Consider the following 127,276-nt stretch of genomic DNA (forward strand, 5'->3'; position numbering starts at 1 on the left):
AAAATGTTTCTTTTTTGTATTTAGCTCTATTCTGGGGAGGGTAGTCAGATATTTAGTATAAATTACTGTAAAAGTTCTAGGCTTTAATTTTACTGCCCGATTATCTTACTTATTTCGTTCGTGATTATACGAAAACAAAAAATAAAATTATATGTTAATTTTCATTTTCTATAGGATGAAGCCGCTGGTATGATGGAAGGTTTGCTGGACAAGGGCATAGCGGGGATAAAGAAAGGGCTTCGTTTTACAGGTCTTAGTGATGATTCACAAGTGAGTATTGCATGCTTTGCTTATAGACATTTTGTAGCCTATGATCATTAAAATGCTTATATTCAGTTATATGTACAATATTTTATATATAATTAATACTTATAAATAAAAAGAATATTGTTTAACTTCATTGTTTTAGCCTATGTTTACAGTATACAAACACAAGTTAATAATGACTTTAAGTACGTCTTCTAATTGATTGATTTTTTTATACAATAAAAAAAACTATGTGTAATATAATATGTGAATAAGTTTATCTGTATATCATTTAAAAACTAAATTTTTTATAACTTTTTCCCATTGTACACAAGGAAAAGTCTCCAGCTCACAAAGAAAGAAATATGGATAAAATATCCCCTTCGGAACCGCACAGGGGAAGAGGGAGGCCAGAAGTCGTCATGGAAGCAAAGGAATCTTATATGCCTTTTAGTAATATTAAAGGTTAAAAAAAATCTTTAAATTGACTGTTTTTTTTAGTTTTTTTTTTTAATGATTTATGTAATTTTGTTACCAAACTAAATTTTTCAATGAATATAACGATTTCAATTATCTTGACTTTTATAGTGATTTTTTTGTTAAGATGATTTGGAAATGTTTCTTTTGTTTTCATATGTTATTTCAGGACAGCGATGCTTTCTAAAAGAAAACAAAAAAAAAAAATAACAAAACATTAAAATCATCACCAACCCGCCTGCCCAGCGTGGTAACTATGGGTAAAACACATGAGTTCGTGCCATAATTTTTGGCGTGAACTTGGGGGGTCTATATCCAGCAGTGGACTGGGATAGGCTGAAGTGATAAAACATTAAAATTGATATAATCGTTTCAAAGCTTTTTAATAGATATTTACTCATTATGTAACTAGTTTTATTAAAGCCAGCCCAGCGTGGTGACTATGGGCAACACACATGAGTTCACGCCATTTTTGGCGCGAACTTGTGGAGGCCTATGTCCAGCAGTGGACTGTGATAGGCTGAAATGATGATGATGAACTAGTTTTGTTAAAGAAAGTGGACATCAATAAATGTTATTCTCTCTTGTTTATATAATTTGTTAATCAATATTTTATTTGTTTTTAGAAGAGAATGGTACATCCACTCATCATCTGGTCAAACAGCAGAGAGTGTTGTCGCAAGACAGCGTGGTTAGTTTTTTAAAAATATATCAAAAATCCGGCTTGAAGGATCAATTTGTACATTCATACTTTTTATATTGTATAACAAAAAAGTATTATGACTTTTCTTGTAAATAAATTTCTTCTCAATTTTTGGGACGTTTACTTGACAGTATATATATTATAATGTGCTTTAAAAATTTATATGTTTTGTAGGTAATATTTAATAATAACAAAAAAAAAATGCTTACTTGGACTGAAATATATAACGCAGGCCTCTATGTCTCCATGTGAAGCCATGGCGATTAGCTTGTATATCTTTTTTTGACCAGCAATCGAAGCCCCGTGTTGAGTGGGGTGCTCCGGAACCGTTATCGGAGTCCCCGGAGCCGCAATACGAAGAGGTAGCTGACCTGTCAGCTAGTATAGCCAAGCTTAGGACTCTCCTTCAGCACGCTACACCTAGGTACGTAATTAGAGCTAAATCATAGTCATAGTTCTAGAATTTTAGCTGTAAAAAAAATAAATTGATAATTTTTTATAACATTTTTTTTTCTCTCTAAATGACTAATTCTTGGTTTATTTTAACTAATCGCTGTTGCCTTTTACACAAGAATAAGAGTACATCTTTGAAATCGAACTATTAACTTGTGCGATATAAAATTCTTTTTTATAAAAAATAAAGTAATAAAATAAAAACTAGTTACTAACCAGTAGAACTCCCTCAGGGAGGAGGCGTGGTGGGAGGGCGCGGAGGAAACTCGAGGGCGTGCTGCGCGAGGCGACCACACACATGTGCATGTTGATAGTGCCGCGCTTGCAGGTGAGTAAAATTGCAGCAATCGTTTAGGCTGATTCATGAAAATACAACCTGAAGCACGTAGACGGTAACCTAAAGCATGCAGGAAACGTAACCTAATGCAAATTAAATTAATCGGGGTCATCGGGTGGACATGGAACTGTTACAAATTTTTTAAATTCAGATAAGGTCATTAATGTGATTATTTTACACAGTACACTACTGGTAAACTGTTTATTATTTTTGCTGCACTGTTTATCACATAAATTGTATTTTTTTTCCTTATAAATAAATAATTAGTTACGTAACTATGATACTAAAGGGGCCTTAATGTTGATCCCTGTGTTCCTCAAGTTACTTGTATCTCTTCGTTATCAGTGTCAAGTGACATGTATATTTCAGACGAATACGACATGAATTCGGATCGCAGTTCGTCGCCCGGACAGACGACAAACAATATGCAGAGGTTGGACAAGTAAGTCTGTTTTGTGGATTGCTATTTTATTTACGACGATTAATATTTTTATTTCAGGTCTATGTTAACAACTATAATCAATATATAGGTACATATACAGATAAATGTATAGTCTCAGTTTTGGGTCTTCACCAAGATTCAATGGATTGGAACTTAGTTGGGGAAAGCTGTAGGGTACAGCTAGTTTTGTAAGGAACAGAATTTAAGAAAAAAGTTATTGTTCATGTCGCAGTTATATAAATAAATTTCTAGAATAAAATTAGCCTAAGTTACACCTTATTACATCAGTTATCTGCCAGTGAAAGTCCCGTGAAAATCGGTCCAGCCGTTTCAGAGATTAGCAGGAACAAACAAACAGACAGACAGAATTTTTTTTTGTAAAAAATGTTATATTGGTATATGTACCGTGTATACATACATTCATAAGCATTTATTAAAAATCGTTTATTTTAATATAACAAACAGACACTTCAGTTTTATTTATTTGTATAGATAAAGATAAATTGATTATTTTTCCTCGATGTTCATCCGGCTTTTAATTAAAATCTTTCTAGATTATTCCAACGCACCGTAACAGGGGTTTTTAACTCAATTAAAACTGCGGTCGGTGCAGAAGGGGAGGAAGCTGCACCTCGACAGCTGCACGATTGGACCTACGTGTGTACATCACCGGAGTTGAGTGTTAGTGTTGCTTTTCTTGTGTTGCTAGTTTTCTTTTGTGGCAAATAAGTTAATATATGTTGGGGTGGGGGGAACAAGTGACGGCGATGGGATAGAAATTGCAGAAAAGTTTTGTAACGTCACGTCTTCGTCTTATTGACATTTTAAATCCTTTTTTTTTTATTTACTCTGCCTTCCGACTAAGACTTATACTTAGAATGGTCTTTAGAATGATCCCAAGTGGTAGTAATTATGTTCTACTTCACGACCTCTAGCCATTGTTTCTTGGGACGTTCGGGAGGTATAGTTCCGGGGACAGACATATTCTTACACGATACATGCTTTTATTTGACATAATGCTCAGATTGGGGCGCGATATGACCATACCACACATGGCGACACCGATTCAAGTAGGACGATATTCTTTCTCGAGACCTAATCCAACTACCAACTAACTACTCGAGGATACTACCTATTCTCCATTTCGCAGAAACGGAGCTTATCCGAGCTCCGAAATTTAAAATTAAAATCAACTGTTCAATAACTATCCCTCTCTCGTAACTTTAAGTGACGACAACGTAATTCATTACACATACATTTACATTATTCATACAATTTCGATCTGTCTCCACCCCTCAGGTAAGCGCGTGCGCGGCGCGGCTGTCAGGAGCCCGGCGAGCGCTGTGGCACGTGGACGCGGCGCTCGACCCGCTGCGCGAGCTGCCGCCGCGCGCGCCGCCGCCCCCGCCGCCGCTCGACCTCGGTGCGCACACCCGACCCCCCCACTCCCCCCGCAGCTGTGGCACGTGGACGCGGCGCTCGACCCGCTGCGCGAGCTGCCGCCGCGCGCGCCGCCGCCCCCGCCGCCGCTCGACCTCGGTGCGCACACCCGACCCCCCCACTCCCCCCGCAGCTGTGGCACGTGGACGCGGCGCTCGACCCGCTGCGCGAGCTGCCGCCGCGCGCGCCGCCGCCCCCGCCGCCGCTCGACCTCGGTGCGCACACCCGACCCCCCCACTCCCCCCGCAGCTGTGGCACGTGGACGCGGCGCTCGACCCGCTGCGCGAGCTGCCGCCGCGCGCGCCGCCGCCCCCGCCGCCGCTCGACCTCGGTGCGCACACCCGACCCCCCCCACTCCCCCCGCAGCTGTGGCACGTGGACGCGGCGCTCGACCCGCTGCGCGAGCTGCCGCCGCGCGCGCCGCCGCCCCCGCCGCCGCTCGACCTCGGTGCGCACACCCGGCCCCCCCACTCCCCCCGCAGCTGTGGCACGTGGACGCGGCGCTCGACCCGCTGCGCGAGCTGCCGCCGCGCGCGCCGCCGCCCCCGCCGCCGCTCGACCTCGGTGCGCACACCCGACCCCCCCACTCCCCCCCGCAGCTGTGGCACGTGGACGCGGCGCTCGACCCGCTGCGCGAGCTGCCGCCGCGCGCGCCGCCGCCCCCGCCGCCGCTCGACCTCGGTGCGCACACCCGACCCCCCCCACTCCCCCCGCAGCTGTGGCACGTGGACGCGGCGCTCGACCCGCTGCGCGAGCTGCCGCCGCGCGCGCCGCCGCCCCCGCCGCCGCTCGACCTCGGTGCGCACACCCGACCCCCCCCACTCCCCCCGCAGCTGTGGCACGTGGACGCGGCGCTCGACCCGCTGCGCGAGCTGCCGCCGCGCGCGCCGCCGCCCCCGCCGCCGCTCGACCTCGGTGCGCACACCCGACCCCCCCCCTCCCCCCGCAGCTGTGGCACGTGGACGCGGCGCCCGACCCGCTGCGCGAGCCGCCGCCGCGCGCGCCGCCGCCCCCCGCCGCCGCTCGACCTCGGTGCGCACACCCGACCCCCCCCACTCCCCCCGCAGCTGTGGCACGTGGACGCGGCGCTCGACCCGCTGCGCGAGCTGCCGCCGCGCGCGCCGCCGCCCCCGCCGCCGCTCGACCTCGGTGCGCACACCCGACCCCCCCCACTCCCCCCGCAGCTGTGGCACGTGGACGCGGCGCTCGACCCGCTGCGCGAGCTGCCGCCGCGCGCGCCGCCGCCCCCGCCGCCGCTCGACCTCGGTGCGCACACCCGACCCCCCCACTCCCCCCGCAGCTGTGGCACGTGGACGCGGCGCTCGACCCGCTGCGCGAGCTGCCGCCGCGCGCGCCGCCGCCCCCGCCGCCGCTCGACCTCGGTGCGCACACCCGACCCCCCCACTCCCCCCGCAGCTGTGGCACGTGGACGCGGCGCTCGACCCGCTGCGCGAGCTGCCGCCGCGCGCGCCGCCGCCCCCGCCGCCGCTCGACCTCGGTGCGCACACCCGACCCCCCCACTCCCCCCGCAGCTGTGGCACGTGGACGCGGCGCTCGACCCGCTGCGCGAGCTGCCGCCGCGCGCGCCGCCGCCCCCGCCGCCGCTCGACCTCGGTGCGCACACCCGACCCCCCCACTCCCCCCGCAGCTGTGGCACGTGGACGCGGCGCTCGACCCGCTGCGCGAGCTGCCGCCGCGCGCGCCGCCGCCCCCGCCGCCGCTCGACCTCGGTGCGCACACCCGACCCCCCCACTCCCCCCGCAGCTGTGGCACGTGGACGCGGCGCTCGACCCGCTGCGCGAGCTGCCGCCGCGCGCGCCGCCGCCCCCGCCGCCGCTCGACCTCGGTGCGCACACCCGACCCCCCCCACTCCCCCCGCAGCTGTGGCACGTGGACGCGGCGCTCGACCCGCTGCGCGAGCTGCCGCCGCGCGCGCCGCCGCCCCCGCCGCCGCTCGACCTCGGTGCGCACACCCGACCCCCCCACTCCCCTCGCAGCTGTGGCACGTGGACGCGGCGCTCGACCCGCTGCGCGAGCTGCCGCCGCGCGCGCCGCCGCCCCCGCCGCCGCTCGACCTCGGTGCGCACACCCGACCCCCCCCACTCCCCCCGCAGCTGTGGCACGTGGACGCGGCGCTCGACCCGCTGCGCGAGCTGCCGCCGCGCGCGCCGCCGCCCCCCGCCGCCGCTCGACCTCGGTGCGCACACCCGACCCCCCCCACTCCCCCCGCAGCTGTGGCACGTGGACGCGGCGCTCGACCCGCTGCGCGAGCTGCCGCCGCGCGCGCCGCCGCCCCCCGCCGCCGCTCGACCTCGGTGCGCACACCCGACCCCCCCCACTCCCCCCCGCAGCTGTGGCACGTGGACGCGGCGCTCGACCCGCTGCGCGAGCTGCCGCCGCGCGCGCCGCCGCCCCCGCCGCCGCTCGACCTCGGTGCGCACACCCGACCCCCCCCACTCCCCCCGCAGCTGTGGCACGTGGACGCGGCGCTCGACCCGCTGCGCGAGCTGCCGCCGCGCGCGCCGCCGCCCCCGCCGCCGCTCGACCTCGGTGCGCACACCCGACCCCCCCACTCCCCCCGCAGCTGTGGCACGTGGACGCGGCGCTCGACCCGCTGCGCGAGCTGCCGCCGCGCGCGCCGCCGCCCCCGCCGCCGCTCGACCTCGGTGCGCACACCCGACCCCCCCACTCCCCCCGCAGCTGTGGCACGTGGACGCGGCGCTCGACCCGCTGCGCGAGCTGCCGCCGCGCGCGCCGCCGCCCCCGCCGCCGCTCGACCTCGGTGCGCACACCCGACCCCCCCACTCCCGCCGACACGCCACTTACAGCCGAGCATACAGCCTTTGTACACATGCAAACAAATAAACAAATGTACCCTTTGTACGACTTATGTCCACGACCTCTTGCTGTGCGCATTTGTATAGGACCTGCGAAATCAACTCCACTACGTAAAAATGGACGTGCAGGGGTAACTCTTACAGCGGGTAACTGGCCCATTAATTGGTTTTGAGTTTGTCCGATGTTCTTAACACAAACCACACATTTTCTTACATAAGACTTTACTAACCTTTTGACTCCTAATATAAAATATTTGTTTAGAATGTAGTTTATGGTTAGTTGCGGACCTCCATGTAAAGTTTGTGTATGTGCATCAGCAATAATCAATTGACTCAATTTTGATTTATTAGCCATCACTATAGGATGTTTCCTATACTGTTCCAAATCCGAGTTATCTAATCTTCCTCCAACTCTCAATATTTTCATTTCATCTAACATAGGATTTAAAAATTTTAACATACTGTTCTTTCTAATATTTTCGCCTCTTTTTATGCTTTTTATCTCTTCGCCGAAATATTTCCTTTGATCCTTACGAATACATACTTCTAGTGCATTTTTTAACTCTTCAGTTTTCAAATAACCTCTGTATCTTTCTATTTTAGGTTTTTTCACTTGTAAGAACCGCCTACAGTACGCTACCACTCTAATCATTCTTTTTAATGACGAGAATCTGTCCCAAATTTCTTCCTCTTCCTTTATAAAATGAACATTGATAGCTTCTAAATTTGTCTTTATTCCTACTGGTTTTTCATATTTAATGTTTTTATCTAATAGAAAGCTTGGACCATTCAACCACAGATCCTTACAGATTAATTCTGAAGGGGTTATTCCCCGTGATGCACAATCCGCAGGGTTGTTATCAGTGCTGACATGTGACCATTGACTCGGGTTCAGGGAAGTTAATATTTCTGAAACCCTATTGGCTACAAATACCTTCCATCGATTAGGCAAACTGTTCAACCACGCCAACACGATAGTAGAGTCGGTCCATGCATGCAGCTTACTAACTTCTATCTTCATGACTTTAGCCACATCTAACATCAACCGTGTCAATTCAACAGCACCACAAAGCTCTAACCTCGGAATCGAAACTTGTTTTATGGGCGCTACTTTAGATTTCGCTGCAACTAAAGCCACATGCACATTACCATCAGAATCAATCCTTCTTATATAGATAACTGCTGCGTATGCCATTTTAGAGGCATCACAAAACCCATGTAATTCTGTTTGGACATCACCTAAACTAGTTCCTAGCCATCTCGGTATCCGAAAATCATGCAGTTTACAAAGTTCTTCTCGGAACTGACACCACTCTTTAAGTAGTTCTTCAGGTGCTTCATCATCCCAGGCAATACCTGCAATCCAGAGCCTCTGTATCATAATTTTTGCAACTGTAATACACGGTGCTATCCAACCAAGTGGATCGAACAAACGTGATATATCAGCGACAATTTTCCTTTTAGTAATAGGTGACTGTTGTTCTAAAAGATTTACTTTGTATCTAAAATTATCAGTACTTCTTTCCCATGTTAGCCCAAGAATCTTTATGACTTCATCCATTTTAATATTCCTCTCTTCTTTCGTTTCTTGCCTTAGTTCATCGTTATCTTTCTCGCCCTTTCTTATAATTTCCATCAGTTCTTCATTGTTACTTGCCCACTTCTGCAATTCAAATCCACCTTTTTTTAACAATCCTTTCATCTGCTTATAAATTTCTATTCCTTCAGTTACTGTTTCACATCCACACATCAAATCGTCCATATAAAAATTTGAACGAACCTTTTCAGCAGCCAACGAATACTTATGACCTTCGTCTATTGCTATTTGCTGGAGAGTCCGTACAGCCAAGAATGGAGCCGATGCTGTACCAAATGTGACACGAAGAAGCTTATAGTCTTTGACTTCTTGGCTTTCAGCATCAATCCATAATAACCTTTGGAAATCGGCATCTTCCTCATGAACCTTAATTTGTCGATACATTTTAATAATGTCTGCAGTCAAACAAATTCTAGACAACCTCCATTGTATAACTAAATGTCGCAAATCTGGTTGTATTGAAGGTCCCACAAGAAGTTCATCATTTAGTGCCACTCCATTTGTGCCCGCTTGAGAAGCATTGAAGACAATTCTCAGTTTGGTCGTTTTCTTGTCTTCACGAATAACCGGATGATGAGCTAAATAGAGTGAACTTTCCCTTTTGCTGTCCGTTTTTTCAATTTCAATCATATGGTTCATCTGTAAATACTCATCCATCACTGCTTTATAATTAACTTGTAGCTGTTTATCCTTTTCAAATCTCTTCATTAATCCTTTCAGTCTTTTCTCTGCTATTGATCTAGATTCTCCCTTTATACACATAGGATTATCTGTTTTAAAAGGTAATCTTACTACGTATCTTCCAGTTTCATCCCTACTTGTAGTTTCAATGAAATATTTTTCACATTTTTTCTCCTCCTCTGTATAACTTTCTTCTTTCGTTAGGCCTATTCCATTTTCTATTTCCCAAAACCTCTTTAAAATTTCATCTCCCTCTTGCAGTTGACAATGTAATGCCACTACACCTGTATAAATATCTGATGACTGCAAAGCCCCTGACAAAATCCAACCTAAGCTCGTAGATTGAGCTACTATTGAACCTCTGGGTTCTTTGCGTATACCTTCTTGGATAATCTGACTATACAATTCTGCACCTAATAACACATCTATTCTATTAGGCCGATTGTATTCAGGATCCGCCAATTCGATTCCTTCAAATTCTGGAAACTCTAATTTATCCACTTTCCTCCCCGGTAGAAAAGATGTAATGGATTTCAGAACATAAGCTTGCACTGTAAATACTGAATTGGAATCAAACCTAGATTTAATATTCAAAGTAACCACTGCTTTGGACATTATCTCCCTATCACCCCCTACTCCTGTAATATGACCTCGAATAGGTGTCCGTCTTAATTTTAAATCATTGACTGTAGCTTCAGTCACAAAATTACCCTGAGAGCCCTGATCCAATAAAACTCTCAATACATGATTTTGTCCATTTTTCGACACAGCATTGACTAGCGCCGTGGCTAACAATACTTGTTTCTTTTTCCCTGTCGAAAAATTACAAGCCACAAAAGCCGAAGAATTTTCAGCCTTACCTGTCTCCTTATTAAGCCCTGATCCCTGAAATGAACCTTGCGCTACCTCAGATTCAACCTGCACAACACTAGATTTCCCGATATCAACACCTTTTGGATGAAGAAGTGAATGATGACGCCGATGACATAAGTTACATTTACTCGATGTACACGTTTTCACCCCATGATTTGCTCCTAAACAATTATAGCACAAATTATTAATTTTTACGAAATCGCGACGTTGGTCAACAGTTCGATTTACAAATTTTTTACAAGAACTCAATTTGTGATTATCAGAACAAAATACACATTGATACTTGGTTACATGAAGACTCTTAAATTGAACAACATTACTATTTTTATTAGTATTTGACTGGTACTTATTTGATACAACTTTAGTATCCAAAAATTCAAGTGCCCTATATCTATTAGTTAAGAACTCCTTAAACTGATCTAAGGTCGGCAGATCTTCAGATTGAGTGCTACTAGTAATATTAAATTCCCACTGTTTTCTAGATTCTGGATCAAGCTTTAAGCAAATAATGTGTATAATAATAATATCCCAACTACTAACGTTTATTCCAAGATTTTGTAAACCACTTAAGCAATCATTTGTTGTATCAATTAATTCCTTTAAACTACTTGATGACTCTACAGTTAAATTTCTCTGACTCAACAATCTTTTAAGAATAAAATGTGACAGATATCTTTTGTTATCATACCTTGATTTTAATTGTTCCCAACACCTATCATAATTAGCCTCAGATATTGGAATTTGTCGAAGTAACTGTTCTGCTTCACCAATTAAGGAACTTTTCAAATAATGCATTTTTTGTACTTTGTCTAATCTAGAATTATTATGAATCAATGATAAGAATAAGTCCCTAAATGTGATCCACTCTGTATATTTTCCCGAAAAGTTAGGAATAACAATCTTTGGCAATTTAAATGAATCTGTATTTAACCTTTCAGATTTATTAACATTATAAGTTTGATCCAAATTACTAGGCACTGAATTAAGTTTTTGTTTAATTTCAGTTTTATACTCAATAAACAATTCTTCTGTTTGTTCATAAAAATCTTTTTTATAATAATCTTGCTCTCTTAATTTAGACCCATAAGTTTTTACTAAAGATTTGTGAGTTTTAGAAAAATCGGACCATAACATCTCCAAAGACTCTAATCTAGTTTGACAGTACGCTTGTGTCAGACGCTCCTTTGGCGATTTTTTAAAATTATTCCTGGCTTTTACCATTTTTTCGTAATAATCAAGCTGTAAATTTATTTCAGACTCCATAATTAACTTTTAACTATACAACAATAAAAAATACACACGGATTGAGAACCTCCTCTTTTCTTGGAAGTCGGTTAAAACTAAACAATATTCAAAATAATTACTTTGACTAATATATAAATTGATTAATTCAGTAAGAAAAAGTATATGTGTTATTACAAAAAATAGCAAAGTAAAGATAGGGCAAACTACAATATAATTAATGTATTATAATTACACTTTAACATTAAGTAAACAACAAAAGATTTTAAAAATTTGCTAAATTTTTCTAAGTTATATTTAATGAAAAATTTTCTAAGTGTTTAAAACTTAGCAACTCTGACAAAAATTGGGCATAGGTTCCCCGTACCGTACAATTTACCTTAAAATCTAACTAAGTTAAAACTAATTATTACTAAATTATTCTAAGTCCGAAATATCTTCAAAATTTCTTAAGTCACTGCACTATTGTTAAACGTCTAAGTTTCTTTAATATATAAGGTTCAAATTCCTTCAACTTTATTAAAATTAAAAACTGTTCAAACACTCACTGTTGTTATCTCGCTCACTCACTTGTGACGTCAACCTTCTGCCTGGCATCAGACTGATCCTGGATCCTGACAGTTGCTCCTCACCAGCTCTAACTTGAAGTCCAAAGCCGGATTCACCACCAAACTTGGACCCCTGCTGCAGTAGCTTCCACTCCTGAAGCTGAGCTGCTGCTCTTCCAGGATATTACCTTCACCCTAATCCTCCAAAATCGCGTCACCGCTAGCACGACTTTCCAGAACGGGGCTGAGGGTTCCCACGTATCCAGTTCGAAGACCATGTATAACACCCGGTGTTGACAGGTCAAAACGAGGGATGCAACAAGGGGTGTAAATACATGCTTTACAGCCGACGCTCGACCCGCTGACAAACAGATTCGATGACATTGTTAAGGTTTCTCTTGCACACGAGAGAACTAAATCAGATTAAGTACCAAACTGTCAATTTTAATTTGAACTAAATAAGCTGCTAAAATAAAATATGAATATTATTAATGCGAAATACTGACGATCTGTTGTGTCTTGACTGCGACGTGTTGTCCTCAGAGGAGTGGTGCAGCTCGAGCGGCTCCCGGTGGACCGGCGCCGCGGAGGCGCTGTGCGCCGCCGGCCTCGCCCCCGACCACCTCACCTTCCGCCTCGCCACGCTGCTGTGTGCCGGTGACTGCACTTACCACCTACCATACTATACCTATCTCCAGGAATAGGGACTGTTGGGACATTGAGTTTTGCCGGATTATAAGTCCTAAGAGCTTATTCTATTGATAAATACTACATATGACTATTAGCCACCGGAACAGACATTTATTGTTACATTTGTCGAAGAAAGCGTTATTATGACTTTCGTCAAAAACGCAGGCGTATAACAAGGTAATCGAGAAAAAAAAAATGAAACTGCTATAATTAAAAAATGTCATAAGTCTTTGTAATGCCGCGCCAAACTTAGTTTTTCGATCTTATTGATGTCTCAATAAATCAAAATCAAAAATAACTGTATTGAATTAGGTTTAAAGATCACTTATTAATCATTACATTTGTTTAATAATAAATGTACATTTTGTTTAACGAATTACTGTTAAAGTTAAGTTACCACTGTTTCGGAACGTAGGTTCTGCAATTCAGAATCGGTAACTGACTCCGACATATTTGTAATAAATGTGTAAATCTTTGCAGACTTAGCAGAATCCCTGATATGTGTGTGGTTGGACGAGTTCACCGTTTGGTTGAAAAAGCAGATATTCTTATACTTCGAGCAACTCTCAAAACCGACTGTCGTCACAACTGACAGGAAGCTAAGAGAATTCAACATTGACGAAACTTGTAAAATGATCATGGAAAATATACCAGGTATTGTCTTGATACTTTGAGCAGACATTAAGTGCACGGATATGTCATGCTGCTGTGTGGTTACGGCATTAAGAATATAGCCACCCCCTCTCTTACCGTGGGTGTCGTAAGAGGCGACTAAGGGATAACACAGTTCCACTACCACCTTGCAACTAAAAAGGCCGACTGATGGCGTGATAACCATGTAAAGGTTATGTCATCGGAGATAATTATGAAACGACTTGATCTATTCAAATCTTATTTATTACTGCCCCCAATCTCAAACATTACACATTTTATATAGGTACTTATTTAAACACTATTACGCTACTACATATAACATTTATATAACATTTACTTACACACTACAACCATCTAACTGCTGGCTTTGAAATACAAAGGCCGAAGACACTAACCCGCCTGCCCGGCGTGGTGATATGGGTAAAACACACGAGTTCACTCCATTTTTGTGCCCACTTGTGGAGGCCTGTCACGAGCAGTGGACTGTTTTAGGCTCAACTGATGATGATGACGGATGATATGTCATGCATATGCCAGGTATAAGCAATAAGCAAAAATATAGAAATGATATTCTAAAGCTACATATTAAATTATTCTCTGTATTTTTTTCCTAAAAAAATATTTCCTACATTCTCAAGATTATTGTTTTCTGCTAAAATTAAATTGCCTCACACTATCATTTTGATAGAATTCAAATGGTATGGACCATTTGGATAAGGAAACAAATAAATTTATTTCACGGTACACCTCAGTTGACACTAATATTGGTATATAATTATAACTTTTTTTTCAGAAACATACATGTTTAGTGAGAAAACGTTATACGATTCGGTTCATCTCGTCGTTTCGAGTTTCAGCCACAAGGAGGTCAACAAAGACGTAATATTCCGCTCATTGGACATATTTGCATTTCACTTTAAAAATTCAGCCGGACTAAGAAATCATTCCTTTGATAATAATTAAAACTAATCTTTCTGAACAACTGTCCCGTTAGAGCAGTTAGTGGGTCCGATTCCCTCCCGAAGTCTGGGTGTACATTTTTATGTGTATTTTTATTTTAAAAATATTAGTATGTTTTCACCACCTAAAACTCAAGTATTTAATTGTTTACCTTGGGAACATAAAAACGTCTATAATACGCAAAGAACAAAATAATTAATAACATAATTGAAAAAAAAAATATACTCAATTATAGAGAAATAAATCAACGCCTCATACTCCACAACTCTTATTAGGATGATATCCTGTGCCGGGGTTGAGGACACACAATATAAACTGAAATTCTCAGACCAAAATGAACATCTGCGTGACTTACGAATATTGGTCATGAGCACACTAATCCTACGTATTATGACATTTATTAATGTATTTTCCGTATTATTTGTGTCTTAATTATTATCTGTGTTCTAAAATGAGATTGTAACGAAAATAGTGTCGTTGCGTAGTACTCCACTTCACTCACTCATATTAAATAATACATCACTGCTGTTAGAACTGGTTTATTGAAATTAAGAGCCATTTCACAAAAATCGGTAACAATCCGTGAAATTGTAATATTTTGATGTCGTTAATCGCAGTGTTGGATGCAATATTGTAATTTATATTCTTGAAATATAATAGAGCAACCTTTGTTGTAGTAGGATAGTCAGATCAGAATTTTGATTTATATTATATGTGTATAAAATTATTAACCTTTTCATCAGCCTCCTCCCTGGGTAAACGGTCGCAATGTATACTTTGAAGTCCTACTTTTCAATAACCTCTACGTTGAAACCATTTTGAAAAAATATCGTAACATGTGGAATATAATTTTGTTGAGGACTATCACAGATTTTTATTCCATTTGTATTTCCATTAATCGATAAAAATTTAAAGTTACGAATATTTTACAAATAAGTATAATTTTAAAAGCGATATTTTTCTTAGAAAACTAAGAAATTTTAACGAACTATCTTCATCGAAGTAAACTTACATCATTAAGGAATACAAAAAAATAAAAAATAAAAGATGTAATCATTTTTAATACATTTTATTTTAAATAATAAAAAGATAGTATATATTACCACGCATCAAGGACAGTAAATCAGTCGAGCGCTAGCGCTCTTAGAGGTAAGGTCTACGCCAAATTCTGCGCAGCCGTCTCTTTCGCTCACACGCGCCAAGCGCCTGTTGTTATAGCGGATAAACCGCATTTGATACTTTCATAATAAAATATAAATAAAATAAAAATATTAGGAAAATGACTGTAAAATAATATAATGATAATTTCTGTAAACAAATGTATAATTTAATTGTCTTTTCTCACATTATCAATATAAATAGACATTTCAATCTGTTTGTCTTGTTATTTGTTAATGAATATCTTTGTCGGTGTCATTGAGTTAAATAATTGTATTTGCTCGCAAACGAAAAAAACCGACTTCAATTACATCGACAAGTAATCCAACGTAGGTAGACGAAAAAATAGTCAAGTAAATACGCGTTATCAAAAATAACTCAAAAAGTTGTTATCAGATCTCGGTGAAATTTAACCTCATGATAAACATCAGCTTTCGATTAAAATAAAAATCTTCAAAATCGGTACACCCAGTAAAAAGTTATGCGCTATAATACAACGTAGGTCGACGAAAAAATAGTCAAGTAAAAACGCATTATTAGATATAACTCGAAAAATAGTTGTTAGATCTCAAATAAATTTAAATGGGACCAAATGACACACACCACCTTTCGATTAAAATTTTTTGTCGAAATCGGTCCACCCAGTCAAAAGTTCTGAAGTAACATACATAAAAAATACAGTCGAATTGAGAACCTCCTCCTTTTTTGGAAGTCGGTTAAAAAAAATTAAAACGGCCAAAATTTGTTGGTCTACTTTCATCCAAAACTATACAACTCATATTCACACACAGATTTTCTGGGGCATAATAAAATGCTATTTTATTCATATCGTAAATATTAGATTCATTCGTAAACTGAAAAAACTAAATGACTAAAAAAAATTGTTTCATAAAATTGATTTTTTATTTTTATTTTAAATTTATTGTCTGTTGTTATATAACATACTTGAAATTTTTAACAAATTATTTATGTAAAAAACATTTTATACTATAGTTGTTAATTTTTATTATACATTAGAAAATGACCAAGATGGTCTTTTGGTTGTCACACTATACTTACTAGCACAAAGATCGCGCGGCTCGTACGACTCGCGCGATGCGACCAAATTTACCTAAACTTGCAGAGCGTAAAATTGTGAAATGGCTCTTAAATTCGACCTATATATACACTCTAGAGAAAACTTTTGCGCGATTTTTTGCGCGAAAAAAAAAAAAATTTAATTACATTTTAGTGACATCTATTGACATTATAATGAAACTAGCTTATTACTCTTACTCTAAACTTAATTATGTTTTATTGACATTTATTGACACATTTAGGAACTTTAATATTTAAATCAATTTTGTTTGATGGGTAGGATCCTCAATTATGAAATTCAACACTGTTATTTTAATAATTTATTTAAAATTTAATGTGAGAACTAGCTACTTAAATCTGTATTAAACAACAGAGAAAGAGTTAAAATTATTGACGGCGGCTGCGAACGCGTCACTTGAATATTCAAGAACCCCGGTATAGCTGTGTTTCTGTATATCCCGCTAATATTTGACATAATTATTTAAAAAATAATTAGTTAGAAAATACATTGTCAAGGCACAATTTTTCCCTCTCTCTGCTCTCTGCTTTCCATTAGCAAACTGCGGTGAAGTGTAAGCTAGATGTGTGCTCTATGTAAAAACTATTTTTGTGGTAGGCTTTGTACAACTAAATTAAAATGTTAAGCCATTATATGGTTATATAGATATGATATAAAATAATTTTTTGCCAAAAAATTAGTTATAAGAAAAATATATTGGGATCTGAATTTAATAGTTATTTTAATTATTTTTGTTTACTTAAAGTTATATCGATTTCATAGTTAGTATATATTTTATTGGTGTTGTGATTGTTTGTTGCACAAGTTTAAATGCAATTTTATATTATTTAAAAACTTTGCGTTCAATTTTTTTTTCAAAAAAAAATGCAAATGTAATGCTTTTAAGCTTTTTACGTTTACGTTATATTCTAAGATCAGAATGATCTCTTTTATAGCTTTATCAATCTAAGGTTAATGAAATATTATTTTAAAATAAAACATATTTACCATAAACCATGTTTTTTATTTCTCCTTATTTCATATGAAACACGCCTTAAATACAATTATATCACAGCTGGCATGCTATACATTTATAAAAATAATGCATTAAATTCATTTATTCCTTACAATTAATTAAAATATTGTCATTAAGTCACGTTTCAAAATCCTTACAAAATACATTTAAAGTTTGTGTCAAACGCTTTTGTACAATAAGTGTATATTTTAACGCAAAAATTCAGGCTTTAAAAATTAAAAATGGAGTTTGTGCTAAATCCTTAGAAAAAAAAAACTGATTAGTTTTTTTTTAATATTTTCAAACTAATATTTTTTTGTATGTTTGACTTAAAATCTATTTTGAAATTTTTTGATTTGGTCACAAATCTTACATTATATTTTAATAATTAATGATACAAATACAGACAAAAAGATATTTTATTAGTAATGTAATTTTTTCGAAACAATTTATGTTGATTTCACATCATGAGAAACGTGATACTCATATTTTGCTTATAACTGGTACAAGGCGTATTGTTCCCATGACGATTATAATATTTAGTATTAGCTAAATTTAAAAATAGGAATATCGTTCAATTCTATCCCACTGATAATTTCACTCTTAAAGTCCTTTAGAATAGGAATATTTATTTGAAATACATTCCTTTTGTAGGAAACTTGATGATATATACATTTTTGGATGAATATAAACTAATCTTACAACAAAAATATTTAAGATTGACTCAAAAAACGGCTAAACTGATATTTCTTTTTAGTTCAGCTAATCATAATTAGAAACTTTTGTAATAAATATTCTGACAGCAATGAGCACGCGTCAGTAATTCTGACGTTTCTGTTAAGAATAATCTGATGAAACGTGACGTTAGAAAGTTTTTGCTAATGTATAATTAATTATTGGATTGCATTGTCAGTTTTTGGTTAATAATATAAGTACAATATTTTAAGAAAAGTTTTGCATTATCTAGAATAAAAATAATCACCTTTAGAAATTTCAGTGTAGTATGTACGAATAAATAAAAAAAGTTGATAAATTAGTAATAAAAAAATAGAAAAGAACCTGTAGGTAACAGATTTAAATTAAAAAAAAAAAAAATTAAAATTACATAATATATACTGCGTTTTGTCAATCTATAGTTTTGTTAAAATTTGATCGTGAAATTCATTGTCTAAGATCAAATCTAGATTATTAAATAAAGAAATTAATATAAACCATAAATGAAAAAATAATTTGATAAATAATTTTTATAAAAATTATTAAGCTTGCTCCTAGTCTTTTTCCTTTCCGTTTAAATATCTTCTTCTTCTTTAGGGATAATGACTTTCAATAGTGCCAAATGAGCACAGATGATTTAGAAACATATTACGTTTAAATAACACAGGATCGTTAATCTTAGATTTTACGTGTCATTGTTGGCAGAATGCACTTAAATTTTTTGGGTAACTATAAAGTTTTTCCAGAACGGAATATTTTTAGGATTATTAAGACCATATCTATCTTTTAAGATATCACAGTGAGGTGACGCTGTCCAGCTCTTCGCTGTTTCTTCTGAGCAGGCGAGGCGTTTCCGTTGATTCGTCAATTGGATCCATTATACTCGTCTTATTATTATAGCTTAGGAACATCTGAAATCGAATAAAAATTGAATCATGTTTATAAAATGGACATTAAAATCTATAACTAACAATATTGCTCGACATGACATTTTATAATTGTTGTGTGATGTTTTATAGCCTATATTATTTCTGAATCCGAATAATGGATTCATAATATGCTACTTCTTGCTGTTACTGTTTGTATGTTTTCATTACAAAATCTTTAAATCGAAATCTATAAGAAACGGCAGAAATTTAGTACAAGACTTGTTCTCTTGGTCAATAGTTTTGTAGTAGTAGTGGATAAAGAAAAAAAAGCTAAGGCCTACCAGTCTGACACAACAAAATGTTATAGAAATTTAAGTAAGGTGGAGCAAAGCGGCAAATATCTTGCTAAATATTTTGAGCAGCCCGATTGAGGAAATACATTATTAACCTTGCAGAAAGTCACCGCTAAATACCACTGCTTTCAAATCGTGTTGTGTTCCCGCGTTGAGTAAGTAGCCAGAGCTATTGGGAGGATCCTTCTTGGGTATTCGCTTATCATCAGGTGGACCGTACGCTTGTTTGCCACCTTTCTAATAAATATTAAAAAAATGAAATACCTGATCGAGCGAGCTTTGGTTAACTGTGTAGTCTTCAATGTCGCAGCTCATTTGCAATTCCGCTAGCAACCGGAATACGTCACTCAATTTTGTTTCTACTTCCTTGCCGTTCACTGTTGATACAAGAATAGTTTATCATATTACTAATCAGTGTTCCTCTACTATATTATGCATGTATACAACTTCCTTTGGAATCACTCTATTTACTTAAGAAAACCGCATCAAAATCCGTTGCGTAGGTTAAAGATCTAAGCATACAGACAGCGGGAAGCGATTCCGTTTTATACTATGTAGTGATACCGTTCTGTACGAGTATTTAATTGGTTTTTAACCGACTTCCAAAAAAGGAGGAGGTTCTCAATTCGACTGTACTTTTATTTAATGTATGTTACATCAGAACTTTTGACCGTGTGGACCGATTTTGACAATTTTTTTTTAATCGAAAGGTAGTGTGTGCCAATTGGTCCCATTTAAATTTATTTGAGATCTAACAACTAATTTTCGAGTTATATCTAATAATGCGTTTTTACTTGACGCTTTATTCGTCGACCTACGTTGTATTATACCACATAACTTTCTACTGGATGTACCGATTTTGATAATTCTTTTTTGTTGGAAAGAGGATATCCCTAGTTTAGTACCATGATACCGAAACTAGGATCTGATGATGGGATCCCAGAGAAATCGAGGGAAACTCTCGAAAATCCGCAATAACTTTCTACTGGATGTACCGATTTCGATAATTCTTTTTTTGTTGGAAAGGGGATATCCGTAGTTTGGTACCATGATAAAGAAACTAGGCACTGATGATGGGATCCCAGAGAAATCGAGGGAAACTCTCGAAAATTCGTAATAACTTTTTACTGGGTGTATCGATTTTGACAATTTTTAATTCAATCAAAAGCTGATGTTTATCATGTTGTCACATATAAATTTTATCGAGATTTGATAACTTCTTTTTGAGTAATCTTTGATAACGCGTAGTTACTTGACTATTTTTTTCGTCGATCTACGTTGTATTACTCGTCGATGTAATTGAAGTCGGTTTTTTTTTCGTTTGCGAGCAAACACAATTATGTGGTAAACATATGACAATGTGCGCTTGTCATACATGAAGTTTCCAGTTTTATATTTAATTTCTAATATTATTAACGTTCATTTCAAATGTAAATTCGTATTTTAGAACTCATCGTCAGTAATATAGTTTTTGTGTTTATCCCATGATGTGTTACTTGTTCGTTTTTGGAAAAAAGAAAAAGTTCGTTTTTGAAAATATGAGGAGCAAATTCGTCTGAAACAACGAAGCAGTGACGCTTTTTAGCGTTCTTAGCTCAAGCTAGATATACCTATGTAGGTATAATAGTTTATCGGCATTTACTGTCACGATAAAATTAGCAAGTGTCATTTTATTTCATGATTATAGCTTAATGATGCATGATGATTATAGCATGACTAAAGCTGAAGAGTTTGTTTGTTTGTTTGAACGCGCTAATCTCAGAAACTACTGGTCCGATTTGAAAAATTCTTTTACTGTTAGATAGCCCATTTATCAAGGAAGGTTATAGGCTATATTTCATCACGATAAGACCAAAAGGAGCGGAGCACCAGTGGAGAATGTTTCAAAATCGGGGGTTCTTTTTTCCTTTTGAGAGCTTCTGCTGCGTGCGCTGTAAAAACAGTTGAAAGTTTCGCAAAAATCATGTATGACAGAATTGATCCTCTTTAAAAGTTCTAAAAAAAAAGTCCGTGACAGGATATATCTATCTTTTAAGGTTGGCTTACTATAACCTTTTTTATGCTAACCAAGTTTGTTCTAAAATAATGCATTAGTTGCGAAGATGTTTCTATAAACATGATATTAATTCTTATCTAAATAAATACGTTATTCATTACAAGTATTTAATATAAAACAAAAGAGCTTTTTACATAATTCGATTTCAACGAGTATCGCAGGAGATATCGCAGTTTTAAAATAACATCGTAGCAAAATAATGATCAAGTATTGCGTGCGCCTCTGTTACACGTGGACGAAGTTGCGCGCAGAAGCTAGTTTTAAATAAATAACATCACATAGTCTTAAATAATATAGGCTTCTTCAAGTTCACGCCAGACATTCCGAACTTGGGGAGGCCTATCTATGTCTAGCAGTGGACTGCAAGCGCTGAATTGATGATGATGGATGAAATATTAATACAATAAACTACAGTCGCGTGTCGGATTTGACAGAGGCATGTTTTGATCTAAATTATTTAAAATTGATTCAATATGTCAATTTAGACAAACGAACGATAACAAAATCGGGGGATTGAGTTTGGTCTTGCAGCTACATATTTATCGTCTTCATTCAAAATTCAATTACACCACTGGACAGCTAAAGAATTAAAGAATTTATTTATTGATGATCATATGGACGCCAATGTCATTGACGTTGGCGAAGTGGTTACAGCACTGTTGGTCGCGCGTTCGATAGATTTTTGTGGTGGTCTTGGCGTTTGTGCTAGTGTATTGTGTACGTTTCCGGAATCCCGACATTGGACAAAATCCTACTAGGGGTCTTCGATTGTGAAGCATTGATTATTTATTATTGTAAATAAATAAACATGGATATATAATATGGTTTTCGAAAGGGAGGGGGGAGCTAAAAGGGTATTGTGCCTCGGGCGCGAGTTAAGCTCCCTCCGCCCCAAATGATGTATCAGTGAGTACCCGCGGCGCGCAGCGGCAGCAGGAAGTGCAGCGCGGCGCGGTGCAGCACGCGCAGCCGAGCGGGGGGGGCGCGCCGCGACACGCGCGCCCACGCCGAGTGGGCCGTGCCCGCGCGCACCACGCACGACACCGCGTAGCCGCCGCCGAACCTGCGGCACAACACTGCTGTAGAGAGCGAGGGAGCAGCGCGGCGCGCCGGGCCCGGTACAGAGGGGGGGGAGCTCACCGCCGCAGGCAGTCGTCGAGGCCGCCCAGCGCGTGCAGGCGGCCCGCCCGCAGCAGCGCCACCCGCGCGGCGAGGCGGCGCGCGTCGCCCAGCGCGTGCGTGGCGAGCAGCGCGGCGCGCCGGGCCCGGTACAGAGGGGGGGGAGCTCACCGCCGCAGGCAGTCGTCGAGGCCGCCCAGCGCGTGCAGGCGGCCCGCCCGCAGCAGCGCCACCCGCGCGGCGAGGCGGCGCGCGTCGCCCAGCGCGTGCGTGGCGAGCAGCGCGGCGCGCCGGGCCCGGTACAGAGGGGGGGGAGCTCACCGCCGCAGGCAGTCGTCGAGGCCGCCCAGCGCGTGCAGGCGGCCCGCCCGCAGCAGCGCCACCCGCGCGGCGAGGCGGCGCGCGTCGCCCAGCGCGTGCGTGGCGAGCAGCGCGGCGCGCCGGGCCCGGTACAGAGGGGGGGGAGCTCACCGCCGCAGGCAGTCGTCGAGGCCGCCCAGCGCGTGCAGGCGGCCCGCCCGCAGCAGCGCCACCCGCGCGGCGAGGCGGCGCGCGTCGCCCAGCGCGTGCGTGGCGAGCAGCGCGGCGCGCCGGGCCCGGTACAGAGGGGGGGGAGCTCACCGCCGCAGGCAGTCGTCGAGGCCGCCCAGCGCGTGCAGGCGGCCCGCCCGCAGCAGCGCCACCCGCGCGGCGAGGCGGCGCGCGTCGCCCAGCGCGTGCGTGGCGAGCAGCGCGGCGCGCCGGGCCCGGTACAGAGGGGGGGGAGCTCACCGCCGCAGGCAGTCGTCGAGGCCGCCCAGCGCGTGCAGGCGGCCCGCCCGCAGCAGCGCCACCCGCGCGGCGAGGCGGCGCGCGTCGCCCAGCGCGTGCGTGGCGAGCAGCGCGGCGCGCCGGGCCCGGTACAGAGGGGGGGGAGCTCACCGCCGCAGGCAGTCGTCGAGGCCGCCCAGCGCGTGCAGGCGGCCCGCCCGCAGCAGCGCCACCCGCGCGGCGAGGCGGCGCGCGTCGCCCAGCGCGTGCGTGGCGAGCAGCGCGGCGCGCCGGGCCCGGTACAGAGGGGGGGGAGCTCACCGCCGCAGGCAGTCGTCGAGGCCGCCCAGCGCGTGCAGGCGGCCCGCCCGCAGCAGCGCCACCCGCGCGGCGAGGCGGCGCGCGTCGCCCAGCGCGTGCGTGGCGAGCAGCGCGGCGCGCCGGGCCCGGTACAGAGGGGGGGGAGCTCACCGCCGCAGGCAGTCGTCGAGGCCGCCCAGCGCGTGCAGGCGGCCCGCCCGCAGCAGCGCCACCCGCGCGGCGAGGCGGCGCGCGTCGCCCAGCGCGTGCGTGGCGAGCAGCGCGGCGCGCCGGGCCCGGTACAGAGGGGGGGGAGCTCACCGCCGCAGGCAGTCGTCGAGGCCGCCCAGCGCGTGCAGGCGGCCCGCCCGCAGCAGCGCCACCCGCGCGGCGAGGCGGCGCGCGTCGCCCAGCGCGTGCGTGGCGAGCAGCGCGGCGCGCCGGGCCCGGTACAGAGGGGGGGGAGCTCACCGCCGCAGGCAGTCGTCGAGGCCGCCCAGCGCGTGCAGGCGGCCCGCCCGCAGCAGCGCCACCCGCGCGGCGAGGCGGCGCGCGTCGCCCAGCGCGTGCGTGGCGAGCAGCGGGCCCGGTACAGAGGGGGGGGAGCTCACCGCCGCAGGCAGTCGTCGAGGCCGCCCAGCGCGTGCAGGCGGCCCGCCCGCAGCAGCGCCACCCGCGCGGCGAGGCGGCGCGCGTCGCCCAGCGCGTGCGTGGCGAGCAGCGCGGCGCGCCGGGCCCGGTACAGAGGGGGGGGAGCTCACCGCCGCAGGCAGTCGTCGAGGCCGCCCAGCGCGTGCAGGCGGCCCGCCCGCAGCAGCGCCACCCGCGCGGCGAGGCGGCGCGCGTCGCCCAGCGCGTGCGTGGCGAGCAGCGCGGCGCGCCGGGCCCGGTACAGAGGGGGGGGAGCTCACCGCCGCAGGCAGTCGTCGAGGCCGCCCAGCGCGTGCAGGCGGCCCGCCCGCAGCAGCGCCACCCGCGCGGCGAGGCGGCGCGCGTCGCCCAGCGCGTGCGTGGCGAGCAGCGCGGCGCGCCGGGCCCGGTACAGAGGGGGGGGAGCTCACCGCCGCAGGCAGTCGTCGAGGCCGCCCAGCGCGTGCAGGCGGCCCGCCCGCAGCAGCGCCACCCGCGCGGCGAGGCGGCGCGCGTCGCCCAGCGCGTGCGTGGCGAGCAGCGCGGCGCGCCGGGCCCGGTACAGAGGGGGGGGAGCTCACCGCCGCAGGCAGTCGTCGAGGCCGCCCAGCGCGTGCAGGCGGCCCGCCCGCAGCAGCGCCACCCGCGCGGCGAGGCGGCGCGCGTCGCCCAGCGCGTGCGTGGCGAGCAGCGCGGCGCGCCGGGCCCGGTACAGAGGGGGGGGAGCTCACCGCCGCAGGCAGTCGTCGAGGCCGCCCAGCGCGTGCAGGCGGCCCGCCCGCAGCAGCGCCACCCGCGCGGCGAGGCGGCGCGCGTCGCCCAGCGCGTGCGTGGCGAGCAGCGCGGCGCGCCGGGCCCGGTACAGAGGGGGGGGAGCTCACCGCCGCAGGCAGTCGTCGAGGCCGCCCAGCGCGTGCAGGCGGCCCGCCCGCAGCAGCGCCACCCGCGCGGCGAGGCGGCGCGCGTCGCCCAGCGCGTGCGTGGCGAGCAGCGCGGCGCGCCCGGCGCCCGCCGCGCGCCGCCCGGCCGCCGACACGCAGCGCCGCGACACGGGGTCCATGCCGCTGGAGCGGGGAGCGAGCTTAGTGCACACCGTACTCGTGCAGGTAATGGTACAGGTCGTGTCAATCTTTTGTATTACATGCAGGTCATACAGGTCGTAAGGTACAAAAGCGGTCTTATCGTTAAGTAACGATCTCTTTTACAAAACTTTTAGATGAGAGGATATGATGAGTAGGTATAACTCTCGTTATCGTTGCTGATTGTTGATCTTTATCGTTATGCTATTGTAAAATTCTGAAAAAATCAATAACAAGCTTCTAATTTTAAAAAAAAATCTAAATTACCTGGTGGGTTCGTCGAGAAGTACAAGAGGCGATCGTCCCATGAAAGCAATGGCGGTACAAAGCTTCCGCTTATTGCCGCCGCTTAGAGCGCCCGTGAAAACGTCTGAATATTTCACTAACTCGAAGCATTCTAATGTACGTCGAATTACCTTGTAAAAAATTAAATAATTCAGTAACAACTATTTATAATTGATTATTTATAACTATCATATAATTTGCTAAGGTAGAACAGAGCAGGAAATATCCTGCTCATAATCAGGAGCAGCTCAAATGGAGAAGTGCCACGACCTCACAAAAGATTACAGCAAAGTAATACTGCTTTCAAGCAGGGTTGAGTTCTTGTAGTGAGTAAGTTGAGAACTGAGAGGGATTGATGATGGGTTGGTACAACTCTTGCAATGCTTCTAGTGTTCCAAACGTCTATAAGGTACGATAACCGCTTACCATTAGGTTTGCCAACATAGTGGAAAAAATTTCTTACTCTCTTTGAGGTAAAAAGTATGGAAAAAAATTCTACAAGTATGCCAGGGGAGTCCGAAAACACTAAATTCAAACGACCAGACATTGTTAAACATTAATATGAAATCCTACATAAAAAAATATATGCCAAATCAACCACTTTTAACCCCTACCTCTTTCGATCCGGACAAAAGTTTTCCATTCGTTTCTACCCTTTTGAAAAACATTCTTGAATTTTATTTTCAAATTTTTATCCAACCCAAAAAAGTTAGGAATTAAAAAAAAACAGCTTTTTTCAAATAGCCATAACTTTTTCCAAACTTTCACAACACAGGAACAGCGGAGCACACGCTCGTGGACCATCTAGCGTGGAACTGTCTTGTTGGTCTGGACTTCTCGCTGTCGGCTTTAATCGGGGCCATGGTCGACAATGAAGAAGAATGGAATACTGTTTGCAGAAGGAAGCGGCATAACGAGAGCGAGAACAAGATCCAAACTCACTCCCCATTTGTTGTGGAAGGTCCGTTCGGTGACGCAGGTGTTGCTTGGCCAATCTGCCACCGTAAAGCCGGACCAGCGGTCTACAGATCAGGGGATGTTTCGTCTTTCGGGCGTGATTTCGCCCAGGCGTGTCAAAGGAATATCCCAGGGGTTTTGGTCTGTGGGAGTCGGACATACAAAACGGAGCCTTAGGGCCTTATCCATAGGGTATTTCCCGTTGGCCAAACAAAAAAAAGAACGTGCACTGCAGGAAATTTCCTGCCCAAAATATGGAGCAGCCCGACTGGGGTAGTATCTTGAATTTACAGATGATCACAGCTAAATAACACTACTCTAAAACAGTGTCGTGTTCCTGTTGGTGAATAAGGTGACCAGAGCTCCTGGGGGGATTGGGGGTAAGGTCGGCAACGCGTTTGTTTTTAAATGAATTTTTCGAAAAAGTAGACAAAAAAATAACATGATAAACTCTGTTATCGGTTTTTTTTGAATAAATTCGTTATTTTTCAGTTCGCCATATTTTTTTTCTCAAAAAAAAAACTTCAATAAATGTTACAATTATTCCCACCTTCAATTATTGAAAGAGTTATGGCTATTTGAAAATAAAAAAAAACCTATTTTTTTTTTATATCATAACTATGTTTGGGTTGGAAAAAAGATTTTAAAACATTTTTAAAAATGTTTTTAACGGGTAGAAAAGAACGGAAAGTTTCTGTCAGATCGAAAGGGGTCGGAAACAAAAGCGGTCGATTAGGGATGGAACACCTGATATATTGCCTAAGTTCGTCAAACTATCATCAATTATACAATAGTCTTAGGTGGACTAGAAGTCCTCCTTGTTCAATACAAACTACAACTTTTGATAACGCGCAAGCGCTTTGAGCTATAATGTATTCCATCTCCTTTTTTTCTATAGTACCTGGATGACCGAGCTTAGCTCGGTATTTTTTGTAAATCGTGTTTTTTGGAAATCATATTTAAATACGAGTTACATAATTATTGATAAAATATGAATAATATTTTTTGTACCGACAGTAATAAAAAATAAAAAAAAAAAATAAAAAAAATTAAAAAATAATAATGATAAAATATGAATAATATTTTTCGATTACATTCAACCGCCAGCACAATAGCGACAAACCAGTGTTGTGACCTTGTTTAAAATCACTGTACGGTTCAGCCGTACATACTTATCGCCCGATCAGCAGTTTACGTTAGTTGCACGATTCATTAGCTAAATACATCAGTTCACGTTCACATATCATCATCGTACAGCGCGTTCGTGAGCTCATTCCTAGCAATTAAATATTAGCAAATATATTTATATTTTAGCATTTATTTTTATATCTTTTATCTACCTTAATCAGCAGCAGCAATTCAGGTGTAACATACATCTTTTTGGTCCTTCGAGCTTATCGTGAGCGGGACTTATATCGCGAGTGACTTTTTTACGAGCGCAGTAAGGGCCGCCACGTAAGTTAACCAGCAGCAGCTTTGGTGAGTCTACAGCTCTCTATTATCAGCAGTATCAGTATTTATATCAGTTTATAAAAATGGAAGATCTTCTAGCTAGCCAAACCCAGATCATGGAGGCTATGAATCAATTTTTAATCAATTTTAAAAAAGACGATGCCGAACGCAAGGCACCGGCTCATATTAAAAAGCGTCTCAGCACTTTAGAGAGTTATTGGCAGGAGTTTCAAAACAACCATTTGAGGCTTTGCGATTCTGGCGACAAATCAAACGAATATTTCACTAGCAATTACTATAAGAAAACATCCGATTTTTACAATGACACACGCAGCTATTTACTCACCTTTTTACCCAGTGAGTCTAAAGAAAAAAGCGTATTAAAGCCAGCCACCCCGTTGCAAATGCCAGGCTTTACAGCTATACCGTCGTCTGGCAGCGTGTCACGTCCGGTGACATCATCCGATAAAGAAACTTCGCGAACCCAAGGTAATAGCAGCAAATTAGAAGAAATGTTGAGACGGCAAAGAAGCAATTTTAAAGCATTTCAGCGTACAATTAGCAGCATCGATCTCGACATTGTCTCAGAAAAATGGGAATACGAAGATATTTTGAAGTCGGTACAATCACGCTGGACCATCATTGACGCGTTGCACTGGGAGATAGACAGCGAATTATACGAAGACGATCAAGAATATGAAGAGATGTTTAGCAGCTATGAATCCAAATTTAACGAAATTAAAAAAAGTATCAACAGCAAGATGTGGTCTGATCTGTATCGGGAGAAAACCACCCCGAAAATGGATATCCCTGTGTTTAGTGGGAGCTACCACCAGTGGTTATCCTTTAAAGACTTGTTTGTCGAAACCATCCACACGAATCGAGCCTTATCAAATAGTCAAAAAATGCAGTTTTTAAAAAGTAAATTAAAGGGCGAAGCAGAAAAGCTAGTGCAACATCTACACATAACCACAGATAACTATCAAGTATGTTGGGATCTTTTAAACAACCGATACAGCAACATAAAACTAATTTTTAATTCTCACATGAGTGTCCTACTCAACCAGCCTATTATGCAGCATCAATCCGCAATTGCAATAAAAAGGATTCACGACACCACCAACGAATGCCTTAACGCTATCAAAAACTTGGGAGTCAGCATAGAGAATTGGGACCCTATCATTGTATACATACTCACGCAGAAATTAGATGCGGACACTCACAACGACTACATCGAGTCACTCAAGCATCCGAGAGATTTACCAGTTTTAAAAGATTTATTACAATTTTTAGAAGCCAAATTTACCGCTCTAGAGTCCTCTAAACGAAAACAAGATCCCTCAAAATCTATCCCGCATCCGCAACATATCTTTCAGCCCTCAAATTTTAAAAAACCATATACATTTAAATCATATGTAAGCAATGAAAATCAATTATTTAAATCAAATAATTTTAATAGCAAAAGTAGGTTAACGTCAACAGCGAAGACAAAATGCCCCGTTTGCAATAAAGATCACGCCATTCCATATTGCGAAACGTTTTTAGCGTATCAACCAAATATCAAGCGACAAACAATTCAAAAGCTATCGTTATGCCAAAATTGCCTTTATAATCATAACGGTAATGAATGTTTTTCAAGAAAAAGATGTCATAAGTGCCAATTAAATCATCATACTTTGGTTCATGAAGCCTTTGCCGCATCAGCAAACACTGCAACGTCGAATACAAAGTCCAACAGCACCGTTTCTAACTCTATTGCGTCACTAGATGACACTCAGGAGATTTTATTAGCAACCGCTCTGATCAACGTCCAAGCTGTTGATGGCTCTCTTCATACCATGCGAGCGCTTATCGACCAGGGATCTCAAACGTCGATTATCACCGAGAATGGCGCTCAACGGTTGGGACTACCTCGTAAGCACTGCAAGGGAGTTATCTTAGGAGTAGGAGCGAAAGAAAATAATTGCAAAGGTACTATGAACATCACCCTATCATCTTGTCATGACTCGTACCAGCTTAATCTAGATGTATTTATCATGCGCCACGCTGTAAACAATCTCCCTAACAAATCATTCTCAAAACCATCATGGGAATATATTAAAAACATACAACTTGCAGACCCTGAATTTTATCGTAGCAGAACAATAGATTTATTACTGGGCGCTGATGTTTATTCTTCTATAATTATGGGAGGAATCATCAAAGAAAATGACAACATGCCTATTGCGCAACAGACGCGGCTAGGCTGGATTTTGTGCGGAAGTGTAAAATCCTACAACTGTAACGTCATCATGGTGGACTTAGATAGCATTCACAAATTTTGGTCCATTGAAGATATTAACGAAAATGAGGAAATGTCGTTCGAAGATTATCAATGTCTACAAAAATACAAGGAAACTACTTTTCGCCAATCCGATGGAAAGTACGTGGTACGTCTTCCACTTCACTCTGACGCTGATGAGAAGTTAGGATTATCTGAACCCACAGCCTGCGCACAATTTTATCAGCTTGAGCGTAAATTCGACAAAAATAAAAATTTAGCTTATAATTATAAGCAGTTTATTAATGAGTATATCAATTTAGGTCACATGCACTTAATAACAAAGGCGAATATGACACCATTATATTATATGCCGCACCACGCTATTGAAAGACCCGACTCTATTACTACTTCGCTTAGAGTTGTATTTAATGCATCGGGTAAAACGACATCGGGTGTAAGTCTGAACGATGTTTTATACAGAGGCCCAAATTTACAACAAGAACTTTTGATTTTGGTTTTGAAATGGAGACAATATAAATACGCCTTTACAGCTGACCTAGAAAAAATGTTCAGACAAATTATTTTGCATCCCGATGACCAACGTTATCAATGCATAGTTTGGCGAGATAATTCAAATCAACCTTTAAATAGATATCAGCTTAGCACAGTGACATATGGCACTAAATCAGCCCCATTTTTAGCAATGATGACGCTTAAGCAGCTAGCTATTGATGAGCGTCATCGTTTTCCTACAGCAGCAAAAGCGTTAGAACAGCATTTTTACATGGATGACGCTTTATGTGGTAGTTATGACGTCATCTCAGCCAAAACATTACAGCATGACTTAATCGAATTGCTCAAAGAGGGAGGATTTAACCTTCGCAAATTTTCATCGAATGAGAAGTCGCTACTCGAGGGTGTTGATGTAGCACCCAGCTCCCCAAATGTCTATGACTTCAAACATCAGGAATCAACGAAAGCACTCGGACTTACCTGGATCGCTAAGGACGATAATTTTACCTTTCAGTGCAAGATGACAACGCCAATTACAGTCAAGCCTTCTAAAAGGGTTCTACTAGCAGAAATATCAAAAATATTTGACCCTTGTGGATTCTTGGCGCCAGTCGTACTCCAGCTTAAGCTATTGTTCCAGAGTGTTTGGTTAGAAAATCTGAAATGGGATGATGTCATATCCGATAACATTTATGCAAAATGGTTAATATTGAGAGCAGACATTGAAAAGATTAATGAAGTAAAAGTTCCTCGATGGATCGGTAGCGGTAAAGAAAGCATAGTTCAATTACACGGGTTTTGCGACTCTTCAACTAAAGCTTACGCATGCGTAATATACGCCTGTATTAAACATCAAAACGCAGCCTCTGTAACAATATTAGCAGCGAAAACGAGACTTGTACCGGCTAATAAAACTTCAAACTCCAGTCATGTTTCGTTACCCAGGCTGGAGTTAAGCAGTGCACTTTTACTTTCGAAACTAATGAGTAAAATTAAACAGAGCCTATCAGCACTAACTCTAGAGGTTTACGGTTGGTGTGATTCCACAGCAGCACTAGGATGGATTCATGGAGACCCCAACCGGTGGAAGCCTTTCGTTGCCAACAGAGTTAAGAAAATCACTGACGTCATGCCCCCCGTATGCTGGCGTTATGTAAAAAGCACAGAGAACCCAGCTGACTGTGCTAGCCGTGGCATGAAAGTCGAGCAATTACAGCAGCACAATTTATGGTGGAACGGACCTACGTGGTTGTCATCATTTTCTGATCCCCATGAAAATAAAATAACTTATCAAACCGACTTAGAAACTAAAGTAAAATTAATTAATACTTTACAAACAAACAGCAGTAACAATAACGAAATTGATATTATTAATTTAATAATTCACAAGCAAAGCAGTTTTACGCGAGCGACGCGCGTACTTGCATGGATATTGCGAGCGTTTTCAAACAAAAGCATTAAATTACAATATTTAACATCGACCGAATTAAGCAACGCAAAACAGAAAATTATAATGTACGTTCAAAAATCTGAATTTGAGCAAGAAATGAATGATCTTTCTAAACAACGAAAAATTAATTCTAAGAGTAAGCTTCTCTGCCTAAATCCGTATTTAGATCAAAACGGGTTACTGCGCGTTGGAGGCAGACTCAAAAATAGCAACATCCCTTACGATATGAAGCATCCATACATCATTCCACACAGAAGTCATCTTACTAATCTCCTGATCGATCTAGCTCACAAATCTACTTTTCACGGAGGTGCCCGCCTTACTCAGTCGTGGCTTAGACAGCAGTATTGGATCATAAGCGGAAACAAAGTAGTGAGGAATCGTTTACGTCTTTGTGTTATATGCAAGCGTCACAATCCAGATAAAAACGAACAGCTAATGGGTGACCTGCCTGAAGCAAGGACAAATTCGACGCGCCCATTTTTTCATACCGGTGTTGACTATACGGGATTCGTAGATATTAAAGCGAATCGGGGAAGAGGTATTAAAACCACTAAAGGATACGTTGCCGTGTTCATCTGTATGGTCACAAAAGCTGTACACCTTGAATTGGTCTCCGATTTATCATCATCGGCGTTTTTAGCAGCTCTACGTCGATTAGCAGCAAGAAAAGGTACCCCGCGTCATTTATACAGCGATAATGGGACCAATTTCATCGGAGCTAATAAGGTTTTAGCCAAAGAACACTTCGACTTGAAATCGACCCTATCAAATGAGTTTTTCACAGAGATCAGCGAATTGAAAATCGACTGGCATTTTAATGCCCCCTCGTGGCCTAGTGCCGGCGGACTGTGGGAAGCAGCAGTGAAAAGCTTAAAGCATCACCTTCGTAGAGTGGTTGGTGACCAAAAGCTCACTTATGAGGAATTCTCTAAGTTGTTAGCGCAGCTCGAAGCCTGTCTCAACTCTAGACCGCTGTGTGCGATGTCAGAAGACCCAAATGACATTGATTATTTAACCCCAGCTCACTTCTTGTCGAGTGGACCCATTCTTTCAGTTATAGAGACTGAAATAGACGGCAGAACAAGATGGCAACTTACGCAAAAAATATTCGGCGATATTTGGAAAAGGTGGCGTACTGAATATTTAGTTCAACTAGCAGCTCGAAGCAAATGGCGTGAGTCGCGAGAAAACATTAAAATCGACGACATAGTATTGATACATGACGCTAATTTACCGCCTGGTAAGTGGGCTCTAGGCCGAGTGATCCAATTACATCCTGGTACCGACAACTTGGTGCGAGTAGTCTCCGTCAAAACAAGAAATGGCTCGGTTATCAAAAGACCCGTCATAAAGCTGTCTATTCTACCCGTCAACATCGAACCGTCAAATAGCAGTGAAAATAAAAGCAGCGAAATAATCGTAACTACAAACGAAATATCATCACGTAACAACAAACAAAAAACATCAAAGAAAACCTTCTACAGCCATTTTTTATCGATTCTGATGATCTTTATGCTATTTATGTCTTCAACAGTGCAAGCCAACTACAACATCACGAGATTGAGCGATAGCAAATACATATATTTTGAAAAAATCGGAAATATGCGCGTAATACAAGATCAATGGAAGTTAGTGGCATACTACGATATGGAACCTTATCTGTACGGCACAAGGATACTTAACAATTATATTAATCACTTGCAAAGTTTATGTAAAAACTCGACTAAAAGTATACATTGTAACATAATATTACAACAGCTGATCCACGAAATCAACGAGCTCAAGTACAACGACCGCATATTACTAAGTCAGCATTTTGATAATCGTAAGCGCAAGCGCCGAGGCCTTGTCAATGGTGTCGGTTACATCGCGAATACATTGTTCGGCGTCTTAGACGAGCGTTTTGCGTCTCAGTATGAAAAAGACATTAATTTAATTCAAGAGTCAATCAAAAACATCTAGCACAGCTCTGGAAAAATCAAACATCGATTATAGAAGCGGAAAATAACGTTTTAAAAAGGATAGAATCCACAATGGAAAGACAGTACAAGACTTTTAATCAACACCTTAACAACTTAGAAAAGGAGTCATATGATATTAAGATTAAAATGTCGGACATAGAAAATACTAATGACTTTATCATGTCCAGCATCATAGCTAACAATGTCCTGGCAAATTTGCGTAATATTCAAGATACTCTTCTGGATACCATTACTAACCTTCAACACTTTAATGTGCATCTTTTGTCACCTATTCAGATGGAAAACGAGCTAAGTATCATATCCAGCCAGATAACAAAGGATTTGTCATTGCCGTTAGATAATCTCCGAAATAATTTATCCAACCTATACAGGATTTTAAAGGTCAAAGCTAGAATGACGAAACAATATTTCATTTTTGAGATTCAAATACCTCTTACAAGTAGAGACGACTACGAAATTTACAATGCCATACCTCTCTATCACCAAATCGCTAACTCATCACGTACTATGGTTAATCTTCTCCCAATATCTGATCACATAGCAATAAATTTGAAGAAAGATACCTTCATACCGGTAACTGAGAATGACTTTAAGAACTGTATAGAATACAACGATAATATTTTATCAAATTATCTTTGCCAAATTCAAACGCCCGTCTACGAGAGACAGACGGACGAGAACCTTTGTATAAAAAGTAAACAAACGAACAGCTGTGAAATCATAACTAGCGCGTGTCAAACTACATGGAAAAAGCTTACTAAGTTAAACACATATCTAATTAATTGTTGCGGGCAATGTACCTTTCGTTTCATATGTCGAGATCGGGTTACCGTCGAACAGGTGACGGGAACTAATATTATAATTCTCGGTACCGACTGCATCATTCGGGGAAATACGCTAGTGATAACGCCTCATAAATTATTGACTAATGAGTTAAATATCGAGCCGGTAATCTTTGCACCAGAGATCGCACCCGTCAATAGCATCATCAATATATCCATCCCTATCCACACAATGAATATATCGGACGGTTTCGGACGAGATATTGATAACATCGAAAACAATATAAAGCGGCTAAAGTCGGCTTCGGACAGCCTAGAAAATGAATCTAATAGCCTGAGCTATCATGACGTCCATCACTACGTCGCCATCTACTGCCTGGCGGCTGCAGGGCTGGCGGTTGCGGGCGGCGCGTGGGTGCGCGCGACCTGCAGACGCGCACGAGCCGCGCGCCCGCCTCCGAGCAGTGGTCAACAGGACACTACAGTACATTGTGTGTGTTCGAAAAATTATAAGTGTACAAGTGTGAGTGAAAAAGCAGAGCAAAGTGATTACAGTGTCAGTGTTCTCGGTCAAGACATTTCAAATCAGACTAATCGATCGGTTCATAAAAACACTTCGCCTGTTTTATTAAAATGTAATTTTAGACGTACTCGCTAACTAAAAATTGTCGGGTCCATTTTGTAAATTAGCCGTTAAGATTTTATGTCGGTTTCATCCTTGTTTTAGTTTAGCTCACATCATCCATACCTCACTCATCTTCTCGCCCGGGAGCATGTACGGTTCAGCCGTACATACTTATCGCCCGATCAGCAGTTTACGTTAGTTGCACGATTCATTAGCTAAATACATCAGTTCACGTTCACATATCATCATCGTACAGCGCGTTCGTGAGCTCATTCCTAGCAATTAAATATTAGCAAATATATTTATATTTTAGCATTTATTTTTATATCTTTTATCTACCTTAATCAGCAGCAGCAATTCAGGTGTAACATACAATCACGATCATAAAGTATTAGATTAAAACAATATGAATCTAAGGTTTTACTTGAAAAAGAAAAGGAAATACTCACTTCATCTCTGTCATCAATTCCTCGTAACATACAGTACAATACGAGCGTTTCTCTAACGGTTAGGAGAGGGTCGATCGCGTCACTTTGCGGGCAGTAACCTGTGAATAAATCAAAATAAAAATTAAAAAAGGGCACTTACAAAACATAATCAAACTTTCCATGACTTGTTAATACGTTCTTAATATTGAATTTAAAACGGTATGTTATAAGTTTGGAAAAAAAATGTTCATGTAATAACTAATGATACGATATTTTATCAACATTATTATTGTACAAAACATCAGCAATAGGAGATCGGACAGTAATCAGATTAAAATCTATATTGTACTTAAATAAAATAAATAGACTGTTTTACGATTATTTATCGAAAATTAATTTATAAAATTCATTTAAATATATTTAAATGGAAAAATAAGATGTTGTCATTAAAAATACTTTTAATCTGTACCGAAACACCAACTACAGTACGTGACGTCATTTGTAAGATCAAGCATTGGCCGCGTTCTACTAGGCGTCCGCATCGTCCGCATCATGTTTTCACCATGCTGCCATATTGCGAGCACACAGCTAACGCCTGACACTTAAAAACGCCCAAATATGCTTTCACTTATAAAATTCGCCCATAACGCCCGTTTTTTATGTTGGCGGAACAACAATTTTAGCGGTCGTGATCGATAGCGTTGTGGGTCTTAGGTGGAACGCGCCCATTGTTATTACTCCAAATGACGTCACGCGCTCTCAGATGACATAAAGTGGCGCTTTGGTGGGATTTATAAACAAGCAATATCAAAACATGAATTTGAGTACTTATAAGGCTATAAATAAATAAAAACTTATTTTTTATAGAAATAAGTATCCATAAAGATTAATTTAAAATGCTTTCTGAAAACTTTTCCGATCCCCTATTTTGACGTAAAAAATAATAAAGCTTATACAATGCCAATTCGAACACAATAATTTGAAACTGTCACATCAAAGTAATTCTGACACGTTTTTAATTAATAATCTTAATTTTAAACAGTTAATTAACAGCAAATTACTTACTGATTAAACCCTGGCTTAACTCCCTCGTGCTAACTTTCTGACCGAGGAGGTATATCTGTCCGGACGTCGGTCGGATTTCTCCCGTCAGCAATGAGAACGTTGTCGATTTTCCCGCTCCGTTTTCACCCAGTAGCGCTGTACACTGTTATTAAAAGTTAAGTCTTTGTTTGAATATGAATATATATATTACTAGCTGACCCCGCAAACGTTGTTTTGCCATATATGTTATTAGCCCCCTTAATCCGCCCCTTATAATAAATTAGGGGTATGAAAAATAAATGTTGACCGATTTTCAGACATACCCGATATGCACACAAAATTTCATAAAAATCGGTTCAGCCGTTTCGGAGGAATATGTTTACTAAAATTGTGACACCAGAATTTTATATGTAAGATTTATATTTGTAGAATTACAGAATGGTGCAATCTATCTACTTTCAGTTTAAAGGGCAAAAATGATATTTACTCGATTTGTACGATTGTATTATCTATATTTTAATATGTGAAGCAAAAATTGTGTACGTCTTTTTACGAAATTTGTGAGGAGTATGAAATTTCGTACACATAGTTTATATAGAGAAGGATTGCAGAATATTAATACACTTTTTAAAATTATTCATAAAAATACATTAAACCAATAAACAAAAAAATGTAATGTTACACACTACCATGTCTTGACGACATACAAACACACATACACACATAATTATACTCTTTTGCTTATTATTATAGAAGTATAGTATTTGACTACAGAACCTTAATAATGTTTAAACTTATAATTTAAATTAATTATGGTCGAATTACTGCTGGCTTTGAAATATACAGGCCAAAGAAGGGCAGCAGCGTCTTCGGTGCGGCAAGGCCAGCCCTGCGGTCACCAACTCGCCTGCCCAGCGTGGTGACTACGGGCAAAACACATGAGTTCACGCTATTTTTGGCGTGAATTCGTGGAGGCCTATGTCCAGCTGTGGACTGCGAAAGGCTGTTGTGATGATGATGTGATGGTCGAATTTCGAGCACGGGCCGACCACAAGTGATGAGTGAACAAGAGTGAGAGCTAAGCCACGCCCACCTGGCCCGGCGGCACGCCCAGCGTCAGCTCGTGCAGCGCCACGCGCGCCCCGTACACGCGCCGCAGCCGCAGCGCCGCGCACACGTCGCGAGCGAACAAGTGATAAGTGAACAAGAGTGAGAGCTAAGCCACGCCCACCTGGCCCGGCGGCACGCCCAGCGTCAGCTCGTGCAGCGCCACGCGCGCCCCGTACACGCGCCGCAGCCGCAGCGCCGCGCACACGTCGCGAGCGAACAAGTGATAAGTGAACAAGAGTGAGAGCTAAGCCACGCCCACCTGGCCCGGCGGCACGCCCAGCGTCAGCTCGTGCAGCGCCACGCGCGCCCCGTACACGCGCCGCAGCCGCAGCGCCGCGCACACGTCGCGAGCGAACAAGTGATAAGTGAACAAGAGTGAGAGCTAAGCCACGCCCACCTGGCCCGGCGGCACGCCCAGCGTCAGCTCGTGCAGCGCCACGCGCGCCCCGTACACGCGCCGCAGCCGCAGCGCCGCGCACACGTCGCGAGCGAACAAGTGATAAGTGAACAAGAGTGAGAGCTAAGCCACGCCCACCTGGCCCGGCGGCACGCCCAGCGTCAGCTCGTGCAGCGCCACGCGCGCCCCGTACACGCGCCGCAGCCGCAGCGCCGCGCACACGTCGCGAGCGAACAAGTGATAAGTGAACAAGAGTGAGAGCTAAGCCACGCCCCACCTGGCCCGGCGGCACGCCCAGCGTCAGCTCGTGCAGCGCCACGCGCGCCCCGTACACGCGCCGCAGCCGCAGCGCCGCGCACACGTCGCGAGCGAACAAGTGATAAGTGAACAAGAGTGAGAGCTAAGCCACGCCCACCTGGCCCGGCGGCACGCCCAGCGTCAGCTCGTGCAGCGCCACGCGCGCCCCGTACACGCGCCGCAGCCGCAGCGCCGCGCACACGTCGCGAGCGAACAAGTGATAAGTGAACAAGAGTGAGAGCTAAGCCACGCCCACCTGGCCCGGCGGCACGCCCAGCGTCAGCTCGTGCAGCGCCACGCGCGCCCCGTACACGCGCCGCAGCCGCAGCGCCGCGCACACGTCGCGAGCGAACAAGTGATAAGTGAACAAGAGTGAGAGCTAAGCCACGCCCACCTGGCCCGGCGGCACGCCCAGCGTCAGCTCGTGCAGCGCCACGCGCGCCCCGTACACGCGCCGCAGCCGCAGCGCCGCGCACACGTCGCGAGCGAACAAGTGATAAGTGAACAAGAGTGAGAGCTAAGCCACGCCCACCTGGCCCGGCGGCACGCCCAGCGTCAGCTCGTGCAGCGCCACGCGCGCCCCGTACACGCGCCGCAGCCGCAGCGCCGCGCACACGTCGCGAGCGAACAAGTGATAAGTGAACAAGAGTGAGAGCTAAGCCACGCCCACCTGGCCCGGCAGCACGCCCAGCGTCAGCTCGTGCAGCGCCACGCGCGCCCCGTACACGCGCCGCAGCCGCAGCGCCGCGCACACGTCGCGAGCGAACAAGTGATAAGTGAACAAGAGTGAGAGCTAAGCCACGCCCACCTGGCCCGGCGGCACGCCCAGCGTCAGCTCGTGCAGCGCCACGCGCGCCCCGTACACGCGCCGCAGCCGCAGCGCCGCGCACACGTCGCGAGCGAACAAGTGATAAGTGAACAAGAGTGAGAGCTAAGCCACGCCCCACCTGGCCCGGCGGCACGCCCAGCGTCAGCTCGTGCAGCGCCACGCGCGCCCCGTACACGCGCCGCAGCCGCAGCGCCGCGCACACGTCGCGAGCGAACAAGTGATAAGTGAACAAGAGTGAGAGCTAAGCCACGCCCACCTGGCCCGGCGGCACGCCCAGCGTCAGCTCGTGCAGCGCCACGCGCGCCCCGTACACGCGCCGCAGCCGCAGCGCCGCGCACACGTCGCGAGCGAACAAGTGATAAGTGAACAAGAGTGAGAGCTAAGCCACGCCCCACCTGGCCCGGCGGCACGCCCAGCGTCAGCTCGTGCAGCGCCACGCGCGCCCCGTACACGCGCCGCAGCCGCAGCGCCGCGCACACGTCGCGAGCGAACAAGTGATAAGTGAACAAGAGTGAGGGCTAAGCCACGCCCCACCTGGCCCGGCGGCACGCCCAGCGTCAGCTCGTGCAGCGCCACGCGCGCCCCGTACACGCGCCGCAGCCGCAGCGCCGCGCACACGTCGCGAGCGAACAAGTGATAAGTGAACAAGAGTGAGAGCTAAGCCACGCCCACCTGGCCCGGCGGCACGCCCAGCGTCAGCTCGTGCAGCGCCACGCGCGCCCCGTACACGCGCCGCAGCCGCAGCGCCGCGCACACGTCGCGAGCGAACAAGTGATAAGTGAACAAGAGTGAGAGCTAAGCCACGCCCACCTGGCCCGGCGGCACGCCCAGCGTCAGCTCGTGCAGCGCCACGCGCGCCCCGTACACGCGCCGCAGCCGCAGCGCCGCGCACACGTCGCGAGCGAACAAGTGATAAGTGAACAAGAGTGAGAGCTAAGCCACGCCCACCTGGCCCGGCGGCACGCCCAGCGTCAGCTCGTGCAGCGCCACGCGCGCCCCGTACACGCGCCGCAGCCGCAGCGCCGCGCACACGTCGCGAGCGAACAAGTGATAAGTGAACAAGAGTGAGAGCTAAGCCACGCCCACCTGGCCCGGCGGCACGCCCAGCGTCAGCTCGTGCAGCGCCACGCGCGCCCCGTACACGCGCCGCAGCCGCAGCGCCGCGCACACGTCGCGAGCGAACAAGTGATAAGTGAACAAGAGTGAGAGCTAAGCCACGCCCACCTGGCCCGGCGGCACGCCCAGCGTCAGCTCGTGCAGCGCCACGCGCGCCCCGTACACGCGCCGCAGCCGCAGCGCCGCGCACACGTCGCGAGCGAACAAGTGATAAGTGAACAAGAGTGAGAGCTAAGCCACGCCCACCTGGCCCGGCGGCACGCCCAGCGTCAGCTCGTGCAGCGCCACGCGCGCCCCGTACACGCGCCGCAGCCGCAGCGCCGCGCACACGTCGCGAGCGAACAAGTGATAAGTGAACAAGAGTGAGAGCTAAGCCACGCCCACCTGGCCCGGCGGCACGCCCAGCGTCAGCTCGTGCAGCGCCACGCGCGCCCCGTACACGCGCCGCAGCCGCAGCGCCGCGCACACGTCGCGAGCGAACAAGTGATAAGTGAACAAGAGTGAGAGCTAAGCCACGCCCACCTGGCCCGGCGGCACGCCCAGCGTCAGCTCGTGCAGCGCCACGCGCGCCCCGTACACGCGCCGCAGCCGCAGCGCCGCGCACACGTCGCGAGCGAACAAGTGATAAGTGAACAAGAGTGAGAGCTAAGCCACGCCCACCTGGCCCGGCGGCACGCCCAGCGTCAGCTCGTGCAGCGCCACGCGCGCCCCGTACACGCGCCGCAGCCGCAGCGCCGCGCACACGTCGCGAGCGAACAAGTGATAAGTGAACAAGAGTGAGAGCTAAGCCACGCCCCACCTGGCCCGGCGGCACGCCCAGCGTCAGCTCGTGCAGCGCCACGCGCGCCCCGTACACGCGCCGCAGCCGCAGCGCCGCGCACACGTCGCGAGCGAACAAGTGATAAGTGAACAAGAGTGAGAGCTAAGCCACGCCCACCTGGCCCGGCGGCACGCCCAGCGTCAGCTCGTGCAGCGCCACGCGCGCCCCGTACACGCGCCGCAGCCGCAGCGCCGCGCACACGTCGCGAGCGAACAAGTGATAAGTGAACAAGAGTGAGAGCTAAGCCACGCCCACCTGGCCCGGCGGCACGCCCAGCGTCAGCTCGTGCAGCGCCACGCGCGCCCCGTACACGCGCCGCAGCCGCAGCGCCGCGCACACGTCGCGAGCGAACAAGTGATAAGTGAACAAGAGTGAGAGCTAAGCCACGCCCACCTGGCCCGGCGGCACGCCCAGCGTCAGCTCGTGCAGCGCCACGCGCGCCCCGTACACGCGCCGCAGCCGCAGCGCCGCGCACACGTCGCGAGCGAACAAGTGATAAGTGAACAAGAGTGAGAGCTAAGCCACGCCCACCTGGCCCGGCGGCACGCCCAGCGTCAGCTCGTGCAGCGCCACGCGCGCCCCGTACACGCGCCGCAGCCGCAGCGCCGCGCACACGTCGCGAGCGAACAAGTGATAAGTGAACAAGAGTGAGAGCTAAGCCACGCCCCACCTGGCCCGGCGGCACGCCCAGCGTCAGCTCGTGCAGCGCCACGCGCGCCCCGTACACGCGCCGCAGCCGCAGCGCCGCGCACACGTCGCGAGCGAACAAGTGATAAGTGAACAAGAGTGAGAGCTAAGCCACGCCCACCTGGCCCGGCGGCACGCCCAGCGTCAGCTCGTGCAGCGCCACGCGCGCCCCGTACACGCGCCGCAGCCGCAGCGCCGCGCACACGTCGCGAGCGAACAAGTGATAAGTGAACAAGAGTGAGAGCTAAGCCACGCCCACCTGGCCCGGCGGCACGCCCAGCGTCAGCTCGTGCAGCGCCACGCGCGCCCCGTACACGCGCCGCAGCCGCAGCGCCGCGCACACGTCGCGAGCGAACAAGTGATAAGTGAACAAGAGTGAGAGCTAAGCCACGCCCACCTGGCCCGGCGGCACGCCCAGCGTCAGCTCGTGCAGCGCCACGCGCGCCCCGTACACGCGCCGCAGCCGCAGCGCCGCGCACACGTCGCGAGCGAACAAGTGATAAGTGAACAAGAGTGAGAGCTAAGCCACGCCCACCTGGCCCGGCGGCACGCCCAGCGTCAGCTCGTGCAGCGCCACGCGCGCCCCGTACACGCGCCGCAGCCGCAGCGCCGCGCACACGTCGCGAGCGCCCGCGGCCGCGGGCCGCCAGCTGGACGTCTTCAGGGAGGAGAGGTCCGAGGAGTCCGTGAAACCTGTAGCCATACGAAACGGCTTCGTATGAGTTTTACATTGTTTTTATATGTTATTTATGTCTATTAAGTCTAGGTAAAAAGAGACAAAAATTTTAATTTTTCTCAAAGCGTTTTTCCATTTTACTTGTCGATGTGTAGTCGTTTAGTAGTTGTGTAGTCACTACAAAAGCATTTATTACTTCCACTCAAATGTAAAAGATTGACTGAATTATAGTAGATGTTTAATAGGCGGAAATGCACATGCAAATTGAATACAAGTCTAACAAGAACCTATTTCTCATAACTCTACATCTCCAATACAACAATCGCCACAACACTACGCCGAAGCCCCCCAAGCGGCCGCTCACCGGCGTTGATGTTCCCGAGGGTCCGCAGCCGCAGCGGCCGCAGCTGGCCGCGCACGCGCTCGTCCTCCGCGCGCACGTCGGCCGGCGCCTCGCCCCGCGGCTCCGGGCTGCGCGCCTTGCGTTGTAGTCTGGAGGTTGACATCGGAAGATATTTTTTTTAATCTGTGCTAGGACGACTGATTTATCTTTCTTTTTACATATCAATTACATCGACAAGTATTTTTTTATTCGGTTCACAAATTGAATGATACAATATAAAAAAAGGTTTATGTATGTAATAATTTGAAAGGTGTACAATGTTCATTCTTATTACAGTGAACACAGCATGCAATTTTGACATGTTCAGCTTAAACTAATGACAGTAATACAACGAAGGTAGACGAAAAAATAGTGAAGTAAATACGCAGTATCAAAGATTACTCCGAAAGCTGTAATCAGATCTCGATGAAATGTGACCGCATGATAAACATCGACTTTCGATTAAATTAAAAATTATCAAAATCGGTATACCCAGTAAAAAGTTATGCGGATTTTCAAGGGGTTCCCCTCGATTTATTTGGAATCCCGTCATCAGATCCTGGTTGGTACCACACTAGAGATATCTCCTTTCCAACAAAAAAAGAATTATCAAAATCGGTTCATAAACAACGAAGTTATCCCCGAACATCTGTTGCACTCTTCATTTAATTTAAATTACCCGCGCATTATCTTTGAAATGCTTCAAAGTTTATCTATAATGGCAACACGTTGCACTAAGTTTATTCTAGAACCTACAATAAAATTCTCTGGCTTTAAACGTTAAAAGTTAAACTTTATAAAAAACTAAATAGTTGTAATTGTGAAAGAAACAGTATCCGAAGCAATAGCTTTTAATGTTGTTTCTCTTTAAAGGTAAATTATTATAATTTATACATAAGAATGTAGAATCAAGCTGTTTAAAAAAATAATTTGTTATGTTCTATAAAAAATAAATTTCTCTTTACAGAGCAACAATATTAGTTTTTTGCTTTAAGAAACAACATATTACATGTTTATATATATATATATATAAACAGTTAATAAAACGAGTTCAGTAGAAAGTTTTTTTAATTTAAGATAAGAATAAAAGATAAAGAATAATAGAGAAATTAGCATGGAAAGAAAAATAACAATTTTTAAAAACTCTTGCCATGGGCCTTATTAAACTACCACTGTAAATTAAAGCCTAAAAATAAAATTTTCCTTTCTTATGAAATTATCAACAAAACAAAGTATTTGGCACATTTCAGCTAATTACTTCAACAATTTTTTTGACATAAACTTAAGAGATAATGACAATGGGCCTTTTTAACCCCTAGGGGATATAAGACTACTTTTCAAGTTATCACAAAATTTCTTATGTTAAGACTTAAATAACTTATTCTAACAATTTAACAATTTTATTTATTTAACAAATTTTATACGTACAAGATTATACACAATATATTTGCCATGGAGACTCACGTATAAAGTGTGCTTATCCCTGTAAGAGATTTCTTCCAGCTGTTTTAAATCAGACTTTCAATTAGGAACTTCGGAATTCGAGAAAAAAAAAACTCAAAAATATTCATTCAAAAGAACAGGTACTAATTTACCTAATGCTAACGATTCTTACTCATCACAGTTTTGACAATAAAATAATTCCTTATCATTTTTGGTCAACCCTACGCATTCTTCGTGGTACCATATTGTGTTACATTTAAGACACTTTCTCATATCCTACACAAGATTTTCTTTGCAAGCGCAGCATAACCAAGATTCTTCTGACGATAGTTTACTTATTTTTCTTTTATCACAATGAAATCGTTGCATTTTTCTATCTTTAGTTTTCTAGTCTGTTTCTTTGGGTTTTCTTTTTGAATTTTTTAGTGTTGTTGCTTATTTTCTTTTAATGTTGCTTGATCTTGAAATAGGTCTTTGGTGACTCGTTGGCCTCTATAATTAATAACTTTTCTCTTAGGTTTATTTTTAGTCACAGCATAGTTCGGACTTGACAGTAGCTCTTGAAAAGGAGACGTAAACTTCTTAGCTTTAAGGCTAGTTAAAGATATGTTGTCACTAGAACCAAAACTGTCCCTCTCTTCGATTTTTTCTTCAGAACTATATATATGATCTATGGGCAGTGGCGATTTGTTTAATGCAAATTGTGTTATCTGCTGTTTAACATTTGTTTCAGTATCTGTCTCGGATCCTGAACTATAAATTACTTGACGATGACATATAAAAGCCCTGTGAAGTCCTGAGGTAGAAGGTTTTGGTGACTGCATCGGAGTAACAATATTTTCACTAGTTAACTGTATCTTTTTTGGTGTTGTTAATAAAGGTGGGGTAATAAGGCCCATGACCTACTCCAGTGGGCTTTATTAGCCGCTTAGTATAATTTTATAAAATCATCAATTTAGGACAAAAATAGCCCGATTTCGATTAAAACCATAGAAATTATATACTCTTATGTCTAATGTTTGATAAAATTACATTACGTTATTGATTAATAGAAATTAAATCAAAATACTTACATTTATTTGTTACCAATAATTATAAATCCGAGCGTTGTAGCACTCCCTGTCACAAATCGTTCGCTACTGGCAAGATGGCGTTGCGTACCGGCCGCAAGCTAATGTCGCGGTGTATCTATCGGTCTTATGCATGTCTGAATTAAGTTTGAATTGGTATAGAAGTATTTTAGCGCGAGTTTTCAAATGTAGGCATTATTATGCCTCGGGCCATATTTGCCACCGCATTAGCACCCAGCTTACTCCCCGAGTCAAGCGTGCGTAAAAAAGTAGTTCAAAAATATCTTAATAAACCTAACATCCGCATCCGCATCGAATTCGAATCCACGGATTTCCCTAAAAATTCGCATCCGCATTTGTACCCGCGGATGTCAAAATTTTCGCTAATGCGATAATCCTGCTCGTAACGTAAACTCGTAAATAGATTTTAAAATAAAAAGTTATTATTTATTTATTTTTGCAAAATTTCCGCTTCATAAGAAAAATGTTCAGTTAGTTACAATGTATCTCATCAACGCAAATCGATAGGTAATAGAGCACAAATTTCGATCGAATCCTCATAATATAACATACGATAACGGTTATTACTAAATTTATAGATAAATATATAAAAACTAACCTGACAATTATAGCATCGAAGTAGTTGCATTCGATTGCCAAGCTGAGCAGGAATAGCGCGGTGCCGACGAGGCACAGTGCGAGGTAGTGGTAGCCCAGCACGTTCTGTTTGAAGGGATCGCGGTAAGTGTCCATACCAAACTGGACTAACACCTGAAATAAAACATTATCCATTAATCATATCTATAAAATAACATAATCACGATCGGTCATGATTCAGCCTGTAATATCCCACTGTTGGGCATGGACCTCTTCTATGCAGGAGAAGGACGCTGCTTCACTGTGGGTTGGCGGGTATGTTCTCTAATATGAGTAACGATCACTATCAGGTATTTATGATAACAACCGAAACCAGTGGCTTAACGTGCTCTCCGAGGCACGGTGGAAAATGACACGAGAATCAAGTTAAAATATTACAAAGTGTAAAGTTTCAATTGCTACTTGAATCATTTATTATGAATCATTTATTAGTAAATGATAAATAACTACTTATCCATAGACCTACATGCTGATCTTTTGACTAAAATATTTATAACTAGCAATTCTTTCAAAAGTAAAATCTTTTTTTGTCTACTTATTAGTAGATTTTTTTGATTTATGATTTTATCTTTACTTATTAATTTTTTTTAAGTTGTACTAACCCAATATGAACTTTAGTCTGAAATAAAGAATTATTATTATTATTAAAATTAATTTCTTTTGTTGTTATAAACCGACTTCAAAAAATGTCTAACTTCTATTGCCTTTTCTTCTTTTTTTCTTATAAAACACTCATCAAATAACTTATTGTAAGTACTTGCCTGCGCCTGTATTGTATTCTTTGCGATTTCAAGGAGGCCATCTCCAAGCGTGAACTGCGGACTCAGCATGAAGATTTTATGCAGCACCCGCCTCGCGTTGTCGGTTGCCTGAAAACACACTCCTTTATAGCCACTAATAGCTGTGTGCCGCGGTTTCACCTGTGCTAATTTAAGGAAAAAACGTACTAAATTATTATTTACTCAGCTCTTATTAGTCATAGCACGATTAATATATATATATATATATATATATATATATATATATATATATACTCACAAACGCTTTTATATCGCTTTCTATCCTCCTAAGGATATTAAGAAAATTGAAAATAATAATAATAACAGAGGTTAAAGATAAAACATACCTCAGATTCGGAGATGATATCTAGAATGAGCAGTATGGTGATCCCAGCTAGGCCTACGAAGGCGTTTCCGCAGAACAGTATCATGTTAGCCAAACTTGCTTCAGTGAACGCTCGCTCCAATACTTGCACCAGACTTGTACAGGCGTAGCTGGTGAGATACAATCATTTAGATTATTGTAAGCTAAGGATAGTGTAAGTGTATAAACATATTAAGTGAGGCGTAACTGTATGCAGTTGGCAGCCTTTGCGCTAAATAGTTATTTCTACTAGGCGTCTTATTTGAATGATGATTGTGCTAAACCTAAATTGACGCCACCTATGTTTATTATCAAACTAGCTGCCCGGACAGACTTCGTTCTGTCAAAAGTTAAGAGGAATTTTTTTTTAATATTTTTTAGTATTAGCTTTCGTGGGCCTTATGAAAGATGCAAAAAAATAAATTAGCCGAATTGGTCGAGACATTATCGAGTTATGCGCTTAGCGACATTCATTTTTATTTATATAGAAGATAGGTAATTAGGTACCCAATTGTTTGACGTTATTTACTATCGATTTTTTTCCTCCTTGACATGTGCACACTTAACCGCTGCTACTGTATCCAGTCCATGCCCAAAGGTTCGCTTCAGCCTGTAATATTCCACTACTGGGCATAGGCCTTCCCACTACTGGGCATAGGCCTTCCCTTTCCCCATGTAGGAGAAGGATCAGAGCTTAATCCACCACGCTGCTCCAATGCGGGTTGGCAGATATATTCCCTACTATGAGTAGCCCAAAGGTTGTCTGGAAGGAATCGCGCTTTAGCGATAAGATCGTCTTTGTACATCTTGTATTGTATCTTTTTTTATATTTATCTATATTTAGGTGTAAAAATATAAATAAATAAATGAAAATTGTAAATGAATATGTGAAAGAACTGGAATCTGGAACACATATTAATGTAAGTGTTCCGTTTGTTCGTTCATCAAATTGTTGTCATAAAAATACTAATGCTCAATTACTCTTGTCGGATAGTAAAAGTTAAAACTTTTGCTAATTATATTTAACGTTAAAAGTTCACAACCAAGTCTTACCCATAAAGCAATATAAGTATGCAGATAGCTGGGAGATTGTTCCTCTCCACGAAAACGGGAAAGTTGAATAACTTTAGTATGATGGCCGTGATCACTATGTTGATAGCAATTATCTGTAAAAAAAATGTAAAAAATTGTTTTAAGTTCTAAGTGAGACACAAGAAAAAAATGTTTCTGAAGTAGATTTCATTAGTAAAAAAACTTATTGCAGCTCACGAGAGGGCTCACTAGAAGGCTGTGCCAGACTTAACGAATACACTGTCTGAAATTTTTGTAAAGTTACCATTTTTTTTTTACTAAACATATGTTGGCTAAATCAATCAGTGTATACAAATTGAAATTATAATACAATTTGACTAATTTTCAGATATCTAAATAATAAATAATAAACATCCCACACAATACACAAGCACAAACGTCCAGACCACGACAAACATCTGTATGGCCAATACAAACGTTTGCCGTGTGCGGGAATCGAACTCGCAACCACCAGCGCAATAGTCACAAGTCAGTGCTGTTGACGCGTCAACGCGTCGTCATTAACTCGTATAAAAGAATCTACTAAGATTATGTGTAATTTTGTAATTTTTAAGTATAAATCTTATTTGCATTATATTATTAATACGGAACTTTTTATTAAATTTTAATAATAAACTTCGAAGATTTATGAAAATTCTTAGTAATTTGAGTTTGTATATTTTTTGTAAAATAAAAAAATATTCTGTATTTCTAGTTACTGTGAAATGATTAGAAATTCTTTTATTATTTTAACTGTAAAATTACTTCATGCATTGCAAAATACTGAAAAATAATGTTTCTTTTTATCTACGTAAGTATAACGGTTTTACTTAACAGGTTGATAATTTTCGTTACCAAGCTTTTTTGCAAACATCGTTTGTGTTTTGAATTACTAATTTTGTTGTTTTCAAATAAAAAGTATTGTAATTTCCATTATAACAAAAGCGTTGGAATTTCAAAAAATCCTTCTGTAATTTTTACAGTTCTTTAATTAAAATTCTTAAATTGATATGGTTATTTTTATTACTAAAATTATTTTAAAACGGGATATTTACCATGTTTTTTATTTTCATTTTACGCAAAACTAAAAGAAAAAACATGTTAAATATCCCATTTTTAATAGTTTCATTGTACTATTTAAGCTCCCGACACACGCAGCGCAGAGCCGCAGCAGCGCGGTGCGGCGGTCGCGGCGCGCGCACGTCACTTACCCCGATGTCCCACAGCGCACGTCACTTACCCCGATGTCCCACAGCGCACGTCACTTACCCCGATGTCCCACAGCGCACGTCACTTAGCCCGATGTCCCACAGCGCACGTCACTTACCCCGATGTCCCACAGCGCACGTCACTTACCCCGATGTCCCACAGCGCACGTCACTTACCCCGATGTCCCACAGCGCACGTCACTTACCCCGATGTCCCACAGCGCACGTCACTTACCCCGATGTCCCACAGCGCACGTCACTTACCCCGATGTCCCACAGCGCACGTCACTTAGCCCGATGTCCCACAGCGCACGTCACTTACCCCGATGTCCCACAGCGCACGTCACTTACCCCGATGTCCCACAGCGCACGCCACTTACCCCGATGTCCCACAGCGCACGTCACTTAGCCCGATGTCCCACAGCGCACGTCACTTACCCCGATGTCCCACAGCGCACGTCACTTACCCCGATGTCCCACAGCGCACGTCACTTACCCCGATGTCCCACAGCGCACGTCACTTACCCCGATGTCCCACAGCGCACGTCACTTACCCCGATGTCCCACAGCGCACGTCACTTACCCCGCTGTCCCACAGCGCACGTCACTTAGCCCGATGTCCCACAGCGCACGTCACTTACCCCGATGTCCCACAGCGCACGTCACTTACCCCGATGTCCCACAGCGCACGTCACTTACCCCGATGTCCCACAGCGCACGTCACTTACCCCGATGTCCCACAGCGCACGTCACTTAGCCCGATGTCCCACAGCGCACGTCACTTAGCCCGATGTCCCACAGCGCACGTCACTTAGCCCGATGTCCCACAGCGCACGTCACTTACCCCGATGTCCCACAGCGCACGTCACTTACCCCGATGTCCCACAGCGCACGTCACTTAGCCCGATGTCCCACAGCGCACGTCACTTAGCCCGATGTCCCACAGCGCACGTCACTTAGCCCGATGTCCCACAGCGCACGTCACTTAGCCCGATGTCCCACAGCGCACGTCACTTAGCCCGATGTCCCACAGCGCACGTCACTTAGCCCGATGTCCCACAGCGCACGTCACTTACCCCGATGTCCCACAGCGTACGTCACTTAGCCCGATGTGCCACAGCGCACGTCACTTACCCCGATGTCCCACAGCGCACGTCACTTAGCCCGATGTGCCACAGCGCACGTCACTTACCCCGATGTCCCACAGCGCACGTCACTTACCCCGATGTCCCACAGCGCACGTCACTTAGCCCGATGTCCCACAGCGCACGTCACTTACCCCGATGTCCCACAGCGCACGTCACTTAGCCCGATGTCCCACAGCGCACGTCACTCACCCCGCTGTCCCACAGCGCACGCCACTCACCCCGCTGTCCCACAGCGCACGCCACTCACCCCGCTGTCCCACAGCGCACGTCACTTAGCCCGATGTCCCACAGCGCACGTCACTCACCCCGCTGTCCCACAGCGCACGCCACTCACCCCGCTGTCCCACAGCGCACGCCACTCACCCCGCTGTCCCACAGCGCACGCCACTCACCCCGCTGTCCCACAGCGCACGCCACTCACCCCGCTGTCCCACAGCGCACGCCACTCACCCCGCTGTCCCACAGCGCACGCCACTCACCCCGCTGTCCCACAGCGCACGCCACTCACCCCGCTGTCCCACAGCGCACGCCACTCACCCCGCTGTCCCACAGCGCACGCCACTCACCCCGCTGTCCCACAGCGCACGCCACTCACCCCGCTGTCCCACAGCGCACGCCACTCACCCCGCTGTCCCACAGCGCACGCCACTCACCCCGCTGTCCCACAGCGCACGCCACTCACCCCGCTGTCCCACAGCGCACGCCACTCACCCCGCTGTCCCACAGCGCACGCCACTCACCCCGCTGTCCCACAGCGCACGCCACTCACCCCGCTGTCCCACAGCGCACGCCACTCACCCCGCTGTCCCACAGCGCACGCCACTCACCCCGCTGTCCCACAGCGCACGCCACTCACCCCGCTGTCCCACAGCGCACGCCACTCACCCCGCTGTCCCACAGCGCACGCCACTCACCCCGCTGTCCCACAGCGCACGCCACTCACCCCGCTGTCCCACAGCGCACGCCACTCACCCCGCTGTCCCACAGCGCACGCCACTCACCCCGCTGTCCCACAGCGCACGCCACTCACCCCGCTGTCCCACAGCGCACGCCACTCACCCCGCTGTCCCACAGCGCACGCCACTCACCCCGCTGTCCCACAGCGCACGCCACTCACCCCGCTGTCCCACAGCGCACGCCACTCACCCCGCTGTCCCACAGCGCACGCCACTCACCCCGCTGTCCCACAGCGCACGCCACTCACCCCGCTGTCCCACAGCGCACGCCACTCACCCCGCTGTCCCACAGCGCACGCCACTCACCCCGCTGTCCCACAGCGCACGCCACTCACCCCGCTGTCCCACAGCGCACGCCACTCACCCCGCTGTCCCACAGCGCACGCCACTCACCCCGCTGTCCCACAGCGCACGCCACTCACCCCGCTGTCCCACAGCGCACGCCACTCACCCCGCTGTCCCACAGCGCACGCCACTCACCCCGCTGTCCCACAGCGCACGCCACTCACCCCGCTGTCCCACAGCGCACGCCACTCACCCCGCTGTCCCACAGCGCACGCCACTCACCCCGCTGTCCCACAGCGCACGCCACTCACCCCGCTGTCCCACAGCGCACGCCACTCACCCCGCTGTCCCACAGCGCACGCCACTCACCCCGCTGTCCCACAGCGCACGCCACTCACCCCGCTGTCCCACAGCGCACGCCACTCACCCCGCTGTCCCACAGCGCACGCCACTCACCCCGCTGTCCCACAGCGCACGCCACTCACCCCGCTGTCCCACAGCGCACGCCACTCACCCCGCTGTCCCACAGCGCACGCCACTCACCCCGCTGTCCCACAGCGCACGCCACTCACCCCGCTGTCCCACAGCGCACGCCACTCACCCCGCTGTCCCACAGCGCACGCCACTCACCCCGCTGTCCCACAGCGCACGCCACTCACCCCGCTGTCCCACAGCGCACGCCACTCACCCCGCTGTCCCACAGCGCACGCCACTCACCCCGCTGTCCCACAGCGCACGCCACTCACCCCGCTGTCCCACAGCGCACGCCACTCACCCCGCTGTCCCACAGCGCACGCCACTCACCCCGCTGTCCCACAGCGCACGCCACTCACCCCGCTGTCCCACAGCGCACGCCACTCACCCCGCTGTCCCACAGCGCACGCCACTCACCCCGCTGTCCCACAGCGCACGCCACTCACCCCGCTGTCCCACAGCGCACGCCACTCACCCCGCTGTCCCACAGCGCACGCCACTCACCCCGCTGTCCCACAGCGCACGCCACTCACCCCGCTGTCCCACAGCGCACGCCACTCACCCCGCTGTCCCACAGCGCACGCCACTCACCCCGACGTCCCACAGCGCGGCGGCGGCGCAGCGCAGCAGCGGGCGCGCGGCGCAGAGCCGCAGCAGCGCGGCGCGGCGGTCGCGGCGCGCGCGCACGGCGTACAGCGCGCCGCCCGCGCCCGCCAGCGAGTACGCGATCAGCAGCATGCCCGAGATGCCCGCGTCCGCGATGTGCTGGTAGCTGGCCACATACACACTCTCACTATTACATTGTAATAGCTGGATTCAGAATGCATTCTTTTTTTCATTGAAGTGAAACTCCTTTACGCAAGCTCGACTTGGAAAGTGAGCTTGTGAGTGCGTGCCGAGAGCGTTACGAAAAGTGACAGACAGACGGACAGACGGACAGACGGACAGACAGACATAATACAATACAAATATTGAAGCACATTATGTTTTGAAATAAATCAAGTAATTTAAAGGTCAAAATAATGTAACTTACAACAACAAACAAAAATAATTCCAAAATATTATATGTATATATTTTTCTTACACGGTATCCTTATTCAGCGGTTCCTTAGATATCTTGAGAGGATGCGAGTATACGGTAATGTTGGCGGCCTGGTTGCCGGAGACCACCTTCAGCACAGCCGAATTGACTTGATTGATGAAGGACGGTAGCGCGTGGTAGCCCTTGTTGTTGTACCAGGCCACAAAGTAGGTGATGTTGTTCTTAATCACCGATGTGAAGCCTCCGTATCTTTAGACGAATATGATTGAAATATGAATACGATATTTGAGGAGATTTTGGTACTATAACCTGGCTACCTTACTCATAACAATTAATTAATTGAGAACAGTAGTATTTAAATATGATCTTCGGTAAGATTTAGATAATAACATCCTCAGCCTGGGTGCTCCAGATTATGAGGAAGAGGTTCCATATTTTTCCCTATCTCAAGTGTGTTGTTTTTTTTTTGGAAATATTGACGGAAATACAATAGCACTATATTATAACCGGCTACTATTGTCCCACCCGCCAACCTGTAGTTGAGCAGCGTGGTGGAATAAGCTTTGATCCTTCTCCTACATGGGGAAAGAGGCCTATGCCCAGCAGTGAGATATTACAGGCGGAGCAAACTATTGTCCCACTGTTCGACAAAATCCTCTTCTGTCAACGAGGATATAACAGAACTTACAAAAAAACTATCCTTAGAAGTAGTCTGAATTTTTTCTTCGACATTTCTCTTACTGTACAATACTCATATAAACTCTTACCGTTTTTCAATATAAAGTTCTTGTGAAGTAATCAGCCAGTTATTGAGAGTGTTCACATCTGGTAGTACCATCAGCTCTGGTCGGTCCCATTCTGTATCTTCATTGTGTTCACACTGTTGGACTGAGTCCACGCACTTACACGTCGGTGAGTCCTGAACAAAATTATTATAAATATAAAATCGACGTAATATGCTATGGATTGTACCTGTTGCGCTGGCGGTTGCGGGTTCAATCCCCGCTCGTGACAAACATTTGTATTGGCCATACAGGTGTTTGCCGTGGTCTGGGTGTTTGTGCAGTCCTTGTGGGTCTCCCCACCGTGCCTCGGAGAGCACGTTAAGCCGTCGGTCCCGGTTGTTATCATGTACATCTGATAGCGATCGTTACTCATAGTAGGGAATATATCCGCCAACCCGCATTGGAGCAGCGTGGTGGATTAAGCTCTGATCCTTCTCCTACATGGGGAAAGAGGCCTATACCCAGTAGTGGGATATTACAGGCTGAAGCGTAATATGTTCAGATTAACTAAAACACAGTTTACACATTATTTTTCAAGGAGTAACTGCGGAGTTTTTTGCCGATTCTTTTCTGCACAATATACATTAAAAAATCGGTGGTAGCTTGACTTTTGAAATTTAAATTTGTACAATGACGATTCGAAAGTGCTTTTGAAAACTATTTGCATCAAATTATTTTCGATTTTAATTTTATTGTGAAGTTAAAACTAAGGAATACGGTCGGCTAGATATTGATTACTTTTTTTCGAAATTATTACTAAACCTAGAGCTATACAATATAGGCTGTTGGTTTAGGGAAACCAAATTTTTTTTTAAATTTATTTAACTATTGTCTTGTGTTAGCGCATTAGTGTACGTGTCTGTCCTATATTTAAGTTCACTTGTATACCTATATGTAGAAACTTTTAATTGGCCTTTATATATTTAAATCCATGTTATTTAGCTGTAACTCTTCCTGTAAAATAAATAAATACCAGTTTGTAAGAAGAAACTTAGTACTCGATACTTCTTATGAACTAATGAAATAAAGTTTTATTTCTTATATTTTTAGTCACAAAAATGATCATGAATCAGATCGATGTAAAAAATGTAAATTTGTATATTTTTTTGCAATTTGTAAATAAGTATCGATGTATTATATTTTACTTTAATGATATTTTACTAGGTTCAGCTTACTGAAGAACGATTCATCTCTGACCACATTGAAGTAATTCTAGAAATTTTTATAAACACACGACTAAAATACATCAGTGGTTTGTTGACTAAAGGAAATAAACTAAAAAAAACAAGCTTTTTTTTAAATGCGCTAAAAATATAATAAACTTTTCCTATAAAACTCTTATTATCAACATATAACCTTATTACACAATTCAAACAATAGAAAATCTTGTAGCAAGATTTAAGCATTCGTATTTACTTAGTTTGCAAATTATTTAAAATTAAAATCAATTAGACCAAGTTATTTAATACTCATTTGTTCAAATAGGATAATTTCGTTAAACTTACTTTACTCGTCCAATTTCTAAACATTTTGTCTTGCTGTAACGCTTCCATGACTTGCCGAGCTAGGCTTGGATCAATAGTTTTAGAATATACAGATGGCTGCGGTCTGAAATTAAATTAAAAAGGTGAGGATTAATGTAAAAAACTGAGGTTTGATTGTTGCTAAACAACGATGTTGTAGAAATGGTCACGTTAAATATCATTGTAATGTCTATAATAATTATGTTTGCTCGCAAACGAAAAAAGAACCGACTTCAATTACATCGACAAGTTCAACGTAGGTGGCGAAACACTCAATTAAATAATCATTATTAGATATAACTCAAAAAAGTACTCGTCAAATCTCAGTCAAATTTAAACGGAACCACATAGCAGGCGCTTAATTTTGATAAATAAAAAAAACATCAAAATCCGCCCAGTAAAAAGTTATGAGGTAACACAGATATAAAATACAATCGAAATTAAAACCTCCTTCTTTTTTTGAAGTCGGCTAAAAAGTAAATTAGATCAGTAATACTAGAACTTGCTATGTGGCTACGGCAGTAAAGAATATATTCGCCTTCCCCTCTTCCCGTGGGTGTCGTAAGAGGCGACTAAGGGATAACACAGTTCCGCTACCACCTTGGAACTTAAGAAGCCGACCGATGGCGAGATAACCATCCAACTGCTGGCTTTGAAATACACAGGCCGCGGACGGGCAGCACCGTCTTCGCTGCGACAAAGCCAGCCCTGCGGTCACCAACCCGCCTGCCCAGCGTGGTGACTATGGGCAAAACACATGAGTTCACGCCATTTTTGGCGCGAACTTGTGGAGCCCTATGTCCAGCAATGGACTGCGATAGGCTGAAGTGATGAATAAAATCGAACTTGGGGCATAAATATTGAATTTAATAATATTATAAAAAACGTGTGCTTATGTCACGAGGTCGGCAAAGAAGCGTACGGCTCACCTGATGGTAAGCGATTACCGTAGCTTATAGACGCCTGCAACACCAGAAGTATCGCAAGCGCGTTGCCAACCCAATCCCCAATCCCCCCAGGAGCTCTGGTCATCTCACTCACCAACAGGAACATGCTGTGATCTTCTGTAAGGTCGAGGTACTACCCCAGTCGGGCTGCTCCATATTTTGAGCAGGAAATTCCTGCTGTGCTCTACCTCAGTTAAAGTTAGCTAGCTTCCCAAACTATACTTACATTAAAAACTGAGTGGATCCTTCATAAGTGTCTCTGGACAACTTTAACGCTATTTCGTTGTCCGCGGGCGGTCGGATCGTCGAGAAACCCATTGCAATAGCGATAAATAAAGTTGGTAAACCTATCAGGAGGAACAATAACAATCTGAAAAATAGCATGTTTATAGTAAGAAATTTTGTTTTTTGTAAATATTAAATAACAATAAGTAGTTGTTGTGATGAACACTAATTGTGACGGTGAGTAGTGAAACCTAAAAAAACCTAAAAAAATTATCATATCAAAAATTTCGCTCTAGCACACATCGTTCCATAGCTTAATTGGCTAGAGCGCCGACACGGTCAGTCGGAGACGCGGGTTCGAATCCCGCTGGAGCGGTCAATTTTTGATATGATAGTCAAAAATGTTTAGTGAAACCTATTACTATACTTGTATGGTACGGTCTCTGGTTGAGTGAGAGATGACATGTGAGGGAAGGCTACATACCGAAATGGAAGGTAGATTCACTTTTTAAAATTTTATCTCTAAAATGACGATTCGATGGTGCTTTTGAAGCCTATTTGAATAATTTTAATTTGATTTAATTTGAATCGAATTTCTTAAACTTAACTTTCTTAAGTTATACAATAATTAGTGGAAGACATTAGTGGAAAATTCTTGAGAAAAAAGTTCCGGTTTTTGAAAATAAAGATAATCGGTTTTTGGTTATACTAGTTAGTTTTAAAAAAGCTAAATGTATATCGTGTCAAATTTTCTTTAGTTATTCTTACCTGTTTCTTATGTAGTGCAGATACCTCGCATACATTATCGCTACAAACTGCTGCCAGACTGAGCCCTTGAGGGGCCCATCGGGAGGAACCAGTGGTATTTGATCATTTTTAATGCTTAACGTCGAAGCGCTGTTGGACGAGGACTCAGGGACTGTTGACATATCTAAAAAAAAACGTTTAAAAAAAACACTAAAACCAATTTTACAAGTTGCTGACCAAGATGACCATCATCCATCGAAGAAGTTTTCTAGGTGAATGTAGGCTAAGATGTTTAACCAATAGAAAGTTTTGGAAATATTTTTTTACTGTCTCAACATTGAACTAGAGTCTATCAGCTAGATTCCAATTGTAAGCTAACACATAAAAAGTTGTTGTTGACCAACAGATAAGTTACACATAGTCAGATATTGAAATCTCACCCGTTGTCTCACAGTCTGTAGCGTCAGCTCGCCTGCAGATGTTGAAGAACACTTGCTCCAGACTACTGCAGTCCAGAGCGAGGCTGCGGTATCCGAGCACTTCACGAGAATGTTCCAACGCACTGCACACTTCCAGGAAACTGGGGAAGTTAGGTGTATGTTGAGATATGGTCAAGATGTTTCAAAAGTATTTTGAAAATAGTTTTGTATAAATTTATTGTTAAAAAATTGTTGTTGTTTACTCTTTAAGAACAATTACCGTGAAATTTAAAAATGTTCTTATTTCTTGGCCGCCAAAGACGGTAAAACATCACTATCAAAACAGGCCAGCGTTACTATTTCATAAGATTTCAATCTCCATATATTTTTTCATAAATCATTACATAGTATAAGACAAAGTCACTTCCCGCTGTCTGTATACTTAGTTCTTTAAACCGATTTTGATGCGGTTTTCTTTAATAAATTGAGTGATTCCAGAAGAATGTTTATATGTATACATGCATAATATAGTAGAGCAACACAGATAGTTTTTGCAACCGTCCGAAGCCAGGGCGGCTCGCTAGTACTTAATAGTCTTTAGAATATGGATGGATTTTACTGTACTCACTTGTTACTGACTCCATCAACATCGTAAAATGGAAGATTTATTTCCACTTCCAAACCATTCACATCAACCAGGTTAGCGTTCTTGATCACACTTCTGGTCACCGTTAACAAGTCTTTTGTCCTCTCTTCTATCGACACGTATTCGGTCTCCGTATCTTCACTACTGGACTTATCCGGATACGTGACAGTAAGGCTGTAACCTGTGCCCAATGATCTTTTTATTTCTATCGGAGTGCCGGTTGTGTGGATTTGACCCTGGATAAAAATGATACGTTTTTGTATTTATTTCAATACTAAATGTTCTAAAACTGCTTATTTATTCATTTATTTATTAGGGATGGTACACAGCACAGAAAAAGTTATAAAAAAAAACAAGAATGAAATATAATCATTAAGGCCAATCACGACCATCCAACCGTTTAAAATTAAATTAATACACGTGCAAATTAGAAAAGGAAAAAAAAAACAACAAGATGATAAAACCGAACAAAAAAAAACTCATTTTAATATTAAATGGGAAGTTTAAATTACAAACAATCAACGGTATATTTGAAAGGTAACATACCATAATTATATAAAAGAAAAAAAATTATGTGGTGTCATGGGACACCAGGTAGGAACGAAGTTCCTTAGGATAGTATAGAAGCAACATATTTGAAAAAAAAAATGTTGAATTTGATATATTATATTTTCTAGTACTTGATTTTTTTTTTTAAATTTTGTTGATAGGTTTTTAATTAAGTACATAAAGCTATTTAGGAAATTTAGTATTTTAGAAAATAACAAATACCGTAAAATAAAATAAATCAAACAAAATAATAATAATTCAAACTATTAAGTGAAATAAAAAAACATATGTATTTATTTATTTTTGTCGACAGTATAAAATTTCATAAATGATTTTTAAAAAGTTTACTAGTAATATTTTAGTTTTACAAACGTCATATAATACAGTCGTGTGACTGATATTACGTCACTTCCGTTATATATTTTTCTTACGGTTTTAGTATCACATTTTTTTCAGTTCGGTCGCCCAGCCAAATGTGAAGCCTGCGGTAAGGAACTTCGTTCCAATAACAGAATAATTAATATTTAATTCGGAATAATCAAAACAGGGCACATAGTTTCATGATTCAACTTTCATGTGATAAAAACAACATTTTTCTGAGTAAATGTCCGTAATAGGTACATGTTATCTAAATGGTCTTAATCTTGAATACTAATTAACTTAATATTTAAGCGATATTTTTCTAATTTAAAATATGCTGTAGGGTGATTTACCTTGTGCATGATAATAATCTGATCGCTGAGCAACTCCGCTTCATCGAGATGGTGGGTCGTCAGAAGAATTGTCCGGTTCTCGCGCAGTCTCATAATCATGGACCAAATATCTCTGAGAAATGTGACAGTAGCTGAGCAATTGTTGAGAATAGAACAAAAAAGTAAAGCTAATAATTAAAAAAAAGAAAGTCATAAAAATATAGAGGTTTAGGTTGAAGAAACTTTGAGCGCATTTTTGTCTAATCAGAAGAATTACTATTGATCTATCACTTTTCAAGCAGCTAAATACGACTTATAATTTAAATAAATAATTGTATTTGTTCGCAAACGAAAAAAAAAACTGACTTCAAATTAGATCGACGAGTAATACAACGTAGGTAGACGAAAAAATAGTCAAGTAACTACGCGTTATCAAAGATTACTCAAAAATAGTTATCAGATCTCGATAAAATTTATATGTGACCACATGATAAACATCAGCTTTCGATAAAATTAAAAATTATCAAAATCGGTACATCCAGTAGAAAGTTATGCAGTATAATACAACGTAGGTCGACAAAAAAAGCGTCAAGTTAAAACGCATTATTAGATATAACTCGAAAAGTAGTTGTTAGATCTCAAATAAATTTAAATGGGACCAAATGACACACACCACCTTTCGATTAAAATTTTTTGTCGAAATCGGTCCACCCAGTCAAAAGTTCTGAAGTAACATACATAAAAAAAATACAGTCGAATTGAGAACCTCCTTCTTTTTTGGAAGTCGGTTAAAAACACTGTACATTAGACCACATGACTGAAGTAAAACTTCTCCACAAGAATCCTGCACTGTGTCTTAGATATACCAAACGTAACTGGCTATGAGAAAGAAAGAAAATGTGTGCTCGCAACTGTCTCTCTTGCTCCGTTTGCCTCACCCAATTACACTTTTTGTAACGCTCTCGTCACGCATTCGCCAGCTTACTCCCCAAGTCAAGCATGCGTAAAGAAGTTTTACTTCAGAATAGAAGCTAATGAATAATCGAAATCAAGATCAAACTCTATTGAAGTAGGCTTCAACACCATTTTTTGAATCGTAACTTTACAAATTAAATACTTGCGTGATTTAAATAAATTCAGGATCCATGAAAAGTTCACAGTTCAATCTTTAAAATTTCGCGATTTTTATTTCTTTTCATTATTCATTAGGTTCTCGAAATCGTGCGTAATATATCTAATCGTTAAGACACATTTTATAATTAAAAATACATTTTTCATTACCTCCGAGCAGCTGGATCTACTCCAGACGTCGGTTCATCAAGTGACACAAGCGATGGTTGCGCAACAAAAGCGAGAGCGACGCACAAACGACGACGTGTGCCGCCCGACAGTTGCGCAACTGGCACGTCGCATACTTCTCCGAGGCACAAGACTTTCAACATACTGATTGGAAAAAAGAACTTGTTAATGTTTTTCCATAATTTAACCACAGACTAACAATTAACAAAAGTGTATAAATGTGTGTGTGCGTGTTAAATACATGTTAGTGTGTGTAATGTTTTTTTTTTTATTGATTTAATGTATTTTTTATGCATAGTTTTAAAAATATATCATTCTGTACTCCTTACCTAAATAAACTATTAAGTGTGCGAAATTTCATACTACTCCATTCGCGCAATTTTCGTAAAAACAAAACAATTTTACAAAACACAGCAAAACCATGGGCGCAGGAAGTTGAAATTTGGTATGTACAGGGTGGCGCAAAAGTACCGTTAGGGTTTCAGGTTGTTTATAAAATTTAAACCGAAATGGTAGATCTTTAGACTAAAATGGTCAAACAAAGACCAAACTAATTTTCAGCAGTATAATTATACATGACAGTAACAACTAGTAAATGTTTCACCAATGGAATATATAATTTAGATGAATGAGTTGAACTTATTTCAAGTTGGTCCACTGCAGGTTGGTATAACTAGGTATGTACCTTGGAGAGTGTAGGGGAGCACCAATAGCCGATTTTTGGTAGTTGCTTCCTCTGAAGGGGTAAAAATGGGATCAGAGTTCGTATATACTTTTTTATTATTTCTATGGATTCAATTAAAACGAGTGATATAAGCGAGCACAAAAATGGGATAGTTGGGAATCCTCTCCCTAATTAGGTGAAAAAGAGGAAAGAAAACCTCAGACCTCAGAGAAATGATTTTTTCATTTCTTAAAAACCAACAATTATTTAAGACCACTTGTCTGTCTATTTGTCCAGGACAATCTTCAAAATTGCTGAACCGATTTTTATGAGAGCTTTGCTGAAAAGTGAAAACGAAGAAAGCCTTGTGCAAATAAAGGAAGCGTGTGCAATGGCTAGCCCGCCAGTCTGCCCCCCCCCCCGTGCCCACCTGTCCACCTCGTCACGCACGCGCGCGCGCCCATCCTTGAGCCGCGCGTACAGCGTGACGTGCTCGCGCGCGCTCAGGCTCTCGAGCAGCACGTCGCGCTGCGGGCACGCCCAGCCGCGCTCGCTCTAGTCACAGTCACCCACCTGTCCACCTCGTCGTGCACGCGCGCGCGCCCGCCCTTGAGCCGCGCGTACAGCGCGACGTGCTCGCGCGCGCTCAGGCTCTCGAGCAGCACGTCGCGCTGCGGGCACGCCCAGCCGCGCTCGCTCTAGTCACAGTCACCCACCTGTCCACCTCGTCGTGCACGCGCGCGCGCCCGCCCTTGAGCCGCGCGTACAGCGCGACGTGCTCGCGCGCGCTCAGGCTCTCGAGCAGCACGTCGCGCTGCGGGCACGCCCAGCCGCGCTCGCTCTAGTCACAGTCACCCACCTGTCCACCTCGTCCCGCACGCGCGCGCGCCCGCCCTTGAGCCGCGCGTACAGCGCGACGTGCTCGCGCGCGCTCAGGCTCTCGAGCAGCACGTCGCGCTGCGGGCACGCCCAGCCGCGCTCGCTCTAGTCACAGTCACCCACCTGTCCACCTCGTCGTGCACGCGCGCGCGCCCGCCCTTGAGCCGCGCGTACAGCGCGACGTGCTCGCGCGCGCTCAGGCTCTCGAGCAGCACGTCGCGCTGCGGGCACGCCCAGCCGCGCTCGCTCTAGTCACAGTCACCCACCTGTCCACCTCGTCGTGCACGCGCGCGCGCCCGCCCTTGAGCCGCGCGTACAGCGCGACGTGCTCGCGCGCGCTCAGGCTCTCGAGCAGCACGTCGCGCTGCGGGCACGCCCAGCCGCGCTCGCTCTAGTCACAGTCACCCACCTGTCCACCTCGTCCCGCACGCGCGCGCGCCCGCCCTTGAGCCGCGCGTACAGCGCGACGTGCTCGCGCGCGCTCAGGCTCTCGAGCAGCACGTCGCGCTGCGGGCACGCCCAGCCGCGCTCGCTCTAGTCACAGTCACCCACCTGTCCACCTCGTCGTGCACGCGCGCGCGCCCGCCCTTGAGCCGCGCGTACAGCGCGACGTGCTCGCGCGCGCTCAGGCTCTCGAGCAGCACGTCGCGCTGCGGGCACGCCCAGCCGCGCTCGCTCTAGTCACAGTCACCCACCTGTCCACCTCGTCGTGCACGCGCGCGCGCCCGCCCTTGAGCCGCGCGTACAGCGCGACGTGCTCGCGCGCGCTCAGGCTCTCGAGCAGCACGTCGCGCTGCGGGCACGCCCAGCCGCGCTCGCTCTAGTCACAGTCACCCACCTGTCCACCTCGTCCCGCACGCGCGCGCGCCCGCCCTTGAGCCGCGCGTACAGCGCGACGTGCTCGCGCGCGCTCAGGCTCTCGAGCAGCACGTCGCGCTGCGGGCACGCCCAGCCGCGCTCGCTCTAGTCACAGTCACCCACCTGTCCACCTCGTCGTGCACGCGCGCGCGCCCGCCCTTGAGCCGCGCGTACAGCGCGACGTGCTCGCGCGCGCTCAGGCTCTCGAGCAGCACGTCGCGCTGCGGGCACGCCCAGCCGCGCTCGCTCTAGTCACAGTCACCCACCTGTCCACCTCGTCGTGCACGCGCGCGCGCCCGCCCTTGAGCCGCGCGTACAGCGCGACGTGCTCGCGCGCGCTCAGGCTCTCGAGCAGCACGTCGCGCTGCGGGCACGCCCAGCCGCGCTCGCTCTAGTCACAGTCACCCACCTGTCCACCTCGTCCCGCACGCGCGCGCGCCCGCCCTTGAGCCGCGCGTACAGCGCGACGTGCTCGCGCGCGCTCAGGCTCTCGAGCAGCACGTCGCGCTGCGGGCACGCCCAGCCGCGCTCGCTCTAGTCACAGTCACCCACCTGTCCACCTCGTCGTGCACGCGCGCGCGCCCGCCCTTGAGCCGCGCGTACAGCGCGACGTGCTCGCGCGCGCTCAGGCTCTCGAGCAGCACGTCGCGCTGCGGGCACGCCCAGCCGCGCTCGCTCTAGTCACAGTCACCCACCTGTCCACCTCGTCGTGCACGCGCGCGTGCCCGCCCTTGAGCCGCGCGTACAGCGCGACGTGCTCGCGCGCGCTCAGGCTCTCGAGCAGCACGTCGCGCTGCGGGCACGCCCAGCCGCGCTCGCTCTAGTCACAGTCACCCACCTGTCCACCTCGTCGTGCACGCGCGCGCGCCCGCCCTTGAGCCGCGCGTACAGCGCGACGTGCTCGCGCGCGCTCAGGCTCTCGAGCAGCACGTCGCGCTGCGGGCACGCCCAGCCGCGCTCGCTCTAGTCACAGTCACCCACCTGTCCACCTCGTCGTGCACGCGCGCGCGCCCGCCCTTGAGCCGCGCGTACAGCGCGACGTGCTCGCGCGCGCTCAGGCTCTCGAGCAGCACGTCGCGCTGCGGGCACGCCCAGCCGCGCTCGCTCTAGTCACAGTCACCCACCTGTCCACCTCGTCCCGCACGCGCGCGCGCCCGCCCTTGAGCCGCGCGTACAGCGCGACGTGCTCGCGCGCGCTCAGGCTCTCGAGCAGCACGTCGCGCTGCGGGGCACGCCCAGCCGCGCTCGCTCTAGTCACAGTCACCCACCTGTCCACCTCGTCGTGCACGCGCGCGCGCCCGCTCTTGAGCCGCGCGTACAGCGCGACGTGCTCGCGCGCGCTCAGGCTCTCGAGCAGCACGTCGCGCTGCGGGGCACGCCCAGCCGCGCTCGCTCTAGTCACAGTCACCCACCTGTCCACCTCGTCGTGCACGCGCGCGCGCCCGCTCTTGAGCCGCGCGTACAGCGCGACGTGCTCGCGCGCGCTCAGGCTCTCGAGCAGCACGTCGCGCTGCGGGGCACGCCCAGCCGCGCTCGCTCTAGTCACAGTCACCCACCTGTCCACCTCGTCGTGCACGCGCGCGCGCCCGCTCTTGAGCCGCGCGTACAGCGCGACGTGCTCGCGCGCGCTCAGGCTCTCGAGCAGCACGTCGCGCTGCGGGGCACGCCCAGCCGCGCTCGCTCTAGTCACAGTCACCCACCTGTCCACCTCGTCGTGCACGCGCGCGCGCCCGCTCTTGAGCCGCGCGTACAGCGCGACGTGCTCGCGCGCGCTCAGGCTCTCGAGCAGCACGTCGCGCTGCGGGCACGCCCAGCCGCGCTCGCTCTAGTCACAGTCACCCACCTGTCCACCTCGTCGTGCACGCGCGCGCGCCCGCTCTTGAGCCGCGCGTACAGCGCGACGTGCTCGCGCGCGCTCAGGCTCTCGAGCAGCACGTCGCGCTGCGGGCACGCCCAGCCGCGCTCGCTCTAGTCACAGTCACCCACCTGTCCACCTCGTCGTGCACGCGCGCGCGCCCGCTCTTGAGCCGCGCGTACAGCGCGACGTGCTCGCGCGCGCTCAGGCTCTCGAGCAGCACGTCGCGCTGCGGGCACACGCCCAGCCGCGCGCCCGCGTGCTCGCCGCGGACCAGCACCTGCCCACGCGTGGGCCGGTCCATGCCGGTCAGGATGTTTCTGTAAGTCCAAAGATTTTATTTTATATAGCAAAACGTGGACATAAAGCGGTGGGAAGGTCTATGCCGGTTGAGGTATTTCTGCAACGACAGATTTTTTTTATGGAACTAGGTCGGCAAATAAGCGTACGGCTCATCTAATGGGAAGCTATCGCCGTAGCTTTTTTTTTACATCACAAGTTGGCAAATAAGCGTACGGCTCATCTAATGGGAAGCTATCACCGTAGCTTTTTTTTTACATCACTAAGTCGGCAAATAAGCGTACGGCTCATCTAATGGTAAGCGATTACCGTAGCTTATAGACACCTGCAACGCCAAAAGCATCGCAAGCGCATTACCGACCCAATCCCCAATCTCCCCAGGAGCTCTGATCACCATACTCACCAACAGGAACACAATACTGCTTGAAAACAGTATTATTTAGCTGTGGTCTTCTGTAAGGTCGAGGTCCCCAGTCGGGCTGCTCCATATTTTGAGCAGGAAATTCCTGCTGTGCCCTACCTCAGTTACTTTCAATTAACTAAGCTTTCAATTGTCTCCTGCGCTCAATTTGGAATCTTCTAATTCTTGTCGTTTGGTTTCATGGGCGTACCCAGGGGGGGGGGGGGCAAAGAGGGGCAGGTGCCCCGCCCTGGATTTCGTTAACCTCCCTACTAACTATCTACTATTGTCGATAAAAGTTTTTATTTTCCATTTGGAATACTTTTATACTTTTAAAAATCGCGCGGCGCACCTATTCTACTCGCTAGCAGCGCTACAGGCAAACGCCGCGCGCGCTTGCCGGTGACTCGGTCCGTGGCCGCTTCGGCTCCGCGCCGACACGGCACACGAACATTACCGAATCTAGCCGAGCCACGTCTAGCGCTCGTCTTGCTCGACGCGTTGTGCCGCTAAGGTGGGAGAGAGTACGAAAGGCTTGCATTTATTTGACATTTAATTGTTTTGAAAGAGCACAACGGACTTTACGCATATGTGATGAAAATGGATATTCGGAACTTTTTTTGTGAGTATTTTCTATTATTTTTATTATTTAAACAGTTTTAGGAAAAAAAATGTTTGGTGGGTATAAAAAGTTGTGGTCATAATAGGTATCGATAGAATTTCGTTTTATCTACCAGTATTTTTCTTAACAACCTTTTTCAATTTATAAAATAAGATTATTTTGGTATTAAAATAGTCTGCAAAATAAGTTGTATAGCTTCAAACGTACTTCGTTATTTAAATTGTTATTTTATCCATTAAAGAGCACAACGCTTACTAATTAATAGGCACGGTGCACAAATGCAATCGTTTTTTAACTGACTTCCAAAAAGAAGGAATTGATTTTTTAATTTGCTTTAGTTCTAATGACGGGATCCATGTAAAAATGAAAAATAATTAAATAAAAAATAAAAACCACCTTCAGATTCTGACAGACAACGAAGTCGTTGTCAAGAGGACAGACATCATTCTCGTAGTCTTGGTTGGTCTTGGCTGCTCTTGGTTGTCCTAAGACGGATTTTTTTTTTTACATACACTCAGGTTAAAGAAATAAAATATTTTTTTTTGTAGCTTCATTACCTTGTTATATTTTTGCAGCAAAAAAGCGGAAAATTACAAGTAAAGAGAATGATGATACCAGTTGCAGTAAAGCCAGTAAATTTACTGAGGTGGATCCATCGCCAATTACACAATCTTATTCTAAAAACTTGTGTGACTCATTTCTAAACCCGCAAGAAGGATCGGAATCGGAACCCGTAAATTCTTGTAATATTACTAACGAGGTTGCTTCTGAATCTCATGCATCTGTATCTTTTTGCCATTGAGAGGAAAAGAAAAAAATGACGGCGTTTTTCAAGATTTGCTTAGACTAAAAATTAAATCTGGTGATGAAATTTTGCGACAACACTTAGAAAAGGGGCAAAAAAATGCTCAATATACGTCCCCGAGAATACAAAATGAGATTTTAAACATATGTGGTGTGCTAATAAGAGAAAAATTTGTTGATAACGTTAGAGCCGCAAGTGCCTACAGCATTTTAGCTGATGAATCAGCTGATATATCTGGTAAGGAACAACTAGCAATAGGTCTTCGATATTACGACCAAAGGGAAAAAAATGTTAAGGAGGAATTTATGGGTTTTGTGGAGTTGCAAAAAATGGATGTCCAAACGATAGCTGCTGAAATTAATGGATTTATCAATAAACTAAATATTGACGCCAATAAATGCGTGGGACAGGGCTACGACGGATGTGCTACGATGGCGGGAAAAGATGGCGGAGCCCAAAAAATATGGAGAGAAACTTATAAAAAGGGTTTATATTTTCACTACGCCTGCCACAGATTAAACCTTGTTGTAAATGACTTAAATAATGTTTCTGAGATCCGCAACTGTATTGGAACCGTAAAAGATACGATAAATTTTTTTAGGGAATCGGTTCTTCGTCAAAACTATGCACCGAAAATACCATTGCTGTGTGTAACAAGATGGTCCCATAAATACCAAAGTATTTCGATGTTTAAGAAGCATTTTGTCGAAATTGCAGAAGGTTTAGAAAAGCTTTCTCGGGAAGGTAATTCTGGGACAAGAACAGTAGCTTTCCAGTTACTATCCGCTATCAGCCAAACCACACTTATATTTGCTCTATGTATTATAGATAAATACAATTGTCTGCTGCAACCCGTCGCAAACATATTACAGTCTAAAACGCTGGACGTAATAAAATGTGCAGAACATATACAAACCATAGCCACAGCAGTTGCAGAACACAGGCGTTCCGCAGAAGAAGGGAGTGAATTTAATCAAATCAGCTGAAGAAATTGCTACAGCTTTAAACTTTGAGCTGCGTTTACCTAGAACAGCAAGCCGTCAACAAAATAGGGCAAATCAACCAGCTGCTTCCCTTAGCGAATACTTTCGTCGCTCGTTATACGTGCCTTATTTGGATTCGTTATCATCTTCATCAGAGGCGAGGTTTGGCAAAGACCACTCACCAGCGTTTACTCTTTCATTGTTGCACCCTGCTCATATAATTAAAATTACAGCTCCAAAATTACAAAAATGTATGGAGGAAGTATCCGAATTATATGAATTAGAAGGGATCACATCTGAAGCCGAACGATGGCGCGCTTTTTGGATAAATAAGCAGAAGCAGGACTTTGAAACTATTGAAATAACAGAGTTAATACAAGTAGCAGAATCTTTTTACCCGAAGGGAAAGACAGCCTTAGAAATTTTACTGGCAATGCCTTATTCTACTGCCACAATTGATAGGTCATTCAGCACACTCAGACGCGTAAAAACGTGGCTGAGATCGACTATGATCGAAGACAGATTAAATGGGCTTTGTATGCTCAGTGTACATAGGAAGTTTGTTAACGCTATGGGCGATTCTTTCACGGAAGACGTCATAAACCGATTTGCTGAAGAGCCTCGAAAGTTACTGTTAAAATAGCTATATAATTAAATAATTTATTAAATAAATAATTACCTATTTTACTTTATGTTTATTTATTTGACTAGGTGCTTATACGAGTAAAATTTGATTTGCCCCCCCCCCCCTGGCCCAGAACCTAGGTACGCCCATGTTTGGTTCGTTTTCAATTCGTCATCGAATTGTTTCATACCACGCCGGAGGCCTATTCTAGTGTAGTCATACTGCTCTTCAATAGGAGGTGGGACTTGGAAATTTTTAATATCAACCATTCTAAGAAATAAAATTGAGCGATTGAGATCAGTCATTAACCAATGAAATAAAGGCAAGACTTACATTAGGGTAGTTTTTCCTGCTCCATTATGACCCAGCAACGTTGTGATCTGGCCTTTCTGCAGTTCTATAGATACGTTATCTAGAGCTAGTTTCTGTCTTCGTGTTCTTGCGTCGTATATTTTAGTCACGTTAATAATACTGACACCACCTTTATCGCCTCGTGCTTCACAAGTTGTGATATTATTCTGGCTTTTGATTCCTAAAAATTTCATTACAATTAATTTCTGACCAACAAATGAAAATTCGGCAAAATTTCATGAATGTTAGCCAAAAATGTTCTGTAACGTATTTTAAGCAACACAATCAACTTATGGTGCTAATCACTATTTTCGGTTTAATATACTTACCAAAAAATCGATTTAGGATAAGTCCTACTATAAGGTAGATAATTCCATCAACGATCACCATTATAACCGCTATGGCGATGTTCATGTCGCTTGTGTTGTCAGGAGCGTCCCATATCTGCGACCAGCTCGCCCCCACACCCATAGCCTCAAAACGCGTTATGAATAGAAATGCGTAACACAGAGACGAAGACATTGACAGACTCTGAAAAGAATGTAAAGTATAACAATTTATCCTGAAATCTTTTATGTAACATCATTACAGCCTATACAGTCCACTGCTGGACATAGGCCTCCACAAGTTTACGCCAAAAATAACGTGAACTCGTGTGTTTTGCCCATAGTCACCACGCTGGGCAGGCGGGTTGGTGACCGCAGTACTGGCTTTGTCGCACCGAAGACGCTGCTGCCCGTCTTCGGCCTGTGTATTTCAAAGCCAGCAGTTGGATGGTTATCCCGCCACCGGTCGGCTTTTTAAGTTCCAAGGTGGTAGTGGAACTGTGCTATCCCTTAGTCGCCTCTTACGACACCCACGGGAAGAGAGGGGGTGGCTATATTCTTTAGTACCGTAGCCACACAGTACAGTACAGTTTTATGTAAGCGCTGGATGAAATGTGGGATCGATTGCAGATGTCTTTTGAATAATATTTATGTGGCAACCGTTGCATTCCACAAAGTATGCTAAATGAGCCTATTTTGGATGCATATTATAAAAGGAAAGTCCTTTTTACATTAAGAAAAAGCTTTAACTTACAACAATTAACTTGAGTGAACTGATAAGCACAGCTTCCAACGAGAGTATAAGTACGAATGGCATGAAGGAGATCAGGTACGCGATACCGGAACACACCGCGGCGACACTCGCCGACATGAACAGCGTCGACATCATATAGCTGTGGACAATATTAATTATATATTAGATGAGAACTAGGAGGCCAACCTCATTTAGGGCGCGCTGAATTAGTTATAACGCTTTTTGATGGATGGCGGTATCGAACATATAAAGTTTTTGACATATTATAGCTTCTGGAAGGAGCTGGGCTGGCTGAACTAGTCAGCCCACTTTTCACCATAATGGACCACCTTTGCGTCTAAATGCGGAAAATCGAGCCCAATACAATACAATACAATATATATTATTATTAATATTTTATCATCGAATTCCACTATATTAATAAGATATTTATATTTGCAAACATGCTGCCGCATGCTGTTATTAACGTATAAATGTTATTTATTTGCTGGATAAACTCTATTCATAATTAGGGAAACCGGCCCTTACGCCATTTTTCTTAGTGCTCAACCAATTATAAACGTGCCATTAACCTTCCTCAAACGGATTGTCTAAAAAGTTTGAACCGAAAACGGCCAAAAAAGACCAAACTAATTTTTCAGCAGTATAATGTTGGTATGCATGACAGTAACAACTAAATAGTAAATGTTACCAGATTATTTAGATGAAGGAGTTGAACTTATTTCCAGTTGGTCCACTGCAGGTTGGTATAACTATGTTAAACATATCAAAATAATGTTTACATTTATCACAGCACACCACAAATTACTAAATAAATTCAGCTTTTAAAAACATAACAGTAGCAGTCCATTTATATTTTTCATTTACATATATTAATATTCATATAGGTACAATTGCAGTTTAAAGTAGGGCACAGCAGGAAATTTCCTGCTCAAAATATGGAGCAGCCCGACTGGAGTAGTATCACGACCTTACAGAAGATCACAGCTAAATAATACTGCTTTCAAGCAGTGTTGTGTTCCTGTTGGTGAGTAAGGTGACCAGAGCTCCTGGGGGATTGGGGATTGGGTCGGCAACGCGCTTGCGATGCTTCTGGTGTTGCAGACGTCTATAAGCTACGGTAATCGCTTACCATTAGGTGAACTGTATGCTTGTTTGCCGACACATTATATAGTTTCTTAAGAAAATTAAAACAAAAAAGAGATTTCTTACCAGAAAGTTAACACGGAAAATCCGTACACCAGCAAAATGACGAATATCAAGGATGGGTCAGTTCGTGGTAAGATGTTGCCCAGACTCAGAACAGCGGTGATACAGCACATGGTGACCACCACCTCGACGTAGGACCACACGAACCAGGACAGCGTGTGGCAGTTCAAGTTGACACCCATCACTGACATCAACTGAAATCGCGTTGATTGGTTTAATAGCTTTTAGTTCTGTTGGTTAAGAACTGTTGAGTTATTGTGTTGTATTTCAATGTTTACTTTTTTGATATTTTATTATTACAATTTAAATATACACGTATGATAAGAAAAGTGTGTGTCTTTTAAAATAGCAACTTCTGAGTTTGTTGTTGGTTTTTCTCAGAAGTGCAAGCTTCACTTCAACTACAATTGATTTATTCCAAATACTACGAATACACAGTTTCTAGTTTTTTAATAATACATAGTTTGTAAAAGGATGATTAAAAGTGCCTTTAAAAGTACCTTGGACAAAAAAAAATATTTTATTCTTAACCGACTTCAAAAAGGAGGAGGTTACTCAATTCTACCGTATTTTTTTTTTATTTGTGAACCGATTTTGATAATTATATTTTTGTTGGAAAGGAAATATCCCAAATCTGGTATCATGATAAGGATGATGGTGGAATCCCAGAGAAATCGAGGGGAACCCTCGAAAATCGTAGTGACGACTAGTGCGTTTGTTAATTTTTTTGTCTACTTACGTTGTATTACTTGTCGATGTAATTGAAGTCGGTTTTTTTGTTAGCTAGCAAACCTATTTATTTATGAAATCAGTCGCCGGAGCTGGGCAGAGTGCATGATTTTCTTAATTTATCTTAGCACAATAAAAATACATATTGCAATATAGTTTTATCAACAAGTACTAACTCTCATAACTTACCATGGTGTTGCCAGTTTCCTTATCAGACACAATAAATCTGACAGCTGAAGACACGGTGTATAGTAAAGAGAAGAAAAACGCCAATATCAGCGTTTGAGACTCGTACAAAGAGGTCTGGAAGCTAAAATATGGGCCTGATATAAATAATTAATAACTCACAATTTAACTATGCTCATTTATTTTGCTTTTCTCAATGCTATTATCAGGAACTTTAACAAGTTCATTTAAACTCATCGAAACTTAACAGTCTTACAATTAGTAGTTATTTGATATTTATTTAATTACAAAGTACAAAATAAGTTACAAAGTAAAACTTTAAAAAAGTTTGGATATAAGGCGGACTTTAGACCTAGCAGCATTATCAATCAGTCTTTAATGCATGGTGACCATAAAACGATAAAATCTATCAACACATGAAACTTATAGTATACTAGCTGTGCCCGCGACTCGTCCGCATGGAATTTAACAAAACAGTTATTGTTCAGTTCGCACAGTTATTTAAAAAAAAAAAAACTAAAATAAAAGTAGCCTAATTTACTCCTTACTACATGAACTATTTGCCAGTGAAAGTCCCGTCAAAATCGGTCCAGCCGTTTCAGAGATTAGCCGGAACAGATAGACAGACAAATATTTTTAAAAATGTTATTTTGCTATATGTACTGTATATACATCCATATGCATTTAGTAAATAGCGGTTATTTTAACATTACAAACAAATTCTATTTATTTGTATAGATTGCCCAAGCAATAGGAACTACCCATTTTAGTAAAAAAAAAATCAAAATTTAATAAAACTGTATATTTACTTACAAATCTCGTCTATAACAAGGATAAGGTATCTGTTGGGTGTAAATAGACCAGTCCATTTCGTTTTCTACCTCCCTCTTCACTCGTCTAGAACTTTCCATGGACAGTTCTATAATAGCCTTGTCTATGATGTCTTGTATCTGGACAAACCCACGGAAATATCTCATGTTTTCCAGGAAACTTGCCTCAGGGCCCGGTATCCATAAGCTGTGGAACATTGATTGTATCAATAATCGCACATTATAATTAAATAAATAAATAAATAAATATAGTTTTTAATACTATGAAGTTGGCAAACAAATGTACGATCAGCCTAATTTAATAATTTTTTCAGCCTATTTTAATTTATTGCCTATGTTGTCAACTTTACCCCTCCCTTCCCCAGGAGCTTTGGCTACCTTGCCCAGGAGCTTTGGCTACCTTACTCATTAACGTAACAGAACTCTATTTGGAAGCAGCGCTATTTAGCTATGATCTTCTGTAAGGTCGAGGTACTTCCCTAGTCGGGCTACTTCATATTTGAGCAAAAATTTCTTGCTGTGCCCTACCTCAGTTGGTACTTCCCCAGTCAGGCTGCTCCGAGTTTCGAGCAATATATTTAGTGATATCGAAACAGTCGTATCAGAGTAATTATTTTATATTTAAATGAATATACTTACTAGCCTTTCAGTCTGTTAGTTGTGGGCGCGTTGTCTATATCCATTCGTATTTTATATTCGATATTTGATAGGACATCGCTTTTAGAGTCATTCACGTTCAAGAACACGAGACCTAGAAAGGAAACAATATGAGGAAATGCTTACCTAATCCATAATAGCGTAAGTTTAAGAATATTACATAAAAAAAGTATTTAATATAGATTTAGTAACTAAAAAGTGTAAACTTTTTACAAAATTAATGTTTAATTGAGATTTATTTATTTTTGGTAAAAAAAGTTAGAGACGATTTAATAGTTTTATTTGGTGTAATAATAATAAGTCGTTATTGTACACCAAGAATTATTAAATTAAAATTAAAAATTAAATATTGAAAAAAGACCGGAACAGGGAAGTACAAAAAAACACAAAAGGCGGGTTTGTCGCTAATGAGATGGATGTGTACATACACTATATACATAATTAAAATCCATATATCAAGCTTGAAATATTGGTGCTGATTGGGTTGTCACTAAACAAAACTAAGGTAATAGTATATTTCATTACAAGTGTGGAAAGGCTGGTCATTGCAAAGAGTTCCGACAAATGTCTCCCCGAGCCGAGGCGCAGCCGAGGGCGAGGGTTGACAGTCGGAATAAGTTGCAATGACGGTTCCGCACGTGTACTGAACGACTATTTTTAATACGGTTGCGAAAAAATGAAGCAATTTAATAAAATAATAAAAAGAAAATTTCTGAAAAATGGCGCCAACCGTAGAATATAAGCAGAGTTTTTTTTTCTTCACCCATTCTGGTAGGCAAAGGGAACTATGCCCATACAGCCAAGTCTTCAGTAGAAGTTTTTTATTGATATGAAATTTAATGAGATGACATGAAATAAAACCTAACCAAACTCATTCAATCAAATCATTAAATCTGATATTGAAACAAATTAGTAGCTTCTTTATAGAAATATACGTATTTGCATGAATCATAAAAACTTCTATGATTTTTTTTTATAGTCGTTCAGTACACGTGCGGAACCGTCACACAGTGCGGACAGCCTTTCCACACTTGTAATGAAATATACTATATTCTGATCCAAATCTCCAGACTTGGTGTTTGAAAATAACATAACTCACATAAAACTATGACATAACATCACTTCAGTCTTTCGCAGTCCACTGCTGGACATAGGCCTCCACAAGTTCGCGCCAAAAATGTCATGAACTCATGTGTGTTTCCCATAGTCACCACGCTGGGCAGGCGGGTTGGTGACCGCAGGGCTGGCTTTGTCGCACCGAAGACGCTGCTGCCCGTCTTCGGATAACATACCAAGTTTAACAGAATTTAAACATAAGCTGTTCACTAACATTAAAATCATTTAGTTTAGACATTGACGCGTCATAAATTGAACCGTACAGGAAAATATAAAAATACAGAAATGATACCAACCAGCAGAAAACTCATTGACTGAGGTTAGTTTAGCAGCTTCTATTTTGAGTTCTTCTTCGTCGTTCATGGACTTGAATCGGTCCAGATTTACACAGTGTAAGAGATCCGAAGCTTTCTTTAACAAACTACCCATAGCCTGAAAACATTCTTAATAAGTTTAACTTGAAAAATCTAATATATAAAATTCTCGTGCCATAGTGTTAAACATTGAACTCCTCCGAAACGGCTCGACCGATTTGAATAAAATTTTGTGGGCATATCGGGTAGGTCTGAGAATCGGCCAACATCTATTTTTCATACCCCTAAGTTATAAGGGGGGGGGGGGGGGATTGAGAAGGTTAATAAAATATATGGCAAAACAACGTTTGCGGTGTCAGCTAGTAAGCTATAATGTTTCAATACAGTTATATATGCTTAAAATACAAATCTTTAAACAAATCGTAGCGATATATCAAATTGAAGATTAATATTTAACATACAAATGTGTTTCGGTAAACTAAATCGAAAAAAAGTCAAATTTTGATATTATTATTAGTCTTTGATCTACTCGTATTAATGGTTTTCGATAATGATGACAGATCGATTTTACAGTGGTAAATATTTTAATGTTTTTTTTTTGGCATCGCAGGGGAACCCATTTACGGGTGATATCCAGGACGCCCGGGTAGGCAGTCCTAGAAACGTCTAACGTCTAGAACTAAACGTTTAAACGTCTAGTCTAGCGCCTAGTAGTAAAGTATCTTCTATATATTAGTACGTGAAGCAAAAACTTTGTACCCCTTTTTACGAAAATTGCGCGGACGTAGGAGTATGAACTTTCGCACACTTATAGTTTAAATAGAGGAGTGCAGACTGCTAATATTTTTTTTTAAATTATCAGCATAAAAATATATTAAATCAACAAAAAAAAAAAACATACACACACTACCATGTATTTGACACACACACGCATATTATACTCTTTTGTTGATTGTCAAAGTCTGTAGTCAAATTGAAAAATTAAAAAAAGGTTGTTTATTTTCACAACTTTTTTTTTCATTTAAATTTTTAATAATGGTCGAATTTCGACCTCTGGACGAACACTAGACGTTATAAATACTAAACTCTAGTCACAAACCTTAGTGTCACCGAAATCTTCAAAGGTTCCGTTTATATCTATATTCGGTGCTTGCACGTCTCCCATCAGGCTTTTCCGTATTTCCTCATATCGTGGCGCTGTCATGAGGTTTTTCAAAGCATCTAATCCATCCCGATGTTGTTTCAATTTGTCCACGGATGAGAAGGAGTTGGCAAAGGAGTGGACCAGATTGACCATTTTGACCATTGGTGCGAACGTTGAATTGGCCTACATGAAAATATAACGTAGATAAATAATAAATAAACATAAAGTAATGTACGAATTGAAATAGTTAATTTTATGACGAAGTGAAAGCTCCTTTTAGTATATATGATATAAAGGTAAAAATTACTACACCAAAATATAATTTAAACAGGTCATAACCAAATTTAGACAAACTTAGCTTGTGTTTGATGGTCATTTACCTACAATCGAAAAAAAAAATAGTTTTTCTTTTTATGATGAATATTTTTTTAAGACTGTAAATAGGTAATTGAAAAAATACAAACATCAGTAATCGCACCTTTTCAATAATTTGTTGCACGGCGGGGACAGAGGGCGTGTACAACACACGGCCCATTATGAGGGGCTTCACAAAGCTCCAGACAATCTTCCCCCCCTCCATGCTTATTACGTCCTGGTAGAGGGAGCGGCAGAAGTCAGCTGTAAATCAAAGTAATTTCTTACAATTATTAGTAATAGCATTAAAACTTTGAAATTTAAATACAGGATTCTAAAAATAATCCAATTTCTCGTTATACAACTACAACTCACACGATCAACCAAATTCAAATAAGATATTTTCTTTCAATAATGCTCCGTATTGTACATGTTAATCACGGGACATAATTGTATACCTACAAACTTGTTATGAAACATGTCATCAAGTAGACTATTTGATAAACAAAGGAGAATGCTATTGGCTAATGTTTAGATTATTTACAATAAATTATATTGACTTGAGACTATGAAATGGTGAATTACGCTCCATATAAAGCTATATTGATATCTGCGAGAATTATAAATAGGAAACTGTAACTGCCGGTAAAATATAGTCCTAGTTGAGTAAAAAATTTATCAACATATTAATAATAATAATAGTAATGGGAGTTAACAATTTTAATTCTCCATTAGCAAGCGTTAGGCTGCGTTTTTTTATCACTATCATAGCTCAGTGTAATCTACGAATTAGGGAAGCTAAAAGTTGGAATGAAATATAAGAAATGGATGCTTTACGTCCAGTGATTTCTTTCTCTTTAGGAGTTTAGGTATAGTAATAATCATTTGCCAATTAAAGTAATTAAAGTTATATTGTTTTCTAATTTTGACGAGAATTTCAGTAATTATAATTTTAGATGAACGACGTCGGATACTTAAGAAAACCTAATAAGCCGCGATAAAATCCGCAAAAGTTGTTTCATTATAATAAAGTTTAAATTTTATCAAAAAGGATGTGTTACTGGGTAAGGCGTCTAGCTGCCTTCGGTCAGGTTCGGAGGCGAGGTCGGGCGTGCGCGCTATAGCTTTGTAGAACCGACTGAGGTCCGTGTGGAACGGCTTGCCACACAGCATGTTGCCTGCGTCCGTCAGGAAATCTGATGCTGGGGATACAATTTAAAATATTAATCCATTATTAATAATATAAAATAGGTCTAAGTGTAAATAAGAATTTGAATGGTCTATTAATCGTAAGAACAAGTTTGAGTTTGTCAATTTGTGCTTACAGCAGGAAATTTCCTGTTCAAAATATGGAGCAACCCAACTGGGATAGTATCTCGACTTTACAGAAGATAACAGCTAAATAATACTGTTTTCAAGCAGTATCGTGTTCCTGTTGGTGAGTAAGGCGACCAGAGCTCCTGGGGGATTGGGGATAGGGTCAGCAACGCGCTTGCGATGCTTCTGGTGTTGCAAACGTTATAGTCTACGGTAACCGCTTACCATTAGGTGAGCTATATGCTTATTTGCCGACCTAGTTCTAAATAAAAAATAATAATTGGTTCTTATTCGACGATGCTAGTCTCTGATTCGCTAAAACGATACGTCGTTCAATGGTCTAGCGAAAGGTATCACAATGTAAACAATGACTTACGGGGTGTAAGAACTGGAAAAGTTTACGATTTGACGGATTTTTTTTTTTATTAACAAAATGACGGCGACATACATAAATTAGATCACATTTATTTCTTATAATTCTTATTTTTTTTAGCTTATAAATACTTACATGCTAAGATATCCCGGAACGAGGCGCTCTCCTTCAATCGTAATAACAACGGCTCGTTTGACAAGCTTTCTGTGATATTTGCAACAGTTGTCTGTAATTCTGGAACGAGGGCGGCCATGTTTCCGAACTGGGACATGACTGTGTCGCCTTCTGATTGGGTTAAGTTTGATGCTGCGAATAATTTTTCTAGGAGGAATGATTTAACCTGAAAATTGTAAAGAAAATTATATATAAAGAGTCTCATGCTCTACCGATTGAGCTAGCCAGGCTGTGTGGTTACGACATTAAAGAATATAGCCACCCCTCTCTTCCCGTGGGTGTCGTAAGAGGCGACTAAGGGATAGCACAGTTCCACTACCACCTCGGAACTTAAAAAGCCGACCGGTGGCGGGATAACCATCCAACTGCTGGCTTTGAAATACACAGGCCGAAGACGGGCAGCAGCGTCTTCGGTGCGACAAAGCCAGTACTGCGGTCACCAACCCGCCTGCCCAGCGTGGTGACTATGGGCAAAACACATGAGTTCCATGCCATTTTTGGCTCAAACTTGTGGAGGCCTATGTGCAGTAGCGGACTGCGATAGGCTGATGTAATGATGATAAGATATATAAAGTTGTTTCATATTGGCTCTTAATGGAATAAAATTCCTGCATCGGAGACCAGGTAAATTATATGTACCGCAAACAAAAAAGCTCTAACAAAGGCCCATGTCCAGCAGTGGATTGCGATACTGTTGGAGTGAGCGAGAACAAAAGAAAACAAAAATAATACGGCTAGACAAATATTTACCATGAGCTAGATTCAAACTTATGACCGCCAGAGCAATAGGTAATTTGATATCTACGTCACCTCATGATAAAATTAATTTTGTCAATGACATCAAATTTGATTAGTCAATTAAAACAAATAAGTTCATTCATGCTCTTACAACAAATTTTAAGACGTCTTAAATGTTGATAATTCATGTGTGCTCGCTAAAGTATAATTACTTTTCAATTATATACAAAATACCTTATCTAAAACAAATTCATAATTGATATTTTTCAGCAGGATAGGTACGATATCCTTGACCCGATTATCTTGCAACCCACAGAACTGCTCCACCACAGCAGCATTAATGTCATCCAAGGTCACCACATCTACGTTGCCGGGGATGAGAACCTTGGACATTTCGTCTATTTGACACACGAAATCACTGGCGTGGTAGGTGCCCGTTTTTCGCGCGAGTAACTGGAAAAAGAAATAATCATTCAATCATTTTTCCTGTCGAAATAAAATGAAATTATTCATATTATTTTGTCAGTAGCCAATAACAAATATTTCAAAATGTCCGAATTCCTCTATTGTTAAGTTTTTTATTTAATCCGAATATGCAATGCAAAGAAATAAATCCGAAAGATGAAAAACTTGACTAAAATTTCAAACAAGTTTCACAATTCACTGAAAGAAACAGATGTAATACATAATTGCATTGATATTAAGATTGAAAAATTGAAATATAACATAATAAACAGAACATACCGGTTTGATGGCTATGTAGCCAGCTTGGATCCTCGGGGCGGCGATGGACCAGAAGTTCGTGTTGTTGATGCCAATATTATTAAGAGCTGATTCTATACGATCCGGTTTTGAGAATATTTGTGATACATTTACTAGAATAGAAATGTCTTGTTAGCAAATATTTTTTAAAACAATTTATAAAAAATCTGTGTGTCTGTGTGTGTGGGTGTGTGTGTGTGTGCAATTCACACACGGCAGAAGTGAAACTTCTGAAAAGTCGTAGGGAAGTCGTTGCAATTTGTACTATTAAAGATGATCCCGGTATCGTGAAAAAGCGCTGCGTTTCGCATGGCACTTACGCCCTTTGAGCGGTAAAGTATTCCATTTCATTCTCTCCTATACATTTATATGTTTTTTTTTTATCGTGACGCATTTTCGTCGTCGAATTTTACTTCAAGTTATTGAAATGTTAACGAACGTTTAACTGAGATAGGGCACAGCAGGAATTTCCTGCTCAAAATATGGAGCAGCCCGACTGGGGTAGTACCTCGACCTTACAGAAGATCACAGCAAAATAATACTGTTTTCAAGCAGTATTGTGTTCCTGTTGATGAGTAAGGTGACCAGAGCTCCTGGGGGGGATTGGGGATTGGGTCGGCAACGCGCTTGCGATTCTTCTGGTGTTGCAGGCGTCTATGGCGCTACGGTAATCGCTTACCACCAGGTGAGCCGTACGCTTGTTTGCCGACCTAGTGATATAAAAAAGAACGGAATCCAATCTATACAAGCAAGATTCATCATATTATGATAAATCATTGTACTATATTTAGATATAAAAATAGAGATCGGTAACGTCTGGAATCTAAACTAGGAGATAATCATAAATAGACATTAAGAAAATTAATACATTAGAGGAAGTTCTAACAATGTTTATATTATTACATTTAACTGCACGTAACTATATTTTTTTTGTTAATTTATCGAATTATTCTAATATACAACATTTCATTTACTGAAGTCTACCTTTTATATCTTGATCAATCAAGTAGTTTTTGAAGTTATGAATGATTTTTAACCCATCTGCAATTGCGGTAACGTCGAATTCCAGCGAAGTTCCATCTAGAATAGGTTTCATTTCATCAAGCATCCCGCGTATACTAAAAACAAAAAACAATTATTATAATTCCTAGCCAAAATATATGTGTACTGTAATTTTCAATTTGAATATTTAAATTTCATTCTTTTTCGATTTTAATCGTATCTTAGTCATTTTTGCTTTATTTGATATTCATTTCAAAAATGGCGTGATCTCATGTGTGTTGCCCATATTCACCACGCTGGGCAGGCGGGTTGGTGACCGCAGGGCTGGCTTTGTCGCACCGAAGACGCTGCTGCCCGTCTTCGGCCTGTGTGTTTCAAAGCCAGCAGTTGGATGGTTACCCCGCCATCGGTCGGCTTTTTAAGTTCCAAGGTGGTAGTGAAACTGTGCTATCCCTTAGTCGCCTCTTACGACACCCACGAGAAGAGAGGGAGTGGCTATATTCTTTAATGCCGTAATCACACAGCATTTTGAATCAATACGATAGTTTATTATGTACAATTAAAAATGAATATTTTGATAAATATGTACGAAAATAGCTTCTAAGTTGGGTTAGTAGTTATCCAATTTGGTGTATTCAACATATCGGATAACTATTTATTTTTGTGTGTTTATTATTATTTATTTTATTATATTGCTTGGACAAGGTTATAAAAAAAGAAAATAATTGAAAAAATAGACATATTTCCAAAAAAATGACTCGGTATAAAGTTCGCTGGGTCAGTTGGTTCACCCGGAAATACTTATTAAATGCTATATTCTTTACATGTTACTCATTGTACCTGTACAACACACTGTCCAAAGTGTCATCCATCATTAATTGCATTCCCGAATCCAGTAGGGCTTCTAATTTTCCTTCTACTACTCCTTGGAGGTCCACTCCGCTGATCACCCCTAAAACCCTGGCTACGTGGTCTAATATCCTCTCCATGTGACCTACTATTGAGGATATGAAGTTGAAGCGCCAGAACTCTTTCGTTTGGAGGTTCGGCAGCTGAAAACAATTAAAATTATTTATTATCCTAGTATAAACTATATAAGCTACGGTAATCGCTTACCATCAGATGAGCTTTACGCTTGTTTGCTGACTTTTTTATACAACTAGTGCTGCAAATATGCAAAAGTAAGTGGGTTACCTTAGCTTATAGACGCTTGCAACACCAGAAGCATCCCAAAGGCGTGGCTGACCTTACCCCTGATCCTACCCAGGAGCTCTGGTCACTTCATTCACCACAAGAACACAACAGTGCTCGAGACCAGTATTTTTCGGCTGTGATTTTCAGTAAAGTACTTCTTAAAGGGCTGCTCCAGATTTTTAGCAGAATATATATACTATTGTGGCTGACCTCAACATGGAATAGTAAAACAAGAAAATGGGAACTTACATTTGAGTTAACCAATGCTCTGTTGATATGTTTTCTCACTATCGACACGATGGCTTTACAGTCGTAATTCAAACAGATTTCTTCCCAAGAGTAGTCTTGCACGGAAATATAATTATATGCTGGTTGCATTTCGTCTATCTGTAAGTTACAATAATTTCTAATTTATGGCAAAAGTTAGCAGATGTCACCGCTAAGTTAGATTTTACTTACTTACAAATATCAGTTAACAAATAACATAATTGTAATCCTCGATACTTACCATGAGTAAACTTATTTCTGAATTTTCAATATTATTGATTAACTTCTTATCTTTGATTAATTTGACTAGATCGGTCGTAAATTCTTCCTTATTAACAAAATATTTAGATAAATTATCCTTAACGTTAAGTGTAGGAGCAATACTTGAATGCAATTTTTTCAAATATGGCAACTCGGTGAAACCATGAATCTCTTGGAGGTGAGGCAATTCGGCTTTAAGGAGTTTGCCTGTTCTTGCGACTACTTTGGCGAATCTAGAATAAAGCATAATGTTATTAGATGAAGTTAGGGAAACAAACAAGCGTATGGACCACCTGGTGGTAAGCAGTTACCAGAACCAACCTTACCTTACTTACCAACCTCATCCCTGACCCTCCCCAGGAGCTCTGGCGACCGTACTAACCACAGGAATACAACACTGCTTAAAAGCTGTGTCATTTATCATGGTTGACGTACTTCTCCAGATGAGCGTCTCCAGATTTTGAGTAGGATATAGCCTGCTATGTCCAAACTTAATTGAAAAAATACCTTAATAGCTTTAAATAATTACTCACAGGACAGCGTGTCTAAAGGTACTTCCAGTAATGTTGCCCGCAAGACATTCCACCAGTTTGGAAGATTTAGCAGCAATATCGTCTAGCAAATGCAGCTTGATTTGCTCCAGAAGTTCATTTAAGGATTTGTTGAGTTCATAATTTGTGTAGTTTCGAGTTGATATCAACTAAACGGGAAAAATGGCTCAGGTAATTTAAATTCGGTCAAAATGAAAATTATTTATTTTCATTGTGGTTATTTACGGTTTTATAAGTTTTCTTTTGAAAGTTTCAAATCAAATTTGCTAACTGAGAAAGTATATTATAATATAACATCAAGCCTATATGACTAACAACAAAATATGAGTGTACAAAGCAATAACATAACAGGAGAAATAATTTGTCTAAAATTTTAAAGAATCATCAGGTTGAAATTTATAGTTGATTTATTTTCTATAATTAAAAAATCTGTACAACTTATTTTGTGTTACCCACACATCAGGGAATTCTAAACAATTTTTAATATCATATCAAAAATTGACCGTTCCAGCGGGGATCGAACCTGCATCTCCGACTGACCGTGTTGCTGCTTTAGCCAATTAAGCTATGGAACGATGACGTTACGACGACGAAAATTGTTTTAAAAAATTTCGCCATGAATTAATTACACGAATATATTTTGAAAGTTAAAATACAAAGAGAATTACACAATTGTCAATCTAACCTCACTAATAGCCATGTCCCAATGGAAATCGTTCTTCAGGGCGCCGTGTATCTCCCGCAGAGACATCTGGTCGACGTTGCAGAACAAGCCGTCGTACTCCTGCTTCTTGTACAGCTGGAGGTTCAACTGTTTGAACCAGGTGGTGAATTCAGAACAGAGAGTGCACTGACTGAAACAAAACTAAATATTACTCTTGTTCCTGTCCATTTATTTATAATATAACACAGTTTCTTTAGAGGAGTAACTGCGGAGTTTCTTGCCGATTATTCTCACCAGAATCTATGTTCCGTATTGGAGGTAACTTCACTTTCAAATTTCAATTTGTAAATGACAATTCAAAAGTGCTTTTGAAGCTTATTTGAATAAAGTAATATTTTATTTTTGATCACGTTACTATGATCTACGCTTAACTAACAATTTATACAAATTATACAGTATTACAGCCTCAGCTGACAATGGATTGCTCAAAATTACATTACATAGACCCAAATCGAACAAGTTAATTTTATTTTTGTTCCTTTAATATGACGATGATTTATAGAATAATAACAACTTATTTAAGTCAAGTAGAATGTTGATAAGTTATATGTTTCAGTATATAAGTTCCCACTGCTTGGCAGAGGCCTCTTTCCCCATGTAGGAGAAGGATCAGAGCTTAATCCACCACGCTGCTCCAATGCGGGTTGGCGAATATATTCCCTACTATGAGTATCGATCGCTATCAAGTGTACATGATAACAACCGAGACAGATGGCTTAACGTGCTCTCTGAGGGACAGTGGGGAGACCCACAAGGACTAACAACCAGATCGGAAATAAATATTCTAATAAACACAAATATCCCCTCCGAGCGGTAATCGAACGCGCGACCATCAGTGTTTAGGCGCCGCCGATACGGCACACGCACTATTACACCAGAGCGGTGATAAAATATAATTACAATTAAATAAATATTACAAATAACGAAAACAAAACTTATAGTTCATAATGTTTTTGCTAGACGGAAAAATATATAGTTTTTTCTTCAATTACCTATTATTCAAAAATAAAGTCCCCGCATCCACAATATTAGTGAGTACCCCGAACGACATCTTGATTAGAGTTTCCTTAGAAAATATTTGCATTGTCACATTTTTCAGTGATGACAATTTCTCTTCTGTTATCCAAAGAGGTAGTGTTGGCGACTTCGGACCTTTTTGAATCTGTTCCAGTCTTGTTTCAGTGTTGGATATATCTTCGTAAAGTGCCGTGTAGTTTATTTCATTAGATATCTTCAAATTGTCATTGTAACCCTGTCAATATTTAAAAAAAAATATATACTTTTTAGCTTATATTTCAGAAAATTATAGTTATCAAGTTGGTTTATTTGAAATCTTGCACAAAATATGGGCTACTGAGCGTACAATAACACTTATTCAGCGATAATTGATTGGCTATTATGAAGTAATGTTTCACATTCACAAGCTCGTATTAAGTTTCACATTAAGATGCCAAATGTCTGTACAAGATTGTATCATATTTTATTAATTTTTGAGTAGCTCGTTGGTGCAGTTTGTAGTAATTATAGGCTCGATTCCCTTCCCGAGTCTTAGAATCTGTTAGTAGTTAGTTCTGGCAAACATCTATAATGCCAATTCTGAGGTAGGGCACAGCAGGAATTTCCTGCTCAAAATATGGAGCAGCCCGACTGGGATAGTACCTCGACCTTACAGAAGACCACAGCTAAATACATACTGTTTTCAAGCAGTAAGTATTGTGTTCCTGTTGGTGAGTAAGGTGACCAGAGCTCCTGGGGGGATTGGGGATTGGGTCGGCAACGCGCTTGCGATGCTTTTGGTATTGTAGGCGTCTATAAGCTACGGTAATCTCTTACCATCAGGTGAGCCGTACGCTTGTTTGCCGACCTAGTGATATAAAAAAAAACAAATGTCTGTAGTGAGCGGGGATCGAACCCGCGACTGCCAGCGCAACAGTCAGTGCTGTGACTGCTGTACAACCGCGTCGTCGTGTTTGTATGTCAAAGATATTTATTTATTACTATTATTTATACTGTGACCGCTATCACAATCATACCTGCGAGGCAAACTTTAACGGTGGTAGTTCCTCAAAGAGCTGGTCATGATCAGGCGAACAGAGCTGTTCCCGCAGCTGAGACAGAGCCCCTTGGTCTGGTATGTAGTCAGACAGTACCAGGCTACTCTCGCAGAACACGTCCGTGCGGTTGAAGTCGATGTCGTGGAGGAGACGAACGAGCTGAAGTATCGGATCGGAACAACAACATTTTATTACATATTAACAGCAATACATATTATAAATTGGGAGTTTCCACCTAAAGAACATATATTAGTTTTATTGATATATTTTAACAAACAGCAGTAAATTTAGCTGATTATTCTCCCACTCTATTTCCTTTTTACAAAAAGAACAATGTTGCCATTGTTTTCTATATTTTTAAATTAATATTTAATTTAATTAGTGAAAGTAATCGCGACAGCTTTGATCGTGGTGAGAAGAACAGGATGGTAGGTATTTTTTTAAATATAAGTTTAAACATCCATAGGCTCTTGAGTGCCCATGCCTTTTTTATTTACATTTTAATTTTCAAAGCGTTGAGGCGTATTATTTTCAACACTGCATGCTTCAAATTACGAACTAAAGCTTATTTTCTCTAATTCGAGAGTGAGTACAAAACTGACCGTGAGAGATATATATACCTATATATACATACTAGCTGTGCCCGCGGCTTCGCCCGCGTTAAAATTAGTGTGTCACAAAGTTTTCCCGGCAAAATTATAGTTAAACTCTCATCAAAATCGGCTTAGCGGTTCCGTAAACCTTCCTATTAGCCCTCTCTCCAATGATGAAACCGCATGAAAATCCGTTCAGTAGATTTTGAGCAAATCGGTCACATACACTTTTGGGGACTTTGTTTTATAATACACTAACTGTTGCCCGCGATTACGTCCGCGTGGTTATGAAGATATGCATTACCATTAAGTTGTTTAACGCAAATTATTTTTTTATTTCAGTCACTTGAAATGCTTATCAAACTGAGTAACTTTTTAAAAGGCAGAATTTAGTATAATTTAATAGTTATTTTTATAAAACCTCTCTATACACCACATTTTTAGTTTTATTTTCAGGCTGTATATGTTTCATACAAACTATCAACCCCATTAAACCCCCTTAGCGGTGGAATATCGTAAAATCCGTTCTTAGCGGACGTCTGCTAACTATAATCTACCTCCGTGCCAAATTTTATCTCTGTCCAACCTGGATGGATAGACCATCCAGCGGTTTTTGAGTTCTCGTGCTGAGTGAGCTAGTGACATTTCTCTTTTATATTTATAGATTACGATGCATTATTTGGACACCTCCTCACCATCTATAGAGCATATATTTTAAATTTCAAGTCTCTTACTTCAAAAACATAAGACTTTCATACAAACTTCCGACCCCCGTTTTATCCCTTTAGATTAACGGATGTCTACGCCCTATAAGGAACGTACCTGCCAAATTTCAAGTTTATAGCTGTTATAGTTTTGGAGGTTTCTCGATAAGTGAGTCAACCTACCATCTCCCGTTTTAACTCAAAAAGAGAGTTGATTTCTAAGATAAATTATTTGGACACCTTCTCATCATCTATAAGGTATACATTTTAAATCTCAAGTCTCTTACTTCAAAAACATGGGACTTTCACACAAACTTCCAACCCCCGTTTTACCCCCTTAAGGGTCGAATTTCATAAAATCAGTTCTTAAAAAATGTCTATGCCCTGTAAGGAACCTACCTGCCAAATTTCTGATGAGTGAGTCAACCTACCATCCCCCGTTTTAACCCCAAAAGGGGGTTGGTTTCTAAAGATACAGTATTTGGACACCTCCTCACCATCTACAGAGCATACATTTTAAATTTCAAGTCTCTTACTTCAAAAACATAGGACTTTCATACAAACTTCCAACCCCCGTTTTATCCCCTTAGGGGTCAAGTTCCGTAAAAGTCCGTTCTTAGTGGATGCCTACGCCTTATAAGAAACCTACCTGACAAATTTTAAGTTTATAACTGTTATAGTTTCGGAGATTTCGTGATGAGTGAGTCAACCTACCATCCCCCGTTTTAACCCCAAAAAGGAGTTGATTTCTAAAGATACATTATTTGGATACCTTTTTACTATCTATACATACATTTTAAATTTCAAATCTCTTACTTCAAAAACATAGGACTTTCATACAAAGTTCCAACCCCCGTTTTACCCCTTTAAGGGTCGAGTCACGTTAAATCAGTTCTTAGCATATGACTACGCTTTATATGGAACCTACCTGCCAAATGTCAAATTTGTAGCTGTTATAGTTTCGGAGATTTCGTGATGAGTGGGTCAACGTAACATCCCGTACAACGTAACAGCCCCCGTTTTACCCCCTTAGGGGTTGAGTTTCGTCAAATCCATTCTTAGCAATAGATTACCTACTAAAACTACCTGCTAAATTTCAAGTTTGTAAGCATTATAGTTTCGGAGATTTTGTGATTAGTGAGTCAACGTAACATCCCCCGTTTTAACCCCAAAAGGGAGTTGATTTCTAAAGATACATTATTTGAACACCTTGTTACCATCTATAGAGCATACATTTTAAATTTCAAGTCTCTTACGTCAAAAACATGGGACTCTCATACAAACTTTCAACCCCCATTTTGCCCCCTTAGGGGTTGAGTTTCGTAAAATCCGTTCTTAGCGGATGTCTACTTCCTATAAGGAGCCTACCTGCCAAATTTCAAGTTTGTAGGTGTTATAGTTTCGGAGATTTCGTGATGAATGACCTTTCGCGTTTATATATATTATAGATATATTTATGTGGGTTAATAGTTAAGATAATTTATGGATGGATATTTGACCATTAGCAGAAACAATATTAGGAAAAGAGACCATACAAAAACAGAAGAGAGAGTAGAACTAGGAATGTGAAGCGCAGTAGACAGGCAAAAGAAAACAGTAATAGTCCAGTAAAGAAACGTTAGAAAGCTAGAAGCTTTCATAAATGATCATAATTCATACGAATATTAAGTGGATAAAAAGTTCTAATCGATGAGAATAAACGAGAAGTAGAGGATACCTAAATGTGTATCATTAAATAAAGTCACCAAACTAATAAGTCATAAAAACAGTACCACGATACAATCATTAATTCAAATAAATGCAATGAACACTCACATGTATCTTGTCCAAGTGGGTTAGAACGTTTTCTACTATATCAAAACCATTCTCAACAGAATCGAAGAAACTATTTGATTTTGAACCAGTATACAAGTGCCTCAGCTCCGTCCACCAATCTTCTCCGGCCAAGAAACTCAGGACGACATCGAAGTGCTTCAGATTATTTTGTAAATATTTCAAATATACTGGTATTCCCAAATCGTATGCGTATTTAGTAGACTTCTTTAACGAATTCACAACGTTTTGCCTTAAAGGAGAAAATAATATTATTTCTAAAACTAGATAATAGCAGCATTACTTCTTAACCCCAATTATTGCATGAGTAAATTTAGAAGAACAACAAATTATTCGTTGAAATCATCAAATTATTTAGATATAATTTAATTTAAATACCTTTCTTTGAAGAATGTAGATATATCAGTAAAATTATCATTTTCAAATTTCAAAATCTCAATTACTTTCAGCAAACTATTTCTTGCGCTTCCATAGCCGTCATTTGTTATATTTTGTACAGCACTATAAAATACTTCATATTTCTTCGCACAAACCTGCGCTTTAACTCTGTCCAGCTCTACTAATATATCTTTAGATTTATCTTTGTTTTTGAGTCTTTCACAAGCATCTTTTAAGGCGTCGACAAATTTGTAATCATTACTATTAGTCCATATTACATCTGTTATTATGTCGAAATGAAAAACAATCGCTTCCGACGGCCTTCTCTTAAAATTTCTCTGAGTAATCGATAATTCTGTTTGCAAACTTTTTATTTCTTCGTCCTCTGCTTTAATTATGTCTGCTACAGTCAAATTATCTAAAGCTGTAGTAAGTTTATTAATAATTGTTACAACTTTAGTCAAATAAATGTCAAGCGTCAATTTTTTTTTCATATTTTCGTTAAAAGTTATATAAAATGGATCGTTTTCTTTTATCCTATACGATATTATTGCATCTATAGCACGTTCTAGCTTCTCTTTCATTGTACTTAGTTTTATATCTTCAGATTCTGTTTTATTCTTATTCGCCATGTCTTTTAGTAACATTCCTAAAGCATTTGCTTTTGTGTAAGCTTCTTCGAAAGTACTTGTTAAATTAGCTGCTTCTAGCGTGAAAAGAAAATATTGCTGAAACGAAAAAAAATTATTAATTTTAGCACGAGTGTTTTGTTGTGTTGCGGATTTTCGAAAATTGTAATCTTAGTTTTAATAAACATACTAGTCCTTCCAAAATATAATCTTCACCTTGTGGCGACATCTATCGTGCGAAATACGAACGACTACAAACTACGTAATTAGAGAAAACTGACGTATGCTACATCGCGCTATCAGAGTTCTCAAAGTGATTAAGTATGTATACAAGAACCCGACAACAACCGTCGGGGCGTTAGCCCGCCAGACACAATACCCGTCTGGTCGTAGGATCCTCCCTTTGCGATGGCTGACGAGAAACTCAACACCCTAAACCATTGCAATGCCAAAACCTATTACTTGATGAATTGTTTCATTTAGTGTCAGTAAAGTTTAAATGACTTTATAATAAAAAAATGTAATTATACAGTTTATTTTGAAAAAAAAAAAACATAAAATTAAATTATTTACATAAAAAAATACAAGTCTAAATACATACCGGTTTAGTGAAAACATCCATCAATTTATTATCTCCAGTTGGCATCGACAGCCAGTGCAGTAAAGATGGGCAAATAAATGGCTCGACTTGTTCGAGAACTGATGCGTCTATCGGACTGTCGGGTCCAGGGTTTAGAGACATCAGAACTTCGGTACAATCCCAGAAAGTGGTTTGTGATGCACGACGTATCTATGTCGGATACAAGGATAAGTATATATCTGATAAAGTACATTTATTTTGAGTACTTGAGTAGACCTAACAATACAATGCTCACATTACATAAAGGATGACATGAACGCCAAAGTGAAATAAAACTAGTACAATTCATTTTTCAACCATAATAAAGCTTTCTTACACTTACAAGTTCGTGAAATGGAGTCTTCACTCTTTGTGAAGGTAGAGCAGCTAATTTATCAGAAAAGTTTAAAGTGTTCAAGAGTCAGAATTAATTTTAGGACAGTGAAAAATATATAATTATTACTCGTGTTATTTATATTCTATTGTTTTATAATATATTCTAAGCATACCTGATTCATGAAACCAAGATCTGTGTAGGAATTGATCAGCGCGGCGATGAAGTCAGGCAACTTTTCATATATTGTGTATAGTCCTGTGCCTCTGGTGAAACCCAGTAGTTGCAGAATTGTAGCGTTTTTTTCTAGAATTTAAAGGACAACTTAGATAATATTGATTTGGTTTCCATTTTAAGTGTTTTGTGAACTGTGGATAAATATATATCTAGCAAAATGGCATAGTCATTAAGATTTGAAAGAGTTTACGTTTACATTTTACTGTTCAAACTTCTCACAATTGTATATTTAGTAACAAAAGTAATTACTACTTACCATTGGTTTCTTTCAAATATGTATAAATGTCATTAATCATATTGCCTCCAGCTACTGACAAGAAATTCAGCGTGTGTTTCCATGTAGCTCTTCCAATCATCTTGCAGGAGTCACTTATGTACTCTTCCCTAGTGCAGTTCAAATACTGCTTCCAAAGTGTGTTAAGAGGAACACTCTCGTTGACTGAAGATGTGTTAAACGAATTTAGGACTGTATCAACTTTAGTGAAGAATTTTCTGGAAAAAGCAGTAATAGTTTTGATCAAATTAAATCTTCAATATTTGTACGTAACTATCTCCACGTTAAGATCGTCAAGTGGTGTTCGAGTACTTTATTGACAAAATCTTTTTTGTGGAGGACGGATTCGAAGAAATTATATTTATTTATTGAAATACTTTAGGAGAAAATCATTACGTTATCTATTATATATTAAAATAAATAAATAAAAATAAATAAAATGAGCCTTTATTGCTGTTAGATTTAAACTTATTGACTAAACATTACTTTTAAGAATAATAATAATAGAGGTAAGAAAACTATGACTTAACTAAACAAAAACGTATTCTCGACATTCGGCTTATCTCTCCTCTTAACAGCTTGTCTTTCGACAAAGGCCTCCTCTAAGGATTTCCATTTGTTTCTGTCCTTTGCTGTACGTAACCATTCTGGCCCCGCTACTTGCATCAAATCATCTTCCCATCGCTTCGGTTGTCTTCCTCTACTTCTTCTGCTTTCTCTAGGGTACCATTCCGTAATTATTCTGGTCCATTTCTCTTTCTTTTCTCTCAACATATGTCCTGTCCAACGCCATTTTAATTTTCTGCATACGGATTGGACTTTTTCAAACTTAGTCTTTCCTTTAATATTTTTTAATTGTATTTTATCCCTTCTTCTTACTCCTAATACGCTTCTCTCTATCCCATTCTGACATATATTTAATTTATTTTGTTGTTGTTCAGTTAACGCCCAAGTTTGGCAGCCGTACGTAAGACATGGCAGTATGCAAGCATTGAAGACTTTTCGTTTCTCTGCCATAGGCATTTCTTTATTTTTCATTACTTCGCTCAACGACCAGAATCTCTTCCAAGTGTTTGCTATTCTTCTTTCTATTTCTTTCTGCATGCTCTCTGTCGTTGATACTAAGTGTCCTAAATAAATGTATTCGTTTACATATTCTAATTGCTGATTATTAACTGAAATAACATTTTTTTGTGAGGAATTGCTCATTACTTTTGTCTTTGTTAAATTCATTGTAAGTCCTGCGTTTGCACTTTCGTCTGATAATTATTGTAGCATTTTTCCCAAGGTCATCGGACATTCGGCGAAAAGTATTAAATCATCAGCGAATCTCAAATGACTCAATTTTTTTCCATTCACGTTGATCCCGAAATTATCCCAATTCAGTCTCCTAAAGATCAACTCCAACACAGCTGAGAATATCTTCGGCGAGATAGGGTCTCCTTGACGAACGCCTCTTTCTATCGGGAAGTCTTCACCTGACCTTTCCAGTTTTATTTGTGCTGTGCTTTTCCCATAAATCATTTTTAGTATGCGTATGTACTTTTTATGGACCCCTTGTTGTTCTAATGATTTCCATATATAGTGGTGTTCCAGAGAATCAAATGCCTTGTTGAAGTCTACGAAACCCAAATAATATATTTTGTTGTATTCTCTGTATTTCTGAAGTATCTGGCGTAGGACGTGTATGTGATCAATGGTCGAGAAGTCTTTCCTGAATCCAGCTTGCTCTATTGGTTGGTTTTCGTCAAGGGTGTTAGTTAATCTAAACAATATTATTTTAGAAAATACCTTATATATATTAGACATTAAACTTATTGGTCTATAGTTGTTAATATCTCCTTTGTCTCCTTTTTTGTGTAATAAAACTATCACTGACTTCGTCCAATCTTCTGGTATAACTTCTGCTGTTACTATTTCGTTGAACAAATTGGTTAGTTTAGGCACAACTACCGGCATAAATATTTTAAGGAGTTCATTGGTGATTTGATCTGGTCCGGGTGTTTTCCCTAACTTCTGCGTACAAATAGCTCTCTCTGTTTCTTCTTTTAGAATTTGTGGTATAGGTTCAGTATGTTGCGTATCGTCTGTCATAATTGTTTCAAGTTCGTTACTTCTGCTTTTGTATAGCTCCTTATAATATTCCGTAGCAATATTTAATATATCTGGCCTTTTTGAAGTACATCTTCCTTGTTTATCCTTGATATTTGGCATCCAATTCTTTTTCGATTCTAGTTCTTTGAACGCTTTCTTTACTCCACCTGTTTTCTTAATATGATATTGAAAAGTATGTATCCTTTTTTGTTTCCTATCTTTCCTTATATTTATATTGATTTTTTTACTTAATTCTGCGATATCTTTTCGCGTTTCTTTGGTTTTCTTGCCTTGTAAAAGTATTTTTCTTTCTTTAAGTAATTGAATGGTTTCGGTGGATAGTATGGCTTTATTATTTGAAAATACTTTCCTAGCTTTACTTTTGAGAGTATTTACAAAGTCGCAGTATTTCGCCTCAATCGGTTTGTCGTATTCTTTTCCTTCTCTTCTCTCTAGAGTTTCTTTTAAGCTTTTCATTATTTCTGCGTTGTTTTTAATGTTCACATAGGGAACCGATTCAGTGTGCAGCCTTCGACTTTTCTTTGTATAAGTACCTCGTAACGTAGCACGAATCATTTTATGGTCCGAATTAAAATTTAGATTATGTAAAATTGACATATCTTTAAAAACTTTTGGTTTATTTGTCATAATATAATCAATTTCATTTTTAATGAGCCCATTTGGGGAAGTCCACGTCCATTTCTTATTCTTTTTCTTGTTAAAGAAACTATTAAGGATACTTAGTTTATTTTCTAAACAGAAGTTAACCAATCTTTGCCCATTTTTGCTCCTGTTACCATAACTGTGTCTTCCTACGGTGTACTCTTCGCCACTTTGGCACTCCCCAATTTGTGCATTAAAATCACCCATTATTATTATATTTTTATGAGCAGTATCCACAGTACTTTGTAATTTTTGGTAGAATTCGTCTATTTTGTTCACATCTTGTTTTTTATCTGGTTCAGTTGGCGAGTACACTTGAATAATTGACCATAATTTATCTCTGCTGTTTTGTACGGGAAGTTTGATGTTGAGTATTGCTATTCTTTCAGATATGCCTTTCAATTCTTCGATTCTGTCGGTATATTTCTTTTTTATTAAAAAACCAACACCGTATTGCCCCGGTGTTTCTCCTTTGTAATGGAGTAAATACTTCCCGCGGTCTTCTATTCCTTCTCCTAGTCTTCTCACTTCGCTTATACCAATAATACTCCAATTTATTTCGTCTATTGCTGTTTCTAGTTCAATGAGTTTATCTGGGGATCTTAGTGAGCGTGTATTAAGCGTCGCTATATGTATGAGGCAGTTATTTTCCCTTTTTTGTTTGTCTATCCTTAGAGGGTGTTGGTCGTTTTCCCCCACGAGGACCAGTCGGCTTGGGGGAGGGTGTAGTTTTGTACTTGAATATATTTTTGTTTCTTGTTTTTGTTGGATTTTCCGATTGCCGAGAATTTGTTGCTACTGTTGCTTGTTTGTAGGGGCGTTAGTAAGAGAGTTAGATCTCATTCTCATCAAATCAAATGCGTTTGTTCTATTGGCCTTAAAGGGTACGGTGGCTTGCTGTTTTTTAGGTTGAATATCCGAAGAATGTGGTGAAGAAGAAGTTTCCCGTTTTCTTTTTTCGTTGTTTGTTTCAATTTCCTTTACTACAAGTCTATCATATTTCAAAAACGCTATTTTCCCCTTTTTCCTTTCTTCTACCAACTCCGCCTGCAACGCCTTCCTTTTCGCCAGAACTTCCTTTGGGTAGTCTTCAGTGACGTATATCTCCTTAAGGTGTTTTTTGTTTTTCATTATTTCATTCTTTTTCCATGCGTTAACGAAAGAACAGAAGACTGGCCTCGGTTTGTTACCTTCTATACTTTTTTTCCCTAATCGGTATAAATTGTTTATTGCATTTTCTTCGATATCAATATTTATGTCGCTTTTGAATGTTTTAGTTATCATATCCATTAATTCTAATGTTGATTTTTCTATTTCTTCCACACCAAATATAATTATATTGTTATTTCTTTTTTCTCTTTTTAAATATTCTATTTCTTTCGCCTGGGATTCTATTTTTAGCTTTAAGTTTTTGTTTTCTTCTATTATCGGTGTTAATTTTTCATCCAGTCTAGACATAATGTTCTTCGTAATGGATTCAGTAATTTCCTCAGATTGTTTTTGCATTTCTAGTTTCATTTTATCGAACAAAAGTTGGAATTGTGTTTCCATTTTGCTATGTTTACGTGAAACGAAACGTAATCTCAAAAAACCATAGATTTTTTTTTTCAGCACTTGCAACACTGATGTGTATGTCAGTCAATAGTTATCAGCAAGTAACTATTTTTCTTGTATCTATGGCAAGTTATTAATGCTTCACTAGAACTGTCAAAGTCGAAAAAATATCACTTATAGAATAGTTTATGATCTACCCTCAAAACTTTGTTGATGTGATTTCTTCTTTGTTCTTTGCTGCGATGTTATGTGCAAATTACGCCTTCGTTAATATCTCCAGCACAATCAAGCCTCCTTTTCGTTGTTGCACGTTAGTATTTTGTAGTGTATGGTGTTTATAAATATTTTATTTTAGTTTTTAACGCGACTTTAATGACGATGATGTTTACACTTCGAAGACCGGAACCGGAACTATCTATACTATTATATATTAATGGACATTAATTATCCTTATTGCGAACCAGGCTAACAAAAATTTGTGATATGTAGAGTCACCAGACTTTATGTTAGAGTAAAAGTGATGCATTGGTTAATTTCTACATTACCTGAAGATAGTATCCTTATCTGTAGTATTAAATTCATCTACAGTATATTTCAAAGCAGCTGTAAGTGTTAAGTGATCATATTCAGACTCGTTGAACGCATCTTCTAACACTTCTTCAACTAGGTTAAAGTCCTCTACTAAATTATCAAACGCAGCCGAAAACTTTAGAAACGGACTCTCTGTATACACTGTTGAATTCCAGCTTTGAGTTTTCTGAAACAAAACAAAATATTGCAATAGTGTTGCGAATACAATGAATTGTTCAAGTAGTCTTAGTTATGGTATAATATATGTCCACCACCACCACTTCAGCCTATCGCAGTCCACTACTGGATATATGCCTCCACAAGTTCGCGCCAAAAATGGCGTGATTTCATGTGTGTTGGGCACCAGGCTGAGCAGGCGGGTTGGTGACCGCAGGGCTGGCTTTGTCGAACCGAAGACGCTGCTGCCCGTCTTCGGCCTGTGTGTTTCAAAGCCAGGAGTTGGATGGTTATCCCGCCATCGGTTGGCTTTTTAAGTTCCGAGGTGGTAGTGGAACTGTGTTATCCCTCAGTCGCCTCTTACGAAACCCCCGGGAAGAGAGCTATATTTTTTTCTGCCGTAACCACACAACAGTTAAAATATTTATTATGTCAAAAAGAATATTACATACTTACCGAAATATATAACTACTTTTTACAACTTAGTATATAAAATTCTTACATTTTAAAGTATAATTATGTTCTGTTGATATAAGTCTATATTTACTACAACATATGGATACTTCACGTAATGTGACAAGGATTACCAAAATAACGTGTTTTAAGATCGCGCCACGGTTCGCTTAAACCGAAAATAAAAATCATCATATCAAGAATTTCGCTCTGGCGGGTACATCGTTCCATAGCTTAATTGGCTAGAGCGCCGACACGGTCAGTCGGAGACGCGGGTTCGAATCCCGCTGAGCGGTCAATTTTTGATATGATATTCAAAAAAATGTGTCTTAAGATCTTCACATTTTTCAAAAAAAAAAAACACCAATGATACTACCAAAAATTTACGATACACCAATTAAATTCAACTTACAAACATAGTTGCATTTCTCGCCGCTAAATACACTTTCCATTCATCTTGCATATTCGTATCAAGGCACATTATGTTCTCCAGCGATGTTAAGCCTATTCGTGACTCCTCGCTTAGTTGTAGAAACTTCGAGAGGCTTTCGGAACAGGGCCAGTACGGTTCCGAGTTCAACAAAGTAATTATTGGTACTACCTGAAGAAAATGTTTAATATTTGCAATTATAGTTATTAATCTGTAGACGTAGATATTTAGTATTAAATGACTGTAATTTTTGGCCAAGTCAATCGATCAAACAATCAAAGACTTACTTAATTTATATCAGTAAGGTAACAAGTTAAGTGTTTATTAAGTTAAGTAATAATTTATAACCAGACGACCAATAATTATATCAATTTATATTATTCTTATAACCAGAGATATAGCATATATACAAAACTATTTATATACGGGAATATATGACTACTGCCATGGGGATTATTGGACAGAAACTCATAAGTATTTGTATTGTAGTATTCTTGAGTTATTGCCAACATCATACAAACAATCTTCAATAAAAAAACATTCGGATACAAAAATCACTTTTAATAACAATTTATAAAAATATAAAGATATTGAAACAAAAGAATAATCAAACAAAATTGGTTGTTTGATTATTTATTGTCTGTAAAGTTGGTTTACGGACGATATTTTAACGTGACGACGTCATAACAAACATCTCATCGGACGCATAGGCCAACCAAGTGGAAGAGAGATAGATGCGGCGCAAGCGTACACTGAGCGTAACGGGACTGTGGCGACATCTATCGCGCAATATAACTACGTAATTAGAGAAAAAAACTGACGTATGCTATATCGCGCTATCAGAGTTTTCAAAGCGATTGAGTATATATACAAGAACACAACAACCGTTGGGGCAGTAGCCCACCAGACACAATATCCATTTGGTCGGAGGATCCTATATCCCATTGCGATGGCGGACAAGGAACTCAACACCTTGTTTTTCCGTACCTCTAAAGGACAATGAGTCATCATATGCAATAGATAAAATTGTAACAAAATCCAATGAAGTAAAATGTCTTAGATAGGTATATGCTTCAATACATACATCAGTAACGTCAGATTTGATGAGGTCTACAGCATCTACAATCATTTTCGGGATGTTGGGTAGAAAATTCTGCAAAGCTACCGCAGTTAGAGGCGGTATACTTGATGAAGTACTTTCATTTCTGGAAATACCTGTAAATTTCGTTAATATGTGATATATATTAAAATACTAGCTGACTCAGCAAACGTTGTTTTGCCATATAGGTATATGTATGCCATATATATGTGTACGGGTTAACGTACATTGAGCAATATGATTATCTCGCAAACTAATAACCTCCTTAATTTGGCTTGTATACAATAACAATTTCACAATTGTTATTTGTTTGCTACGAATGACGTCAAATGACGTGTGTACTTCTGCCTATATACACTCAAAATAATCTTAATAAATTTAGTGTTAGATCGACTTTCATTGGGTTTGGTTTCCCTCATAGCCTTCCCTCACATGTCATCTCTCACTCAACCATAGACTGTACCATACAATATGTATATTATTTTTTTGCACGATAAGCAATCACCAACATATCATATACTAAAACTTTCTCCGAAACACGCTGTATTTATCGGTTCAGTAGTTTTCCCAGTATAACTGAACAAAAAAAAACCGGCTCTACATTGATTAGTATAGATAGATAGATATGTGATCGTCTTTTGTCTTTTAAAAACATGTAAAGTTTTTTATTTAATTAATAAAAATATTCTGCACAAAATCCTGCATTAGACATAAGGTCATATTCTAGAAGAAAAAAATGACTAATAATGCGTCTCTTTTAACCGTTCTTTATTTAGCAGGTCATAATTAGCAATGATAGCCCTTTTTCTTTTTCTCTATTTAAGCTCGCTTTATTATTAGATTTTGTTGTTGTTGTACAAGTTGCACTATATAAGCATACTGAACTACACTTAAATAAAAAATATATTACAAAGACATTGGACAGAGTGAAGGTGACTTCAATAGTAACTTCTTAAACTAATAAAGCTTTTAACCACTTGTCTCGTGACCAGTTATTTACCTGCAACAAGTCGGACTACGTCATCTGCGACAAACAGCGGTCCACTGACTGAGGCAATATAAAACTTTAGTTGAAGCCAAATGTCAGATGTTATGTCGAAGATGCCACGGTCCAAGAGATCAAGAAAACGAAGGCCAAGTTTTATGCTGAAAACAAATAGGTGATTAATAGCTTAACTTGACGTTCTGGTTTAGGACTGGACAATCTTGACATTTCAATCTAGTGATCTCTTCCAGAAAAATAAATATTATGAAAACACTAATAGTTCAAACAGGAACTAGGCGAAATACTGATATAACTGAGGTAGGGCAAAGCAGGAATTTCCTGCTCAAAATATGGAGCAGCCCGACTGGGGTAGTGCCTCGACCTTACAGAAGATCACAGCTAAATAATACTGTTTTCAAGCAGTATTGTGTTCCTGTTGGTGAGTAAGGTGACCAGAGCTCCTGGGATTGGGGACGCGCTTGCAATGCTTCTGGTGTTGCAGGTGTCTATAAGCTACAGTAATTTCTTACCATCAGGTGAGCCGTACGCTAATTTACGAATTAGTGGTATAAAAAAAAATCTTGACATTTCAATCTAAGTGATCTCTTCCAGAAAAATAAATATTATGAAAGCACTAATAGTTCAAACAATAGAAACTAGGTGAAATGAACGAAAAAGATCGGCCAGGAGTGAAGTGGACTTTTTCACGTAGAGTTCTATACTGCAAACAGACAGCGCAGAATAATTATTAATTCTTAATTCACGTTAGCATGAAATTCTCATTCTTTAAAGCGACTAGCTCACAACAGTGACACAAATACAAAGAAGATATTTAGCTATAGCTAACTATAGTTAGCTACTATTTAGTCTGACATTACATATGTATAAGTATAAATGATTTTCAACAACAAGATCTTACCTAACATGTATAGCTCTGTTTAAGTTCTTAACGTTGAACCAAAAGTCTACCGCATCATGCATCATCCCAGTTACTTCTTCCTGCATTTCTTTATCCATTCCATATGTTTTATATTCGAACAAATATGTGTAATCTTCGTTTAATTTTTCGTATAAATTATTCAGACCAGTTATCATTTGCGTCCATTTGATTTTTTCGAACGGCGTGTGTTCTATGTTCTTGATTGTAGTTATCTTTAAAAGAAATATAGGTAAATTCGGATTGAGTTAGATCAAAGAGGCTATAGTCACGGGTATTTCGTTTTTATTTACTAGCTTTCTGCCCGCGGATTTGCCCACGCGGATTTCGACCGATCCGTTTTTTGAGACAAAGCTTTTAAGAAAGCTAAGCCGATGGTGATTTTGAAGTAAGTATTATTTTTAATGCTTTTTTTATTATTTAGAATGAAATAATATTATACATATTTACATTCACATTCACAGTTAATAGCTAAATAGTTAGACTGTTGCGGTATAAATCATGTCCGCGTGAAGTGGTGCCAAGGATCCTGGCATCATGTCCTGTTGAATCGCTATACCGATTCTCTGGGCAAAAATGCACGTAAATTATTAATACATAACACGTAAAGGCGTAAAAAAAATTGTAGACTTACATAATAGTGACTGCGTGTAGTTAATTTCTTAATTGTGTTAACACTTACCGCTTTTCCAATAACGGAATCTTTCATCAGTCCATCTTCAATAGCGTTGCTTATGTTACACAGCGTTGCTACCAGAACCTCCTTATTACTATTAGGCGGGAAGTTTAAGTATATAGCCGCATTTTCAGGTCCATTACATAAAATATCTTTACACGATGTTGATAAAGCCTTGTACGTCTTGAAATAAGAAAACGCAAACATAAATACATAACAACTAACCAATTCACAACAACAACCTCTTTATAGATATTCTGGTGACTTTATGGAAGTACTATATTACAGTTTTAATTATTATTAACAGGCAGGCAAAAGAAGTTTTTAAGGTTTTAAAAGATAGAGCGATAAATTTAATTCATTCAATGTCTTATTTATAATTATTTGAAGAAGAACAAACAAAACTATAACTTCGTTCGTTAGAATTCACTAGATTGTTGTGAGTTGTTGGATTTAAAAGGCTTTATTTAATCATTTTTAAACATTTAGCTAGTCTGATATTTACCTTGTCCTCATCTAATGCTGTTGCTAAAACCGTTCTTACAACTTCTGGATATAGTTCTTTGGCTTTCTTCTGTAGATCCCGAGGTGCCACGTCCAGTTGCTCATTCATTGCTCTTATCATTATGATTACGTTCTTTAAGAATGAAGATATTTTGTATTCCAGAAGCGGATTTTGATTTACCACCTCTTTGGCTAAAGCGCCGTGGATTGTTATCCTGTAAGTGTATGATAGATTAATGAATTACGTTTGCTTTTATCTACAATCATAACAAATATTTAATTAATAATTTTGATAATGCGAGATTATAGTTGACGATACAAATACAAATATACTTTACAACCAGAAACAATACATATAACATAAATGTAAGAAAAAGTAACAAAAGAAATAGAAATCTACAAAAGGCGGTCTTAACGCTAAAGAGCGATCTCTTCCAGACAACCTTTAGTAAAAGGACATGAAAAAGAATAAAGCGGCATAGAGGTGGACTTTAAAATAATGACGATGTGGTTTTAATTACTTAACAAATACTTCTTACTTTGATAGATCAAATTTTTTTACAAGTAACGTAGTTTCAATCAATTTTATATTTATATAATTATCAATTTTAAAATCATTGAATTTGAAAATATAAAAAAAGTGATGTAATTCTAAACTATTACTACATTTCATAGTTAGCCAAAAAAAAAGAAGAAATTAAACATTACAATATAACTTATGTTGGGTTAGGTTAGCCGCGTTGGCGCAACGGTTACAGCCATGGATTTTATCTGTTGCGCTGGCGGTTGCGGATTCGATCCCCGCACATGACAAACATTTATATTGGCCATACAGGTATTTGCCGTGGTCTGGGTGGTTGTGCAATCCTTGTGGGTCTCCCCACCGTGCCTCGGAGAGCACGTTGAGCCGTCGGTCCCGGTTGTTATCATGTACACCTGATAGCGATTGTTACTCATAGTAGGGAATATATCCGCCAACCCGCATTGGAGCAGCGTTGTGGATTTAGCTCTGATCCTTCTCCTATATGGGGAAAGAGGCCTATGCCCAGTAGTGGGAATAGTGGGATATTACAGGCTGAAGCGACTTATGTTGGGTTAAAAGATTCTTAAACTTAACTCACAGCATATGTTTACCCAGGTATGTCTTGTTTCTGAAAATTTGCAAAAACTTCGAATCTTCTGGAACGTTAAACACTATGGACCAGTCAACTGTTTCTTTCTCTTCCTGTTCCATTTTTTTAATACTTTCTGTAAAATTTTTCAGGATTTCGAAATCTTTGTCTATACTGTACAGTTCACTGCTTATGTCCTTGCCCAACGTTTCCAGAACAAAAAGGGATGCCATGCTGTTTATCTAAAATATACATTTAGATAGATAGAGAGAAGGATATGTTTTGTTTTTAAGCTTTTATGGCAAGCATTTAACACTTTTATTTTAAAAGACGACACGACAACATAATCATAACGCCTGCAACGTCGCTGAAAATTGGTAGTCTTAAGTTGTCGCGGTAAATCTCGTAAAAATGAAAGTACTTAAAGATATGTCTCTGCAAAAATCTAAACTGTAAAATGGCTGGATAAATTCGGAATAGCCTTTTTTTAAAGATTTCTACTAGTCGTATGTCTTACAGCATATAAAAAAAACTAAGAAAATAGGTAGAAAATTTGAAAAATAAATATAGCGTTATATTTATTTTAACTTCAAGTGCTTTATAAAAGGCAAATTAAGTCTGTCTGGTCAGCTAATTTAAGACAAAAGTGTGTGTGTGTGTGTGTGTGTGTGTGTGCAATTGACACACGGCAGAAGTAACACATCTGAAAAGTCGTAAGAAGGTAAACCGTTGTGATTTGTTCTATTGAAGATGACGGTCTCGTGAAAAAGGTCGTAAGTGTCATGCAACGCGTCGCCTATGCTTTTTGAGCAATAATGTAACCTACCTCATTATTTTCTTTACCTTTATGTGTATTATTGTGTGTTCTCTATCGTGACGCTTTTCGTTTATCGAGTTTCAAATCACAACGATTCAGAAGAAGTTTCACGCAACAATATGAAAGGAATAAAAGTACTCACATTGTTCTTAACTTCATAGATACCAAAGGCGGTTAGAAGATCTTTGACATAATTTTTCCAGGCGTCCGTACAAAGCTGACTTTTAAACTCTGTGGCTTCTTCTTGTGATATTAAGAAGAAATTTTTTAGACGATTTACGTCACAGAACATCTGCCCGGGATCATTTATCTTTGACGTAATAATCTAATAAAAAAAATTGAAGAATTTAAAGTTACTACAGTCAAGTCAATTTTGAGAAGGAATCCGACTCTTTGTGAATTTTAGTTGAAATTTGAATTTATTACTAAAATATGCATTTGGATTTTCTAAAAATTTAATAAACAGCAGTAAATAGTCAACTTGATAATATATACTTTTGTGTATGAAGTCACTGACCTTGAGAATAAATATAAATTTACATCCATTAAAGTAAAAAAAAAGAATAAAATGTCTGAGTAATGTAATCAAATATTTATATAGTGAAATAGAGTAGGAAATATAAAATGTGTATCTTAAATATGATAACGTATTTAATATTAAAAATTACAAGACATATTACTGAAATCAATACTGCAATATATTGTCGATCCACTATTTATTTAGATTATCAATCTTATAATTTTTATATAAGTTAAAGAGTTAGAAATTATAAAAGTATTTTTATATATAGATAAATAATATATTTGTACCTGTGTTCTTTCAGCATCAGTCAAAGCTTCTAATCCTTTTTTAATTATTTCCGGTGACAATACTAGTAAAGTTTTGATTCCTTGGGGATGCCGCAAGGTAACATTACGGGCCATCTGTTCTATATGCATGTTGATGTCGACTATTCTCTCACCACTCTCTATTAGCTTGGCGAGGAGTGAAGAGTAAAACAGGACATCGTGTTTGTGATTATCAGGTAGCCATTTTAAAATAAAGTTTGTGATGCCTGAGAAACTGTAAGAAAATCTAGATAAATAAAAATATATCGCTAAATGCAACTTAGATTGTCATAATTTCTGTACATACATTAATTTACATACTCAGTATTTTTTTCTAACATAATATCCAAACAACTATCACGATAGCACAGATTTTAATTTCTTCAAATGGACATAATAATAATATGTAATCGCGATCATATATTCTGAGGGGGTTCTAAAAATTTTTTTTATATCACTAGGTCGGCAAACAAGCGTACGGCTCACCTGGTGGTAAGCGATTACCGTAGCTTATAGACGCCTGCAACACCAGAACCATCGCAAGCGCGTTGCCGACCCAATCTCCAATCCCCAGTAGCTCTGGTCACCTTACCAACAGGAACACAATACTGCTTGAAAGCAGTATTATTTTGCTGTGATCTTCCGTAAGGTCGAGGTACTACCCCAGTCTGGCTGCTCCATATTTTGAGCAGGACATTCCTGCTGTGCCCTACCTCAGTTAAAACTTGCCAATAAGTAGTTTTATCACAGGCACGTCACCTGGATACTGACAATTTTGTATGTTTATACAAGGCTGAGGTTTTATATCCTCTTTATAAGTTGTTATTTGTTGATTTTAATATCATTGATTGTTGATAATGGAATTCATCGTTACGTAGCACCATGAAGGTTGATCGATAAAAAATCCCAGTGTGTCTATTTTAAGACATCATTTATAAGTAAATTGATAGCTTGTTTACAGGGATGCTTTAAAAGTTAACATTGTGAAATATTAAACTGACACAAATGATAATGTATGAACTCATTATATAGAAAGGTTTATGTTTGTAGTTTTACTTAAAGACCAGAAATGGAAAGATACATTGTAAGATATAATTGTGTTTGCAGGCAAACGAAGAAAAACCGACTACAGTTATATCGACAAGTAATAAAACGTAGGTAGAAGAAAAAATAGTCAAGTAAATACGTATTATCAAAGATTACTCCAAAAGTTGTTATCAGATCTCGATGAAATTTAAATGTGACCACATGATAAACATCGGCTTTTGATTAAATAAAAAATCATCAAAATCGTGGTTTTCTTATCATGGTACCAAACTATGGATATCTCCTTTCCAACAAAAAAGAATTATCAAAATCGGTTCATAAACGACGGAGTTATCCCCGAACATGCATAAAAAAATATATATACGGTCGAATTGAGTAACCTCCTCCTTTTTTGAAGTTGGTTAAAAATGTATACTACCATGATATGCTTTATGTATTGCCAATTTATAAATGATTATGATTAAATGAAAGAGTGTAGTAAAATTTAGACGCTTTCTTAATACTTACACATTAAATACGTTTGTATTTGTTTCGTTGTTCTCAGTGACGACATCAGAAACATTATCAAATATATGTAAAAGTTTTATAAATCCATTATTAGTTTTCAATGCTTTATCAACATTGGAAAAAGCTAAATCAGTTACTTCTTTGTCTGAGTCTTTGATTTTTGTTATAAAGTTGCTTAAGTATTTGATAACAAGGACTGCTGTGTCAACGACACTTCTTAGTGTTTTGTACGATTCAGTAACTCCAATAGTCGGTTGAAATAAATCCATTACTTTTGTTATCCTGTGAACATTTTAAATAACTTTATTAATTCTTAGTATAAGTTGTATAAAGTTTTATTTTTTATTTTGATTATTTGAAGCAAAATTTTCAAAAATTTCTCCCAAATAAATGTTTAGGTTATGAAGGGCTCTACTGGCTATGGTTTTTGTCTATTATTACCTAGGTTTAGATGCTAATAATGACAAAACAGTTAATCAAGGAACATTATTGTATAATTAAACATTTATATAATACTTACATAGTCAAATTAACGTAACTGAAGTCTGGTTGTCGACCATATAAAATAACACTGATTTCTGGAGGCAGGAAGGTTTCCAATGATGTCATTCTCAGCACAGCTACCAGCATGTTTCCTATTCTCGTTATTCTGTCATCACCTGATAGTTTTGTGTACATTTCACCTACCTAAAGAATATTAGATGAAGACTTTCAATCTAAAGAAGACATGTATCACTTACATTGAGAAAAAATTATGTTCGTCCTTGTAGACTAGCTTTTGACTACAAAAAGGTTTCAAATGAGGTAGACGAAGTTTTCAAGAAAGCTGATAAAAATAGTTTAAGTATTTACTTTGCTTAAATATTTCAACTAATGTGCGAATTTGTTGAAGTAGAATTTTACAACTGACTTCTTTGAGATATCTTTTTAGCCGTAATAAAATTGTGTGTGTGTGTCGAATTTGTGTATTACACGATGTTGTATAATTGTGTTTGCAGGCAAACGAAAAAAAAATCGACTTCAATTACATTGACAAGTAATACAACGTAGGTAGACGAAAAAATAGTCAAGTAAAAACGCATTATCAAAGATTACTTCAAAAGTTGTAATCAGATCTCGATGAAATTTAAATGTGACCACATGATAAACATCGGCTTTCGATTAAATTAAAAATCATTAAAATCGGTACACCCAGTAAAAAGTTATGCGGATTTTCGAGGGTTTCCCATCATCAGATCCTGGTTTCCTTAGTACCACACTTAGGATATCTCCTTTCCAACAAAGAAAAAGAATTATCAAAATCTGTTTATAAACGACAAAGTTATCCCCGAGCATACATAATATATATATGTATATTATACGGTTAAAAAGGACGCCAATACGACATATACATACCATTGAAATATATTTGCCAAAATCAATTTCTAAAAGCAAGCCTTTTATCAAATTCGATACAGCTTGATCTTCAATTTTACATAATTTGTCCACAAATGTATTCAAATGTTCAATATTTTCAATCTTTATCGTCTCTTTTATAAAATCCGCATTGCACCTTTCTAGACTTCCTTGAAATATCTGAAAAGGATATTAAAATAGTTACTTTAAGATAGGATACAAAGGGTTCTCTACAAAAAGGTTCCAATTGAGCCTTAATAAAATAAATTATGTATGGCTACTCAATAAACAAAATATAAAAACAATAAACAATAACAATAAAAATTGAATGTCATAATTTTTTTTTATGTCACTAGGTTGACAAACAAGCGTACGGCTCACCTGATGGTAACGATTACCGTAGCTTATTGACGCCTGCAACACTAGAAGCATCGCAAGCGCGTTGCCGACCAATCCCCAACCCCCCCGGGAGCTCTGGTCACCTTACTCACCAACAGGAACACAATACTGCTTGAAAACAGTATTATTTTGCTGTGATCTTCTATAAGATCGAGGTACTACCCCAGTCGCATTTTATCATTAAAAAAACATATGTTTCTAAAACAAAACAAAAATAAATGAAAAATAATGGCAACTTCTATGAATCTGCATCTCACGTGACATATTTTATTTTAATGCATCAAGATCTCACAGTTCTTTAATGTCACAAAGACATTTAAATGCCACTTGAGTATTTATACTTTTTTATCTCTATTAATTTGCATTCGCACGCATTTAGTTTGTAACTCTGTAACATTCCACTGTTGCCTCTTTCTCCATGAAGGAGAAGGATTGGAGCTTAATCCACCACGCTGCTCCACTGCGGGATGGTGGATATTTTATTTATAGAAGGTTTATTTATACATTGAACTTGGGCTTATATTAATATTCATCATTACAGCCTATACAGTCCACTGCTGGACATAGGCCTCCACAAGTTTACGCCAAAAATAACGTGAGCTCATGTGTGTTGCCCATAGTCACCACGCTGGGCAGGCGGGTTGGTGACCGCAGTACTGGCTTTGTCACACCGAAGATGCTATGTTAATATTATCGCCGCTTAAACATTAGTTTATACAAATTATACACCATTATAGACTGTATTGCTCAAAATTACTTTATACAGACCCAAATCGAACAAATTGATATGAAATTACAAAATGTTTAAAAATTAATATTATTTTAAAAAAGCCTTTCTGACTCTACTCGAACACATTCAGTAACAACATGGTATGCGTCTTCAATGACATTCTGAACATTTTGAGTTGGAAACTTGCCAACTAAATATGTTAAGCTAAGCCATTTAGGGGAATCAGATCAGAGCCAGAGATCCACAATATGGTTATTTCTATTAATTTTAATGCTTGTAAACCATGGTGTATGAGGAAGTGACGCTATACTGAGCAGCCTAACACCAAAGTGCTCCCACATATCTGTCTCAGTGTTAGCTGTACAAGCGAACATAAAACCGGCTCTACATTTATTACTATAGATTATATACCTATCTTTATTTCCTTGTGGTCTTTAGACTAAATTATTTAGCGCATAATTATTTAAATATTAAGTGTAGTCTCTTTCCAGACATTTATTTTAAACCTTATTTATATTATAATTTTTAAAAGAAAATTGTCGTTTTATTAGGAACGTAGGTAGGCTATAAAATATTAAACTATGACTCACAGGATGTCACAAACTTAAAATGATTACAAGTGTGATACAGACGATTTAATGTTCACAAATAAAGTAATACCTGAAGAATACAAATCAAGAAATAGATTTTTTTTATCCTTACCCCTTTAAATCCTATTTCTGATTGAATAATGCTTTCAGAGACCTCTTCAGAAACGTTTAACTCTTTTGAAATGAATCGCTTCACTCTCTTTGGGTTTCTGAATATGTCACGTACACGTAATCCATATTCTGAAATACAGTAACATTGAAAATATTTTGCTTAGGTTGGGATTATGTTTATTTATTTTAATTACTTCAAATTAAATAAAATCGATAAATAAATAATTATGTTACCAGAACATTAGATAATAAGACAAAAGATTTTTCGTTTAAAGAAATTAATATTCTGTTTTCTTATATATATTTTTTCATTTTATTTTGATGACAAATATACAAATTTAGATATCGCAAGAATAAGGTAAATACTTGAAAATAGAAATTTATTTACTGTTGAAATTAAATAAAATCTTTTCTAACAGCAGCAGTAAAAATAAATAGATTTCAAAATAACTAAATTTAGTATAATTTTGACAGATAATTTTAAAAAAATACGTTGAAAATAAGCTGGATATCTACTATATAGATTGTACTCCTTTAAAAACTTACTGGTAATATTGATGAACACCGGATTGTCCGCAATGTCAGACAGAGTCGCGAGTAACTTTATAGCATCAGGCACAGCTGATGCTGTGTCGACAATGCTCGCGTTGTTGAGTAGTGGAGATATCTGGCGATGTAGCTGAGTGAACCTTTAGGATAACATATTTAGCTTTATTAGAAAAAGTTGGTGTTTTTGAAGTGAAAACTTATTTTGGCGCATCACACACACATTTTTTCGTAGGTAGTAAGTTAGGCTGATCCGTCACGTTCTGATATGAAAGGCTCGATCGGGTGAACTCGGGACCGCCGAGTGTAAACGAGCGAGAAAGATACAGACAGCTGCTCTTCGTTGCTGAACGGTGAAAGGCTCGATCGGGTGAAATCGGGACTTATTGCTTAGTAGCAATTGCCGATGTAGTTTTCACTTCTGCCGTGCGGTCTTAGCACACACCCTATTTTTTTTAAATAATGTAAAACTATATCTGCTCTCAAATTAAATATATTCAAAATGTTCTGACCGATCACTTTTTCGTTATCTGTACCCATTCTTATACATAATAGAATTTGTGCTCATTTATATGTTGTAACTGACTTCAAAAAAATTGTGTTTGCTAGCAAACGAAAAAAACTGACATCATTTACATCGACAAGTAATACAACGTAGTAACATAGTAACAACGTACAATGTAGACGAAAAAAATTAACAAACGCAAGTGAGATAAATGGTATTAACTTAATTTATTTGAAACTTTATTGCACATTTTAAGTTAAATGACGAAAATAACAATATTGTAACTAAAAAAAGGACCAACATGTAAACAAACAACCCCTAGAGAACCAATAGAGAAAAATATTCATAAAAAAACACAATAAAGTGGTAAGTTAGTAAGCTACTACGTATCAGATACCTAACCTAACGGAGGTGGGGCACAGCAGGTAATTGCCTGCTCAAAATATGGAGCAGCCCGACTGGGGTAGTACCTCGACCTTACAGAAGATCACAGCTAAATAATGCTGTTTTCAAGCAGTGTTGTGTTCCTGTTGGTAAGTAAGGTGACCAGAGCTCCTGGGGGGATTGGGGTAGGGTTGGCAATGCGAAGGTGGCGAATGCTAGCGCGACCCCTCTCGCCCCAACCAGGCGGATGACTGCTAACACGTGGTGGTTTTTAGTCAGTAGGAGTCTGACATAAGCATCTGGCGCCCTCGCGCTGGAGGGTATCATGATGGATTTTCCCCACGTAAAAAAAAAGGGTTGGCAATGCGTTTACGATGCTTTTGGTGTTGCAGGCGTTTATAAGCTACGGTAATCGCTTACCATCAGGTGAGTCGTACACTTGTTTGTCAACCAGTTGTAAAAAAATGTACAATGTATTACATAAATAGTAATATACCTACTAAAAAATAATATTAAATATTATAAAATTTAAATATCTTACTTTGATTTCTCATAGGTGGGTATCTCTTCAAACTCGTCCATAACGGAGCACTCATTGTTGACGTTACATATGAATGACTGCAGGAAATTAAGTACACCCGCGCTTGGCAACGCGCGCGCCGCGAACTGACCTGGCAATGACATAAAAAGTTAATATTTTTTTATTGATTCAGCATGCATTACACTGCTAAGCACGCTAGAGCACAGCGGGAAATGTCTGACCCAAAATTTTTGATCAGCCCGACGGGGAAGTACCTCAAGTTCACAGAGAGTCACAGCTAAATACTCGCAAGAATTGTTGTGTTCCTGTGGTGAATAAGATAGCCAGAGTTCTGGGGGAGGGTCAGGAATAGGGGTGACAACACACCTGTAATGTTCCTGGTGTTTGCAGGTGGCTATAAGCCGTGCCATTTTTATAGTGTAAAAATATATACATATAGATTTTATAATTATAACACTTACATGTTGAATAATCGACGTTGTCTACATTGATCCTGACCACGTAGAGGGTGAGCATAACAAATGTCGCCCATAGCGTCCCTGCTAGTGTTATCTGAAAACATCATTTCAAAATCATCATCATTGCCCAATTGTTTTCTATTAATAACAGGAGGCCTGATACGTGCTACACGTTAAAAAGGCAGCCTTTCAATTTAAACACATTTTTATAAAAATTAAAAATATTGAAGGGAATATCATCATCATCGTCATCGTTTCAGCCTATTGCAGTCCACTGCTGGACTGGTCCTGCGGTCATTAACCCGCCTGCCCAGCGTGGTGACTATGGGCAAAACACATGAGTTCACGCCATTTTTGGCACAAACTTGTGGAGGCCTATGTCCAACAGTGGACTACGATAGGCTGAACTGATGATGATGATGATGATGAGATCGAGTAGTTTTTCGAGATATTGTGATTAATCAGCTAATGTATGAATGACCTTTCATTCTGTTCACTCATATATTATATACATAAACAGGTGATATAAAATATCTACTATGATTATTTCAATGTCTTTAAGTCATGGCAAGTTGTAATAATCTTAACCTATGATTCACGTCAATCATCTATACAGATAAATAAAATTGGAGTGTATGTTTGTAATATTGCAATAACCGCTTTTACTAAATGCACGTGGATGTATACACGGTACATATACCAAAATAACATTTTTTACAATCTTTGTTGTCTGTATGTTCGTTTCGGCTAATCTCTGAAACAGCTGGACCGATTTTGGCAAGATTTTTACTGGCAGATAGCTTTGTAATAAGGAGTAACTGAGACTACGTCAATTTTAGAAATTTTTTATTTTATAGCTCTACGAATTGAATAATAACTTTTTTGGTAAATACCAAGCGGACGCGTGTCAAGTCACGAAGTCGCGGGCACAGCTGGTTTCACAAACGTTGTTACAAATTACTGACACAACACTTCAATTTTATGACTACTTAATATGTTAATATAGTGTTAATACACTACAAGAAAACGATGCATTTTCATGTTAATGCTACTAGGTATCATTATGAACTGACTGTATTCTGGTATTTAAATTGTGGATCAGTGACAAATATTTTACGATCTTTATGTATTTATTTATTACTGACTGTGCCCGCGACTTCGTTTGCGTGGAATTAAAAAAAAAATTTCAGTTCTCAGTTCCAAAAAAAAAAGTAAAAGTAGCCTAAGATACTCCTTATTACATCAGCTATCTGCTAGTAGAAGTCCGGTCAAAATCGGCCCAGCCCTTTCAGAGATTAGCCCGAACAAGCAGACAGACAAAAATTGTAAAAAATGTTATTTTGGTACTTATATGTACCGTGCATTTAGTAAAAAGCGGTTATTTTAATATTACAAACAGACACTACTATTTTATTTATTTGTATATATTAAAATGTCTCTAATATAGTTTCATAAACACAGACCTTTTGGTAATAATATAAATTAATAAATAATGTGGGTAAAAGACATCAGTTCACGCTATTTTTGGCGTGAACTTTTGGAAGCCTATGTCCAGCCGTGGACTGTGATAGGCTGAAATGATGAATGATGAATAAATAATACAGACATACGTCACGTAAATATAAGAGTAGTCAGTTGACGCGGTTGTATATATTGCTTTCTGCTCTCAGAGCGTTGAGGTCGATTCCTGCTCTAAATCTGAGTGTAATACTTATATATGTACTATTTATATATGACTGTGTGTGTAAGTTAAAGATATATATTTATTAAGGTAGGAAACATCTTACACAAAATTTGGTGCAGCCCGAGTGGGCAAGTGTCCCTCCCAACATTACAGAAAAAAAAGAGCTAAATGATTATGCTTTCAAGTAATGATGTGTTCCTGTGATCCATAAGCTACGGTTTTCACTTACCATCAGGCAAAACATACGTTTGCTTTTTACCTTTATAGGTGACATTATCGTATATTAGGAAAATATTTATTTATTACTGCACTGACCGGATTTCTCTTTCGTATGAGGTAGTCCTTCCACAGGAGCAGGCGAAGCTGCAGGCCCGCCGCCATGTCGATGTTGTCACGACACCATCACTATACACAAAAACATGGATAATTTAGTATAAACAATCAAAATGACAACTAATATATATATTATTAGTATATGATTCATTAATATTTATATATTCTTTACTGTTATTATTATCATTTTTATTTATGTTATATTACATTCGAAATAAACCGTTAATTGTTTGTAATTTAAACGTCCCAAGGGTATTCATTAGTTTAATATGAAAATAAGTTTTTTTTTCTTTGTTGTTGTTCGGTTTTAGGGTAATGTTTGTTTTGTTGTTTTTCCTTTAGTGTACACGTTTGTTAATTTAATTTTAAACGGATGGTCGTAATTGTTCTTGATGATTATATTTCATTTTGTTTCTTTTATAAATTTTACTGTGTACCATCCCTAATAAATCAATAAATAAATAAAATAAATATATAAATATAGTGCATTTTATAAATATTAACATTATTTATTTTTTTATTAGGCGAATTTACAGTGTGAATACTTAATTAGAATAAACATATAAATATCTACGAAACCAATTACAGATACACAAAGGACTACAAATTCGGAACCAGCGCATCAAAATGCACCTTTAGATGGTTCTGGTCAAAAGTAAGTAAAGGTGAAGGTAAGGCAGTTATTTTGAGGCTGTGTAATTAACGCATAAGTTGAGCTCACAAGAGAAACAGCTAATTTTATCGTAATTTTTTTAATTTTTTTTTTTTCATATAAACGGTATCATGAGAAAAAAAATGTGTGTGATGAAGACCGCGCAGCAAAAGTGAAAACTTTAGTGGCAATCGCAGTCAATTTATAATATAATAACTATTAAATTAATAATGATAATTATTAAGTACTATTTACCCGGACAGACTCCGGTCTGTCAAAAGTTAATTGTATTCTTTTTTTTTTGTATTTAAACCTTCCGTGGGCCTTAAGGAACATACAAAAAAAATAGCCGAATTGCTCGAGACATTCTCGAGTTATGCGCTTAACAACTTTAATTTTTATTTATATATATAGTGTAACGCCGGTATTTTGAGTAGTTAAAAATAAAACGTACTGACAATTAACTTGATTTATTTCTTAGTTAAATTTACAATTTTAATTCTAAGTAGGAAATAGTTTCTTGTCTGATCAGCTCGCTCTCGCCAAAAGGAATGAACAGCTACTCGACTTTCCTCTCCTCACCACACCTTGTCTCTCCTCTCCACCCCTCCCGCCTCTCTTCCGTCTTACTCTTCTACGCCCAACGTCACATAATGTTGCCCATTACAATAGATTAATTGAATATACTAAACACAGCGACACAACAGCGACGAGCAGCTGTCTGTATCTTTCTCGCTCGGGTACACTCGGCGGTCCCGAGTTCACCCGATCGAGCCTTCAGCTCAGAGCGTGACGGATCAGCCTAACTTACTACCTACGAAAAAATGTGTGTGCAGTGCGCCTAAGGTAGTTCTGGAAGTTATGCGCGAATATACATTTCGACAATTCATTTTTATTAATATATTATAGATTTACACAAATCATGTTATAACAGCGGTCCCGGTTGTTATCATGTACGCCTGATAGCGATCGTTACTCATAGTAGGGAATACCATACTATGAGTAACGATACCATGCCAACCCGCATTGGTGGTGGATTAAGCTCTGATCCTTCTCCTACATATGGGGAAAGAGGCCTATGCCCAGCAGTGGGATATCACAGGCGGAAGTTTTGATGCATGTTACAGCAAGAAATTACAAATAAGAAGTTTCAAAGGAACAAATAAACAGGTACTTGAAATAGTGTTTTCATAATATCCGATTGATGTCAATTTATTTATAATAAGTCGTTGCAAGGGGTCCCATAAATGTGACCATCTGTGACAAGAACGGAGGAGGGGTCCAAAAATCATGAAATTCTTGTGACGTAATTTATAGATGGCCCCAAAATAATTGATTAATTACAATAACTTCTCGTCTTATTGTCTCCATTGGTGACAAGAGGGCTGGTGCATTTTTTGCCCAGAGAATCGGCATAGCGATTCAACGGAAAAATGCTGCCAGCATTCTTGTCACCATTCCACGCGGACATAATTTGTATGATAGCTACCTGTAAATATTTAGTTCTTAAGTTGTAAAGTGTAAATATGTAAAAAAAAATTACCTACATTCCTTTGTTTATTTATTTATTAAGATTGACAACAGAAGTTATATTAATTACAGATTAAAAACATTTAATTTTATTTAAATTATAACGTACATTAATTAAACAGTAAATATGATAATAATAAGACAATTAAAAACTGAATTATAATATAATTGGGTATATTTATATCTTTATATATAATTTCTTTAATTCTTTTATTAAATTTAGGGACTTTTGTACTACACAAACACGTCAGTCCCATTGTAACTTTGACGAAATAGTCGCAACACGTAATAGTACCTATAAATATTCGCGTGGATCACATTCGTCAGAATTTACTATTAGTTGATTATTTTTAATTGCCGATGAGTAGTTTTGAGTTATCCATAGTTATATTTCCATTACATTTCCATCCATTATTATATCCATAGTTAATTCATCATTATCATTACAGCCTATACAGTCCACTGCTGGACATAGGCCTCCTCAAGTTGACGCCAAAAATAACGTGAACTTATGTGTTTTGCCCATAGTCACCACGCTGGGCAGGCGGGTTGGTGACCGCAGTACTGGCTTTGTCGCACCGAAGACGCTGCTGCCCGTCTTCGGCCTGTGTATTTCAAAGCCAGCAGTTGGATGGTTATCCCGCCATCGGTCGGCTTCTTAAGTTCCAAGGTGGTTGTGGAACCTTGTTATCCCTTAGTCGCCTCTTACGACACCCACGGGAAGAGAGGGGGTGGCTAAATTCTTTAGTGCCGTAGCCACACAGCACAATATATCCATATATAAATCCATAGTTAATTGCTAGTTAAAAACTTATCATCCTTTGTATGAGGATTCTTGTTGATTGCAGTCATGTGGGGGAAGGACAGGCTATACCACGAGGTAGCGAAGCCGGTAGTATTACAGACATACAAACAATGTATCTCCTGATTGTGTGCGGGTTAAGCCAGTTATTTACATTTGTGACTTTGTCATGATGATATTATATACCTATGTATGCTTAGCAAGCTGTTGTCCTCCAACTGTATATAAATTTAATATTTTCAATTTTTAAGTATCTCTATTTAATATTTATATGTAAATAAGTTATTGCAAAAATTTAACAGTTTTGAAATTAATGTTTCTGTTTTAGACGACTTCAAGAAGGAGGCGGTTTTTCAATTCGAACGTAGAGTATTTTTTTGTATGTGTGATCACGGACAACTTCGTCGTTTATGAACCGATTTTGGTGATTCTTTTTTGTTGGAAAGGAGATATCCCAAGGGTAGTACCATGATAAGGAAACCAGGATCGGATGACGGCCTCCCAGAGAAATCGAGAGAAACCTTTTGATATAGAATAGTTGTGGCGACTAGTGCTTTTGTTAATTTTTTTTTTTTTTTTCGTCCACTTATGTAGTATTACTTGTCGATGTAATTGAAGTCGTTTTTTTTTTCGTTGACTAGCAAACAAATTTATAAATATCTAAATGAAAAAGCAACGCTGTTTTTATTTTTCAATATTTTAAATGGTATTTAATACCTGTTATACGTGTATCATTAGCGTCACTGATGAACAATCGACGTCAATGCGTTTTTGTGTGATGTGACGTCACAGTACGTGGAAAACAAGCAACAAAACATCGAAGGAAGAATTTGAGCTTGGCGCGGCTTCAAATATATTGAGGGTCTTGTGTATCTATAGCTACTGTATTTATAAAGATAATTAGTTTTTTTTTTTTTTTTTTGTAGTGGATATACATAATGACTGATTGACCAATTTTAAAAATTATTTAACCAGTAGAATGTTACGATATCACTGAGTGACATAGGTTAACTTTTAAGGTAAAAACAAAACAACCAAATTAACTTGGGCAAAAGCTCGAGATGAGACTAGTACTAAAATACATAAAATAATAATAACCGTTAACGTATTTATAACGTATGCAATTAAAATAATTTTTTATACAAATAGGCGACAAAAGTACATTTGAATCATCACTATAATTAGAATGTTTTGATTATTTATTGTTATTACGATGCTCCTACCAGATCGAGACTGTTCCACCGAGATAAATGGGCTAGAAGCAATAAATAATTATATTTAACACATAGGTACGGTCGTCTGTACCTAAGGTGCTGAATTCCTGTGACTTATATATCGTATGCTGTGTGGTTACGGCATTAAAGAATAAGGCCACCCCTTCTCTTCCCGTGGGTGTCGTAAGAGGCGACTAAGGGATAACACAGTTCCACTACTACCTTGGGACCTAAAAAAGCCGTCCGATAGTGGGATAACCATCCAACTGCTGGCTTTGAAATACACAGGCCAAAGACGGGCAGCAGCGTCTTCGGTGCGACAAAGCCAGCCCTGCGGTCACCAACCCGCCTGCCCAGTGTGGTAACTATGGGCAAAACACACTAGTTCACGTCATTTTTGGCGTGAACTTGTGGAGGCCTATGTCCAGCAGTGGACTATGGTTGGCAGAAATGATGATATATCGTATATAATTAGGGTTGCTAGATTCAAGCATGTCATTTCCAGGACAATTCAAGGATTGCGAATTCGGTCGGTTGAAAAATATACAAAAATTGATAATATTTTTTTAAAACGCTAGAAAACTAGTAGTATTCGAAATCCGGGACAATCAACTATAATTCCTGGACACGGGAAAAGACACGTAATTCCGGGACAATCCCGGATTTCCCGGCCATCTGGTAACCATTTATGTAATACATTTACGAAAATCAAACTAGAAACTCCCAGAGCAGAAAGCTGGGACACTACAAACTGGGCCAACGGATTATTAAAAAAAATTCATTCCAAAAACCGTCGATATATAAATCAATCATTTTGAGTTCAGTAATATATCGGGCATAAAAGCCAGTGTCAGTAAAACCATATTTGCAGTAGGTATATTGTTATATGTCTGTTTGTATGTTTGACGACTTACGATATAATACTCGTTATAACGTTTCACTTGGGTACACACACAATGTCTTATTAATCGCGGGTCACGCGTTCGACTCCCGGAAGTAACAAGGTGTATATTAAGTACGTAGTTAGTCATTATCTTACGTTGAACACGAAGGCTTTTCTCAACAGAAACAATGATTAGTTCAAGTTTTTTTTTCTGTTAGTATATTTTTGATGATTTTGTATTTATTTGCATAATCCATACGGAATGTATAGTTGGGTAGTTTGTTGTATGTTTCTGCTGCGCTTTAAAATATATATTTGAAATATAATTTTATATGTGGTAGTGTTGATCTTTATTGAGATTAGAATCGTCACGATATGACTTGACACGAATGCTAAGCCTTCAATTTATGTTGGCAAGAAGAAATATCACTGCAGTTCTGGAGCAGCCCGTCTGAGGAAGTACTTCGACCGTACATAATATCACTGCCAAATAATACTGTTTTATTTTCATTTTGAAACTTTGGATATTAGGCGTTGCAGACGCCATGGCAGTCACCAGCGACCATGGTGCCTGCAATGCCGCCGAAATTACTGGACTTTCAAATTAACGCGGTAACAAATCGAAAGTCCCGTAGAATAATAAATTGTGTGTGTGCAATTCACACAAGGCAGAAGTGAAACTTCTGAAAAGTCGTAGGTGACGATGACGATGAACACTGTCTCGTGAATAAGGTCGTAAGCGCCATGCAAAACGCGTCACTTACACGTTTCGAGCAGAAATTTATTTTATCTCATTCTCTCCTATACATTTATGTTTTCTTTGGGGGCGTTCATAAAATACGTGTGATGTTTAAGGGGGGAATCTCATCTAATCTTACGTTGGAGAGAGGAGGCGCCTCGGCAAATATCACGCATTTTTTTTCTGATTGAAACAAAAAAAAAAAAAAAATACTATTTTGGTCCATTTAATCCAGATTGTACATGCCGTAATACGATTAATATCATTCACCAATTCGTTCGAAAGAAAAAATTTTTATTCATACTTCGACGTTATACCAACATCTACTGACTATCTGATTTGTTGATTGTCTCTGATTACTAGTCTTAACTAGTCGTGATTATAAGCACGAAGCAATTTTTTTTTTCTTTTTACAATAACAATCCAACGCGTTTACGTAAGAAACCGACATTTTGAAAAATCTCACGTGAGATTGGGGAATGGAGGAGGGGGTTGAATAAAATCTCACGACATCTCACCAGGGGGGGAGGGAGGGACAGAAAATTAAAAAAAAAACACTTCACGTAATTTATGGACGCCCCCTTTGTTTATCGTGATTCATTTTAATTTAATCGAGTTTCAAATCACAGCGATTCAAAAGCTTCATTTCAAAAGGTGTAAACATTCTCAAGTAGCATTGTGTACCTGAATAACACACTGATAATACAAACATTGCTATAATACTTTGAGATATATAGATTAAAAAACCTGTTTTTAAATAGTGTCAAAGGATTGGCCTCGTTTAGTCATATAGCACGCCATAAGATTGTTTTAACGGTTTACCGGAAAATAAATGATAGCATACATACTAATATATAAAGTTGGAGTTTTTTTGTAAACAAATAAATATCTTTTTTTGCAAATAATTTGTGTTCATGATAAGCGAATGTACAATTACATACTTTCGTAACTGAGTAGGGCACAGCAGGAAACATCCTGCTCAAAACCTATAGCAGCCCGACTGGGGAAGTACCTCGACCTTACAGAAGATCACAGCTAAATAAGCTTTTAACAGCTAATTAAGCAGCTTTCAAACAGTGTTGTGTTCCTGTTGTGAGTAAGGTGACTAAGCTCCTGGGGTGGGGGGTAAGGACAGCAACCGGACGCACCGTGTTGCAGATGTCTATAAGCAATGGTAATCGCTTACCATCAAGTGAGCCGTACGCTTGTTTGCCGATTTAGTTGTATTAAATAAAAATACGGTAATGGCTCTTAAACTTCTATATGTTTATAACAATGCATTAATATGTTATAAAATAATCACAATATGTTGGAAATCAGTGTTTTGAATGTACAGATGATAGCAAAATAACGCGAGAACCACTTGACGTAATAACCTGTTTTATTACTATGTTAGAAAACTATTAACTAAAAAGCCTATTGAATATGCAGGCTGAAAAACTCTTCGATTTTTTACACTAAATATGTTTATGCTTCTGTCATAATAATGTAGAATAAGAGCCATCTGTGATTAACTGCAAGAACCAAATCAACAAACTTATTATCGATGTATGGTCGATCATTAGTTACTAAACAAGCTACTAGATGGCGCTGCTAGGTAAGTAGGTATAAGTAGCAAACTATAGCTTTAAAGGAAAGCGTAGATGCGTGTGATTTTGAATTTTCCGAAGCTACTTTTTCATAATCGACTTTATCAGTAAGATATACTTATACGATTCTCAAAGCCACATGTTATTATTTAAGACGAAACAAGCTGTTACTTAACAAAGCTATGACTACCAGTCGTCACGATCTAAAAATATTTTTGAAATACGATGTTTTCTCTACAATTTTAGGTACTTCGAAAAACTAACTATATCCAACGAAAATACGACACTAGTACATAACCTTCCCAACTATTTGGTCGGTTATGAATCGAGTTCGACTAAAATATTCCACCGTTAAACGTTTTTAGGTTTTAAACGAGCTACAAATTGTACATTTACATACAAAACGTTGGACGTAAATTACGAGAAAAAATTGACAAATTTGTTACACCGCTGTAATGAATATTTAAGTTTTAATCTAAAAACCGTCTAAAAAAACGATAGCTAATCGTTACGCAGAAAATGAGAACCAAGGGTCTAATCCTGATTCCTGAGTAAAGCAGAAGACGGTGCAAGCTACCTCATATTTTTTTACTGTGAGTACCGATATTGATGGTCCTTTGATTCTTCTTTAGCATCGTTGTGATTTGAATCTCGATGAAACGAAAATGTGTCACGATAAACAAACAAACACATAAATGTATAGGAGAGAATGAGATACAATACATTACACAGTATTTTATATTCTCGTTGAAAAAATCTCTCGTAGAGTACTTTTCAGAAGCTTCACTTCTGCCTTGCATGAATTGCACGCTTCAGCCTGTAATATCCCACTACTGGGCATAGGCATCTTTCCCCATGTAGGAGAAGGATCAGAGCTTAATCCACCACGCTGCTCCAATGCGGGTTGGCGGATATATTCCCTACTATGAGTAACGATCGCTATCAGGTGTACATGATAACAACCGGGACCGACGGCTTAACGTGCTCTCCGCGGCACGGTGGGGAGACCTACAAGGACTGCACAAACACCCAAACCACGGTAAACACCTGTATGGCCAATACAAATGTTAGCGCAAAAGGTACCTACATCCATTCCACATGAATTGCACACATACGAGTATACACTATTTTTTTTTAATCGAAAGCCGATGTTTGTTATGTAGTTCCATTTAAATTTGATTGAGATCAAACAAGTACTTTTTAATCTGTGCTTAATATTGGGTTTTTAATTGTGTATTTATTCGACTACCCACATAAGTTGTATTACTTGTCGGTAAAAATTAAAGACGAATTATTTTTGTTTTCGAGCGAAACACAATTATTTGCAGGTGATTAAAAATTATAAAAACGCTTACATTATATAGTCCTTAAATATTATTTATTACTAGTGGTCGCCCAGCGGTTGAAATTCGACCATAATTAATTTAAATTATAAGTAATATTTTAATAATACTTCTATAACAATAAACAAATGAGTATATTATTATTATTATTATATATACGTGCATGTGTCAAATACATGGCAGTGTGTGTAATGTTTTTTTCTTTTGTTGATTTAATGTATTTTTATGCATAATAAAAAAAAATTAGCATTCTGCACTCCTCTATATAAACTGTGAGTGTTCGAAATTTCATATTCCTCCGTCCACGCAACTTTTGTAAAAAGGGGTACAAAGATTTTGCTTCACGTATTAATATATAGAGAGATAGATAGATAGATAAATAGATAGATAGATAGATAGATAGATAGATAGGTAGATAGATAGGTAGATAGTTAGATAGATAGATAGGTAGATAGTTAGATAGATAGATAGCTAGATAGGTAGATAGTTAGATAGATAGATAGATAAATAGATAGATAAGTAGATAAAAACTATACTTATTCAATTAAAACTTTATTAACTTTATATGGATAACGCACGAAATATTTAGACTATGAATCGAAACTAAAAATGTTTATAAACGTGAGAACATGTCAAACAAGCGCCGTACGTGACGCCAAGCGACTTGCTTTGATGACTATCAGCCGTATCATCGTTTATATGAAACTCGATTTGAACACGACTACACTTGTATGATAATAAGAACATACATTTTATTGAAGGATACAGTACTAACTGCATTTTTAAAATATCTTAGTAATTTTTACTTAGGTAGGGCTAGGTAAGGCTAAGGTTAAGTAGGTACAGTATTGCTGTGTGGCTACGGCATTAAAGAATATAACCACCCACTCTCTTCCCGTGGGTGTCGTAAGAGGCGACTAAGGGATAACACAGTTCCACTACCACCTTGGACCTTAAAAAGCCGACCGGTGGCGGGATAACCATCCAACTGCTGGCTTTGAAATACACAGGCCGAAGACGGGCAGCAGCGTCTTCGACGCGATAAAGCCAGCCCTGCGGTCACCAACCCGCATGCCCAGCGTGGTGACTATGGGCAAAACACATGAGTTCGCGCCATTTTTGACGCAAACTTGTACAGGCCTATGTCCAGCAGTGGACTGTAATAGGCTGAAATGATGAGGGCACAGCAAAACATACGCTAACCAAAATCTGGAGCTGACCGTCTGATAAAGTACGTCAACCTTACAGAAGATCACAGCTAAATAGCACTGTTCTCAGTGTCAGCAGTATTGTGTTCCTGTGGTGAGTAAGGTGACCAGGGATCCTGGGGAGGGTCCGAGAAAGGGTTGACAACGCACTTTTGATGGTTTTCGTGTTGGAGGCATCTATAGACTGCGGGCTCCCAAGCAGGAAACCCCCAGAGTTGACAAAGGGGCCAGGCTTGGGCCAGTACTGGGAAACCTAGCTTCGGCGTACCAGTATTGGCCCATGCCTGGGCCAGGCTGCTTAACCCAGCCTCGGCCATGCCAATGATTATCCAACCTTGGGCCAAGACTGGCTGACCCAGCCTCGGCCATGCCAATGATCACCCAACCTTGGCCCAAGACTGGGTTACCCAGCCTTGGCCATTCATTAGAGATCCAAGCGTGGGCCAAGACTGGTTAACCCACCCTCGGCCATGCCAATGATCACCCATCCTTGGGCCAAGACTGGCTAACCCAGCCTTGGCCATTCATTGGAGATCCAAGCGTGACCCATCCTTGGGCCAAGACTGGCTAACCCAGCCTTGGCCATTCATTGGAGATCCAAGCGTGGGCCAAGACTGGTTAACCCAGCCTCGACCATGCCAATGATCACCCAACCTTAAACCAAGACTGGCTAACCCAGCCTTGGCCATTCATTGGAGATCCAAGCGTGGGCCAAGACTGATTAACCCAGCCTCGGCCATGCCAATAATCAGCCAACCTTGGGCCAACACTGGGTAACCCAGCCTTGGCCATTCATTGGAGATCCAAGCGTGGGCCAAGACTGGTTAACCCAGCCTCGGCCATGCCAATGATCCGCCAACCTTGGGCCAACACTGGCTAACCTAGTCTTGGCCATTCATTGGAGATCCAAGCGTGGGTTAAGACTGGTTAAACTAGCCTCGGCCATGCCAATGAATACCCAACTTTGGACCAAAACACATTGTAACGAAATTCGAATAATAAATGTTTACACCAAGCAATGTAAAAAGGTTAATAATGTAACCGAAAAAAAGGAATAATTTTAAAATAAAGAAAGACTATTGTTATATTTGTTTGTTATTTTATATAGAACTTTAAGAACTAATGAATTAGATAAGTATGCGAATCAAACATTATAAAAATAAAAATATAGTTTTTAAACTCGTGTCATCATAGCTTATAGTAGATTACGAATACCTGTTGTGCGAACAGATAAAGTTGTATATTCTATTGTTGAGTTTGTGTCGTATAAAACTATATGAAAAAATAATTTAATTGAAAAAATTAGCTAACATTATAAAAATAAAGTTTTGGAAGATCCGAAACAAAACAACCTAGTATTAAATACTTATTGTTGTGGAATGTTAATTAAAGTAAAAACTAAATAAAAAATGAAAACAAAAAAGGAATGTCGGAACTATTAATATGTGTGTAAGAAATAAACCTGAACCGATATATAGTATATAATATTATAAAAATAAAAACAAAGCTTTGTAACTTATAATATATTAAAATAGATATATGAGCATTATAAGAATAAATAAAAGTAATATAATATTAGACTATTGTTGTACATATTTAAGTTTATTTGCAAAGTAATCGATAAAATAGTTTTCACGTCTTAATTACTTCAAAACTTAATATAATTATTTTAAACTTTAAATTGAGTTTTTTTTCCATAAATTGATAATCTACAATTTAACTATGAGCTAAATAAATTACCTGTATAATTTAAAATACTGAAATGATTTAATTTTTAATCGATAGAAAAAAAATATTAATTTTTACAGTCAGTCAGACACGTTTATTTTTCTTTATTATTATTATTTAAGAATTACTAGAAGCCGTATATTGATATACTCAATATAAATATGTCTATACACGGAGACAATAGAAAGTGTAGCAAGTAACAAAGCAATAAGCAACTGTTCACGTGTCGCATCGTGTTTGACCTTGAATGCGCAAAACCTCGCGTAGCAACAGATTTTCGGGTCTGCGTAAGCGCGCACTGTCGCCTTGCGTCCCTCTCCACCCTCGCACACGCTTCTCGTGCCCTAGAGTACAATAACGAACGAAATGGATTCGTTTGTCTATTTTATTAACGTTTAATTTTGTGTCAAAATAATGCATCAACTTCAGCCAACTTTAAGACGAGAGAAGAATGATTTATTTGTTTATTTATTTAAATTCTTTATTGTACAATAAATACACTAAAACAAATGTGTACAAAAGACGGGCTTAACGCTCATGCATTTTATACCAGTCAACCTTGGTATGTGCAAGAATATGTAGTGTGTAGGAGTACAATAATAATACAAATAATATAATATAATATATGTGATTTTTGATGTCTTTACATATTTTTCAAAAGAAAATAATAATCGAGAGTTTCTTTATTATTAATACACGATTCAATTATTCATTTGCTGACAAACTTATACTAGTATATATTTTATAATATATTT

At 40.9% G+C, this 127,276-nt stretch overlaps 2 protein-coding genes across 2 annotated transcripts; both read right to left on the reverse strand.

Annotated features, from left to right (window-relative positions):
* Positions 1–18,657: 18,657 nt before the first annotated feature.
* LOC123662805 lies at positions 18,658–114,881 on the reverse strand. The gene is given in 87 exon segments (XM_045597600.1): positions 18,658–19,053; positions 19,629–19,741; positions 22,335–22,483; positions 25,101–25,283; positions 25,566–25,714; positions 36,060–36,157; positions 37,104–37,245; positions 38,176–38,298; positions 38,452–38,574; positions 38,728–38,850; positions 39,005–39,127; positions 39,281–39,403; positions 39,557–39,679; positions 39,834–39,956; positions 40,111–40,233; positions 40,388–40,510; positions 40,664–40,786; positions 40,940–41,062; positions 41,216–41,338; positions 41,492–41,614; positions 41,769–41,891; positions 42,045–42,167; positions 42,322–42,444; positions 42,598–42,720; positions 42,874–43,031; positions 43,379–43,506; positions 46,406–46,680; positions 47,328–47,435; positions 47,693–47,840; positions 48,763–48,875; positions 53,443–53,623; positions 53,936–54,142; positions 54,661–54,812; positions 56,184–56,279; positions 57,371–57,518; positions 58,142–58,304; positions 58,561–58,700; positions 59,168–59,421; positions 60,448–60,559; positions 61,708–61,869; positions 66,113–66,301; positions 70,050–70,248; positions 70,397–70,598; positions 71,148–71,286; positions 72,360–72,550; positions 73,275–73,395; positions 74,085–74,288; positions 74,741–74,852; positions 76,171–76,306; positions 77,288–77,515; positions 77,811–77,950; positions 78,748–78,888; positions 79,512–79,716; positions 80,523–80,741; positions 81,033–81,163; positions 82,035–82,168; positions 82,893–83,132; positions 83,342–83,412; positions 83,496–83,633; positions 83,755–84,007; positions 84,308–84,474; positions 85,011–85,179; positions 86,042–86,301; positions 87,083–87,262; positions 90,216–90,465; positions 90,612–91,339; positions 91,842–92,030; positions 92,369–92,499; positions 92,687–92,922; positions 97,561–97,772; positions 98,628–98,816; positions 99,730–99,860; positions 100,745–100,890; positions 101,649–101,881; positions 102,349–102,525; positions 102,848–103,061; positions 103,968–104,200; positions 104,918–105,100; positions 105,586–105,838; positions 107,158–107,439; positions 107,678–107,844; positions 108,553–108,732; positions 110,384–110,511; positions 110,929–111,071; positions 112,359–112,488; positions 112,820–112,910; positions 114,816–114,881. Coding segments are annotated over 87 exon segments (14,448 nt in total). The 3' UTR covers positions 18,658–18,936.
* LOC123662662 lies at positions 95,968–97,441 on the reverse strand. Its single transcript, XM_045597469.1, has one exon. It carries the CDS (start codon positions 97,010–97,012, stop codon positions 96,257–96,259), a length of 756 nt encoding a protein of 251 aa, XP_045453425.1. The 5' UTR covers positions 97,013–97,441; the 3' UTR covers positions 95,968–96,256.
* Positions 114,882–127,276: the final 12,395 nt, after the last annotated feature.

This window comes from Melitaea cinxia, chromosome 19, assembly GCF_905220565.1.
Source record: "Melitaea cinxia chromosome 19, ilMelCinx1.1, whole genome shotgun sequence".
Lineage (NCBI taxonomy): Eukaryota > Metazoa > Arthropoda > Insecta > Lepidoptera > Nymphalidae > Melitaea > Melitaea cinxia.

Bases quoted from the DNA above. Each gene is read 5' to 3' on its own strand.
- LOC123662662 (XM_045597469.1), bottom strand. From the start codon at position 97,012: ATGGAAACACAATTCCAACTTTTGTTCGATAAAATGAAACTAGAAATG.